Below are 142857 nucleotides of genomic sequence, written 5' to 3'. Positions count from 1 at the left end.
ACCAAAACCATTAAGGATGTGAGTAAGTTTCATCATAGCAGTAGTTCTAGCAGTGTAAACAGGATGTAAGAGTGGACATACTGGGACCACATACCCTTTTACCAGTCCCTCATTTCTGAGAGCTAGCAGCTGTCACTGCTTCGGAGAACAGAAGAATGCAGCAGGTCCAAGACTGCTGAATTCAACGGTACTGTAAATTCCCCAGTATATTCAAAAGCACCACACATGAATACGCAGCCTTGCAATCCCAAGAAAAATCAGAAAATCCTTGTGCTTTTGATAGACTGAAGGCCACAGACATGCCCAGTCTGTGAACTGGAAGTCGCCAGGCCGCCTGCCCCTCCACATTCTCTGCACCACAGGGTCTTCAGGACAACTAAGGCCTCTGCATGCAAGATACCCCCCTCTGGACCATGCACGGGGGAACCGCGCTGCCTCTGCTCTTGTTAACGCAACCCAACAACCTTCGCCATGGCAAGGACACGCTGACTCAGGTGCAACCCCCTGCAGGACACCCAGGTCCTTTCCTGCAAAGCCGTTGCCCGCTCAGTCAGCACCCAGCCCGGGCTATGGGTGGCATGAGTGTCCCCAGGGCAGGGCCCCGCGCTTGCCCTCCCCAGCCCCAGGAGGCCCCTGCCAGCCCTCCCCCGTGCCTGGCTGAGGCTCCTGTGCTGCCACCCTTCAGGCACGAACCACTGCCCTCAACACAGCCTCACCCGGGGACTGGCCAAGCGTCTGCTCTGTCCCACTGTCCAGGTCATTGGCAAAGCCATCCCATAGCATCGGTTCCAGTAACAACCCTCCAGCAAGGCTAGTGGTAACCTGCTGCTAGTTGAGTTTGTCCTGTCTGTCACAAGCCTTTGCAGCTGACGGTCCAGCCAAGCCTCTACCCACCTCGTCCCCCCTGGATACAGCTACAGCAGCACCTGCAGGGGCTGTGTGGAAAGCATCGCTGACACCAAGGTGAATGACATCCATTCTCCTCTGGTGCTGCTTGTCTCATCAGAAAAGGCTGTTAGCTTGGTCAGACCTAATTTGCCCTTGATAAATCTGTGTTGACTGTTGCCAATTGTTTTCTTGCCCTTCGTGGGCCTGGGTGTAGTGCAGGATACAGCTTTTGTGAGGATTCACACCGTAATCTTCCTGTGGACTGGGGTCAGACTGACCAGCCCATAATTCCTCAAATTGTTCTCATCTAAGAATGGCGTAACCCTCACCTTTCCTCAGTCAATCAGGACCATCTCCCAGTTGTCACTGCCATTCGGTGATGGACAACAGCCTTCTAGTGATGTTAGCCTGCTCGCTCAGCACCCTCCAGTACCTTTCACAGTCCAGCTTTACAGTCCTACCCTTGGCACAGCAATCACCTTACTCTTTCGCATCTTTATGAGAAGAAACATATGTGCAGTATGTTAATTTAATGCAACAAAACATAGAATGTGGGTGTTTGGTGTATTTTGGGGGAGGGTTTTGGGTTTGGGTTTTTTTTTTGTTGTTGGGGTCTAGGTTTTTTTTAAGAAAAAATGTGATATAACTTACATATTGTCTGACATAAACACCCTTGTTTACAATACTGATACATTAAAATTCAAAGAAAAAAAGAATATAATCAATTCATGTTTATGCACGATTTACATTTTGCTTTTGTCTTTCTACACACCAAAGTGACCCATAACTCTAGGCTATGTTTTATGAAAGTAGAAAGTGCTTTGATTAAAAAAATTGTTTTGGAAACATTTTTTTTGGACCTACAGATTATGAGGGGGATATTTAAAAAACAAACCAACCTCTCCCCGCCCCCCCCACAACTAGTAATCCAATTGTAACATACCAATCAAGCTGTGAGGACTTGGAAGAAAAAAAAAAAAAACCACACCAAAACCTGAGAACTTGGGTCACAATCGACACAAAACTAACATAGCGATGCCACCCTGTGGCTACAACATGAAACTCCTGCTGACAAGGGAGGACGAAAAGTAGTTTTTATCTTGTTTTCCATCAACTGTATTTGTCAGGGAAAGAAGAAATGGAAAAACAGATGTATCTTACAGGGTTAAGTGACAACAGAACAAATGAGAAGGGGATCATGATTTCAACTATTACACAATGTAAGAAAATACATTTAAATAAATCCCAAGGTTTAAAGTAAATCCTACGACCACAAAATGTTTAAGCAATAATCTCTGCACGAGATGATTAATACAACAGCTATCACTAGGTTTAATGGAAATCACAGCCACTAGATCTAAAAACTTGTAATAAAATTGTAAGCTGTAATAATTTGATTCCAGCTAAGGCTTTCCCTAAAGGAAAAAACAAAATAACCAAAGCCCAGAATACACAACACTAGCAAATGTCATTAAAACTTCTATTACAATGGTTCAATGGTACAAAAGTAGTTCAAAATGCAGGTATGTTTTTTTCAGTATCTTTTGAAATCAAGTACCTCTACAAAAGAAAAAAATAGAAGAGTTCCATGCATGCAACTGTAATAATCATTAAAATATTATAAAATATACAGTGTCTGATCACTTTTGCTCTATTGTAATTTTATTAATGTAAAATAGAAAAATTTAGAATAATTTTCTTCTGATTTGCTATCCACAAGCAGCGTTGGTCTTTGAATTACACAGCTCCTATTTATTTTTTACCGAAGCATTAACATTTTCTGAAGCCTCTTAGCTACTTTAATACGTTAACCGATTTGCTTCAATATGAACAGAGCACAACGTTCAAAGCTTTGCTACCTCCCCCTGGAAAATTCAGTAATAAAAACCCCTGAAGAGAGCGAAGGAAACAGCACAAGGAAACTCGACATCGGGGTGCCCGTGGCCTTCCTTGGCTTTATCTGTCCTTAAGCAAAAGCCCGCTGGCAGGAAGGTGCTCTCTTGGCAAAGCCTCCCACCGACCCTCTCATTTCACATTTGCAAAGCTGTGACACTCCATGTTAAGCTACAGTTTGGCCCTACAACCTTTGTGCTGCTGTAGCAGTTTTGTTCTGCCTGTTGGTAGCGTGCTTGTGTGGGGTGCGGAGATCTGCCCCCCTCCACCCCTGCCTGGACAACACCACACGTTACTACAATCGCTTGGGATCTAAGCTTGGCCTGACAATCCATGGTAAACCACTGCAGAGGACAAGCCTGACATAAACAGAATAAACTATGGACATATACCACCAGTCTATACTAACTGGAGCTTCCCCAAGCACTGAGGACATCACACCTAGGTAGTCTGCACCAGCTAATGGTTGCATCACCTGCCGTGGTGAAAAAATAGCGTAACTAACCAAAAACTACAAAGGAGCAATATATCTAGGTTTGCACGCGTAGAGCGTAGATGGGAGTTTACTATCAATTCAATTTCACTAGGATTCAATTTTTTAATCCAGCCTGACCTTGTCAAAACATAAAACCATCATGCAACTATTGGTAGGGTCCTGCACGGTGAGAGGTATGCATTACCTGCATCGTGCCAGCATTTGCTGTTGTCTAACCAATTCACCAAGAAGCTAGTTGTGTGTTTTCAAAAGAATCAGACCTAACAGACCTAGGGGCAAAGATACTGTCTCCACTTCTACTTCTTGGTTGCACCTCACCTCTCCAGAAAAGATTCAGAAGACTTAAACCATTTGTAGATCGCTGCCACTTTGTAGTATATCTCACAGGTGATGGCACCAAATACAGCACAGAAGCAACACGTGTCTTACCCATATTCATAAAGAGGAGAAGGACATCACCTTTCACTTACACCTAAATAACTTGGGGTTTGTGCCTAATCTAGTCATCAGCTGCCCAGAAAGAATAATTAAATAAAAAGAAAGTCTATGTTTTGGCTACAAGTCAGGGTCCAAATGAGTAGGACACTAAAACCAGGGGAAGTGGCTCAGGTGCTGGCTCTATTAAACCAAAGATGTACCAATCACACAATGGCATAGTTAGATTTCTGTCCTGAGCTAAGGATTTGTTTAAATTTTACTTTTTTTTTTTCGGTTGTCTGGATCACCTGCGGAATGGCTCACTTTTCTCTTGGAAAGCAAACAGGCTTCTGACCTGATGTGCAAAACGTATAGGAATTACTCACCGTGCATACAGGACTAAGGTTGTTTGTGTCACCCCCCCAGTCTGATCTACCCACCAAAAATACAACACTGCTAAGCAGGATGCACGTAACGGATAAATGCTACCGAAGGAGGTAAGAACAAATACACTTGAGTTTTTTACTGAAGTTCTTCATACTATTCTGTGGGTTTGTTCTAATGCAGATTGTAGATACTGGAGACTGAAATCTTTTAACACCCAGACTGGCCTTAAAGGAGTATCTGGTACCTTTGAAACCATATATTTCTACTATCTGCTCACACATTAGGATTAAAAGAAATCGTTTTATCCTGATCAGGTATCCGTTGACTTCCTTTTAAACTGTGCTCTTTGAGACTTACTTTACCAGTAACGATATACAGATCTCAAAAGTTTCCCATCCACCTGTAAAATCATTGCTGTAAGGTATTTTCACCCTGGTTGTCCCCTCAGAGGACACTTTGTACTGAATAGGAGGCAAAGAACATATGACAATAACAAAGCACAGTATAAAAAGCAACTTAGAGAAGTGATTTCTGGTTGTAGGGCCAAACTTTGTAGCTTAACATGGAGTGTCACAGCTTTGCAAATGTGAAATGAGAGGGTCGGTGGGAGGCTTTGCCAAGAGAGCACCTTCCTGCCAGCGGGCTTTTGCTTAAGGACAGATAAAGCCAAGGAAGGCCACGGGCACCCCAATGTCGAGTTTCCTTGTGCTGTTTCCTTCGCTCTCTTCAGGGGTTTTCATTACTAAATTTCTCAAATTTAGAGAAGCAATTTAGAAGCAAGCGAGCTGGTAACCACTAAAAAACATTTCTCACAGGTGTGAAGCACCACCCCTATCCAAGAGTTGAGAGTTCTGTGCCCTCCCACCCTGCTCCTCCCAGCCTCTGACCTTTCTCTTCCAGCCCTTCTTTTTTTCTTCTCCCAGCTCTTCACTCCACATCGGGTATCTGTCCTAACGAACAACTGTCTTTCAAGAGGCTGGCTAGAGGATAAGTAAGAACTTTGAGCCATGAAATCTACATCATTATTTACAGGACAGCTTTCTATGAAATACAGCAGTGACTAAATGAGCCAAAAAAACATATCTATTAACTACTTTGAAACATAAATCATTTGTAAACAACATGTCTCATCTCTCTAGGAGCCTAGAAGCAAAACTGTATTTTCAGTCTCTCACTCTCAGAAGAGAATGAGAAAAAGCAGACACACACTTAAGGTTTCAGTTTGAAAAATATGCTTGACTGAAAAAAACATTTTTGTTCACTGCCTGAAGCTTCAGATGAAACAAAGCCAAGATTTAAAATTCTTTCCTAAAACTACCATTTAAATGCAGTAACCCACAGACTCTTCCCATTCATAAAACTCAGCTTGGCGTTTTAAGATGATTACCATAAGAACATTTTTATCTGCCCTACGATACCTGACAGCTGGGCACTGTACCAGAGATCTGCCATCATCCTGGCTTAACCTATTAGTTCTGAAAAGACAGTTAATACTTGCACTACTAGCTCACCTGACTCGGGGGTTTTTTTGTTTGTTTTGGGAGTAGGCACAAGATACGTTTTACACTTGCTTAACATCAAGACTGGAGAACGAACTAGTACACTCTCCCATCTTAACTGGCTACAAAGCATGCAGAACAGGGGAACAACCGAGCCTGCAGCCAGACTAGCCTAGCACGCAGGTGGCTGACACAGTAAAGCGCCCCCCCAGCACTCTGAAGGACACACATTTTTAAAAGTCTCCACATAATTATCCAAAGTATTACACTGGAGCTCGAAAGCAGGTCACCTTACACCTCATCGTGGCCGCTACATCCAAAGCCACGCGCTGTGCGGCTGTGAAGTACAGCCCTTCAGCAACAGCTATCACCTTTGTTAAAGCATTGCTAGTGTTCTGGTTGGTTAGTTGCAGTATTCTGAAATGTAAAAATACCCACTATGCTTCTCGACTTGCATGCAAGGGCCTTTCAATTTCTTCAAATGGAAGTGGCTAGGGTGGAGGGAAAGAGGTAAAAAAAAAGTTACTCCATGCAAAACATACTAATCACAGTTGAGAAGACTGGGAAGCATAAGTGGCAGACTTTGCTTTGTGAATTCAGGGGAAATAATTTGGGAAACAGCATTAGCTGCAAGTGCCCCAAGATTCCCCCCTCTCCCACCAAATCTGTTCCTTTTTTTTCCTACAGTCTAAAATCAGCCACTTACATCATCATTTTCCTGAGGTAAAGACCACTGTAGCTATGCATATCTGGTTTGCAAGATTAAAAGTCTGGTGCTTTTTTTTTTTAAACATAGCAAAAACAGTAGAAGGAAATTACTTTGAGGAGCCTTCCAGTAGTACTTCATGATAGCCTTACTCTTGCAGCACAAACAATAATAGTAAGCAAACCGGTCTCTGCAGTGATATGAAAGGAAAATGAGGAATGAGCTCATTTATGGAGATGTACACTTGAGCACTGACCATTCTTCAGACCACTTCATGTGCTATTTTTGAGTGGGTGCTCAGGACAATATGAAGTTTACAGTGTAGATGATCAAGTTATATATATGAGCTGCCTTCCAAGAAAGACACTGCAAGGAGGGTACAAGAAAATTGTCTTTGATACTTAACTACTGAGAAAAGCTTTCTTGCTCCAAGCTGGTGTACCGTTCTTTTATCAAAGTTGCCATGGAAAGAACAATTAAAACCATTCAAGCTGTCAGTAATCATGAGATGTTTGTGACAGTTTAAAAAAATCTAACCAGAAATCAGCAAATCCAAAATGTTGCGTGTCCAGAATAGATTTACACTCACCTGAAAGCACACAAGGAACAACTAATTTATATAACACAGAAAAGTGTGTCCTAACATGAACAAGTGGAAAGACACTGGATGAGTATTTTGAATTTTTTACTACATAAGGAACACCAGGTAAGAGCATAAAGTGGCCCTTTCCAGATACGCATATATCACAACTAGGGAAAAGGAGAAAGTTGACTCAAAATAATATAAAAATCTTCAAAATATAAATGTTTATTTAGCTACAATATTAAAAAGTACAATATAAAGATATAAAACACAGAGCTTCCATATTAATTCATGTGCTAGAAGAATTAATTGACCAGCCGTAAGGAGGAGACTTCATGAAATTTACAGACATCTTAGCCATAAAGGCTATTTCATCAACTTTCAGACTTGAAATATTGAACAACCATTGCAGAGAACTTGCTCTCCCACATCACCATAACTGGGGGAAGGGGGGGGGGGAATAGGGAAGAGAGAAAGAAAAGCAAATCATAAGAAATAGTCAGTGCATCTGCTGTTTCTGGAACATAACAAAGAATGCCACCCTATTCCATTATCAACTGTAACCATGGGATTCCCACACAGCACACTCAACGTATTTTTGTGGGCATAGAACCGTTAACAATGATTACAAAAACATAAGATTACTGCTTGGGAGCGCATTCATTCATCACTAGCCAGCTTACAATATAGCTGGCAGGAAAGCAAAAGGAATTTTTGCCTCCTAGAACATTTACATGGGAAGCTAAGCTAGACATGCACTAAGATTGATTGGACTGCTTCACGTGGCATTATATTTTCTGCGTTTCAGACCATTTTACGGCTGCTAAAGCACCACGGGAAGAGTTCAAGTCTTTTACACGGATGAGCGAGTTATCTGCTGGGTCTTCGTATGCTACAGACAATTTTCAGGGCACATACAGTTAAAGTAAGTTCAAACATTGAAAAGGCACTTACTCAACGGTGGAGCACGAGGAGCAGGTGAGGGTGTTGCAGCAGCTGCAGAGCCTGCTGCAGCTGGGGCAGACGAAGCGGTCGCACTGCGTGCACGCCTCCTTCACGTCGGCAGCTCGCACACAGGACGAACAGGCTCGGGATGCTCCCACGGGCGGGACTGCTCGGAAAAGAAGCCGTTAAGGGGCGCGGTACCGCGCGGCGAACGGGAGCGGCGCGGGGCGCGGGCTGGGCGCGCAGCTCCGGGGGCGGCGGGGCCGCGGCCGTGACGGTGTCGGTGGCTCCTGTGCTGCGGGTCAGGCCCACGGAGAGTCCCCAGCGGCCACGCACGGCGGTTCTGCGGCGACCGGTGGAGCTCAGACCTACCGCTTCCTTCAAACACGGCGAGAGGAACCAGGGAGGGACGGAGGGACCCCCCCGGGCGGGACCCACCCCCCCAGCCCACACACAGAGACACCCACCACCTCCACCCCCCCGGCGCACCAGGGGCCCGGCCCGCGCTGCCCGGCCCACACAGCAGCCGCCCGCCCCCGCGGGGCCACTCACCCTTGGCGGCGGCCGAGCGCCTCAGCAGCCGCCCGTCGGGGCCGATGAGGAGCTGCCCGCTCCAGCGGCGCCCCGCGCTGCCGCCCTGGGCCTCCTCAGCCGGCTCCGGCGAGCGGGTGACCGGGCCGCCGGCGGCGGGGCCCTCCATGTACGCCTGGGCGCCCCTGAAGAGCAGCCGCCGGGTCCTCTCTGCGGGCGGGAGAGGCGAGTTAGGGGCGGGCGGCCCCCCACCACCACCGCCGCCGGGCCCGGGGGCGGCCCGCAGGCGGGGCCGGGGCCCGGGCCCGGTGCGGCAGCGGCCCCGCCGCCCCCCCGCGCCCCGCCGCCCCCCCGCGCCCCGCCTCACCGCAGACCTCCCGCCGCAGCTCCTCGCCGCGCACGCCCCGGCTCAGCTCGCGCGGCCCCACGCGTGTTTTCCGCTGCAGCGGGGCCCCCTCCCCGAAGGGGCAGGAGCGCTTCGGCATGGCGGGCCCGGCGCCGCCTCCCACGGGGCCGCCCGCCGCGTCACCGCCGCGCCTGGCCAATGGCAGGGCGGCACGGGGGCGCGCGGGGGGGTGGGCGGGGCGAGCAGCCCGAGGCGCTCCGAGGCCGCTCGGTTGTTCCCGCCGGGGTACACGCGGGGCGGGACGGCGCAACGCGGCCCCGGAGCCCGGGCATGCCCATCAACCCGCTTTCCCCGCCCCGGCTTCCTTCCCGCAGCCGCTGCGGCTCCGTTCGCGGTCGGGCTCCCCCCGCGCTTCCTAGAACTTACCGTAGTGAAAACCCCTAAAACTGCTGCGGGCAGAGGTCAGGAGCAGTTAGCAGGGTAAGAAGGACGTTAGCGGCGAAACAGGGCGGGGGGCGGGAGCTCGGCACGGCGCCTCCAGAAGGGGCAGTTGGTGCCGATGCAGATGAGCTCCACAAGGATGTAAATCAGGAGCCTTCTGGCTCCTGTGGCAGGAGGAGATCAGCGACCTCCTACCCAAGCGGCCCCCACCCCGAGGAGGGTGGATCCCACCCGGGGATCGTGCTGATGGAGGTTAAAACCAGCCCAGCGGGCACGTGTTAGCTTGGCAGGGTGAGCGTGGGCAGTAAGGAATGGTTAGAGTGGGCAGCATGGAAGGGCTCACCTTTAGCCAGCTGATGGTTTAAGATAACAGAAACTAAACCACAAAGGCCGCTCATGTATGCAGAGATAAACGGGAACTTCAGCTAACTGCCCAGGAAGGTGAAAAGTACATCTGGAAGAGGCACCGGAGGGAGGAGATTCTGAACGTTCGCAAACCTTATGTATATGGGTGACTTCGTTTAGTAAGCGCCCGGCTGCTTGTTGAATCAGGGGAGCGACCCCCCTTGCACCCAGCGCCGCCATAACCGCACCTGCCTGTAACCCTCCTCCAGCTGTGGGGGTCAATTCCGCACGTCAAACTGAAACCACCTGCCAAAGCTTTAGGTGTCTAAATGCTGTAGGATCGACAGAACTGTGCAAAAGTGCAAGAATTCACTTTGGTTTTTTGTAAAAAAAACAGCCAGCAAGGAGGCTGCAGAGCTGCTGCCACAGGCCAGGCCAGGGCAGGTGCCCAGCGAGGCCTCAGGGCTGACGCTCGGTTCCAGGTAAACCACAGAGCTCCCCCAGGCTTCCCACTTCATCCTGTGGCAGGGAATTACTGCAATTAATTTGCTATTTATAGCTAAGCTGTCTATACCAGCCTATGTACCATTCCATGTATTAAAAGCACCATGTTCAATCCAAGTAGCAGTCCAGTTACTATGTATATTTTGAAAATACTTTGTTTTTCTCAGGGCAAACATCTTCAAAGCGTTGGTGTTGCCAGTACTACGTTTTGCAGCATTTAAGAAGGTTATCACTCGCAAACAGCTGCATTTCTTCCAGGGAGGTGTCTGAATTCAGACCTTCACCTGTATGTACACTAGGATTCTGGACAAAATCACAACCAAGTATAGGAGCGATTTTTTTCATCAATGAACACCAAAACCCACATTCCCACTAGCTACTGAACTGCTACTAGTTTGCAGGTACAACACACTGATTTCATACAGATTAATATGATTTTTTGTTTTGTTTTGTTTTTGTTTTTGTTTTTTGTTTTTTTTCTGTACAGCTGATCAGCCCAACCTCGTGGTCTGCAGAGTGGAAGCTATGGTTGTAATGCACAGTAAGTCACAGAAATCCCTTCTGAGCTCTAACCTCCAAAGCCCGACTCCTGCCATGCCTTCTCTAGCCACAGAGATTCCTACTTTGGCTTTTTCTGCATGTACTTACAAATGAATGCTTAAAGAGGTTCGGCAATTTTCCACTGCACATTGAAAACTCTCGGTCTTCTTTTTCTCTCTAAGGCAATTTCTTTGTAAATATTCATTAGATAGACACTCCAATGTCCCTGAAGCTCTTTGGGGATTATGGGTGAATCACAATGTAATCCCACTCAGATGGAGCCCTGTCAGGACAGAGGGAAGCAGATCACTCATTTCCTTGGCATGGGATCAGTGTGGATGCAACTTGAATGTCTGAGAACTTGACGAAATAGAAAGAAGCTAAAAGTGTTGCTTTACTTTTGAAGGAGTGTTCTGAAATGCTGATCTCAGAATGTTAAATTGTATTGGATTTACATGGCAAGGTTTTGGTAGCTGGGGGCTACAGCGGTGGCTTCTGTGAGAAGATGCCAGAAGCTTCCCCCACATCCAATGAAGCCAATGCCAGCCGGCTCCAAGGTGGACCTGCCACCCACCAAGGCCAAGTTTAACAGCAACCGTGGTAGTGCCTCTGGGATAGCTTATTAAGGAAAAAAAAACCCAAAACTGCACCGGCGAGAGGAGTGAATGTGAGAGCAACCACTCTGCAGACACCCTGGTTAGTAAAGAAGGACGGGGAGAAGGTGCTCCAGGCACCAGAGCAGATTCCCCTGCAGCCCATGGTGAAGCCCATGGTGAGGCAGGCTGTGCCCCTGCAGCCCAGGCAGGTTCATGGTGGAGCAGATACCCACCTGCAGCCCAGGCAGGTTCGTGGTGGAGCAGATACCCACCTCAGCCCAGGGATGACCCCACACCAGAGCAGGTGGGTGCCTGAAGGTGGCTGTGACCCAAGGGAAGCCCACACTGGAGCAGGTTTGGGCAGGACCTGTGACCCCACAGGGGACCCAGGCTGGAGCAGTCTGTTCCTGAACTGCACCCCATGGGAGGGACCGACCCTGGAGCAGTGTGTGAAGAACCGCAGCCCGTGGGAAGGACTCACATTGGAGAGGTTCACAGAGGGCTGTCTCCCATGGGAGGGACCCCACGCTGGAGCAAGGCAGAGTGTGAGGAGGAAGGAGCAGCAGAGACAACGTGTGATGAACGGACCGTAACCCCCATTCCCCATCCCCCTGTGCTGCTCGGGGGGAGGAGGGAGAGAAATCGGGAATTGTTAAGCCTGGGAAGAAGGGAGGGATGGGGGGAAGGTGCTTTTCTGGTTTGAATGGTAGTAAATTGAACTATTTTTCCCCAAGTCGAGTCTGTTTTGCCCATGGCAGCCATTGCTGAGTGATCTCCCTATTGTGACCCACGAGCCTTTTGTTGTATTTTCTCTCCCCTGCCTGGCTGAGAAGGGGAGTGATGGAGCGGCTGTGGTGGGCACCTGGCATCCAGCCTGGGTCAGACCACCGCAGAAGTAGATTTGAAAGTGAGCAGCATGTGCTGCAGTGGTGCTGCTGGTGCTGTCACTAACAGGTAAGTTTAAAGGCACTTTCCCCGAAGGCTGATTACATTTGACATGTGCCACCACTACCCCACTGCAGGGCAGATGCAAAATCTTCTGTTGCAGCCATCTGAGTCAGTCTCAGGTGGTGACATCTCTTAATTGCTTTGCAACCCTCTACCTTAACAACATCTGTTACTGATCAGCTATTTCCTATTTGTAAGCTATGAAGGAAAATTATTCTGTCTGGTCTCTACCAACATGCCTTAGCATCCTGCAGGGAGGGAACTGGTTCGTATGCCAGTCTGTTGACTTGTTATCCAACAGAATGATTCTAAGTATTAGTTTCATAGCAGTAAGCCTTGAGGAAGATGCACCGGTGATTTGGAAGTAGAAGAAAGCTGAGATCTGGTCTGGCAAAGCTTGCTGGCACTGAGCATTCATGAAAATTAATGCTGATGATTTCCCAGGTTAGTTAATGGGATTGTGTGATACGTTATGCGGCTTCTGAATGTAAAAAAGCAGCCCAAACAAATCCCAAACCACTAACAAAAATTGTGAAATTCTGGTTTATCCTTGAAAACATGTTTGTGAAAAAAAAAAGCAGGGAATAAAAATGAGTCTTTTTCTTGCCACTTTGCTTCTCCTGTGCCTCTGTGAAAATTACAGACAAATTGCCTGGTTGATAGCTTTGTCACTTACAGAACAAAGAAAAATTGCATTTCATTTCTTTCAGTAGTTTCCATTTGCAGTAAGCAGATTTAAAGACCAAAATAAAGACCAAAATGACTGTGATTGCTAGGTCTGTGTTTCCTAATATTCTGGTTCTACCAGTGCTTCAAGAAAGTCAGGGCAGGCACCAAAGGACTCTGGCCATAGTTAACCTTCATTGCTTCTAGCAGTTTAATGTTCAGAGATTTTCTGAGCCAAAATTTCCATGTGGATCTTAATGATCAATAGCTGTCAGTAGGCCACCTCTTCATTAATTTGTCCAGCCCCCTTCTCAAAATCAGCAATGTTTAATTTTCTATTTTGTCTAGCAAGGTCTGTAATTTAGCAATATATTACTTTAAAAAAGATGCTTCATCAGGTTTGTTTTCAGTTTGCCTCCTGTTAATTTCCTTGGGTGTTGCCTTTGTCTGGTTGTATAAAAAATAATGAATAAACATTCCCTATTGACTCTCTGTGTAACACCCGTGACCATAAAGACATCTGCTCTAGCATCTGCCTTCACCTTTTATTCAAGCCAAAATATTTTGCCATGATGAAGCACTCCCTTGCAGCGTGTCCCACCCCACATCGCCCATGCCACGTCCTGGTGCACGGCACGGGAAGCCTCGAACGCACACCAGTGCTCTGGGGAGTGCCTGGAGTGGGTGAGGAGGAAGGGAGGGAGCCCCAGGTGACTCAAGAGCTCAGGGCAGTGGGGGACGAGGTGGCCGAGTGCCCGCAGCATGCCCAGGCTGCAGGGCACAGACAGCCTCAGATAGCCTTTTCCATACCTCTCACAGTCTCTAATGCCCTTCCTGAAGCTGGGTGGCCAGCGCACCTGCTGCGGGCATGCTGTGCACCCAGACAGCACAAATCTAAAGGTGTTTTCTTCTTGGTCCCTTCCCTAGTAATTCCTAACATCTGATTTGTCGTTCTGATTACTACTGAAGTACCAAACTGATGCTTTCAGGGAACTATTCATAAATGGTTCACAGCATCACCCCCCTGAGTGCTAATCACTTAATTCAGAACCCATCACTCTAAGTATGTAACTGAGATTATTTTTCCCCCACGTGTACTGCACACTTACTGATACTGTCAATTTATTGCCTGTTTGGTATCATCGCAGCCTTGAAAATACACAGCTGTAGCTCTTCCTACTTGGCTTTTGGATTTGACTTTTAATAATAATGCAGCAGCAAACATGATACCTCACTGCTCATCTTCCTTACTTATATGTACTTATAAATACATTGAATTGCTAGAAGCTTCCTCAGGTTCACCAATACACAGTCCTCAGGATCACACTGACCCCTTTGTAAGAACTGGCATTGCATCCCTTTTGCACTGAGACCGATATTAGTAAATATATCACATTCAGACCTGAACTACAATAGACTTTGCCTGTAAAATGTGTAGATTTAGATCTTAAATACTCCAGTAAGCAATTCTGGATTTTAAGATTTTTGTTTCGGATCCATCTGTAAGAAAATCATAATAAATGTTTGCCTGTCAACCACTGCTTCCAACTACTCCAAATTGCAGTTAGAAATAAACATGCAGACTAGAACAAAAGTCACAGACAGTGTAAATCACAGACATTGCAAATCAAGACTGCAGGGTTTCTTGAAAGGAAAAGCACTTACAAGCTTGGAAAAGAGCAAACTGAGGAGAATTCTGCCTTCTGTTTTAGGCAGGGTCAGACCACATATCCACAATGTCCAAATTGGCTTTATGAATCTAAATATTCATCAGTCTCCTGTCTTCCCCTCTGTGCCTTGTTTTGCAAGCAACCTTTATCCATTTACCGTAACAAGTTAGTGTTCCATTTTAGGAACAGGTGGCAGCTAAATAGCAATCCAGGAGATTATATTAGCTTTTGAAGTGTTCCAAATGCCTAATAGTACATTCCCGTAAGCATCGGAAGGGCCTTAAAACCACGTTATCTTTCCCTCCAGCTTTACTTATGCTGGGGTGCATCAAAAGAAGTGTGACCAGCAGCTCAAGGTTGCTGATGCTCCCGCTCTGCTCTCGTGAGACCCCACCTGAACTACTGTGTCCACAGCATAAGGACATGGACCTGCTGGAGCCAGTCCAAAGAAGGGCCACGAAGATGCTCAGAGGGCTGGAGCCCCTCTGCTATGGAGCAGGCTGGGAGTTGGGGCTGTTCAGCCTGGAGAAGAGAAGTCTCCGGGGGAGACCCGACAACACCTGCCAGTGCCCAAAGGGGCCGACAGGGAAGCTGGGGGGGGCTTTTAATAAGGTTGTGTAGCAACAGAACAAGGGGTAATGATTTTAAACTAGAAAAGGGTAGATTTAGATGAGATATGAAGAAGAAATTCTTCCCCGTGAGGGCGGCGAGGCGCTGGCCCAGGCTGCCCAGAGCAGCTGTGGGTGCCCCATCCCTGGCAGAGCTCAAGGCAAAGCTGGACGGGGCTGGGAGCAGCCTGGGCTGGGGCGGGGGGGTGGGGGGGTGGTCCCTGCCCGTGGCAGGGGATGGAATTAGGTCTTTAAGGTCTTTAAGGTCCTCCCAACCCAACCCATCCTATGGTTCTCCACGTGCTTGTAGTCAAAATTCCCCATTTATTCTATTCTTTAATTATTAGGCCATTTAGAAAGAAATCCAAACACAACATCTAGAGGTGGGACTCTGTCTCTTACACCACTTTAAATAAGAAGCTTCCTTAATGATTCCTCTCAATTTGTACTGATATAAAAAGAGTGAATTTTGGCCAACTTGCTGATTCTTTTCTAATGTTTTCATGCTAAACCGTTGAGAGGAATATTCTGGAAATTCTTTAAAGTGGAATACATATTCTAGTAGCTGATGTGCATGTGCAGCCCCTGTTAAGCTGGTATCAGGACGCACACACATCCTGGTAGGACTAAAGCACCATGGGCCATGCACTCCGTCCCACTGTACAATCCTTTCTGTGCTCTGCAATACGGATTTGATGATTAAAAAACACTCCTTGAATAAACCTGCTTTTAATAGAATAGCTTGGGGCCATTTCCTTTCTTCCATACTGTTTTCTTTTTGCATACTACGGTAGCACATCAGCCTTCAACAGACTTGTTTACAACTCTGATCAAAGTGCTACACACCCAGTTCAGATGTTATCTATTTGCAAGTGCATGTCATTTTACTATGACTCGTTAGCAATGGAGTTCATGTCCTCATCTTGATGAGTTGGTTCGTGCATCAAAAAATGTTTGATAAGCCAGTGATGCGCAGGATTAAGGGCTGGCTCTTGAAGTATGCTGCTAGTAAGCCGGGGTTCTGCCACCTTGGCATGGCACACAGTACTTGCTCTTAAATTAGCATGGCGTGCTTGAATTTCATGACATGTTACTATTCTGCCAGCTACGAGCTACACCAGTTCTGCTCAACAGATCAAAACACTCGAAGGTCCCACTTACACCAGAGGGCACTCTCAAGACTATAAACTGGTTTTGCTGTTGCAAAGATTGTCACTGTTCTGATGACAACAACGTCCAGGGTTTACAAAGAGGCTGCTTTCTCCAAGTTTTTTTCATAATGGTTGTTCCTGGCCTTTCCAGTTGTGTGCCTTCATTTCTGCTGCACACGGTTTCTGTTTATTTTGCCTCTTTCCAGATTATTTTAATGTATCAACAAAAAAGAAAATCAAGCTCTGACAGTGATAACTGCCATTCCTGACCTAACGTGCCACGATGTTCCGGTTTCTTTCTCTGCCGGCAACATTTTTCATTTAATACTTGGTGGTGGTCCTAAGAATTACTTAAATCTGTGTCCAAGCGGTGCTATTCCATTATTCAATGTGGATTTACCTGGGAGAGGCTGCAAGTACCTCTGCCCTTCGACCAGCCCTACGCAGCAGATGGAACATCCTCTCCCTCACACAGCATGGGAAGGGCTGGGCAAAACCTTCCTCCCTCCACACTACAGCTGCAGCCAGCCCTGGTCTTGTTATTTTGCTGTGGAAGTGAACTCTTGCTTCGAGGCAGCTTTGTATGCTGTTGCCCTGCACGCTTGCCTTTACCCCTTCCCTAAAGCAGCTGCTTAGCTGGAATAACTCAGGGTACATCCATCCAGCTCAAAGGGACTATGTCAGCACACGCTGGCGAAGAACTTGCCTCTCTGCACTATGTCTAATAAACAATTCCCCAGCAGCAGCCCACAAAGTGTGTTTATTTTAAGTATGTGTGGTTGTATTGTCAATCCTGGATAAAAAAAATCTCTGTCCAGAAAACAGAAGCTGCAGAGAGTCAATGTGAGTCCCGGAATGCTGCCAGGATAGCATGCCGCAGCTACAGGGCCCATCTCTTGGGATAATGTGGAAATTTTCTTAGTACAGCCTTTTTGGTTGGAATCTGTTTACACTGGGAAGTCTTGAAGGCACTAATTCACTTTGCTGTTTGCTGAGCAGTTTGCATGAGGGCTGCGATAGAAGCTACAAAAGTAACGTTCAGTCCTAGGCCTACCATTCAGAGTGCCAATAAATAAAATGAGACCTTTTTTGTGCTGCTGGCATATTTCCCCTAGATGGAAATCATCAATACATTTTGCGTAAGGCTCAGGCTTCCATCAGTACCAGCTTTGGTATTTTAATTACGTAGTCTGGTGCAAATCAATCTCTAATAGACAAAATGTCTTATCCCATTTGTAACGCCTTAATTAGCCAACATCTTTTATTTCTTCCACTCGACCTCTTTTTGATGTACATGAATATGCATTACAACTTATTCTATATATTTACACTCAGTATGTTCCTGCCATGTATATCACACAATCCCAGAATGGTCAGGGTTGGAAGGGACCCCTGGAGATCCCAGCCCAACCCCCTGCTAAAGCAGGGTCACCTACAGCAGGTTGCACAGTTGCATCCAGGTGGGTTTTGAACATCTCCAGAGAAGGAGACCCCACAGCCTCTCTGGGCAGCCTGTGCCAGTGCTCAGTCACCCTCCAGGTGAAGAAGTTCTTCCTCATACTCAGGTGGAACTGCCTGGGTTCCAGTCTGTGCCCATTGCCCCTTGCCCTGTCACTGGGCACCACTGAAGGGCCTGGCCTCATCCTCCTGGCACCTGCCCCAAAGATACTTGTACACATTGGTAAGGTCCCCTCTTAGTCATCTCTTCTCCAGGCTAAACAGCCCCAGCTCCCCCAGCCTTTCCTCACAAGGGAGATGCTCCAGTGCCCTCAGCAACTGTGTAGCCTCTGCTGGACCCCTTCCAGTAGCTCCCTGTCTCTCTTGAACTGGGGAGCCCAGCACTGGACACTGCACTCCAGGTGGCCTCACCAGGGCAGAGCAGAGGGGCAGGCCACACTCCTAACACACCCCAGGATCCCACTGGCCCCTTGGCCACCCTGGCACACTGCTGGCCCATGGACAACTTGCTGTCCACCAGAACTCCCAAGTCCTTCTCTGCAGAGCTGCCTTCCAGCAGCTCAGCCCCAGGCTGTGCTGGTGCCTGGGGCTGTCCCTCCTCAGGTGCAGAGCCTTTGTTGAACTTCATTAGGTTCCTCTCTGCACAGCTCTCCAGCCGGTCCAGGTCTCGCTGAATGGTAAAAGGCTTCTGGTGTGTCAGCCGCTCCTCCTCCTTCTGTACCATCAGCAAACTTGCTGAGGGCACACACTGTCCCTTCATCCAGGTCACTGGTAAGTTGAACAGGACTGGACCCAGCACTGAGCCCTGGGGAACACTGCTGGCTACAAGCCTCCAGCAAGACTGCATTCACCTTTTTTCTTTTAAAAAAATCCTTTTTTTTTTTTTTCCTGCATGAAAATTTCAGAGAAGGTATTGGTGCGACCAATTGTATCTTCTTCTACTGTATTGTTCCTATCTGCAAGATTTGGAAGACTTTCAGACTGATGCTCAAGATGTTCAGTATTGCTTGTGTTTCTAATACTGATTCTTTATCACTACCTGAACTCCAGGAAGGACTACCTATATATACACCAATAGATCACCACTGAAACTGAGGCAAATACAGAAGTGTACCATGGGCACTGAATAAGTGACTGAGAAACGGAGGAGAGTAGCCCGACATTTCTCCTAGCTCTTCAAAATTCACAGCCCTCAAGCGTCCGTCCCAGACACTGGTCATTCTTTTGGCCAAGTACAGCACCCAGCACACAAGCTTGCTGCTGTTTTATTCCAACTTCAGTTCTTCTGGCAAAGCTGGAGCTGCTTTTTTGCCCAGCCCCCTGTTTATTTCAGTATCCAATATAGGCAAGAAGAGATCCCTGAAGGTATATTCTTACTTTTTATGCAGCATATATATCTACTTAAAATCAGTGGACCAAATCCTCAGGAAATGGGTTTGATCTCTTAGTTACCTTTTCCAGTAATCTTCTTTACAAGCTATAGATAGAAACTTAATGCTGTTTCAGAATGGCAAGGCAAACCTTTTATAAACTTACTCAGTAAATGCCTTCAAACTACATTTTATCTCACATGGACATGATTATGGCCCCACTGGTACAGATATAAATTGCATTCCTGAATCCTGAAATAATGGCTCTATACAATTGCAGGGCAGGAAGAAATGCTTCTAAAAACCATTCAGTTTGTGAGTGGTGTTATCTGAGAACTGAAAAATTAGTACTTTTAAAGGAGGCACTGAAAAACATTTGTTGACAAGCAGAGAGTTAATAGTCTAGATCAGGGGTCCTCAAACTACAGCCCACGGGCTGGATACGGCCCCCCAGGGTCCTCAATCTGGCCCCGGTATTTACAGACACACACCACCCCCCCCAGCCTGCCAGGGGTTGGGAGGGGGGGGAAACTAAGCAGCCACAGATGACTGCCTGCCACTTCATCCGCATGCCGGCCCCCTGGTTAAAAAGTTTGAGGACCCCTGGTCTAGATGAAGTAGTTTGCAAGACTTCAGCAATGTTTTTGAGGAAAGGCTCACTACAAAAAATGGAGGTAAATGCAAAATGGACTTAAAAATAATGAGCCCCAAGTAGCTTGGATAATAGCTGATTTTATAAACAAAGGAAATGGAGTTGTTATAATCTATTTAATAGACTTCACTAAGCATTTGATATAGAACCATACATGGAATAATTAGTTACTAGTTAGGGATTAGTATAAAGTGAACAGAGAGCTGGATAAGGGAAGACGGAGTGGCTGACGTTCAAAACCTGTGTATTAGCAAGCAGTGCAGCGCTACAGGACCAAATACGCAAAGCAGTTGGTGCCCAGGACCCAATATCCACATTGTACGCGGAAAGTTGCTTCTGCCCAGCTCTTGTCCAGTCCCATGGACTGAACTCTGATTGGCATCTGGAACATAGAGGGGGCACTGCTGGAGAGCATCTCTTGTTCAATTTCATGAGAAAGGAACCCAGTTTCCATGCTGGGTACACTACTACATAGTGCAAACCAAAGCGTGGAACAGTGATAACAGTCGTGGCAGAGCAGGATGAAGCCACCGCAAGGGCACAGCCTCAATGGCTGGAAAAACTGAAGCAGAAGGAAACTGGAGTACAAAACACAAAGTTCAAAATACATGAATCGCCTGGTTTTGACGCTATATGATGCTAACTAAGCAGTGAAGTTGTAACTGTAGCACCGATGTGCATGTCACTATGCCATGGGACTGTAGCTTACCTATGGCAAGGGTGATTCTTGCAACAAGGATCTTCTCCCCAGTTCTCCTTTTCTTTTTCACCCATTTACTAAGGACACAAAACATGCTATTACAACGGGTGCCAGTGGACATTTAGCACGAATCAGTGGTACTCACCACCAACATGAGTAATGGGAAATAACCTCCCTCCATCTCCTGGCATAGCCCAGTAGGCCATCTGCTTTATTCAAGATGCAAGAGCATCACTGGCTTATAGTCACCCTGGCCTCTGCTGTAAACCTCAGGTCCTTTTTAGCAGAGCTGCTCCTCAGCCAGGTGCCTCCCAGGCTGTCCTGAGACACGGGGAACCCTGAGCTTCTTCCTGAGCATCATGAGCTTTCTGTTGCCCAGCTCTGAAGCTTATCAAGGTCTTTGCCATTTGTTGTCAGCCACGCTGGAATTCAGAACTCAAAGGACAGGTTTCCATTCATTCCAGAGCACTGCACTATTTTAAGAATCTCAGTGGAAACGTAACTCTAAATACAACAGGTTTCTAACTGGGAGTTTCCTCATCAGAAGCAAGAAACACTGTTTTATGAGCGACTGCTAATGCATTGTATTTACCAAGTTTGTCATTGTCAGACTCACCAGAGGCTGACTCCAGCACCCCTTGCATGGGTCCATTTACAGCCAGCCCAGCTTCCACAAACCTCAGCGGCAAACACCGTTTCCACACAGTTGAAGAATCAGGCCCAGTTAGCATTAAAAGTTTTGTCTCATATAGGGCAAGATGAAGATGGACACTGCCACCTCTGCTGTAAGGCCATGTATAGTTGACTATATTCAACAATCCTTAAGAAAATACGTCTCCAGTGCTTCTGCCCAGGGTATTTTAAGGATTTCAGCAGCCACCTAAACTGTCTGAAGCGCTCTGCCACTTATCAAGCACTGTAAAGGCATCTCCTGAAACCCAACACTGTTGTCTGAGGCGCTATTTACAGGACTGTAATGTAAACTCTGGTGTATGTACTCAACTTCTAAAAGGTAACGCCTGTCAAAGGAAGGGTACGCTATCTCAAGATTGCAAAAACATTCGAGTGTTACATTTTTTCTTGACAAAGACATTCCCTTGCCAAAGGCATTCTGCAGACAGTGATACAATTTCTACTGTTTCCAACCACTGAAAAACACAGCTGCTCATCAAAACTTTCTATATTAAAGGAAGCTATAAAGTGTATGTGCTTACAGGAAGACCTTCTTGCCTGTTTGTTAGCTTTTTTTTCTTAAAGTCTCTTAGGACTGATGCATAGTCTTTACTCCAGAAACGTAAAGATAGTAACAACACGTGAAGCTATTTCAGAACAACTGATTTCCTTTGAGTTTTTAAGAGATTAAAAGGCAAAGTCTTGAAATCCTTACATAGATTTTACTTCTTTAATGCCTCACTCTATGGCTCACATCTACAAGGATAATTTTTTACTTTAAATTTGAGTGATATGTAAGGGTTCAGCCAGCCCCATCCAAGAGTAAAAGGTGTTCCTTACCAAAGTTTGTTTGTGATGGACCTGTGATTTGGGAAGATCCCATTCTCCGATCTCCCTGAAGCAGGCTGTACAGTACCTCTTCTCACACACCACGAACCCCATGCAGCACTGTGATGATCAACCAGGCTCCACGCCTCAGGGACCCTTTTTTTTCATTGGCGACATGGATCTAGTAAAGCGACAAAACCAGCACTAACAAACTATTAAATTAGTAGCCAACAAATCCACAGGCTACTCCCCAGACAGAGTGGCTATACCACAAACTGGTACAACTTCTACACGTAAGATGGTTGGAGCTGGATTTTTTTCTTGCGTGATGCCTGGTTAAAAGGGTGATGTCAGTTCATCCTTTTGCAAACCAGCCTTGAAACCAGCTCTCTGACAGATATGAAATGTTAAAGGAAGCTGGGCCCCTTCCATGAGGAATAAGGAGTGGGCTAATGCTTGACCTCATGTTAAGTACTACTAGGAAGTGGGTAGGGGCAGGAAATCATCTATTAGTTGCAACTCTCCGAAGGCAAGACAGTCACATTGTTCCCATTTTTACTGGGCTGTCTATCTTCTTTCATCTCTCCCAATTCTAAGACTCAGCTCTCCAGGGTGACAGACAACAGCCAGACCAGGAACAAACCAGAGTGTTTTCCCTGTGGGTAATTTCAGCAAAGACAGACTCCCTTAGTTTTGGGGGGTTCTGGCTGCCTTGGGTGTTGCCAGTATCATTTAGAGTTAGATGAAACTGCTTCCAATGCTTCAGCTACCAAAGGCCATTCGATGTGAATTTATACATATATATATATAAACCGATGCAATGGAAATGAAGAAACACTAGTTAATTACCAAAGCATTTCTCATAGAGCTCTCAGCCATTGCCCTGAATTGTGTATTAACCTGCTGTTAGTTACTGGAGGTCACTCACCTGCTGTTCCAGGCTCCTTCTAAAACAGATGAGAAAAAGAGTGATTTCTATAAAGGCTTCTGAAAGCCCTAACAGTACTTCTCTGAAGGCCACCCAAATTTTAGAGGTGATAATTACTTATCTCAGCCAGCACCTACCTTTTCTTTCTAGCACAGGCTGTTGATAAAGAGCTATATGGAGTTCACATCAGTTCTTCTGAGCCAGCTGCTACAGCAATAACATTTTTGCATTCATTAGAAAATGAGTTTTTTCTTCATAAAACTATTGCTCGCTCAGGTGAGCTAACTAAAGATGACTAACCATGAATCCCTGGTGGTAAAGGTGGATCGCCAGTCAATCTGCAAATGGGATGGTGTAACAAAGTTTATACAATATGTAAAAAAAAAAGCCAAACATAGAATCTGTACATCGAAAGAAAATCACCATTCATTCAGCAATGCCACTAGTTACTTTTTAAAATCTATGAAATATTGAACCAGATTTTTGTATGAAGTGCATCGTGTTTAAAAAAAAGAAGAAAGAAAAAAAAAGAAGGGAGAAATAGAGGCGAAGCACTGTTACTTTAAATTGGTTTTAATACATGTCTTTGCAGGACAGAATAAACAGGTGTGGATCCAAAATTCATCTGAAAAAATCTGCATAAGGTGTAACTATAGTTTGTACATTGCTATGGAAATGCTTAATTTTCTTTTCTTTTCTAAGTGCATTATACCAGAACTGTAATACTATATATAGCCAAATTAAAAATTACATAAGCTTCAAAATCCTATACTGCATGTGTTAGGAAGCATATACCTGACTGTGAAGGCCATATTGTAAGGGTAAGTGTGAGAAAATTTGTCAAATACATTAATGTGCATGAGTGAATCAGTAATTGCTAATTCTAAAAAACTATAATCTTTACTACAAATTACGCCACTTTGGTAGACATTTACGCTTATTCTTCCATCCAGATATCTAACAGGATGATGCATCAACCAGTTTTAATCATTATTATTGCATTCGGCTGGGGAGAAAGAAGAAATTAAATGCATCACAGTGATTGTTATTAAAATGAAATTCAATACAAAGTAATACACATGGGAAACAGCCACAGTAAAAGCAAATTTACATAAAAATGTTCTTATTAAGCATTGTGTCACTCAGTAGGTTAAAGAGCTTTTCAGTAAAAGCCTGAACTTATTCACGTTTAACTCAATGACAACACATGAAATTCAATAGGAGTAGAAATTTCATTTAAAAAAATCCATGCTATGAAATAAAATGCATGACATTATTCGTTACGGTGACAGATAAGTCGCAGGAGGATTGCCCATTACATCATGCCCACTGACAACATCACTGGGTTTTTGATAAATCCTTGCATGGAGAGACAGGCAATGTAGATCTAACGGAGACTTAATGGAAAAATTACTTAATGGAAAATAAAAAGATTAGGTGAACAAGAGAAAGTAATCCTGTGAAAATTAAGCCATAAACCATAATTTTTTTTCAATATGCCCACTACATCATTTAGAGTTGATCACTTAATCCAGTTATTCAGCACACTGAGTGCCTTGTTAGTCATTGTGGACTTTGCCTATAAATCAACCAAAGCTTAAACATAGCGGCAATCTCCTAGTACAAATGCACTGATGAAGATGGGGCCCAGAAAAGGAACAGGTCTGGATCATCCAGTAGGGCCAATGGCACAAGCTTAAGCCATGTGAACACAAAAAATTACTGTACCTCCCAGCATCCTTATGCTTAAATTACCTCACTATAAATGAGGCACATTTCACAGTGCTTGTAATAATTAGCACTTACCAAGCATCTTTCAGAAGTGCTTTGCAAACATTAAATAAGGTCAGAAATCTCATTGCTCTTTCATTACAACACCCACAAATATGATGGGGAGAGCCTCCTCATCGATGTCAGAGCAGGGACTGCAGGTCTTAACTCCAAAAAACAGTGTAAAAAGAGGTGAGGATGTATTCCTAACTGCCATTTCACAAATTGCAAAAAGAGTAGCAAGGAGATTAAACAACTTGTCAAAGATGGACAAAGGAGTTGTAGCTGAATTAAGGATTCACAGCTTTGGCTCCCCCGCCCCAAGATAAAGGGTATTTGCTTGTAGCATAAAGCCACAGTCTGTGATGAACTGGGGTTTGAAGAGACAGCACTGCAGCCAGAAGGTGTAAAATTTCTGCTTTACAAGCAGCAAGACATCTGTAAATCAGTTTAATCAGTTAAATTTAGTGCTCGCTATGTGCTTGTACAGGTACTTCTGTAATTGCTTCTTGACACAAATGGGTTAGAACATTAACTGTTACTTACTACTGAGTGATAAAAAACAAGGGGAATGAGTATGACTATATTCTGCACAGGTTTTTACTTTTCCCCCATCTCTGATGCAAAGAATGTAATTTTGTATCCTTGGAGTTATCATCTCAGAAAAGGGCTATTTTCACATACTACATAATGGCATTACTGGGGTTGTGATGCTGTTTCCACAGTCCCTGGGAATGATACAAAAATATTGTTATAGCTCTCCGAGACATATATAGAAAAGGAACATTTATTCAAAAAGTTCTGCAGTTAGGGAATAACTCCATTTCTAGTGTAACTTTTTTCCTCTGCAAGAGCTAGGCCTTTTATGAGAGCTCTTGATGCATAACCATTATGAATTAGAAGATCCACAAAGAAATCCAAGTGTATTCTTGAAGATTCTGGACCTCTCCACAGCTTCTACATGTCTCAACCCTGGCTGCCACATGTCATCCCCTTCTATAAATAGGCATTGCATTTTGCTGAGGAAGGTCAAAATGTGTGAGGGGTGTAAATACTGCAGCAGTCATCATTATGTCATGCATTGATTTATTCTTGGAAACCTAGGAGCTGTGGAAGCAAGTGTGTCTTACAGAGCCACAAGTCCCAAGTTCCTCAACAGAGAACTACAGTAAAACTTTGGAAATCACTGCACAAGCAGGAAGAAATGTCTCAGGTTCACTGAGAAAACACAGCATGCTGTCTCAGTTCCACGCTTCCCATGTGTTTTGCACCCTGAGGACTCTTCTTCCTTCCACCTTCACTCACTCCTTCTCCACTGTATAAAGTAAAGACTGCACATCTGACAGTCTCCAGGATATTTGGAAGAATTATTAAGACAGGTCAACTTTCTCCAGTTCGACCTTTCTACAGATGTTACCTCAGTTACTAGGACAGGCTCTGTGATAAAAATACTTTAGCTGGTCTCCATTCATTTTAGTGGGTTATTAAAAAAATCATTATTTAAGAACTATAGATAATTGTGTTTGCTTTGCTTTGGGCAGTCAAATACCTACCCAACTCTGCTGTATTTTAGAAACTGAGAATCTGTATAATCCAACCAATTTAAGTACATGGTATCTGTCTTACCAGTGCCAACCCAGATACATAGACATTTTAACATTTGAAGCTGAAGAACAAATCCAAGCTTCACAACTCTAAAGTTACCCAGTAACTACTGGAAAAGGCTTAATACTGGTTTCAGCAAGAAGAAATGACTATATGGATGTAAAATACTTTCAAATAGTAACATGGCTCAAATTTAAAAAAAAATATTTTTTCCTTTTTTTTTAAGAATACTTTTTTTTTATGATGGCCACCAAGATTTTACCCTGAATTTACTAAGAACTTAAAGATAAATAAAATGTTACAATATAGAATATATTTTTGTTTCTATTCAATTCTTAGAAGAACATGTTTCTTTTAAATAGCATCTCCATTCAAAGAGGAAGCAGTAAGGAACGGATGAATGCCAAATTGTGCTTCTCTCACTGAAGTTCTTCATTTGATTAAAACAGCTGGATCATCGACTCTCTTGATTTTCCAACTCCGACCCATTTAACTAGGGAGAAAAACACGTCTATTAGGACAATTACTGAAAGTAAATATTATAATCAATGAGCTGGAATAATTTTCACCTTTCATGATGCTTCACCACAAACTGGCCAACTTTGTACTGAAATACAATGCTAGGAAGCTTTACTGTCAAAAATAGCATTACTCCTGCTGCCCTACCAGACTAGAAGTATAATATACTGAAGTTTGAAAGTATGAAATAATTATATCATAAACAAAGCATTGCAGATGTAAGGCTTAACGGAAGGTCAACTATGTTTGTTGCAGGTTTAACTGCAGGTCTTGAGTGATAGGATGACTAGCTAAATCCCTTCACAAAGAAGCAAGAGCTCTGCCAGACTGAAGTCTTCATGATGTGGATCAGGTGATAGTGACGCACACATGCTAAAATATTCTTAAATATATAAGGCTGCAATTAAAAACATTATACAGTGTGAGCAGTCACCCCAAATATTGTAATTGTTCCACTACAGTTTTTATTGCCCATAGATACTATTGAATTGACTGTAGGTAGGTCTCCTTTCACCATCAAACCCACCAAGGCACCCTGCCTTCACAGACAGCCAGAAAAGTAAAGTAAGGGGAATTTCATTTACATATCCCATTGCCCTCATCTGTGTCCATGACCACACACGGGCCATTCACTGAGTTTCAGGCTCTGCTATCAGTTGCTTCCTAATCCATGAAAAATACTGAAATTGCCACAGTTGGAACTAGGCTGTACTCCCCAGATGTGACATTTGATGTGCTTTATGGAGGAAAAAACCAGCACACGTGCCAGCTTTTTAAGTTTGCTACTGTAGAAATTTTCCCTTCCTAACTCCACTGTTCATGCCATACTTCAGTCTTGGTGCCTCTAGAGAGAGCTCTAGCAATTAGATTTGAAGAAAACTGGATGGCTTAACCTTTGGAGATTGAAAAAATGAGAATCTTACTGTGACCAAAGTGACAGAATTGGGCTAAACAATCCTGTATGTACACAATACATCTCCTTATACAGGTAAGTATGGAAAAGGGGGCCGGGAAAGTCTATGTTCAAACAGGGATGTAGTGCAGGAAGTGAAGTGAAAGGAAGAGATTAGGACATTAGACTAACTGCACTGAAGCATGGTGCACAGATTCCAAAGTTTTCACTGTCAGAAAGTGGCAGTTTGCCAAAAAGCAATATGCTTTTAACCTTCCTCCTGTTAAATCCTTGTCAGCAGCAGCTTGGAGCTCTTTGCAACACTGCCAACCTTCCTGCAGAACATCACCCTTTGCTGCTTCTTGGCAAGCTGTCATTTACCATCATCAGCCCAACTACAGGTACTTCCATTGCCTCCTGCCCAGATCAAGCCACTCCCTGACTAATGAGTTGAGCACTTCTACATAGGTGTTCCTCACATGTACATCTACAGGAAGATTTACCGGGTACTCCAACATGGTTTTCCACGCAGCGGATGTAATTCTGAGCCTTGGGTGGGAGGTCCTCCCATTTTCGTGCACCAGTTGTGTCAGTCTTCCACCCAGGCATTGTTTCATACTCTACTTCCACCTTCTGTAGTATCTCCTGATTAGCTGGGGGAGAACAATTTTTGTCATCATTGATTTTAGCTGCTCTACCTCAAAACAACGCATCTATGGTTCTTGACCAACAAAGTCTTTTGAGTGTTTACTGTCTGGTAAATGAAAAAACCCAGTATTTCTGCTGGTTGGTTCATTCATTTTCATTCATTCTTAACTAATAATAATTTTTATTACTTCGAAAGATAACCGATTCAAGAGGACCCACGAATCCAGTTTCCTTTTCTAAAAACCATACGATGTACTCTATGTTGTCAGAAAGCTACAGTACTATTTTTAAGGAAACAAATTATTTGAAGTTTCTAGTAGTTCCGCTTTGGTTCAGATTTACACATAATAGAAGTCCTCCTGTAGACAAGGCACTACTGTTTTAAATGTTTTTATCTTTACAGATTAATCTAAGTAACCCTAATTTAATTAGGGTTTTATCAGGCTTGCTAAAAACCTAGATGTCTTCAAGCTTCTCCCCACTGGAATTTTCACTGTGTGCACAGCCAGGAACTACCACCACTGGTGGGAAAGCTGGTTGCTACCAGCACCCCCCATCCCTCCAACCCCCCCCATCTCAACAGAACAAACCCCTCACCTTGACACAGACTGTTACAGGTATCTTGAAAACATCACTAATGTAAGAAGATTATGTATTACTACATCTTTAAAACTTTAAGATGAATCGCATTGAGAGGCATTATATATTTTTATTAACCAGAATGTTACTGCAGTTAATTACAGTTATATGATGGTACACCATGAGCAGCTTGATTCTGCTTGTATCTGTCTCATTTCTGGACAGCTTAAGCACTGCTTTTATTTTTACTTTACTTCATTAAAGGCTATTGCCAATGACACACAGTCACTGACTTGAGTCCTGCTGACTTTCATATCCCTGGTGTTGTCAGTACAAAAAATATCTAATGGGACAAGACACAGAGGCCCTAACACAAGATTTTATTTGCTCTGAACTTTGTCATTATACATAGAGATGCAAGGTGAACGGAAAATGTTAATGTACTGATACAGAAGTCTTTATACTGATACTACAGTTCCACAAATTTCTACAGAAGGTCTAATGAAAAAGAAATAGAGCCCAATTTTAAAAAGCAAACAGCCTTTCCCAACAGGTGTGACTTAACAGGCAGGAAAGAGAGAAATGAACATACATATTTAACAACATACCTGGAAAATAGGGAATTCTTTTTCCACCCAATTTGTAAGCAACACCAATTTTAATTTCATCAAGGACATCAAGAATATCCAGTTTTGTTAATGCCAAACTGAACAGAAAAAAAAAACAACTGGTTAGATACACAAATGATTAATCTCCTCTTTAAGAGTTTGGTGTTTTTTTCCTTTCTAGTTTTGAATTCACAAATCCAGCTCAGGCAACCCAGCAAGCAGAAGTACACAAATATATTAAACTATGAACATTGTTAATTGAATTCACGCTTCTAGGATGAATACACGACTGAGTTACTAAGACATTTCCAAATGCTTAGCTGCTCATGCAGGGGCCCAGTACTCAATTCACTGCATGAAAACACAGTGAAAGCTGACTATGTAAAGTGGCACTTGCTGGACTTGGTTTAGGTGTGCATGATGGCATTTACATCGCTGCTAAGGGAGTATTTCTTTTACTCCTACTAATTTACACCAACTATAAGGCAGACTTATTTACTAAACTACACTTTTAAAACATACTTCACAAGCATAACGTGGCTACTAAAATCATGTATACAGTTCAGTAGGAAGGATCCCAGCCTGACTTTCAGTGCCTGGGCCGTGCCGTCAGGGTTGTCAGTTTTCTGAACCTTTTTCATCTTGTGAATGAACACATTTGAACACAGAAATGGAACCTCAAAAAGACACTGTAGCATTCACTGATCAGAATAAAATTGCATTTTAAAACTAGTCAATTTTTCTAGAAACAATATGCCAAACCTTGTCTGGTAAGAATATGAGTAGCAAAGGATTTAGACAGGTATGGGCATAATAGTCCATGCTATATGTGCTCAGTAAGCATGTGATGCGCACAATGATTAAATAAAAAGACCTTTTGGGAAAGAAGCAGTATAGAGCCAGTTCATCCAACTTTTTAGAAGTTTTATCTCCCCATGTTTTTTAGCTGTCACAGTTACCAGAGGTGAAATAGTTTTGTTGATAGAAGTGCAGTAATTGTATAGAACTGAAATGGAAGGAAACATGACACCTTCCTAATACTATTTCCATATAAACTAGAGCTGTGTAAGTTAAAGAGAAATATAAATCCAATGGAAAAAAAAATTAAAAACCCTTCTGATAAATCAACAAACAAAGATCATTGTTCCTTTGTGACATCACCTGCATAAGTCTCAGACATTAAGATGCCCAAGGTCACGTGTTTGCATATGTGAATAAGTTTGCCTGGATGCATGAATAAGCCTACACTTTATATGAACAAACCTGTAATGAAACTTTTGCAACCTTTCTGAAAATCAGTTATAAATTAATGGCTTGTGACAGTTACTCGCATTTTAGCATTAGACATAAGCTAGCTTGAAGGCATTATGGTCTTGAACACTTCTTTTAAACCGCCATTTTTCCTTTAAAATGTCATTTTAAAATTATTTTATAATTCAAAGTACATATATCAACCAAGTATGTCACTTAGTCCTGAAGAGAATAAATCTTAGCCCATTAAAAGCAGAATTTATAATGCAATATCAGACTGCATTTTGTAAAGACATGAACCTGTTGGGATTGGAATGAAAGCTGTGTCAGTTGCCATACCCTTCATGTCATCCCACTTATTTCACTTAAAGAAGTAGGGGTTCCAAATGATACAGAATGGGCCCTACAGGTATGATCCATTAGAGTCAATCAAAGCTCAAAACCAGCAGCTTTTAGATCACAACAGAAGTCAATACAAAAGCACTGTATCAAGAATACTAGAGCATACTGTCAGAAAACTACTATATTGGTCCCATCTACACTGGCCATTTGATGTAAGCAAAATGGAAACATATGTGAAAAAAGTCACTGCTACGATGTTGTAAAATCACTTGATTTGAACAAAAACAAGTCGAAGTAATTAGATTATTAATAGCACCAAGACAATTCTCAGTTGCCCATTGTGAATTATTTTACTGCTTAAAATGTAACACTTTACTGGACTTATATTAATGTTACCTACATATTTATTCTGCGAAGCACAAAATTATCACTTCCAAATGTAGCGCAAAATCTGTGATGCTTACGCAGTGAATCCGTTGATCATATGAGCATATTTCAAAATGACAAGATCTAACCAGCCACAGCGTCTCTTTCTGCCTGTCGTTACTCCCCACTCGTGGCCACGGGACTGTAAAAGATCTCCAATTTCCTAAAAGACAGAAAGAATACTGATGGTATTTCACTGAAAAATAGCAGGAAAACCAATATAAATATAGATTACTAACAAGAAAAATACAGTTGTTCAATTCCAAGGCTTTTTTGTACAAAAAGAAAAAGAAAAAATAATTAAGTTTCATTAGGAGAGAACTAAGGCAGAGAATAAAGCCCTTCATGCAGAGGATTTTTGTTTTTCAATCACTAGCGTTTCTAAAACACTTACTTAACAGAACATGAAGTGGTTATAAGGAGAAACTTTCCTTCCTTCACCTGACAGGAAGATTTCCTTGACATTTCAGCCCTGTTTTTAATTTTGTGTTTAATTTCTTCATTTGGTCTTTTGGCATCTATTGGGGGGGGGGGGAAGACTGTAAATGCTTGGGACAAGAGCAATGTCTGCATGACGTCAAGGTCAACAGACTCCTTGACCATGCCCAGGGCTCATAGGTTCTACCACAATAGAAGACTGCTGACTGTTCCCTTCTGGCTGGCAGCATTTATTATGTGTTAAAAATGAAGAAGAAACTTTACTCTCATGATTCATAAAACTGAAGGATATCACCAATTCATTTGAGCCGTTAGAGAAAGGATTATAGTGACTAAATCCTTACATTAGATTCAGACCACTGACCTAGAGATTGCTCTGTGTGTAGCGCATAATCGATACCCTGAGCTTTTTAGGTTCTTGATAATGAAAATACAATAGACAGTTTAAAAGAATCAGAACCTCTCCACTTCTTTTTATTGATCTATTTGTGCATGACTGGCTGATGCACACACATTTATTCTCCAAATCACACAGAACACAGGCTGTTAAGCACAGAAGTTGTATCTTGTAGTTTAAGTTTTCCTGTGATGCACTGACAAGTTTCAGTCCACAACAAACTCTTGCCACTGAAAAATGCACCTAATATTACATAAAATGATGAAATCTGTTTTCACATAATTCATTACAACAGAAGCGTGGTCACTGTAATGTAACATCATTTTCTATTGTTTCTCTCCTCTGAAACCTTAAGTTTATGATGTAATTCTCCTCTCTTCCGAGTGCGATTGCTCGACATTATTATCACAGTGCTTATTTATCATTGGTATACCCTTATCCCATTCCATTGACCTTATTTTTTGGCAACTGTATATACTGCATTTCATAACATTAAACCTACGTTAATCTGCTCAGTGGGGAAGGCTCCAATTCCCACCCGAGTAGTATATGCCTTCACCACACCATACACGTCACCAACATGCTGAGGAGGAACACCAAGTCCAGTGCATACACCGCCTACAGTGCAGTTCGATGAAGTCACGAAAGGATACGTGCCTGTCAAACACACAACAGCACAACTCCGTTTCAGCAATGATAAGAAACAAAGCCTGGTTTTCCTTTGAGTTAAAAGGAGATTTTCACCTGTATGTTTGCTTACAGCTAAACAAACAGCAGCCAAAAAGCGGGGCAAATTCTTCTTACTGCATGCTCCCATTTTGCTTTTAAGAGAACAAATTTACCCATTCTTACCTAAACTGCTTCCTCCTGTAGTGAATAATATGTATTTAGATTTCTATGCTCCACAGAAACCCCTTAAAATGAAGGATTTTTTCCACTCAAATAGCTTACTCATCCTGACAATTTATATAAGCATATTATTAGTGAGCAAGAAGTTCACAAAGACAAATAAGAAAATACAGTATTTTCCTATATTTACAGATCTATCAAGTATGTGCTACCTGTTCCAATGTGTCAGCTTTTCTGCATTCATTCTTTCCAGCTTCCACTGAGGAATGCCCACAAGGCATAAATTTAAAAGCATCTCCATACTACTTCCATTAGGCACTGGATCTATTATAGGATGATGCTGCTGTGCAAAGCTTTTTCCACTGTCCTGTGTACCAGAGAAAATATTTCACTACGTCCATGGAGAGCCTGGTGTAAAGGTCACAGTCTGACATTCCCAGCGCTCTACACAAGTAACTCTCTGTATCTGCAGCAAATTGTCTAAGACTTAAGAGGTTATTAATGATCTTAGAAAATCTCTCCAGCTCTTCATTTCGTCTTCATGGAGACCTAAGTCATTTAATTAGACTTTTGGTAAGAGAGCAGAGCAGACATCAACTGAAGAAGCTAGGCTTACGGGTTATCTGCACCAGTTTAATCCTCCCTCCACTGCAGGGGAATTATCTCAGCAGCACTACGAATGCCTGGAATGTATGGCAATGTGCATCGTACACACATTTAGAAGCAATAAAGACAATATCTAGAGTGAAATTTCAACTCCACTGGAATAAACTTCAGTAAAAATTGATATTTAAACCCTAAGCATTCGATCCCATTAATGATACAATCTCTGCCTTACTCTACTTTTGGAAGATCTGTACTATTTTGTTTCTTTAACTTCCTGCTTATATAAACACAAATCAAAATAAAACTCATCTCTTCAGAGTTAAATTGAGTTTAGAATTTAACTTACCAAAGTCAATATCAAGTAATGCTGCATTGGCTCCTTCAACAAGAATCTTCTTTGGAGAGCCATGAAGGGCTTCATACATAAAATAGACACCATCTCGAACCATGGGTCTTATTTTTTCAGCATACGCCTGCCAATTTGAGTGGAAATGTCAGCTTCCTCAGACAATGGTGGGAAGCAGGGAACAGTGTTCACTTTTGAAACATGGAACATACAGATAACCCTAACACACCAGCCTCCATAACTGTATTTTACTTGAAAAATACAACCTTTAGTTAAAGGTTCAGTGTATTGAGCTACTCACATAAGAAAACATGACTTGTTATGGCATTAGAATGCCATAATTTCTGCACCTTTTCTATTCACACAGATGTTGTACGTCTACTTATTTTATTGATATAGTTTCTATATAATGTGTGTAAAGTTTAGACAGAGAGGGGGACTTAGTAGTGCAAGCTCCAAAAGAAAAAAAAAACCAAACCACTACTCATTAATATTAAAGAATATCTTTAAAGGTAGGGTGTCAGCTTTGAACAATTATCAGCCAAAACTTGGGAAAGGTAAGAAATTTTCTTAACATCCTTTTTCTTCCATATTCACAAAAGATGTTCTACTATAGTGGCTCTTTTGAATTTATGTATAAATAGACATTTTTCTTATAACAGCAAGATCTTGAAACACAGCTTCCACAAAAAATTCTTCAATAACGATGGAAGTCTCTCAGACAGACTAGATCAGTCACGGCTGGAGACAGCTAACTGGAAGTGTCACCCTGCATTCACTTGGCTACTTTAACACAACAGTTATGTTAAGTAAAATATTATAGATAATTAAATCATCCACTAAATTTATTTTGATGCCCACAATAAGAGAACATTCTATTGCAGTGCATAGCTGCTGCCTATTAAAACACTTCAAACAATGAAGATATGCATTTTTAATTTAAATTAATGAATTAGGTTTTGTAAGTAGTTGTTCTCGTCATTTCATTTTAACTCTATTAATGAAAACAAATATTACTATTTTCTTCTATACTTTCCCTGAAACTGAACAAATATTACAAGTGTTAAATCCTTACCTTTAGCTTTTTCAATTGTCCTTCTATATCTATTTCCAAGGTGGGAAACATTGACTTGTATTGTTGTGCCAGATTTTTAAATCTGTAAAATATTGAAATTGTATCTATGAAGGACATAGCTACTGTTCATAGAACTTTTGGCAAGAACTCGGATTATACACAGTATATACTGAGAGCTATAGGGAGAAAAATACCCAGAATTTCAATACATCAGCCAGTGTATTTCTCAATGTAGAAAACTGTATTTTAAATTAGGAGAAACTCTGTGAAGTAGTATCAATATACACACATTCTTTTCAGTTTTCTTCTCCTTCTAGACAATTCATATATAAAATTCAGATGTATTTAAAAACATCTTCTTAAAAGCACATCTATCAGCCAAAATGTATCACTCTAACATTAACATTTAGAAATTAAAAAAGTTGTACCTTGAAGAAAATTCGTCGAAGTCAGAAAGGAGGTCACAAATTCGAAGGCCTGTTCGTGCTGCTTTGGAAGAATATGTTGGTCCAATCCCCTTCTTTGTTGTGCCAATACTGATTAAGAAGAACCACCCCAAACATGTATAAATATATTTAAAAATATACTCTATGCTAAGTAATTTTGTTAAAGCTCTTCAGTATATCATATACTGGGCAGGAAGTCTGAGACATAAAAGAATTATTACAGTTCTATAATAATATATAGCATTTTTCATGCTCCAGTGGATTTGCATAAATATTGCTAATATTCACAGCATGCAGTAAAGCATTAAGCCTCGGGTCTGACTGACACAAGCTTAGTTGAAACGATGTGTGTATATACATGTATTATACAGTAATAATGGTTACTGTACTCTCCCTGTGGTACTACTACATCCCTTACCACAAACAAGAGGAAACAAATGTAATTTTCACATGTTCACAGTTGCAGCACTGCCTACAGTTATAAACAACAACCAGTTCTGTGAGCGATCAAACTGGTTTCCTATGGCTTTGCATTATTCAAACGATCTCTGTCCTATGAACTGTTGCAGTCTTTACCTTGATGAGGATAAAAATGAAACTGTTTCCCTACCTGCATGCCTATTTTCATGTGCATTTTAGAAATACAGTAATTTTGAGATCTCTATTTGTATCTTAAGTTTGGCTGAAATTGTCCAATGGGATCAAAACCTAACAGACAGAGAAAAATACAGTGTGTCCACATTACCCTTTGTCTCTCAGAAACCAGAATAACAAAGTACAAATAGTTACATACTCTGCTAAAGTGTAAGATTAAAATTGAAATAGAAACTACTATCTCCATGAAGTATAAGCAAATATACAGTAAATTGCATCAATGCTTCAGGGGCCTGATTCAAAAAAGCATCACTAGCCTGATATCAAACTGGATGTTTAGCATCATGTTAATGGAAATCAGTTGTGAGGATTTGGTAGGAATTTCAAAATCTCTCTATACGCTGCAGGGAACTGGAAAAAGGAAATAAAAGAATTCATACCCTGCCTTTTCAGTAATACCTCAGTTTGTTCACTAACATAAACAGGAGCAAGACAAAGTCACAGAATTACTAACATCAGCAAGGCTCTTTAGAGATACATTTCTGCTTTCCAAAATCACACCAGTTTTTCAAATTTGCATACTTATTCATTAAATGAAGGTGCTCAAAATATTTACTTTTTTCCTTCTTGTGCTTGACGTTGCACTTCCTGGAGCCCATCTACTGCCTGGTGAAAGTCAAACACTGCAATGGAAAATCAAATGGACACAGTGGGAGACCAAAGAAAAACATTATTTAAATCACAGACATCTACAATTCCAAGAGAAAGGCTTTGTTATCATTGATAGTGCACAGGCCTCCCCTACATGAAAACAAAGCAAGTATTCCTTAAACATTGTGAAAACATGTAAAACATTACTCTTTAGTGAATACAAATTCTATGATTATGCTTTAGATACACAACATATAAAGAAGCCGTATTAGATCAAATAAATGACCGCTCTGTGGAGTAATAACGTAGTTTAGCACCATAAGCTAAGCAAACCTCTGTGAGTTTTCTCCCCTTCCATCATCACTTACCTATATGTGCTCTATCTGATATAATCAGTCTTTTCTCCCAATCTTTTAAACCTGTCAGAAGATATAAAGAAAAGCAGGATTTCAGCTGTGCTGACTGGCCAGACTTTTGAGGTTTGCTTTCAGTTTTTCTATGTCCTTCTTCTAGTTCACATAGCTTCTTAAAGACAAAATGGATAAACCATAGTATCAAATATCAGCAATGTTTTTATTAAACTTTTCTCATTTTTTACTTTTCCAGCTTTCTCATTTTGTTACGGATAAAGATACTCACTTCTTCTTAATGCCAGAATTGTGTGGCTTACACATAATTCTAATTTTAAGGAAACATTCTTATTTAATGCATAATCACTATATGATAAATCACTTAAACTTCATTTGTGCCTCAGAAAGTAGAGAATTTTTATATATACAATCATAAACCGATTTACGATGCAAAGGACCTTAGAAGGTCATCTGGTCCAAAGCCTTGCCCAAAGTAGAACCAAGTGAGTTTACATTTGGGCACAGAAATGGGGACACAGAAACTCTGGGTTAAATCATCTCACTTTGAGGTGACAGGAAGCTTTTCTAAAGTGTGTGGCAATTTATTAACTATCTAAAGTATTATCAAATGCTATAAAACTCCCTGAAAACCCATTAAAAGATGGCTATTGACAATCTGTCTGAAAACTACAATACAATTCAACATTTTTAATATGGTTTTCCTCATTATTTAAAATCCAGAATGTTATTGCATTGAGTATTTATGGTCAGAAACAAAGGCTTAAAAAAACCCCTCAACCTGCTGCCAGTATAAAGAAAGGTTAAAAATGACTCTATACAAACCTTTCTTTTCATTCTTTTCAGCTTCTTCAAACAGGCCTGGTAAATGTATAACCACTCCATTACCTTTAGGAACATAAATTATTTATTTTAAAGCAGGAAATAAAATACTCATTTGTAGGATGTAAGGCATGTTAAACATTTGCTGCCTGAAGTTTTATTTAAAAAGACCAAGTTTCTCATATTTCTCACAAAGCGATCTTGAGAACTTTTTAGATAAATCCTCATCTTGGGTAAGCAGCTACAAGCCTGCTAAAAGAGAGAGAAAACAGAGCCTGCCTGTTTCAGATGTGAATGCTGGGCCTGCTCTGAAGCCAGCTGAGGTAAGCGAATTCTTGCCTTTCTTTGTGGTGGACTTTCAACCACAACTTCAGCCTCAATTGTTCACTTGTAAAAGCTCAAAGAAGCCTGTGGCCTTACAACACTGACAAGCCTGTGTGACAATATTTAAGTTTTCTTCAATATTCACATATTTGTTTTAAACTCAGCTCAAACTAGTGCTGTAATACATTAGCAATGCCTTCTCCCTGTTTTTGAGCTACAATATCGAATCCACAAGCAATACAGAGCATTGCTGATGAGACATGGAAAATTAGTGATGTAGTGGGCTGGAAACAGCTGCTGCTTCCTTCTTGGGAACGTCAGAAATATATGCAAGAGCCTGCCTCACCCTAAATTTAGGACAACTTAAGTTATAGTCTTTACTAACCGGCAAGGGAGTAAATCAGAAAGCAAGACAATACACCATATCTAGCAGACAGAAAAAGTATGTTTCATGCATTTAAATCATCCATTTGGAAATTATAAAATGAAACAAAACTGAAACACCATGACTCACTAAAACTTAACACTCATTTCTTGCACATTTTGTATATATTTTTCTGTCACAAGTAAAAGGCTTAAATTTGCCTACCACTTAAATACGAGCTTAAGGTCCAGTAAGCAACGCAAACATTTTTATGATGCCATCTGCATTGAGTGTCTTTACAGTGAAATACAACATCACCTTAAACAGTTGGTAATGCGAACAAAAAGGAGGCTGGATGACAGCCCTCCAAGCAGAGCCCTGTATCTTGGGGCCTGTTTCTGGAAAGTCAGTAAGGAGATGCCAGACATAAGTTATGTTATTTATTTAGCTTAAGTGCTGGGGTTGTGTCCTCAAAGAATAGCATATATATTTCTGCAAGTATAAAAGGAGTGCACAAGTAGAGGATGGATTCCAAACTTGTACCATGAAGTATAAGGAAGAACAACACAATAGAAAGAAACTTCCAGTCTTCTAGTAGCAGAAACTAAACTGATACTGGAAGTAGTGTAACTCTTCATGTTAAAGCAGCAGTGAAATAAACGTCAGACAGCTGAAGCTAAAGCAAATCTAACAGTTACCTATATGTCTGTCTTTGCTTGCTACTATAAAATATGGTTGCAGCTACCCACCATGTGATGTTATTTTATTTAATAAATTCCAAAATAGTCTTACCAATAAAAGAAATTGCCTTTGGATTAATGATGCCACTAGGAAATAGGTGAAAATCATATTCTTTCCCATCAACAACCACAGTATGGCCTGCGTTATTCCCACCCTGCAACAGAAAGAAACACCTGAAGATTAACAGTCTTATATCACCACTCTGAACTCTCAGCAGATGATCTGAGAAGATCATCTTTCTGTCTTTATATATTCATGTCTTAGGTCACTGTTTTCTCCACCTTATAGGTTCTGGAGACGCTGTGGTATTGAAAAAAAGGCTCAGACAGGACAATTAGGGGGCTGACAGATTTCAGCAGGACTGTGTAGAATTACAAAGCAGAATGACACCATTAGGACTGGGGCAGAGCAAGAGTAAATGCAGGAGTGGTGGCAGAAGCTAGAAGAGAACTGAAACTTTCTGGGAACAAAACCGGATCGAACTACCACCCACAGAGTCCTGTCTCTGACATGCCTACACAGTCCCATCTTTTCAGGGCATCTTCTGTGCATGGTCATTTCTTCAGGTTTAAACCTACAACACCCAGTATTTCCTTCCAAATGGAAGCTCCTCCTGCCTGCCCACCTGCAAACAGCTACTGCTTCTAACAAGATGGAAGGTCTGCATAAAGTTGGGAGTACACGTAGTCTTTGCAGCTTCACAAAATCTCCTTGTCAAGGTATGAACTTCCCAGTTAACACCACCACCACTGTATGGTGTCTGCTACAACTCATACCTTACACAACTATCTACCAGACCTGAGAATGGGAGCTGGTATTTTCCTCAAGAAACTAGTTTTTCAGAAACAGCTTTAAAAGAGAATGATGACTTGAACACACAAACTTGGGAAGAGGTGAGTAAATCAAGATCATGAGCTGATTTGAACAGAAAGAGTAAAGAGTTTTAAAAATTGGTTTTCTCAACAGGCTTGATGTTTGCTGCTGTTCTGTCATGATGTAACTTTTTCTCCTAATGATAAGGTTGGGAAATCTGAGTACTTGTCTGCCCTGGTGCTATAGGCCTTCCATTGTTCAAAATGATTACAAATCTTCATGGATTATACATGAATGATGTATAAGTGTCTAGAATGAAGTCATCTACTGGAAGTAGAACTGAAACTGTCACTGGTAATTTGCAAATAAATAAGAGTGTTGGCTGAATACGTAGAGTTGTTCTATGAAAACTCTGAAAACTGACAGTCATCTATAAAAATTAATAATCTAACATGTTCTTCAACAGTTTCATCTACTCTTCATTTACTCATTTGCCCATTTGTTTGCATATAATATACAGAAAAATAGCAACTGACATTCCTTTCAAAATGTGGATATCTACTGAAACACAACATTAAGAAAATAAAAGCTGCAGGTTATTTAAAAAAAAATCAATTTTTTTTAAAGTAATGGGATGCCTTTAATATGCCTTTAAATATGACAAAAGTAAGCCTCATGTTTTGGAAGATGCCAGCTCAACAATGAAGTTTAAACAGATAATCTGCTTGCTAAGTGGCAGCTGAGTAGTTGTAACAAACTGGTGCATGCACAGATCTCACTTGATTTAGCAAACTGCTGCATAGCTCATCCTTGAGCTGGAAAGGACTCCCAAGTGTCCTGCTAATACAGAGTTATAACTTGTCCAGAGACTTCTGAAGAAAGCAGAACCATCCTGGGTATTCAGCCTGCCTCCCAGATACATTAAGTCAGTTGTAGGACCCGGATCTAGTTTAAGGTACTGAACTATCTAGCAGGCTATTAAATCATGCAAGGGACTCCTTTACGTGATATTTAAGAGGCCTGAGACTGGATGGAATGCAGTGGTTGAAACATGAGTTAATTTTATTATAGCAGAATCAGGCTTGAGAAAGTGGTAGTAATATCTGAGACAATCAGCTTTCCTTTTCTGCTTGCCTATAGACAGCAGCAAGATGGAAACTTCAGAAGAGTGAACTCCATCTAATACTGATGTAATTTCTACAAATAACAACTTTCACGTTTCCCCAAAAAATGGGGAACCAGGCTTCATCAAAACTATTTGCTGTCAACTCATACTACAGTTATTACAAGCTGCTTTCCTTAATCAACATGAATATGAACAAACGAAATCAGGCTTGAGGATTCACAATCTGAAATAACAGCATTCTTAAATTATAGCCAGAAGTGTTTTCTTGTATCCTAAAATTTTAGAAGGTGAGATATACCTGCGTGAGAATGCTTATGCTTTTGAAAATTTTCCTGAATAACTGACACCCAGACAAATGCGGTCTCTTTCCTTGGCAAATGCTTAAAAAGAGACATTTGATCAATCAGCTGTGAAAGCTGACATACATAAAAAAATGCTGAAGCACAGAAACATCAGCAGCTATGATACATCCTTTAATTGCCAAAATTTCTGAATCCACTTTCAGTCCCTCTAGACTGATAATATAAATCAAGAATTCAGTGACTGACCTTATAAAACAGCACTTCTCTAATTTAAAGCTAGTGTTGATAACTCTGGAACCGTTTTCGTGCACTGCTCATGTTGGTCTGCATTTCCTAAAAAAAGTGACTTCTGAGTGTATTTTTACAGCTCAATTCATTACATTTTTGCAATATAAAGTTGTAGCAGAGCACTGAATTGCCCAACAGACAGGACTGAACTTACAAAATATACCACTGATGTGATGAGATACTTTGTTATCTAGTCCTCTCAGTAATTTCTCACATTCATAGCTATTCTAACAGCATATTGGCAGTCAAATAGCTCAGATATTACAAGGTATCTACTCCTTTTCTAATTTTACTTGAGTTCTGAGAGTCTACACGAGCCACTTCTTTTGCTTACAAAGCATAAGGGAAACCTAAAAACTTGCATGGGCTTAACCTAAAGATTACATGATTGAAGGTGCAGAGAACTACCTGGTACACTACACTTCTTTTCCTCAAATGGTATTTCATTAAAGTGATGGCAACACTAACACCCCCAGTAAGTATTCTCTGGACCACCAAGATGCTTCAACTTGGATCAAGAGACCTTTGGCATCTCTGCTTGGACCTTGCTTCAAATATACCTCTGCATGAGCTTCTGTTTAATACCCAGACCCAGCTCACAGAATCTGGGCTGTGCACCACTGATCTCCCCTGAATTTTATTTATCTTTCATTATTTGAACTTTCCTAGACCTCTAGAGATGGTATCTACCTTCTTTTGTGGTTCTTCAAGAACTTCTCCAATGAAGGGAACATTAAGGCAACAACTTCTGACAGACTAATCATCAGTGCCACTGCGGCATCATCTGTATCGCAAAATGGTATGACCAGAAATAACAATTAACATTCACTTCCAAAATCTGGAAAGCCTGGGCATCCTCATTAAGCTATTCTGGTGCGGAAAGTTCTGTTCCCAAGAAGGAACCATTAGGAAGGCTGTTAAAGCTCCAAAAGGCTAAGAGTTCAACTGGGATGACAGCAGGGTCTTGAACATTAGCATCCACTTCAATCCAAAACCCTCCTTACTGCTCCTGCAGTGATTCCAACATGTTTAGCAACACTTGTGTCCCTCTGTTAATCTACTTTAATCTCTAGCGACTCTAGTATGAGATGTACCAAATGCAGGAAACCTACCAGATGCAGGTGATTGGGGCTATCAAGTACAGCAAACTGCAGCAATGAAGTAGGACTTTAGAAAGTACTGAGCATGCCAAAGAAAAGAGGACAGGTAACACATTATAGCAATAAAAAGATCAAAATATCATTTAGGAAGTTCATCTCTAGAGAGCACAAAAAAATCCTTTCTTTGAGGCACTGCCTAGAAACAGCAATAGTTTTTGCCTGTGCAGCCATAGCTGCTGTTCTCTGTTATCAACTACATTAAAGTTCGAGAGCAGATAAATGCTTGTTTCTAACTATTTGGTAGGTGTTACAGTTCTTCACACTGAAATCAGGCACCTCAAAAAATATAACTTTCTTTGAAGTCATGCATTGCTGTTTTGGGTATGTGTGGCAAGATTTTGGTAGCAGAGGGACTACAGGGGTGGCTTCTGTGAGAAGCTGCTAGAAGCTTCTCCCATGCTTAATGGAGCCAATGCCAGCTGGCTCCAAGGCAGACCCACGGCTGGCCAGGTCCAAACTCATCAGCAACAGTGGTAGCACCTCTGTGATAACTTATTTAAGAAGGTGGGAAAAAACCAAAACCACCAGCAACTGCAGCTGGAGAGAGGAGCGAGAATATGTGAGAGCAACCACGCTGCAGGCACCCAGGCCAGTGAAGGATGGAGAGGAGGTGCTCCAGGCACCGGACCAGAGATTCCCCTGCAGCCCATGGTGAAGCCCATGGTGTGGCAGGCTGTGCCCCTGCAGCCCAGGCAGGTTCATGGTGGAGCAGATACCCACCTCAGCCCAAGGATGACCCCACACCAGAGCAGGTGGGTGCCTGAAGGTGGCTGTGACCCAAGGGAAGCCCACACTGGAGCAGGTTTGGGCAGGACCTGTGACCCCACAGGGGACCCAGGCTGGAGCAGTCTGTTCCTGAACTGCACCCCATGGGAGGGACCGACCCTGGAGCAGTGTGTGAAGAACCACAGCCCGTGGGAAGGACTCACATTGGAGAGGTTCACAGAGGGCTGTCTCCCATGGGAGGGACCCCACGCTGGGGAAGAGCATGAGGAACAGCAGAGATATGTCATGAACTGACTGCAAGCCCCATGCCCCATCCCCCTGTTCCACTGCAGGGGGAGGAGATTTGGGAGTAAAGATAAGCCTGGGAAGAAGGTAGGGTTAGGGAAAGGTATTTTTAAGATTTGGTTTTGTTTCTCATTAATTTTTAAACTACTTTTTCCTCAAGTCAAGTCTGTTTTGCCCATGACAGCAACTGTAGTTACCTCTCCCTGTCCTTATCTCTACTCACAAGCCTTTTGTAGTATTTTCTCTCCCCTGCCTGGTTAAGGAAGGGAGAGATAGAGTGGTTTTGGTGGGCACCTGGCATCCAACCTGGGTCAACCCAGCACAACAGCCTGCAGCAGAAAATTAGCATTCAGCCTTTTCAAAGTACCTACATTGCTTAACAGATCAGTTATTAACTTTGAAAGTGCTAGAAGTTAAGGCTCTATTAAAAGCATTAAATATGTGTACTTTCAACTTATTTTGCCTAAGGAACGCTCTATTACCTTGTGGTGCTGCAAGCTATGCTTCCTTTCTTCTAAAATCCAGCAGACCACCAGCAATGTGGCTTAAATTCAACAACCTAAAATGCCCATCATTCCAGGTTGGAAAACAACCTTTAAGTTAATAGAAAGAGCTGCAATATGCTTTCAAGAGTTAACCAATAGAAAACATACTAGACATTATTTTCAGAGCAAAGTAATCCTATATGGTAAGGTTTGGGGTGTTTTTTTTTAATTATTTTTAAAGAATGTTTCAGTTGGACTTGAATATAAATTGGATTTTTTTCTGTAAGATTTTAATTTATGTTTTCAGACTTCCAATAATTGAAGTGTAAAGTTACATATTGTCCCCAGTACCAGGAGATAGAGGAACTTAAGCTGCCTCATAAAACAGCTTAATATTTTTTCAGTACATCACTTTATTTAAAAAGAAAATGCATTTCCACGCTTTTTATGTATTGATCTACTTGCGATATTGGATTCTTGCACTGAGGTGATGTGCTTTGATTACTATTCCATAGTATGTGAACACAAGAACAGAATCAATACACTAAATTGAGAAGTATTACATCTTACCAGTGTTAAGAACTGTATGCTGGTATAAACACTATCTTTCAGGGAACTAATAATTATGAACACTTCGGAAGAAAAGAACACAATCTTTGTGGCAGAACTTACAAAAAAGATGAAGAAACAAATCCATCTTTCAAAGTGCTCAGCCATTTAAAAGCTGGGGTATTTTTTGTCTTGTATTGTTTTTAAAATAATCTCTTTATTCTCTGATATCAAAACATCCCAAAGTAGAAACAGAATTTCTGTTCAAAGCAGCAAAGAGGCTGTTCAGTACCTGCAGCAGGAACCCTTTCCTCCCAGCTAGCCTTACGATACATGTTTGAATAGGAATGAAATGTGTCCTCATGCTCAGATGTGTTTCTGCCTGTTCTTGCTAGCCAGGTAGTCTGCAGGGGACTGCATTCTGCACATGCGGGAGGAATGTTTCCAGATGCTCTACTGGTTTCCACTGGTTAGCACATCCTTCATTTGCTCAGTGCTCCCTACAATGCCCAAACATAACTTGATTAACTAGATGGGTATGAAAAATCAACAGAGCACACAAAGAACACCTTAAAGCCTGATGATAGTTTCAAACTGTAACTAGAGGATGAAGACAGAACAGGTAGGTTTCTAATGGGTCCCACAGTGATCAGATCTCATCCTCTTCATTAGCAACATCCATCAATGCAATGGGGAAACCCCAAACTCATTAACTGAAGATCTGCAGCCAACAGACTATCACTTGAGTGGTATACCAGCAGCACACAGCAGCCTGAGCTCTCTAGCCAACTGTTACATGCAGTGAGCATATAAAACATCATGAACAGGTTTAGAATAAATGAATTAGAAACAAAAAGGTAGGCCAAACTTTGGATGGGAGACAGCTATGCTGGAAGCCTGTGGAGGTATCTGAACACAGTTGCAGTACTGGCTGATACGCCTAAGGCAAAGCTCGCAAGTGTAAATGGGAGTATCAAGTAGGAGTAGAGAGATTGTATTACCTCTCCTTTTGGCGGTGGTATAACTGCTACTAGAATACTGTGTCCTTGGTACTCGGACAAGATTACAAAATGATCCCCTCTGGCATTATAATCTATAAATTTAAAATGTATAAATTGGAATACCAGCCACAAACCAGCAGTTTGGGAAGACTGCATCTGGAAACAATTGCTATGATTCCTGTTTATCTCTTTATTGGAAGTGTCCCTGCTCTACTAATTCCATCCACCAATAAAGCAAAACATTTTCTGAAATTCAGCTGCATCTGCAGGCCAAATACCTCTCATCATACTACAAAGACTACAAAATACTGCAGTTTTCTTATCTGGACTGAGTAATTTTCTTCCATTTATAGCATTTTGTATGTATTTCTGAATAAACAAGAAGGAGCATTGTTACAGAAACTGTCTCTTCTCTTGACAATCTAATGATGGCTATTTCTAATTTACAGCAGCAACTGCCTGGAACTTGTATAAATGTAGCTAGTAAGTGTTACCAACATAAGTGGCTTTGACATGAACTTTACAATAACATCAATCCATTCCCTTTCATGGTATTTCTCTTGATTTACACCACTGCAAATGAGTTTAGAACATAGATTTTTTTTTTTAAACCAATGAACACAGACAAATGCAATGCATTGAGTGCTCTGAACACTCAGACCCTTAGACACAACATCACAAAATCACCTGTGTGTGAAAGCCTCAGTCAGATGACTGAGAATACTGTACATTCCAGCTGGGAGGCTGCTGCCATAGGTGCTTGTTACAGTTTCCTTTATGGGAATTTATTTCTGGCTAATTTTTCCAGTTAAACTATTGCCTGATAGCACCCAACTTAGTTCCAAGAAATGGATCATAACTTTTTTTAACTCAAGCCATTGGCAAGAACTGGGTTAGGGAATAACCCAAAGTACACTTAGAGCAGAAGAAATGAGGGAGCGGTGATTTTTAAAGCTACAGTGGTGACAAAGAGCTGGAGTGAGTTGCAAGTATTAGTCTCCTAAGACGAATCATCAGCAGCCAAACCTAGTTTGCCTTGCTTCTCTTTCCAAAGAATGTTTGCATAGGTTTCAAGTAAGAACAACTCTGCACAGAACCGTTCCTGCTTCTGTTTGAGGGTGTTCCTGCTGTGTCTCTTCTCACTGTCTCTTACAATGAACAAAATTCACAGGATCCCACCTTCCCTATTAAAGTAATGATCTCTTCAAAAACTCCTGAATTCCATGGAAGGAGACCTAAAGCTTAATGAGATCATTAGTATGATTATAAATGCAGACACTCTTGAAAAAAGAGCTGAACAAAACTTTTGACCTTTTAAAGAAATATATAGAATTATTTTAGTGCAAATATCAAGACCTGAAGCTTATATCATATTTTGTAGCAATAATGTACTATTTTTCCTTTACTATAAATGAAAAGTGACCCTAACTTATATGGATGCTTTGGTCTTTCTAAGTATCTGAAAAATGCAACTGGAAAAGGCAGGTCAAATTTAACTCAGATTTTAACCAGCAGTCAGTGTAGGCAAACTAGACACTCTTAAACTTTAGCTATTTGCTCTCAAACTGAATTTAAAATGTGGTAAAACCATGTAAAAACCTACTACAGCAACACACACACACTTAACTCCAGCAGAAGGTATTAAGAAAATAACAAATTCAAGGTATATTGATAGAAAATTCTATAGTGGAAAAAGTATTCTGACTAATGTTAGCAGAATCCTAAAATAAAGGAAATCAAACATGAAAAACCCAGACAGATCTGCTCATCTTTAGTCCTCTCTTCTGAAGTGTAGTCATGTCCCTGTGGGAAGTAATATGATCCAAGGATATGAACATAACTTGTTTACAGATATAAGAAAAGTTAACAACAGCTAGTGAGTTACAGCAGGAATGAAACAGAACAGATGTCACTTCAGCTTAATTTTCCACTGCTTTCTTTTGATGCTTGTAGAGGATAATAAATTCATCAGGCTTTATAAAGGGGATTGAAAATTAAGCTTGCTTTCTTATGGAGATTTGGAAACTTTAAACCTGACCTTCTCATACAGTATTTATAATCCTGGTGGTCCTGAGATGATCTCGCTGATGCCCAAAGGAGAGGCTAGTTTAAAATAGCAAAGTCACCATGTTGTTCTAAAGTCTAAAATGATGTAACATAGTACATAAGTATGTATAAGCAGAATGAAAAACAAAATTGGGATAAAATACCTTATAAGTGACAGACTGCTATAAAGAAGTTTCAAATTTGAAAGGGTGGACTTCTTTATTGTAGCTAAGGAAACTACTCGCACTTAATGAACCCTTTCCTGTGCTGAATAGCAAAATAAAACCTACTTGCTTTTTTGCAGGGAATCTTGCAAAAAATACTTAGAAAGGAATACACCTGTATGATTGTACATGTATGTGCAAATAGGATTATCAACCTTCCCACACACTACAGAAATCAAAAATTACAGTCCTGCAGTCACTGCACACTCATGACTCCAAGGTCATCAATCTCTTCACTGAAGATCATCAAGCACTAAATCATTAGGAGATTAAAGTCTTTGCACACTACTTTATCCTGTAGAGAGAAATTATGCTAAATATCAGGGTTAAATCTCACTGAAAGGAGAGTAACACATGATAACATACACACAGCGAAAAACAGTACCCAACAAGCCCCTGTAACCCCACATAATCATCACATAAAACTGCCCTAATTTAATCCCCATTGCAAACAGTTCCAGCAGCCCATGATCAACAGGGACAGTCACAACACGTGGCTGCTTTGCCCTGCCATGTCAGCAGCACAACAGAGGAACAAAAGGAAACCACCCTGTCTCATACCTAAACCACTGCGAAAAACATCTCATCTGGCATTTCTGCCACTTCTGGGGTTTTACTACTCAGTTACTTGCTCACACTACATTCATTTGTATTCCTTAAAGTACCATTTTAAAAAAAATATATAGTATTTACTTTGCATTCATTAAAACCTAGAATAAGAAAACTGGCAATAATATGCAACCTTTATCTGTACGGTAAGTGTTGAGCACATCCCTTCACCCTTTCCTAGACTGTTCTTTAACATTGCAGTGGTATCTGAAACCCAAACCTTTGCTAGCCTTTCCTCACCAGTTAGCCCCTCTCAATCTTACTTGTTAACATCCACTACAAGAAAACTAGCAACTCAGCATCCCTGGTGCATGACTTGGTTAAATCTCTTTGGTCCAAATGACTGAACTACTCAACCACAAAAGACCTTAACAGCAAGTTTTTCTGGTACCTTTTTCAGCCTCCTCAGCTTTTCTCCAGTATTAACATAAACTGTATTTTTTATCCATCTGCCTCAAAAGATCAGATGATCCCTTTTTAAAACCAAAGCAATTCTTCACTTGAAAGCAAACAGAATTCAACAGAGGAAATGTTTCAAGAAGTGGCTGCACATTTAGTGAAAAATAAAAGCACATTAATATAAGGAGCATCAAGAAATCTAGTAACAGCTCGCCTTACTGCCATCACTATTTGGTGTTGCTTCTTCAATACCAGTTGTGAAGGGAATGCTGATAACATCAGGCAGATTGTTTCCAGACTTTCAGAAGGCAGAAGTGTCACAGGTCTGACACATACAGCACTGTCATGGGCAACATTGAAACAGCAGTGACAAATGAAGGCTTGAAAAAAATCTTTAAAACTGTCTTGGACTAGTCCCTACAGCTGAATCACAGTCACTGGTTTTGGTATGAAGGAAAGACATGCATTTGTCCCACAACTGTTTTACCAATCTATGCAGTAACTGAAATCAAACCCACCGCAGGTAAGTATTATTATCACAGTGGCTCTACTAATGTACTAGTAATACTTTTTGTATCTTTCACATTGAGCTTTGGAAAATCTTTTTCTCTCTTCTCCCTTTCAATTATTTTATCAAATTCTTTATGGGACATTTTCCTAACAGTATTTTTGGATGTTCTGTTGAAAAACAATTTATTGCACAAGAAAACTTCATCAGGAAAGGCAGAATTACTTACTCTTCATTACAACTGGAACTTCTAGATATTCTTGGCACACACAAATTATAAAAGAGAAAGTGCCTCATGAGTAATTTACCATTATTGACAAATATGCCTAGTACTTCTGCAATATATGACAATGCAGGCCATTTCCTTTTCCATTCACAGCCATACAGAATGGCACGATAAATACATTCAGCCAAAAGTTATTATTGCAAGTGTACCTTACGTACTCTCACTTTAAGGAAACAGAGCTGCACAACCACCAGCTGTCCTCAGTTAACTCTGAGCTTGCTACAGCAGTCCTATATACTACTTTTTGTGAACAGACATAGTTTAAGTGGTGCCTCTGGAGGCACATCACCTCAGCAGTTGTGACAGTTGACTATTTGATTGTGCTCCAAACCATATCTGAGAAATTATCTAATTAAAACCCAGGTAGGTAAAACCAGCCACAAGCTCTAGTTTTGAAGTTGAAGATAGCCACACGACACATGAGGTGATTTGAGAAACATACAGCTGAAGTATGAGCTGCTACCAAAGAAATCACAATCCAAACCCACATTTTGAACAATGCCAAACCTCTCTTTTTAAGTTATATTCAAATTACTTAAGCTTACATTAGGACTTCTTCCATGACAACATGCTAAGAAGCTAAGTACAAAGTGAACTTCCCTCTTTATGTCTGATACTCTGTCAGTTAAAAGACTTAAACTTCAAAACCTGTTTTTAAAGGTAACATATAAATGAGACATCTGCAGTTGAAATCTTTGAGTGTACCCTTCCCTGAACATCTACCAGGGATTAAAAGTATTGCACAGCATAATGTGACAGTTCTACGCCCCAAGAGGCCACAATAAGAAATAAATATTGGCCTCCATCCTTCTGCTTTTGAATGCCTTTGCCTGCTGAAAGAGCGATTTAGAGGTAAAATGTTCTTGATATTCTCAATTAACAACCTGAACTTAGACAAACTACTCAGTTCCTTAACAACCTAAACTGCCTGTTACCAATTTATTTATACTTTTTCTGCTTGTTTATATGGGTATGTGTGCCCTTGTATCTGGTATTTTCATGAAAGCAGCCTGTGAAAAGTTTTGTTCAACATCATCTATGAAAATATTGAGATCTTTTACCCTTAATTGAACAGCCTCTTTCACAAAGAAAGCTTCAAATATACAGGTGAAATGAAATCAATTACTTCAGGTGAACTCAGATTTCATGTTTAAATTATGACACATATTTCAGCATTGCTAATGTGAAAAGTGGATTATGCTGTGTGACTAATTCATTTTGACTTAGACTATATATAATTAAGTACTGAGAAAAACTGAAACAACATGATCAACAAATGGAGACTCAAGACATGTGAAATTAAATTCTGAAAGCTCAGGAAAATAAAAAAGGCCAAGGTTTTAATGCAGATTTTTTTTTAACAGAGTTTGAAGCCTCCCTTGTGCCTGTGAAGGGCTTCCCCTTCCCATTTGACTGCTTGCCTCTCTTTTCAGTGTCCCAGGAAACACAATTTCATTTCTTCTGTAGCAATCTAGCTGTCACAGATTTTTCTCATTGAATCAACACAATCACTAAAAATACTTGAGAAATATTTAATGAAAATTATTTCCTTTCATAGAACTATTAAGGAACTACTATTCTGAGAAAGCTCTTCAAACTCAGATTTGGTCCTGAATTTAAATTCCCATTCAGACAGGAGGATGGATCCCACCTTTTTTAAAATGCTAGCTCAAGGAGTATTCTACTGCGATGTATCTAGATGAATCTAGACTTGTTTTAAAAAGACAAACACCCCTCTTTCAGACATTCATTTTCTACCTTTCCCTACTTCCATTTTGCTGAGTGCTAAAACAAGCTGTTGAACACTGTTTTTCATCAATCCCTCAGAAAATGGAGTGGACAGGGCATGAGAAACCTTGCCAATCACCATATTCTAAACCACAAAAAATTCCTGATGGAACTTGTCCCAACTTTTTATCTAAATCTTGTAGGCTAGACATTTGGTGGATCTCCTTTAAGCAAGCACTACTGCACTACAAGTTTTTCTTAGTTCCTAGGAGGAATGTAAAGCAAGCAAGATTCTGGTTCAGACACTGAGGTTCTTCATGGTAGTACACAGCATTAATGAAGGCCCTCTCAAACCAACTACATCTGTAAGTTAATGACCTACCATTATCACACTGACAGAACTCATCAGCCCTGTCCACATGCTCAGATACGTGCATCTCTTTACTAACAGTCCCATGAGTTCTAGCAGAGGCAAAAATCATACATCATCTGCTTGCATGATTGGCTTTGAAAGTATGAAATACGAAATTATTAAAATGGCATCTTTTTAAAATGCATCCTCAAAATTGCCAAATGCACAGAAATGACACTTACATATTAAAAAAATAAATAATCCCATTCTTCCCTTCAGTTGCATAATTTTTGCTACTCAAAGGTAAATGATTACTCATTTTCTCTTTCAAATTATATTCTTCTCTAAACTCAATTCTGAAGACACTTCCATTAAATCAGTGTATTGGTAATACTACTGTGGCCTCATACACAGTCTGTATGCACATGTATCAGCAAATGCTATACTGAAAAGAGTCCCATGGTATTCTAGATCCACCAGCCTTCCCTCCATCCTGGTCTCATCATCAGGCTACAGAAAGATGATGCAGATATGCCCAGCAGCATATCAAACCCTCTAAGCCATCTCGCCTGTCGTTAACACACTAATCCTTCAAAGGGTATTCTGAGGCTGCACCTGGGGGCCACACTAGCAAATGACTTCTCTGGATGGACAGCAAATCTATCCTGAAAGCAGCCTCAGGGCATCCCTCAAAAGTGGATCTAAAAAGAACCAATACAACTTCTTGCAGTAATAACAGTAAACCCACAAGAATGCACTGTTTGATTGGGGTCTATACAAAACGCACCTCAGCTAAAACTTCAATTTTGTTTTCTCACCAAAGCACTTACAAGCCAAGCCCCGTGTTTATAAATTCCTAGCAACACATAGGGGGGAATAAAAATGGGAAAGTAGCTATAACCCCAGTAATACATATTCATTAGCTAACTTTTGCAGGAAAACTTCTGCCCAAGGTGTTTCAAGTTCTTACTAGTTTAATGTCCCAATTTAAAGTACTTCCTCTACCTTCTAAATATTTAACTTGCATGACAACCTTTATGTAATACACTCAATTACACAAACATCCTTGGATTTATTATCTCAGATTCAAGGATATCTGGAGCTTTTCAGTAGCTATCATCCACTTTAAAGCAGAATACATTTTGAGGTATATACCAACTGAGCTGGACTAAGCGGACTAGTATTAATGTGGTCAGAGTTTACAGGGACAACTGAAGAGATTATACCTGTATTGGTCTAATACATTCATAATTAATATTTTAAAACAGTCTTTTAAAAGTTATTACCAATATTAGGGATCACCTTTGTGTCTAATTTGGTTTATACTAGGCAAATCAATCATTTTAAGAACCTGTGTGTTATACTCAATTCAAAAATCCATATAAGCAAAGGCATATAAGATGTTTCCCGTTTTCATCAAACTGTTTAAATCTTATACTTTTACCTAACTCGCTTTTTCCATTTTACTCACGCTCCATTTCAGAAGATTTTCAGAATACGCTTCCAGGCGTTTCACAGTGAACACAACCTCCCTATCCCAAAAAGCCCCCGCAGTAAAACTTGGGAAAACTCATGAGGTTTATTAGCAGCTGCTCCTCAAGCCGACTCATAACCTTTTCTTCCCGTAACAGCAACAAGCCCGCAGACACACACCCCGCCCTTGCAAGCAGCGTTACACTCCTGCAAGCAAGCAGCAGCCCCCACGCCAGGCCCCGCGGCGGCGGCTCCGCAGCCGCGATGCGCCGGGAAGCGCCCGCAGAGCCGCCCTCCGCCGGCCCGGCCTTCCCGGGAAGCGCTGCCCGCCCCGCCCCAGGCGGGCGTCCCCCCCCCGCCCCCTGGTACCTCGGGATCTTGTGTCGCTTATCGTGAAGGGTCAGCTATTTGTATTTATAGTTCAGGGCTTTTTCTTTCCGAATGGCATTTCGAGGCGCAGCCGGGGAGGGTTGGGAGGGTGTGGGGGGCACACGGCTGCCCACCGGGGTACAGCCGCGTCCCACCGCTGGCTGTGGGAGAGGGGACAGGGAGGAGGAGTAAGGAGCAAGGAGGGGAGAAAGAAAACCAACAGGAGCGAGGAGCGGCAGAAGATAAAGGCAGGCGGGGGGAAAGAGGCTGGGGGGTGGTGGGAGACCCGCACGGGAGGGAGAGGGAAACCGCGCGGGAGGGACGGCGCAGGCCGAGGGGTGCGAGGGGTATAGCGGGGGCCGAGGAGAGCACGAAGCACAGGGCGGGAAAGCGGCGGGCACAGCCGGCCCGGCACCCACCTGGCACCGACACACAATGTCCGACTCGGTGGCCAGCAGGTCCACCACCTTGCCCTTGCCTTCGTCCCCCCACTGCGCTCCCAGCACCACCGTCACTTTGTTACCGCCCGGCTCACTGCGCGCCCGCTTGAGCCCGCCGCCGGGGTGGCTGCTGCGGTCGTTGGACGCGCGGGTGCCCGACATAGTGGGTGAGAGGGTGGCTGGAACCGCCGCCTCACGCTGCCTCGCTCCGGCGCCGAGCCCAGCCCCTACGCGCCAGCCGCGGCGCCGCTGCCGGCCTTTAACGGCGCCGCCGCCGCCCGCCTCCCGCGGCGCGCTGACGTGCTCGGATCCGGCTGCCTCGGCCGCCGCCAGCGGCTGCACCGTCCCGCGCACGCACACGCGGCCTCGTCACCCACGCGCAGTCGCCTCACACGCGGAGTGTCCTCACAGAGACCCGCCACGCACGCGCTGCTTCCTCACACACAGACTCGTCAGACAGGCAGTCTCCTCGCATGCGGTCTCCTCATGCGCAGTTTCCTCACACACAGTCTCCTCACACATGTGCAGTCTCCACGCACCGGCAGTCTCCTCAAACACAGTCTTGTCACACACGCAATCTCATCACACATGTGGTTTCCTCATGCGCATTTCCTCATACAGTCTCCTCACATATGTAGTCTCCACACACACAGTCTCCTCATGTGCCGTTTCCTCACACAGTCTCCTCACACATGTAGTCTCCACACGTGGTTTCCTCACACGCAGTCTTGTCACACATGCAGTCTCCTCACAGTCTCCTTACACACAGTCTCATAACACATGCAGTCTCCTCACACACAGGCTCCTCACATGCAGTCTTCTCATGCAGTCTTGTAACATACATGCAGAGTGTCCTCACAGTCTACACACAGTCTCCTCACATGCTGTCTCCTCACGCAGTCTCGTAACACACATGCAGTTTCCTCACACAGCCTCCACACACACAACACAATCTCCTCACAGCCTCCTCACACGCAGTCTCCTCACACAGTCTCGTAACACATGCTGTCTCCTCACAGTCTCCTCACACAGTGTCATCACACATGCAGTCTCCTGACACAGTCTTGTCACACACACAGTCTCCTCACACAGTCTCGTCACACATGCAGTCTCCTCACATGCAGTCTCCTCACACAGTCTCTTCACACACATGCAGTCTCCTCATACGCAGTCTCCTCATACGCAGTTTCCTCACACATAGTCTCACACATGTGCAGTCTCCACACATGTGCAGCCTCCTCACACAGTCTCATCACAGACACAGTCTCCTCACATGCAGTCTCCTCAGTCTCCTCATGCAGTCTCCTCACACACACACAGTCTCCTCACACACATAGTCTCCTCAGACGCAGAGTCTCCTCAGATGTGGCGTCTCCTCACATGCAGTCTCCTCACATGCAGTCTGCTTGCACACTCAGAGCCTCCTTACACATACATGGTCTCCCCACACACATGTATACACCAGCTGCCAAGGCACAGAGGCAGTGGCACTGTGGAGCACATGCAGTCCTGAGGCATGTCTGTAACAGGGACGCCTCAGAGGAACATGGGCCTGTGTTACACTCAGCGAGACTCGCTTGTCTGAGTCAGCCGGGCCTGTGGTACAGATGGACGTGCAGTAGGTGTTGCGCTGGTTCATGTGGGGCTGGGTCACTGAGAGGCACACTCACACATGGGTCTGAGGCATGCAGCTGTGTCACTCTGTCAGGGGTCTAAGGCATGTGTCTGTGTGACAGTGAGACACAGCATATGGCTCTGAGGCAGATTGAGGCCCGTGGGGCCGTGTCACAGGGACACCTGGCCATGTGTCATCCTGAGGTGCATGGCTGTCACTGTGAGATGCACGAGCAGTGCTGAGGTGTGTGTGACAGTGACATGAGACAAACCCATGCGCTGGTCTTGGGCGCAGGAGCTGTGTCACTGTGAGATACACACAGAGTCCTGAGGCGCATGAGCCTGTGTCGCTGCCAGACAGACAGACACTGGCCTGAGGAACATGGGCTGTGGTCACTGCAACAAAGATGTTGCTCTGAGGCACTTTGGGCTGTTGCTGTCAGACACACAGAGAATTGCATATGCAAAGTAACCTGGCATGTGCAGAGGTACACTCAGAGTATCCTGTGAAACATAACAGTCAGAGAGAGAAGGACAGGCACACAAGCTGCTCTGGCACACGTGGATCATGAGACACAAACATCTACCCGCTGGCCTGAGAAACATGGGCAGGCGCACTTTGAGTCTGACAGACATGCATGCTAGCCTAAAATATCTATGAGTGTTGTTACTGAACTGGCACGTACCCTGCTGACAGGCACATACAGACCCTGTCCCAGTGGCCTGAGATACCCGGGACTGTTTTGATGAGGCACAGATGCACACCCACATGTACACTCACACAGTGACCTGAAAAAACACAGGACCATCGCTGTGAGACAAATGAACAAGTGAGGCGCGTGGAGCTGTGTCACAGGGACAGATTTATGTGCCCACTTCCCTGGTGCCACAGGTGAACAGACAGCACCTGGCACCCATAACCCTTCCTCATGCATGAGCCATACCCTAGGCTTGACTTTTTCTTTAAAGTGTCCTGTAGCTCCAGGCATGGAGCTTAAAAAATGCAACTTGAAAAGTGTAAGCTTGCTGACTTGCCTGAGGCACATGCAACTTTGTTAGCATGAGGCATATATATGCACGCACATTGCAGCACAAGCATGCAGAGAAGCAAAACACCAGCAGAACATACCAGGTTGCATATTCAGGCAGGGGCAACTGCGCCAGCTGCTGCTTGCACACTCCTCCTAGCAAATGCATGCATGTGATTCCTACCAAGAAAGCAAGTGACAGAAATTCAGCATTTTCAAGTGACACATTCCTTCTCTCGAACTGTGGCTCAGGTGAGATGCCATGATATATATGAGATCACTGAAATACATTGTGTATGCAGCGGTCAAAATGCAGAAAAGTGCTTGTAACAATCTGTTACTCTGCTATAAGGATGGAAAGAAAATACTGGAATACTTGAATGCACTCCTGAAAAATAAAAATATAGCAGAATGTACAGCACATTTCAAACATGCATATGTGGGCTCTGTATGTGTGCGTGTATCCATATACACAAGCATCTACCCATGCATATACACATACATGTATGCATATACATATGTGCATGTATAGGAATAGTATAGAACATACTGCAGACTGCACCTGTTAAGCATTCATGTTGGCAAACAGAGTAGATACTTGCTCTACTTAATTTCTAGTGTTTGCAATATTTCCTCTACGAAAAGGAGTTAGGGAAAATTTAAATTTTCACTCTGTATGCTGCAGCTGAGTATTTAGCACTGATCAGTGGAGGTGATAAATATGGAAGAGAAGACTGCAAGGGAGCTCCAACTATCTGAGACTTGTTTCCCCTGCTACTGTGGTCAACTAAATTATACACCACCTTGCTGTTCCTACTGAATAACTGTTCCAGAGCTGTTCTAGTGAGAAGCCTGTGCTAATTTCCAGCTTTCTGGCAAAATTATATTCATATGTTCTGTGCTGACATTGCCATTTAGTTTAAATACTTCTTCCTTTCCCTTTCCTGTGTATATATTTCTAGAAGGAATTGCATCTAGTCTCTGGCTTTCTTTTGTTTGGCAGAAAAAAGCCAAAATTTTTTACTGTTCTCCTCTAAGGACTGGCTCTCGATTTGCTAGTTGTTCCCATCTGCCTGCCCTGCACCTGTTCTGAATTTGATTCATGTTTCTTGAATATGGGCAGCTAGAATTGTACACTATGGTCCACGCATGGGAATTAATGTCTTCTCCTTTCAGCTGGAAATACCTCACCTAAAATATTCCTGGACTTGTTTCACATATGCGATGAAAGTCAGCTCCTCTCCCACACTACTGCACTACTTGGTATCTCACACACTGAAATATTGCTACCTCTTTCTGCCATTGACACTTCGCATGCACAATACAGCTACTTGGCATTTCTTGTATATAATCACAGCCACATGCCATATGTGATCTAATATGGCCTGAAAGACAAGTCTCCAGCTGGGGTTTCAGAATTTTGTATTATAGAATTTTAAACTTTACTTTTATTTCAACCATTATTTCATTTGTAAGGATGGAAGGTTACTGTGAAGTCTTTTAAGATATTTGGTTCCTGTGGTCTAACATTCATCAACTGTCTGGGCACAACTCCTCAAGCACAGGCTTTACACCAAACTCTTTGGGCTTCTTGCCCTGGTACTAGCCAGTCTAGAGCTGCCCAGCATCCCAGACCAGTCACACCTGAACTTGTTCCATCTGATATGGGAACAGCCAGCAATGGCCATGTTTCTCTTCACAGCCATGAACTCACAGCTCACCGACCTCGTCTGAAAAAATTCTGCACTGGTCTATCATCTCCTCCACCATTTGCAGATAGCCTGGTCCTGCTATGCAACAGAAATTCTTGTTAATGACTTCAATTCTCTTTACTTGATACCTTAGCCACCTTTTGTAATCGTACTCACCCCATACTATGTACCATGTTGGGTGTCTTAATGAAATCCATGTCTGCTGGCTTTGGTCTATCTTGATAACTGGTAAAGGAAGCCAAAGCCAGAGTGATCTGTTTCTACTTTTGCTTGTCCCTTTTGTACATTACCCCAGTTTCATTCCCCTTCTGGCTTCTATTGTCTTTCAAAATTTCCTCTAAAGCTTTCTTTACTGTTCCATTAAATATTTCAGATTTTTTATGCTGCATAATAGCAAAATAATTTTGTCCATTAAATAATAGAAATTGTGCCATCTTGTTGTGGAATAAGTATTTGTCAGGCATTATGTTTATGGTTGTTTTTACAATTTGAAATCAAGAGCACCAAAGACAGCAAAATGTAGCAGTGGTGTCACTGGTTCCCTCCTCACACACACACTAATTCTTCTCAAAACTCGTGGCTTGCGGGTCAGCTCCAAACAGCTAGAATATAAAAATACCCTTGCTGCAAGAAATACATGTTCCTGATGCTCTGTCTGCAGAAGAAGCTGCATACAGCTACATTTTGAAGTCAGAGAGGATCCTAGAGTTGTATTTATCATGGCATTCAGCATTGTCATTCTTGAATGGCTTTTCTCTCTATTGTACTGTACCTCTATTAGCATAGGAAGTCAAATCTTTTCCCAGAGTAATGTTACTGCTGGTTTTTTTTGTTTGCTTGGCTGATTTTTGGTTACTCTTTACCTGTGGTTTTTTTTTTAAAAAAAGCAAATTGTCCTAATATGACTACATGTAAATTGTCCTGCTTAAGGAGAGAATCTGGCCTTTTTAACAGAAGATGACAGTGTTTTCAGCTATTGGTTCTTTGTGACCCTTAGCCACAAAGAATATGTTAATAACTTTCATTTATCTTCAAAGTGACTGGCTTGGTGGAAATTTCTGTGGGTTTTTTGTGCAAAGAAAGGTGCAGTTTCTTTTCCTCTTAATAGCCAGAAAGAATTCTAAAGTATTCTGGGTTTTTTTCTTATGTTATTTCAGATGTCGCAAACTTGAAAAGTTTTCTATGTTCTTTTCAGCGTTTCTGTAGTCAGATTCACTGTCATTCTGAGATGGTCAAAAACTCCAGCTGTATTTTCTTTCCAGTGCCAACAATGTCAAAGCTTCCATTTCTGTAAACAGTTTTACATAAATTACTGAGCACTTTGCAAGCAAACTAATCAACCAGGGGAACACTTCTCTTTATAAAAGTTCAAACTATGTAATTCAGCATAGAAATAATATGAAGCAGTTCACTACTTGAAGGGATTCATTATTCTTCTTATACCAATTTAAAAGCAAACTCAAGTCTGCTGAAATCAATGGATTTAAATCCGTTTTGATGTGTGAGATGGAAAAAAAATCTTCAAGGTAGATTTTGTTCAGTTAAAAGCAAATGCTTGACTTTTCAATTGAGTAATACATGAAATTAAGAGTGAGGTCATGCAGTGTGGCGTGAGACTTGTAGGGGCTGCAGATATGCAGTTGTCCCCATGCCCTAATGAGTCACTAGTGCTGGGTACTGACAAAGAAGGGAATGAACCATTAGTTCAGTAATCAGTATCAGCCTCTCAGAAGAACTCCATGCTCCTCAGCACTCTTCCATTAAACCCAATTCTCCTGAAAATGCTTGACCTTTGCAGTTTCACAGAACAACTTTCAAGTATTTGCCTTCTCAGATAAAAAAATGCAATGCTTTTTACTTTAAGGCAACTAATAGGAGCCAAATATGTCCACATGATTAAAGCAGTGCACTTTAGATTTACTGCAGAATAAAGTAACCAAAACTATACTGTTTCTTTTCAGCACTACATTTTTACCAGGTACTTGTTTATTCACAGCCCTGATAAAAAGAGCAAAATGGTGCTGTAAGAGTCAGTCCAAAGAGAACAATGTTGTCTCAACATTGCCAACAGAGACCTGGAGATGGAATGCGGCCCTCATGGACGCCAAGACACAAAGACCCTGGGAAAGAGAACTGCATGGTACAAGGAGTACTATGCCACTCCCTGCTACCTGGGACTGAAAGCAACAACTATACTCTGGGAAGAGAACTGCATGGTACAAGGAGTACTGTGCCGTTCCCTGCTACCTGGGATTGAAAGGAACAACTAGAATAAGGCCGCATAACTGCTGTCCAGAAGATGGATCACAACCACTGTTGTAGCATGAACCAGAAAACTTGAACTTCAGGTGAACTTTTCTTCATTATAATAGCATTATAATACAAAAACACACCTCCTGGTCTGAAGCTACCCGCCTTTAAGGCAAACCATGCCTCGGGCACTCCTCTTTGGACATGCGTGGTAACCTTGCTTGAGAAGATGGAGACTGACAGCAATCCATGGGCCAGAGGAGGAGCAAGGTGTGTTGCTTGGCATAAAAGATGGTTCCTTAGCAACTGAACTTTGGAAATCTTCCCCAGCAAAGATCACGACAATTGGACCGGCAGGACACTGCCTGGACCTGGGACCATAGGGTCGCCTTGGACCCGTGGTTGTAGCTATAATCTTCTTTCCTTTTCTTTTTGCTTTACCTTTTCTTCCCTTTCTGTCACTTTATCTATAGCACGCCGCTTTACGGGCAAACAGTAATGTTGTGCTGTTTGATCAAAACAAAACCCCTTGGCGTGGTCGCTTTGATATTTTTTGTGCTTTGAGGTCATAGTAAACAGACCATCACAAGTCCACTGAGTGGACCATGACAGGTGCAGAAGCACACAGAGAGTAGTAAAGAATCATTTATTTGGACAAAGTGCATTGCAAATCGCAGACATTCTGTTTGAGGTTCATGTTTTTCTGTTTCCATGAAAGACTTGGAGTGTGCAATGGAGTGCATTTATTGAATGTGCAGATGGCACAAAGCTGGAAGTGACAAGTATTGTGTTGGAGACCAAGATGCTTCTCTGAATAGGAGTCAAAATGTTACATGGTTGCAAAAGGAGTCAAACATCATGCTGAGATGGAAGAACAACCTGTAAAATTCAGGAATATGTCACTCTCCTCAACCTTGCTGAACCGCCCTGCTGGAGATCCAACACTGTGCTGTGAGGAAGATGAGATCCAGTTGAAGAAAATCTGGAAGAGAGCCACAAGTGCATGAACACTTGTTTTTGATTTGGAAAACCCTAGGATGAAAGAACTAGGAAAGCCACCAGGGTGAACATCTGAAAGTACTGGGGTTGTTAGTCTAGGAAAAAGAAGACCAGAAGTGAGGTGGTAGCAGCCTCCAAATATGTAAAAGGATGCTGCAAATTAAAACAAAGTGGTAACATGTTTCCTCTGTGATGGATAGGGTGAAAAGTGTTTGCATCTTTTATTAGACTAACCAACTGATCTGATGAACATGGACTTAACTTGACATATAAAGCTTTATTAAGCTTGAAACGGAAGCTGTGAATAAGACCAGCTTTGCTCCAACACTACTCCTAAGGGCAGCATCTTAGCACAGCAGCATTTTAGCACTGTCTTAGCACAGTAGCAGCTTGTCCAGGCTGCAGGATTCCTGTGTCCTTGGACATTTCTGAGAAGAGATTAGGCAAAAATGATTCAACATAAACTGCTTTGAGTTAGACCAACTTTACAGTTAACTGTGTGCATCCCAGTGCTGTAGATCTTTTCTGAAGACCTTGGCCCAAACCCTCAAAAAGTACATGTTCACCTGCTTAGATGCCCAGGTCGAATACTTAAGCATCACTTAAAAGAGCTGCTCAGCTGCCACCTGACTCTGTAATCACTTACATGTTTGTGAGTGGGCACATGCAATTTATCCCATGGTTCAGCCTGTTGTGTCAAGCTATGAGAGGGGTCTCACATCAGGTTTTCTGCTTTTCTGCCAGGTCCCTCTCTCATGAACAGCAAATGTATAAACTAGAGCAAATGCCCCACAAAAACACTATCTGCACCGTCACTGCAGATTGACTGAGGAATTAAGGATCTCAGATGGGATGTGACAGACACTGCTTCAGATCTGTTTTTCCTGACTAGAGATATGAACAGGAACTTTATTTAGTCTCTGGCATCCTTGAGTGAGCCCTCAACAGTTGAATTATGTAGCATCTTTCTCTGCCCCAAAAATAATCAAGTTGATAGCAAAACCAGAAACTTATTCACATTATGTCAGCTGACTAAATAATGTGTACAGAAGTAAGATTGCATAAAGCCTGTGGAAAGATTTTAAAACATGTTTTAATGAAATGAGATCAATTTGAATCCTCTCCAGCTAATATAAGGAGTTGGAGATTCTGCAGGGGGATGTATATTTCTAAAAAAGATTAAAGGAGCATTGCTATATGGTTATGCTCCTTTATGCCTGTGAGAGCATGACCTGAAGTCTGCCAGACTCCCAGTAAAAGGACTGTGGCAAACTCATTGAACTCCAGGGCACAGGGTCAAGCTTAAAAAAAAAATAAATTAATTAAAAATCTTTGCATTTTTCTAGAGTTCATGTGGAATTAACTGCTTAACTTTTATATTGCCAGATGCAATTAAGAAGCTTTTTCTCATTTATTCACCATCTTCTTTCAGAGATTAAGAGCCAGATAGTCTGTCCTTTCAGTTGTGCTCAAAAATAAATAAAATAAAAATACCAGGACTGTATTCACAAGCAGCACAGGGAAAGCAGTTACTCAGGATCTTATTTGCTACTATGTGATGTAAAACTACAACTAATAAGCCTCACAGATTCAGGTACATTTGTTTAGCTCGGTTTACTAAAGTTAACATACAAAAGTGAAATACATCCTGGATTACAAATACACGCTGGAGTACAATGCAGTTGCATTGAAAGTCGTACTTACCCTTAATACAGTTTTAAAACCATTCTTACGTGCTTTAAAAAAGCACATCCAAGCAATACAACAGTAACCCAGTAACCAGGAAGCTTTTAGTAGCAGAACATTTGCTTATTTTTCCATTTCTTAAGCACTAGATGCATTTATTATTGCAAGAGCAATTTATGCTGATGACATTTTATTATATACCAATTTGTTACTTACAGCCAAATGAATAAGTCCTCTGTAAGTACAGACAATAAGAATTTTGCCGAAGAAAAGCTCTCGTATTTGACCCTGAATATATCAACATAAGAAATTGGACTGAGGGTCTGCTTTTGCAGTTGGTTTCTTTAAGTAATGATGGTGGTTATACTGTGGAACTCCTGTACTGATCATCAAAATTTACTTGCTCTTCATCTTTCTATAGCATTTCATTTTCTGCTGCAGTTACAGTATTAGAGTGTTATACACAAATTCTCGCCAGATATTTAACTGCATAGTTCTATATTTTATTCTTAAGTGTTTTTGTTCTGTTGCGTACATTGGTCATAAGCTGTGTCCCCAGATTTCCATTAGCAGCAGCTCATTTTTCTACTTGGTTAGCTAAAGAAACCCCTATATGTTATTTCTCTTGAAATAGCACTGTAATATATTATATGAGATTTTTCATGAAATGTCGTATAGAATTGATCTTTGCAGGTATCTGATACAATTCTTCTGAAGAATTTAAATGCGCTGTAACAGAAACTGCTGCAACAGAGGCTGAAGAAAATAAAGCAGAATAGTTGCTTAATCCATTATGAAGCAGAGGGGGGAAAAAAATACCTTACTGTAAATATGTATGTAAACATGTTCAGAGGAGTTAAAAAAACCCATAGATGTCTGAGTCCCTGCCACCAAATTATTTTGGAAATCCTATCTTAAATTTTATTCACAGAAAGGAGGTTTTTAATATGTGGAATCAAGTAGGATATTGCTATATGTTCTTAATCATGCCATACATTTGAATTTTGGTAAGAACTTCTGACTCAGCTTATTTCTCAGCAGTTTCAGTAGCTGCAAGCCCTCCCTTGTAATCTGTTAATATATCAGTGACGGGTGTGTCTACCTTCACCTCTTCTGTTTGACCTCAGGAGAGCAAGATTATTACCTGCCCTGAGAGATTTTGCTGCTGTGTGCTGTCCGTAGCCGATCTGTCAACTGCAGAGAAATGATCCTCAGACAACTGGGTAAACCAGACAGTGACACTGACAGAGCATGTGACTGGAGTTAAGGTCAGAGCTTCAAAGACTGTAGGATTGGTGCCTTAAAGATTTGTGTGGAGGAGACCCTGTGTGCTGTGTATCACTGGCTCCAAGGGAGATACGTGTGAAGTTAAAGGTGTACCTAATTCTTTATGGAACCAGGCTTTGATAATCCCGTTAGCACATGCTAATAGGGTTTCACCAGATTTACTGTCTTTTCATTCCCTCCTTCAGAAAATAAGTACAGAAAATACAGGAAATAACTTGCTAATTATATGATAAGAAAAAAGAAAACAAGGTTTTACATCGTCTGAAGAATGTTGACTTCCAGCATCTTGCCATCTGATACCCTCTGTAATTCATGTCACCATATCCTGATAGAGATTAAAATAGAATTAAAAAAATGCCTGATTCTCATTGTCATCAGTATTACATACAGTTTTCTAAAATAAGTACTGAGAAATAATTCAGAGTCTAAATGCTTAGTTATGTTTAAGTTTATATCCCAAGAATTAAATCTACCTTCTCGCAAAGGACCAAAAATAAGGGTATTTCCATCTAAACTGTGTGTTGGAAATGCAGAAGGTTATTCTGGTCTGGTGCTCCTTCTTCTCACAGGGTTGAAGCACACCTTTAATCCTGACAGCTGCTGAATGTTGCTTTATAATTTTATTTTACCATATAATAAGTAACTTTTCTGTATTTACAGCAAAAAGTTTTATTATTTTAATCTGCAGCTTTACATTAAGCATGTTATGATTGCAAAGTACGTAAAATACATTTGCAGTACAGCTTGTCAAGACAATATTGAAAACTTTGTTTTGGTCAGTTTTCATTGAATTTTACGTATTTTTAGTATGTATCTCTAAAGGTGAGTAATTGTGAAAGAGCAGCTAAAAGAAGGCCCTTTATTTAGACACCAGATACATGGAAAACCAGTTTTCCAAGGAGTGAAAATCAAGTGAAATATTTACATGAACTCTACTCAGAGTTACTAATGCTATTTTTGCAGTGGTGATCTGAAGAATCAAGAATCATAACCAAACGTTATTGGCTGAAATCTTCAAGAAAACTGGATGACAAGTATTTGCCAAAATAAAATTTTAAAACACACATGCGCCAATGTTAGCACTAGCAATGCTTGACACCCAGGAGGCCCAGCACAGCAAATGCTTTTCTGCATTTATGTCAATCAGCCATTCTTTAGCAAAGCACAGATGTTCCTTTAAGCACACGCATAACCATTTTAAGGAATCAGACCTCTAATCAGAGAAAAGCAAATGTTGTGGTGACAGTAACTCATGACACAACTTGCCTACCACAGTGACACAGCACAGCTTGAAGTTCAAGTATGTGCAACTTCGTACATCCCTGAAAGTCTTCCAACAGCTATTCAGAGCAATAGCAGGCTATCACCGCCTCTAAGCAAAATAGTAATACCTTGCTCATTGGGAGTGATTTTTTCTAACATCCCTATCATGTTTTCTTCCAGGTATTCCCATGCACTTGAAAATTGATGTCTTGCTATACTATCTGCTTGACTACTACAACATCCATGGCCAAATCACTCTCATTGTGTTAGATCAGCCACAGCTAAACAAGTAAAATCTTCCTAATTAACAAAAGACTGTCTAATAAAACCAGAATTAATTTTTGTTTATGTACTGCTGTTTCCATACTCTCCCTTTAGCCTTTTAGCATCTTCTCCTTTAAGCTGTTTCTTCCTTTTCTCAGCCTTTGCAGCTTTCTCCTTCTTTTCTTGATTTTCCTGCATTCAGACAGAATGACAAATTAAAAAAATTTTAAAAAGAGTTACTGAAGGAAAAGCTGGTTAAGAAACTCTCAGTTTGCAATGAATAACTGTTCTGACTATGCCCTATGCACACCTAAAATCTCAGCTGCTGGGGTTTGAGGGTAAATAGCAGAACAAAGCTTCCTGGTCAATCCTTTGGACCTTCTCCATATGATGATGTTACCAGCAAACTATTTCATCAGCTTTAACTGCAATGTTCAACTATGGACTGAAATGCGTTTTTCTCAATTAGTCCCTTTGTCCACAAAACAGAACATTAGTTTAGCTTAATTATTATTCTAGAGATTTATCCTATAGCAACCTTGATTTTATGTTGTTTGTATTCAGGGATTTCTAACGGAAATTTCAGGAACTCTTCAACTGTGTCAAGCAGCAATTCACAGTTTCTGTTCAGGGACCCATTAAATTTGCCAGCTATATTTCTGCACTAGTGTTCAGTGGCAGAATCCAAGCTGGATGTTGGTTGATAGCAGTTGCAAAATTCTGTTGGGATTTAAGCAGGCAGGCAGGACTCTCTTTTCCACAGAGCTGCTGGTACCAAGGTGATATGATTAACAGAGGAGAAAGAAGTTAACAATTACTCCTAATAAAGGAAGACCCTTACTCAGTGAAAGAGTATTTCTGGCTTTTGATAAGTAGCACAATCATAGGAGAGGATAGTTCTGGACAACTGGGACAACTGTAGCAAAGGACCAAGATGACAAAAGCCATTTCTTAAAAGCTTATGCAGCCCTTGTTCCAGAGCTGCAATGACCATCAGAACATTGCCATCACCACCTGGAAGCTGGCCTGCTTTTGATTGCAACCAGTCAGTAGCTAGTCTGTGTGTTGTAGGTAGATGAGTAGGTATTGGGCCTACTGTCAAAGATTTGTGATGTTAAGAGGAGGGTGCTGCTGTGTGATATTATAAAATTTAATAATTTCCAGGAAGATGTGGATTATTTGGTGCAGATATGATTCTTGATGAGACATGTCAGGTCTCCTTTGTGTTTATTTAGCAGCAGAAAGATATTTTCCCAGTATAGTGATAGATTTTGTTGATTGCTGTGGATTATCTGCCACTATTTCCGTTAGATGTACTGAAGTCACCCCAGGAAACATGCACAAGTTTCTTAGAGCTTTTATAGAAAGCAAAAACCTAGGATTCTTTGGTCCAAAGAAAGTTCCAGACAAGTAAAGAAGACTTGCGAACATTAATAGTTAGTCTCTCTGAAATATAGGAACATTGTAGGCTCAAGGTTATGGGGACCTTCACTGGATGCCTAGAAAACAGGAGAAAAATGGTATACTCATGACAAAGAAAGAAAAGGATATATTTGCCCTGAATCAAAGGTGCATCTGAAGGAATGAGGTACAGGCGGTGAAGTCCTATGGAGACTAAAAGCCTTCCATCACCGTATGCCTCCTACATGCTTGCCTGATAAAGACATCACACTAAGACACAGCAGGAATTTGAGATGTTATGGCTGTTAAGAGACTTGCAGATCTGTGGGCCCTGGGGGAATGTCTCTGTAACACAAGGAACAGAGGAGGTGAATTGAGGGGCATGTTGTCCTGCTACTTGAGCAGCACATGCAGAGAGTACTGAGAACAAACTGAGTTACATTAGGAATAAATTTATGGATTGAGCAAGCCTGAACCAAATTGTTCAGAGCAATTAAAAAAATATATATACATATAACAATTCCATGTAAACACACTTTTAAGAGTCACTTCAACACAAGAAAGCCCAACAAGGTAAAGTGCTAGCAAGGCAGAGGAATGAATAGTCACAATCCCTTCTCCATCTCCTGGGTTATTGAAGGCAGCTGTATGAATGATATTAAATGAAAGAGGGGTGTCACTTTGGATTTGCTCTTTGTGGGATGTTAGATACTTGCTTGATCTTTGAATTAAAAGATGCTCCATGACAACTGTTTATCCCCACACTATCTAAAGCACATCCTGTTCCAACACCATATGCACCCTACTGAGGAGCAGCTGTTCCAGCTCAGTTATCCTGGGGAAGCACTGAGAGGAACTATCCCTGTGCAAAGCTGCCTGTATAACCTCTGTCATCAACTGGGTACTTCCTAGAGCAAATCTTGTTTAACATTTTTTCCCCCCTTTTCCTGAGATTAGACAGCCTCTTTGCTGGGAGCTCCCCTGTTCAAACAGCTGCAAGTGCCAAGAGAAATCTAATGTTTCTCCCAGTCCCCTATAATCACACAGTGTTTCTTTTGCCCACAATTTTACAACTCTGTTCACAGTGTATCTCAAATTCTTCTTTTTTATCTTTGAGCTGGGAAGCTATTTTCTGTCTCCTTCCTCCTGCCATCTGCTCCTTTTATTTTTTGAGAATTGATGAGACAGTCATCAGCCCTGGGTGACAAACCAGTTTCTTTTCACTATGTCAGTTTTGGGGATCATTTGGATGTTTGAAAAACTTTTGGGTTTTTTTTACCTCTTCAAGTAGATGGAGAGGAAGAGGGCAGATTTTTATTGTAGTAAATTGATTTGTGTAGCTCAGTTTTTGTTACCTGAAGGATAACAGACCATAAAGAATCCTTATGGAATGGAGAAACATTTGGTTTAAACCAAGAAATAATAAACTCAAAATCTCTCTAGGTAAGCTTAGGAGCCATGAAGGATCACTATTTATCAAATTATTTTGCTTCTTAGCTGATGCAAGAATGGAAGGATAGCACTAACAATTTTGGAAGTGCTAAGAGACCTGCTTTACATGGAAGACTCATCTCAAAATAAAAGTTACACCTTAACCATAAAGCTTATGTCAAACAACACTGGAAAGAGATGATGCATGTGGCTGATTCTAGTGTAAAATCAAAATCACAGAACAAAAAGATGCTTTAAAAATTAAAACCTTCAACCTACCAGCATGTTGCTGTTTCAAGCACAGACAGTATCTTTACAACACTTATCGGGAGAAAGCAAGGGAAGAAGGGAGAGGAGATTATATTACAGGTCTGCAATGGAGGTAACAGATGCATACAGTGTGGCTAACAGCTGTGGTACCTTTGAGGTAAGGGACTGATGGGAAATGGAACCAAAAATAGGATGAAAGGGAGTTTACATGTTGGGTAGATAGAAAGAAGCTTCTTTCTCATTGCTCCAACCTGGCTGTGAACAAGCAGCACCCAAAAAAGTAGTTTTAATCTTCTGCAGCTGTACTAGGACATTACATAACCTTTATTGGGACTGTTTCTCTGAAGAACTGCAGTTGCTGGATTTACCCTTCACAGCAGTTTTCCTGTATAGCTCACAGATACTGAGCCATTATGTTCTTCACTCTCTTAATTCTTTCCTTCCTGCCTAGACTTTTAGGAACTCTTAAGGATCAAGTGCATTGCCAAAGGATCTGTGGGTTTGTAGGGTTTATTTTCCAGACTGTCATGCTATCACATCATTTTGGAGCCTGGGTTGCATTGCTTGCAAAATTGAAGTCCAGTGCCTCACAAGAGAAGCAGGTAGTGGGAACCGTACAGGATATATTTTTCATCTTTCAACACTTCCTCAGAAGCTCCTTTATTTTCATCTGAAATTACAATCTGCCCTAAAGCACTCCTTTGGCCTCTCTTGCCTTGACATTGCCCTTCATAGTTGTCTGCATTCTTGCAATACTGCAGTACTACTTGTAATATGCATGATTCCCTCTATAGGAGACAGATCCAGTTCGGGCCTCTCCTGGAACCAGCACAGGAGGGCGTACGATTGTTGCTGTTAAAATATATAAATGTGAAGCCACTATCACCTGGCATTAAGAAAACCCTAGAGGTAGTACATTAGTTCAGGTCTGAAGTATGTAGTAGGGGATGCAAAGTGGAGGTTTACTGGGGGCTTACTAGTTGGGAGGTGCTCTACACAACTTTTACGGTGAAGCTACTGTTTTTGTACTCCTTATTGCAAGGAGTCAAGTCTTATAAGTTGATGAAGTGCCAAATATAATCTCTTGGGAGATTCATGGTTTTGGAGGGGAACAAAAAACCTATTTTTTGAACTAGCCAGTACAATGAAATACCTACATGTAAACTTAGGCTGGCTGTTGGCAAATTTACCTTTTGCCTATTATGAAGGCTATAAAGCATGTCAGGTTGCTCATTCTTTCACACATCACCGAGCTCCTATTGAACTGAGGCCTGATTAATAATTTTACAGTGGGAACAACAACTCAGAGGGTTCTTAGCTCTCCATAGCAAAAAAACCCCAAACCCCAAAACACCCTACTCATCCCCCACCCCCAATTATATTTGCCCACATGGTCATTTCATGTTGCAGGTTGCAAGCAAATGAACAGCTACTTTCATTTACTCCTGCAGTCAGGGTTTAGGTAGCCCAGCTTGGAGTAGAAGAACAAAAAAATTCTTGGTTGCTGAAAAAAAAAAAAAGTTCTCGAACTATTTCTAAACAGTCACAAATGCACACCCACCTGTAAGGCCTTGAGGAAGAGCTCTCTGAAGGTTTTCATTGTGCTGAATACATCTTCCAAAGACAATTTTTCTTCACAAAGATAATCAGCAAGTTCTTTCTTCTTCTTTTCAATGGTGGCAAACTCCTTCAACAGGCTCTTTGAAGCATCGAGGCTGCCCTGAGACACAGTTGGCAATACAATTTATATATATTTAGAAGCAGCATATTCTGAGCTGCCCAGAAGACTCAAGCCAGTTAACACAGATTAGTCAGGTTTTTTAAAACTGACAATGAAGATTGGGGAGATACAGCACCAGGATTTTAGCTTTAGTTAAGTGATCCTGTTTTGAGAACATGAAAGCCTAGGGTGTGTGGATGTATGTACACACACAAAAAGTGTATCTGCTCACTTTCCCCTGCCCCGCTCCCCGCCCCCCCCCCCCCCCCCCCCCCCAAAGGGCAGTGAGACAAAACATATTTCTGTACTGCAGGGTACATATTTATAGTTGCATCCTACATTAAGTTTTTAGGACCTTCCTTTCTTGTGCCCACACACAAAGGTGACTGGTCCTCAGCTGCTTCCTTATCACAATACCACATTACAGAAGTGGAGGAAAATTTGGGATGCTCCTTCCACCAGGGTGCGGGTGAGTATAGTTATGATCCCTTTCCCATAGAGCTCTATGTCCATATGCAACCTGAATTACAGGGCCTTTAAGAAGAGATTTTAAGTGTTTAGGAAGAAGGATGGGAAGCGTGTCACACCCATGTTACCTACTTGAACAGATTCTGCATGCTGCATTTTTAAATCGTCTGTCGACAAAACCAAACGCTTCTCTATTTCCAACAGTTTCCTGAAATTGGTACCTGCCTCAGCCCGTATAACGTCAAAGTGGATTCTGAAAGGTCCACAAAAGGGACAATAAATTGAAGGGGTGAGCCTTTTGTTTTCATTGAGTTAAAATATTATTATGAACAGTATCATCTCTGCAAATGAATGTAGAATTAATTGCCCAACCCTGACCCTGCTTTTGCAAGTAGTTCTCCTTTATATAAACCCTTTTGTATGTGCTCAAACCCTCATCTAAGAAAGAATCTGTGCTTTTGCCCTTACTACCTCCCTGGACAGGCTGTGGAAGAACCTCACTGTCATAGTATTCAAAAAATTCCCCCCAAAATTTCAGCCTATTTTTATTCATAGGTAACATGCAGTCATCTCCCTTGTGCCAATACTGTCCTTTAGTTGGTTCTTTTCCTTCTTTGCCTTTTCTCTGTAATCTATTTATAGTCCAAAACCGTGTCTCCTCTCAGAGTTCATTTAGCTCACGTGGTACATTGCTGAACCAACATCTTCTATGGTTCTGACCTGCTCTTTCTGCCAGATAAAACATACTGAATTAACAAAACCTGATGCGATGGTTCATGGTGCATCCAGATGTGAGCAGCATTAGAAAAGTCCTTTGCAGGATCTGCGTTGTAAACAGTTCTCCACAGGTTGATTAGCAAATCAATTTTCTAAGTTTGAGAGTTTGACTAAACTAGAGGGCAATTATTTTATAAGAAAGAGCACATTTATATCATTGACCAGCAAGACTTAACTTCAGGTAACAAAAGTATTTCTATTATGACACAACCTGAAAGAAGATTCATGTTTCAAAACAACATCCAACTTCAATTCTGCACAGATAAACTCACAAAAGCCATCTTTTCTGTTGTATTACTGAGTAAAAATACTTTTAAAAAATAATTTAGCAACCTCTTAAAAAATGTTAATCCATCTCCAGATTTAAAAGGTACCCCCTGCTTCTAGTTACAAGGAAATCTAAAACATTGAAAAGTTCCTATGACTTCATAACAGGATTAAGAAAATGTTGTGTAGTTTAACATATCTCCATGTGATTCTTCTGAGCTAAACAGAAAGAGCTGATGTTAGACTCATGAGGCTTTCAGGCACGTGCAGGAAAGTCTGCAGAAACAGACTTTTTTCTTTCTACCCACATATATTAGAAACTTGTGCTTATACTCAGCTTGGGGACTCCTAAGGTTCCCCAATTGCCGGTAAGTCACTCCAATCATTACCTCCTTAGACCAGGTCTGTGCACGTATCTCCTGATGGGCTTGCACATGAATATGACTGAGAGATTTCCAGAAAGATAGGTTTCTATTGAAATATGTGGAAGAAGAACTCAATCCTTGAAAATGTGAGAGTTCACTATTTATACAGTTTTACTCCTCCAAAAGACAAGTCACACTGAGCTCCACATAAAAAGGTCTTAAACAGGTTGATTTATAAATCTCAGCACTGTTTGGTGTTAGAAGGGAACCTCTCTCTCCTACAGCAGAGAATTTCTGTGACCTTATTACACCACCATAAAATGACTCAGGTCCTTGTTGGCATTAAAGAGGTTGGCAATTCATACATGACAAAAACAAACAATGTCTTACCCTGCTGCCGTGGAAACAAAATCAAGATCTCTGGGAAGCTGCAGCAGATCTGTGTGGTTTTTTTCAGCCTCCTAAAATTAAAGTGAAAAATGGTTACCTTGCAGAGTTCAGTCAAAGAGTATGGAAGTTTTTAAGCTGGACAACATCAGGACTAAAAAATCAACACTTTAGTTTTCAGTCTTATAAACATAGAGGTAAATTTAGTTTCATTCATTCTTTTTCTCAGGTTGGTACCCACAGGGATTTAAAAAGAAAGCAAAAGGCTCTTTTAACTTCTCAGGCTTACATCCCATGTGCTGCCACAGTGTGCAAGCTGACCTGAGATTTTGTCTTCATACCACTAAAATTAATTTAACTTGACAGATGTGTTTGGGAGACATGCCAACACAATTGGAAAAGAAAAAGGAAACCACAAGCAGACATGTTAAGTGAACTTAAGAAAGGAAACAGTGTAACTCTCTAAACATTACTACATACGGATTTGATACCATCTGTATAGAGAGTGGTGGAAAAATTTTCATCATATTTCACACACAGAGGCTCACCCTCCAGATACCTACAGCAGGGTGCTACTGAGGTCAAAGGCCCTTAGTTTCTGGGGAATGAATATCTGAGGACAACACACAGAGGAATAATTTCACAATTTTCTTGTACCTCCAAAATATGGTGAAGCAAATTAACATGGCTTTGGTTTGCTTTTGTTTCTGTTAGTCTGAGCAATGCACTAATTTTAAAACCTCCAGCATCTCCAGTATGATGCCCCTAGAAAATAGAGAAAAAAGTCCTTCCTTCAGTTTCCAGTTGTGTTTTCTATTATCTTTAGAAATACAGCAATTACAGAAATCATTTACTTACATAGTTCATAAAGTTTCCAACTTTAAGAATCAATTGGCAGAAAACTGGCAGTCGGTGACTGGTAAGAAGTGCTGAAGAATAAAAAGAGAGACATTTTCAAAAAATTAAATTACATGGTCTGAAATAGGATTTTCCTTAGGTTTGACAGTGGGAGTAACAAAATTCTTATCCAGTATTATGTCAAGCCCTTGTTATGGATTTAGAAATATACCAGTACAGAAATAAATCTGCTGAATGGAAGCAGAATGTTTCTACTGTGATCTCTTCTCTACAAATAGATGGAAAACTAGTTTTCCCATCAAGTTTGGGGTAGATGTGTCATCTGTGCAGCTCCTGGTGAGGGAGAACCACATATGATAAAGTGTATAAGCTTGCAAAAGTCTATAGCCCCCATTTCCAGCACATATTATTCTAGGTTAAGAAAAGCAAAGAGCATTTTGCCTCTGTGTCATTGTTAGTGAGAGTGATAACCAGAAGCAATGCATTTTACAGGAAAATCTGGAGTAAAATAAAGTTTTTGGCAGAACTAGAATAGAAATGCTGTGCCATGCAACAGGATGGAGGGGAGATGGGGATGACAGGGTGGGACTGCAGAGCGCTGTTGATTGCAACACAATAAAGAGTAACTATAGCATGGACATCAAGACAGCCAGGTATAGCCAAGTTTTATGTGCAAACTTAGAAGTTTTGCAGTTTAAATGTTCAACAGGTTAATGACTCCCTCAAACCATTGAACTGAAACTAGAATCCAAGAGTAACTTCAAGAAAGAGTTGATTTAAAACTAACACCAAGGTTAATTTTGTGTGGAGGGCGTTCCTGAAACACTGGTGAACATCATCTGGGATGTTCATTTTGGAAGCCAAACCAGATTCTGGAACATCACTGTGGTCTACTCCAACACAGAGCTACACTGGACTGTGAACTGTGTGCACTAGAGGAAAAACTGGAACCGACTCATTGTTATGGACAAAAGCCTCCACTTCACACAAAAGTTTAACCTATAGGCAAACAGAATCTGGCATTGACATAAAGGAAATTTTCTTCTCTGCAGACCCATGGAGAGGAAAGAGGTTTGTGTCATTCATGTCAACTGAAGCTCCCCTTCAGAGCAGGACAGCACGAATTGCAATTCTGCAGAATGAATTCTAGAAGCAGGAATCTGCAGAATCATTTTGAAGTTTGGTACATATTCAGCAGTTAGAAGTTTAATTTTGATTAGATTATAGCATATACTACCACTGATGCTATTGAAGTAGAAGAGAGGCTTCCTATGACTGAACATGGGCATAGGCACAGCACCGAGGTACTTACTTTCACAGGCTGTCCTGATGGCTTGTGCTTTTGGCCACAGACACTCCAGCAGAATTTTTGTTTCCTCACAAATCAGCATGCATTCAATCTGTAACTGGTAGCTAAAAGAGATCAGTGGAAAAAACCTGAACAAATACCACAAAACCCTCCACACAGGCCTGATTAATTGCCTTGTATTCAGCAAAAGAATCACCTATTTTAGGCAAAGCGCAGTACCAGCATTGTTATGTCCTCTCTAATGCTCTGACATGAGAACTCAATTATAAATAAATCAAATACTCAGATATTTCCAAAAGCGTCCTAGAAACAATTATCTCCTCTTTCAGAAAGCTGTGTTGCACTGACATCTGGCAGTGACTTCCTTGCATAATGAGGCCATAATTTTTTACAGTTCCTGGGCAGCCTTAGCCAGCAGTTTTGTTCCTCCTTTTAAATTCCAAAAAAGAAATTCAAAATATTTTTGCAGTGGTATCCTTTAATGATATTTATGCCTCATCATGGATTAATATTGTGGAAGAACCATGAAAACATTTTCTAAAGTACTTTTCAAGCTAGTTATAAGTTTGAAAAGATGAAAACCCACATTTTCACCAGGACATTTTGAAAAAGATGTCTCTGGTTGTGGCATGGCAACTGATCAGATTTATGGAGGGCTATTGCTATGAATTATGACACATTACCATGTTTTTATGAACAGCATGAAAATTTATCTGCGTGCACCTCATCTGACTTGGTAAAAACGAGGGAGGTGGTGAAAGCACAGGCGCTGCTGTGATTCACTCACAGGTTTGTGGGCTCTCTTTGGTAGACTGGAATCTAAGCCAGTGGTGGAGTGAATCAGCAGCCTGATGGCAGGATTCAGTCTGCAACTTCATGCCATACAACTGTACAACAGTCAAGATTTTTTTTTTAATACCAAGATTAATTTAACTGCAGTTTGCAAAAGGTGTCTGAAAACCTCTTTGGCCTTTTGAAAGGAAAAGTTTCTCAAACTAGCTCTACAAACAGCAGTCAGATGATTTATTCTGAAGACTGAATATCAGGAACATCCCTCTTCACAGGAAACAGATCTTAATTCTTATGGAATAATCTTACAAGAACCACACTCGCGGGTTGAAGACAAGGAAAATTTGGCTTACCTAGGAACTTCTAAGAGATGGAGATAAAACTGATCTGTGTTTGCTAGTTTTGATTTTTCTTCTTTGAAAGATTTCAGGCTATTTATCTAATGGGGAATAAAACAGTAAAATAACCACACAAATATTTCTGATGCTCATTGCTTTTCACAGGCATGAAACTGGATTTTCTGAACTTGCTATGTGCACAGGCAATGGGAGTGAGGCAGATGAACAATAAATTCCATTTAATAACTGGTCTGCAAGGGCAAACATGTAGGTTTTGGGTTGACTGGGAGGTCATCTGCATCTGTACAGCATCTTGCAGGATGAATCCCTGATCTATAGGCAGAGATTCAGCAAGCTATAGTCCATAGAAGTCCAGCAATCCCTTTAAAAAGATGGGTCCTTCCTCCTCACTGAAACCTGCTCTGAAAGGCTTTTTAATCACCTAAACCCACAAATGCTCATGTACTTCATCCACCTAATTATAATAACGGGAACAGCGAGCAGTACTTGGCCTTCATCTGTGCTGGGTCTTCCAACTGTGTTGGGTTGCCCAACCTCTGTGCAAAGAGGGCAGACTCTTGCTGGGGCAACCTTCCTACCGCTCTGCCTGGGAAGGTCATTGTCCAAAATGGTGCAGGAAGATGTGGGATCCAGTCATAACTTCTTGTTTTAGCAGTGCAAGTGTTTCAAGCTGAGCACAAAACACACTAAACTCAATCAGAATAAAGCATTTGATAGATACCTCGTGGTCTTCAGGTAGCAGTTTAAGTAGCTGCTTCAGCAGATCAGCATTGAACTTTGATTTATCCCCTTTCTGAATCATGGCAACAATCTCTTCATTGGAGCTGTAGGAAAGAAAGAAGTACTATGGAGCAACAGCGTAGGGAGGAGTAGCTTGACAAACAGAACATAACAATCTCTCAGCTAGCACTGTGAGAGTAAACGAAGTCATTCTTATGTACTTGCCTCCCATTGCTTTTTGGATCTCAGTCCTCAGAAGTACAGTAGAGGTATGAAAAAGCAAAGGATTTTTTTTAAGCCTAAAGCAATATTCCTCATAATTTAGTTGTGCTTTCCGGGCTTTGTTCATCTTTACACAACAAACCCTGAAGGCTTTCATTTTCCTGTGAGTGTCCAGCGTCACTGAGAAGAGATTTACTTTTGAAATTCTCCACTGCTTGCAGCAAAGCCAAGGCTAAAAACAACGGCTCTCCTCCTGCTGAGAAGCATTTATAAAGATCCCCGAAGGTTTTACCCAAAATCCTTGCCTGAAACTTAGGCAGACAACATATCTTTGAAATGAGTCCAGACTGCTCTGGTTTGGGCTCTGGAGAGCTTGGCTTCCTGCAGCCACCAGCGCTGACAGAGGCAGCACCTGGCTCAGAACAGCCTCATCCCTCGGGGGTGCAAGCAGGGCTCAACTCTGATCCCACGGTCACCAGCTGCTCCCAGGAGGGCGTAAGTGCTGCCCAGGGAGTCATGCAGAGAGAGGAAATAGCAACTGGATTAGGCTATGCACAGCTCTTCCCCACGAAGAAGTGGTTTGCAATGGAAAAAACAATAAAATAAGTTAGAAAAAGTCCCTCTGACCGATTCTGAGTTATTCTTAACACAAAAGAGCTTCTAGGCTGAGTTTCTTTCTGAAGCCCTGGTAACACAGGCTGTTACACAAAGGGCAGAGAGAGAGCAGAACATCTATCTTCATCCTGCAGTAGTTTCAGGGAATCGAAGAGTAGAGGTATTTTGCCAAGAACTAGTACGGATTCCTTTCTTGTGTTTCCTCCCCCCCTTCCTATGAGGACTATGACTTGGTAAATTTCCATTTGTTTAATTGTAGAAACTATTTCCTATTTATAGAAAAACTGCAAATAAAACCCATATACAATTTTGGATCTGAACTCTTGGAGAGGTTTCTTAAAAATCAGTTCACTAACTTGAAACTTCCAATCAGGAATCTTCACTAATAGTTGCTGCTGGCAGTTGATACTTATGTCAATAATAACAAAGAAAAATATGTTTCCGCATGATTTTGCTGTTATTTATTGATACCGTCTCTTTAGGAATTAGTAGTTCATTTTAGGTTTAATACCAGTTTGAGACATGATATTAAATGTCTGGGAAGAGACTGACACATTTCATTAGTTAAAAAAAAAAGAAAAAAAAAAGGAAAAATGTTCACTCCTTGCTAAAGAAAGATAGTGGTTGTTAAGTATTTCTGGTAAATTTTTTTCATTTAATGTCTAAATAAACACATAGACACATAAAATAAGTAGTTCAGATGATAGGCTCCAAATCTTACCACTTAAATTGCTTCAGAAATATGCTCAGAAGGAGGCTTTTCTTTGGACCTATGAATGTGATCTGTGAAAAGAAAAAAACCCTGTCAGCTAGAAATACATTTACCTTGATTTTTAACAGACATTTTAGAGCTTTTGTTTGTTTGTTGGGCAACATTCCTTCTTCTCTGGTAATAATCGTCACTGATCAAACTCATAGCTATTTACAACAGTACAGGTCATTAGATCTATTTTAGAAAGAGAGAGGCAAAAGCATAGAGAAGGGAATTGAGTTGTCTAGAATATTCCAATTTACAAGAATTAATACTGAAATTCCCATGTCCTCCCTCTCTCAGATGAAGACCTTTCCCTCGGCAGAGTTACTTCAACATGTTTAATTCTAAACTTCTCCTGTGCTTCTTTAAGGTAAACTTAGGCAATGGATATAAAAATATTTCAAACTTTCTTATTATAAACAATTGACAACAATAAAGAATGAATAAGCTTTTCACTTCGAAGAATTTTGCCAGTCTCTACCAAAAGCGAGCAGTCTAGAGTACCTCTTTTGTTTTCTCTGGTTTTAGCCCAGTTTTCTCCTTAGGTGCTGTTGGTGGGACAGAGAAAAGTCGCTCCAGGCTTGCATAGTCAGGCTCCACAACACCCTTGCTGCTGCTTGGCATCATAGTCCACATGGAGCGGCTTTCTGGGAGAGAGTAACACTTCAAGGTGGACCACAGATAGAGAGGAATACTTTCGAGGCAGTGTGATTTGTGGAAGGGAAAACACTTCAGAGAATGAATGAAATATAACACTCATTAATCTGGACGTTAATTATAGAAGAGTGGCAGCTCCTACAGATAGCATCCCAAAGGTCTGCAGGCTAATTAAACCTGGAAAGCTACCACCACATTCAACTCACTGAACTGAAGACAGCAGATGAACTTAATGGGCTGCTCCAAATCCTTCTTGTTATTCCTGACCGGCTACACGTTGCAGAATTGTGGTACCCAAGCAGGGGATGTTGCATCCAATTAGGTAAATGTTGCTGTTTGCAAGAGATAAGGACTCCCAAGTCCAGCATTATTACCAGAATCATCAGGAACCATACCAGAACCCATGGCATTTCAAAACATGAGTTTGTCTACATCACTTGAATCTTTCACAAAGGATCTCACCTCCTCTTTCTTTAGCAGAGATTGCAACAGCGGCACTGAAGAAAGTGGGAATGAATCTGACTTTGTATCTCTGCCCAAGAAATCAGACTGTGGCTCAAACCATTTTTTTTTTTTACATGTGTATTTATGCACTTTATCATAGCAGCAAGTTCTTACCCTCTGATGTCCCCCTTTCTTGGTGATAAGCACAATGGAGAACAGCCATGAGACCTGTGTTGTGTGGAATGAATATTAAAAGCTGCAGCAAAATAGAAACATGTTTGCTGTCTCCCTGAAGGTTGAGCAGAACTTACAAACCTCTTTGGCAGACTGTGTGTTAACCATAAACCTTATATTGAGTGGGGGGAAGAAATCCACACAAATTACATGGCTGGTATGAAATGAAGTTGGAAGCTGCATCCTACCCTGAGGGTACATATCCCCCAGCCCTATTGACAAAGAACTTTCAGTCTCAGATCCTGGCTGATGCATCTTCTGGCTGTGCAAGAAAAAAAAATTAAGAAGTAAAAGCTTCAGCTGGGAAGACATCAGTGATGCACCAGGAGTTCATTAGCAAGAACCACAGAGCACGATTGTTGAACAGACCTTTCTACTCAACGCACTCAGAGGTTTTGCAAACTAATTAGTGCAGCCTCACAATATCACTTTAACAAGTAACAAACTGAGACTGAAAGGTTAAGAGAAGATAATTTTAGCAGCCACAGAGCCTCAGTTCAGCACTTTTGCCAAACTACCATTTCCTCCATTTATTGGCAAAGGCCTGGCTTTCCATAATTATTTGTGATTACTATTTTTTTGTCAGTAATGGGACCAGCTGTGTGACCTGACTTACTGAGTCAAGGCCTAGCCCACAGCATTAGCGTTTTTATTTGGTTGTCAACTAAATGACCTGATCAGCCCAGCGTAACAAAGAAGCACATACGTCTCACCACATCAGAGGGGAGCTTCTGCCAGTGAAATGTCTTCATCCTCACTGTCGGCATCTTCTTAGGGTGGGGCTGCCCCCCATATCCACAAGGAAGATGTTTGCATTCAGGATTACTGCATGGCTGGGGAGGTGGGAGCAACGGATCATTTGTGCCAGGCACGGGAAGGGGTGGAAGAAGCACCTTCTGCCCAGGGGGTAAGGGTGGAGGGGGTGGCAGTATAGCCAGCATGCCAGACTGTCCTTGGGAGGATGAGGGAACACTGTGCTGGGAAGGTAACATGTTCCCTGGACATTGCTGTGGCTTCCTGAAAAGGCCAGTTGGAGAAAAGCTCAGGTCTACACTGGAGTTCTTCTCTTCCAAGTCCATATCAGCTTGAATGCATTTGTTCACCTTTTGAACAGATCTTCTGGACGGCGTTTTGTGGTTGTTTAGGCACTGCATGCTCAATAGCAGGTTCTCTGTGGCTTGCTCCTGTCCCATTGTCATGCTCTGTAAGACAATGAGGAGGTGCATGAATTAGCAAAGTTCCTCGCAGCTGCTGGCTACTGCTAATCCCACAGACAAACAGAAATAACAGTGACCTTCCCATTGAGGTAAATGGCAGAAATATTTCTTTCTGATTCACAAGTTACACATCATGGTTTCAGCTGTGTGAGTCAGGAGCGAAGCAGTACTGCTGGCCATAAGGCTTCTTTTTGACTTCTCTTCATCCTTCTATTTTCCTGTTGTGACACATAAAGAAAAGAAGAACAAATGCTATCAGCATAGTAAACCTACCTGGTTGCTTTTTTCCCCGTGTTGCTCAGCCATTCAGTGGGATTTTTCTTTTGCAGGGGTAAATGGATGCTTCCTATGGAAGTTGCTACAGGTACTCTGCAGAGGGGACTCCTTAAGCAGCAGGGACACAGTCAGTTGTTCCTGAGAAACCATGTTACCACAACCTACCTTGAGTGCAGAAGGGTGGGGATTTTGGTAAAAACTCTCCAAATGGCCTAATAAATTAAACAAGCTACAGCTGAGGAGGACTCAGGCTGAGCTGCTTAGGGACCTGTGAGCACACAGGGAAATGACTGGGAAGTATTAACATGAGTAAGGTGGTCTTTGCCCTTCAACAAAATTTTTATCTAGCACAAATCTTTACATTTGTCCTGAGACTATAGGGTTTCTCTCAGAGCTTCTTGCAAAAGACTATGCAGATGTTCCCATCTTGTATGTATGCCCAGTTATAAACATGGAAGTGACCTACCGAAATTGGTAGAGTACTTGCTGGCTCAGGGCTTGGTTTTGTTTGCTTGACTGAGTGAACCATTCTTTTGCAAACACATCTCTTGTGGAGGAACACGTTCTTTTGCAAACACTTGCATCTCTTGCGGAGGAACAGCATCCTGGGACACAATCTCAGCAGCTGTAGCTGCTTTGTGATTTCTCTCTTTAGCTAACTTCTATAGCAATGCTCATCAACAACACACATTAAAGAGGGAGCAATGACAAACTATTAAGGCTCCAGAAACGACACAGTAGGTGCAGCCTTTTTAGGGACTCTATGTAGACAGAAATAAAACCACTATCATCCCAACCCTTACACAAGTTTTTAACAGAACATGCATTACTAGTGTTGGCAACTTTAATGGAGTTAACTGGATGGGCACTTTCATGTTTATGTTTAGTGCAGGATCAAAGACTTATTTAATATATACACCCTGTTATGTTCCCAAAGGAATAGATTAATACTTATGAATGACCATTTTCCTCTTGACACAGCAATTTTAAGTAACGACTTACACGGGCAAAACTCTTTAAGGGAGCTGCTTTAAAACCTACAATGATGCATCTCTAGTTCATAGCACACCTCTAAAGCATCTCCTATAATTTAAGAGTTTCTCTTTGAAATCTAGCAGTTCCTACTGATAATAGTGTCCAGCTCTTACAACAGCCTCAGTAAAATTGTGAACCAGTGGATCCAAGGCAAAAGAAAACAATAAAACTTTTGATTTGTGTTTTTAATTTTAGTTTTGTAAGAATTACTTAGATTAAAATTACTAAATGTTAAATCAACCAGAAAATAACACTTGATTTACATAAAAAATGGAAACAGTTAAAATAACTAAGCCAAAGGCCTACAATAGAAAATTAGTATTAACTGTATTTGTTGTTTGCTTGAATTAATTTATTGGTTTCCATAAATGTTTTTTTGCACAAATAAGCACTAACTCTTTCCCAAAGGTAAAGCAAGCTTACATTTAATTTATGTAAACAACTTAATATATCCCTTTAGGACTTCACAATCTTTGTGCTAAACTTGTACAGGCGTCTGTAATTACCCTAGCAGGACAACTGAGGGATTCAGCACTATGAAAAAGCCTAATGAAAAATAAGCCACTTTCTACTAAAAATATTAGGAGTAAAATGAGCTGATTAAAAAAAAAATCTTATTAGAAATAATCATGTTAAAATTCTGCTGCTTATTTATTTTAATTAAGCTATAGGAGGAATCAGTAAAAGACTACTAATTAGAAAGCCCTTTTTTTTTAATCAGTGCTCATCTAAATTGCTACAGGGTTTGTGTAAAGCAAAGTCTTGTTTTTAAAAATCCTAATAAATAAGTAATATCACACAAGAAACAGCTAACATACTTTGAATGGTAAATAGCCTTATGATAATGTAACTCCAAAGATGACACTTTTGAGACTGTGTAGAGAAATCCATGCTCTTAGGAAGATTAAAGCTTTGGTGTAACTTCAAGTGAGTTGTAACTTACATTGCTGATACTTCAAATGAGCTTGTGGTTATATTAAAAAAAAAATAAAATGTTTCAGTGTGAAGTTTCTCGTTAGAAAGTGCAAAAATCCACCTCTGGTAAATATATACATATATACAGACACATCTCAATGCAACCAGACAAGGAGTAACATGCTGCAGAAAGCTCCAACAGCTTGGTAATTGGCTGGCACCGTTTAGGCAGGGCAGGGAGCAGAGACTGACTCAATACCCCAGCCCAGTTCTGATGATCCAGTTGAAATTAATTAATTTGCGATAAACTGGGAAGCTGTTTTCATTGCTGTGTTACTCTACCTTTTGTTTTATTGGGAAAGCTGCTGATGTTTGAGGACTGCCACAATACAGGCTTTCATTTCCATCTGCTTACTGACACATCAAAAAAGGCACACTTCTCACTAGCCTAGAAATAACTTGTATTCTGATGGTATAGGGTTTAGATTTTTAAGTTAGATCCAAAAAAATCATACCTCTGTGTCTTGGGTTGTGTAAGCACTCTCATTTTTTAATTTCTAGTGATACCAATGGGCTGATATGGGGCTATGTTTGTCAAACTTTCTTTTCCTTGTAGTTGATAGTTGATTTATTGGTGATTATCATGCTGGAAACAGGGATTTCAGTGAATGCTTCAAAAAACTTGCTATTTCCCCTCTGTGCTATTCCTAAAGGGTTTTTTGGAGGCGGGAGATTATTGTTTAAAAACTGTGCCCCATGCACTTTCAAGGTAACCATCAAAAGTGTAAGTACAAGAGTCAGTATCTGCAATGCAAGATATTTTTGAGTGTAAGAAGATGTATTGCCTACCAAATGGCTGGGAGCAAGCTACAGGCTGTATAACCCAACCAGGGAGAAGGTTAGTCACTCAGTTATGGAGATAAATTGTCCCTAACAAGTACAAAGCTATTGTTTGTTACCATCCAAAGGGCTACACTTGCGATGGTGTGGATTCAGGGACCTGCTTGCATTAAGAGCATCCCAGCGTGATAGTCTTCACTGTTGACTTTACAACGGGTATAATTTATTCTTGAAGTTTATGATTCTTACAAGGATAAAAATCAGAGGTAGAAGAAACTAGAGATCTTAATCTTTTCTTGCACAAGGAATCTTGTTGCTGTAAGGGTCACCCTCTTCCTTTCGGAAACATTCCTAGTGGCTTCCAAGGGTTTTCTGCAATCTGGATTCAGAGAGGTCTTAGGGGAACAGTAGTTCTTTGAAAGCTACCCTTTTCTTTTTTTTTTTTAACTCTAATATTGTCACAAATGTTATGATGTCAGAAAAGAGAGGAATGTTTTGGTTGTTGTTTGTTTTTGGTGTGGGTTTTTTTATTTCTTATTACTAACAGTATTTCCTTTGTGGTATTTTTCATCAACAGTTGTCAAAAGGAATTTACAGATGTGGAAACTGAGGCACAGAGAAATGACTTGCTACAGGAAGCCAGTGACAGAAAATCAGTGATCCTGATAGCCCAAGTTCCCAGTATTTCATTTCAGTGCTCTGGCATGCAAAACCCTTTTTTAGTCTTTGCAATCTAGCAAGTTACCTGCCTCTCCCTTGTTAAGATCCAGCTACTGCTGGGCCTCCATTTTCTCCTTTCAAAATGCTGGTTACAGCCAGAAACAAAGTAAAAGTGCTCACTTTTCACATTGTAACTACCTCTGCTGCTGCCTGGAGGAGGGTGGTTTGTGAAGTCTGTGTTCTCAATGTCTATGGGCTCAGTCCTAGTGATAGTTAATGAAAAAGCCCTTTAAGGGAACTGGCTGTACTTTTTGGCAGCTGCTGGGATCTGCAGCCTTGGGATCTGCTGCAGCTGAAGGCTGGATCAGCAGTAGCAGCTGTGGGTGGCAGGCATTGGGGGAGACTGCTGCTAAGACCCCTTGGCTGATTTTTGTGCCCTGGGACAGAGCAGTGAGGCAGTTCAGTCAAGGAACCATGCAAAGGTGTATGTAGAGTACAGGGATGGGCTGTGACAAGTAGGAGGCTGGGAGAAGGTGGATTGTAGCATTAACTTTGTAGAAGGCTTTGTAGAGAGTAGGAATGAACTCTTCAAAACGGAAAGGATTTTTAGCTACTTTAATTGGGGCTCGTATAGCTGAAGGGATTAGAGATGGGATAGAATAGCGATAATCCTTGGACATTTGCTAGTTTTGCAATAGGTCATGGTTTTTGAAGAGATTACCTTGTTGGCTGTCATTGATCTACAGGCAGTTCTGCTGTGGTCGGCACCCAGACCCCTGCAGGCTGCCGTGTGTGTCACGGACATGCCCCGTGGGAGGTCAGGGTCTCTCCTCAGTTCTCTAGACCTCTACGAGTGAAGCAGAACGGTTGAAAGTACCTGTAGAGAGAAAAACGCTTGGGTTCTCCCTGGGGTTTCTCCAGGAGATATCCAGGAGATATTTTAGAAAAACAAATCATTTGTCCTGTGATTCAGGATGGGTTTGTAGACTGCTACTATGGTGAATGTAGTCACTACTCCTGGGGCATATTCTGAGTTTATGATACCAGTTCACCAAAGAGGACTAATGTACAGACCTGAAAGAGTTTCTGATCTCCTCCTCCTATCTTTTCTGAACTACTCCACTTCTTTTGTGTCTGGTTCTTGCTTAACAGAGAATCATAGAAATGTTGATTGGGAGAGACCCTAGAAACGGTCTTGTCCAAGCTCCCGTTCAGAGGACTGTCACCATCACTGTAGGTCAGATCAGCTGGTTTTGTCCAGTTGAGCTGTGAAAACCTTAAAGAATAGAGGTTACAAGCTATGGCAGTATACAGAAAAAGCCTGTTGGCCTCAAAGGATCACTTCTGTAAATTGTGTGTTATTGGGGGTTTCTTTTAGATTACAAAATCGAGTCTTCTGTTTCATCCGATTCAAAGGATCACAGCAGTAGACATCTTAGATCTGTTACCCTTTTTGCGTATGCAAACCCTATCTCTCTGTAGTAGCTGTGACTTTCATCTATTCTGATGGATTTGGTATTTAATTGTCACTCATTAATGACTAAACTCATTGCAGATTATGTTGTATGAAGCTGTATAAGTACTAAACAAAGACATTAGGTTCTGTATGCCCAGAGCAGGGCAAACCGACCGTAACCGTAGTGTAGGTATCATCAGCAAAGACTGCTGATCATAGAAGAAACCTACTTTGGCAGGCTGGGAGGGAATCTAAACTGACTTGATAGGAGCTGACTGTCGCAGAGTGATTCTTATCTTCTGGTCTGGAGTAATGTGAGCTGAGTCTGCTTAAAGTCTCCATTAGGGGAGGGCAGAGCTCCTGCTAATTCCTGCTGACACCTGGCTCTGTATGAATTGTCACACACCATTCTTGCAAGAGTTGTTCATGCTGCAGCAAAGACAGCATTAGAGAATCTGTAATAATGAATTCAGTACTAGCATGGATGAAGGAGTTATACTTACAGTGCTGAATATGCTGATTAACCTGCAGTGATCGAATTCTCCGCTAGTATTTAAGGTCTGGTACCTGCTCTATACTAAGGAGTTGGAAAGCTTTTCCTGTACTAGGGACCTCATTTCCATTGCAAATCCTGCAAACAATGTGGTTATTCTGCAAGATTGTCACTGTGTAGTAATTGCAAACACCCCGAGCTGTCTGTCATTATCACTGCCCCATTTTTAACCCTCTGTAGTCATGCTTCTAGACATGGAAAAGCTGTTTCTCATATGCTGCCCACAGCTTGATTGTGACCAAACAAAATGTGTGTTAGGATGGAATTGGTTCATGTCTGTATTTGCTTTGAGTTGAAAGGTGAACATAACCCCATGACTAACATTTTTGCCCATATTTCATGGCTGTGACTTCTATCACATAGAAGGAGCAAGCTAAGATTTGTAGTGCTGACTTTTAGTATTGGTGTTTGTATGTTGTACTCAATTGACCATGGTGCGGAGAAAACCAGAAATACAAAGCTGTAGATCCAGGCTTTATGTTTAGATAGAATGAAAACTGGATAATTTTGCTGAAATAGACTCATGAATTTTTCTTTTATTTCCATTATCCTCTCTCTTTCTAACCAGAACAGAAGGTATTTCTCAGCCCCCTCTGCTCTACTGAATGTAGAAGATGACCAAATGGTACACTCAAACCAAAAGATACCGGCATAACTTCGGACACAGATTTCAGTCATGCTCTAAGTACAGTGCAACACTCTGGTGGTACTCATGTACTAGATGCAGCTCCATTTATACATCTCTGTTTCTTTGAGAGAAGAGAATGGGTAATTATTACTAAGCATATACAACAATCGTATGCTTAAATGCTTTATAAACTATGCAGAAAATATAGGACTTTGATGGACAAATCCTGGTGAATTGTAGGTCTTCCCCATCCCCACAAGAGGAAGAAAACTTTCCAAGTACTTATTTTATTCTAAACTTTGAAATATTTTCAGTATTGGAATTTTAAAAAGAACCACAAAGCCCAAAAACCTAACCCTGAAACCCCATACTATTAAACGTATCTGAGTTCTGATGTGAAATACTTGGAAAAGACTTCTGCCAATTTCTTCCATATCATTTTATCATGTAGCTAATGCTTAATTAAGGAATATGCAGTTATTTTGCAGCTAGAAACTTGTGGCATTCACAGCCTGGTTGAATATACTGGACTCCATGTGCAGCTGCTGCAATACCCCACAAGAATTTTTTTCTGAGATCCAAACTCATTGTCGGCTCAAATGACCACAGACCTGTTGAAATAGCTGCAAGTTACATTGTTTTTACCAGCAATTAATTTGGTCTTGCAACCACTGAAAAATCTTCAGGATCATGAACTTTATTTCAAGGTCACAAATGGAGCAAATCTGCACATCCCAGTTGAACATCTTTCTTTGACCCACTCTGATTTTGTTCCCCTGTACTTAAGTAATCACTTTAATGGAAGCAGAGCTGCTTATTGAGCAGCTTATTTCAGCCTGCTTATTGAGATGTGATTGAATAGATTATTTAATATAGTTTTCACAGATGAATATGGAACAAAGAACCAGCAGTGGCTCAAAATCACCCGTTTCTCCATAAACTCTTCAGGGCAGTGGCAAGATAATGCCAAACACCCTCTTTTAGAAGGCCAAGGTAAGAACGCAGAGCAATAGAAGCTCTGGCTGTGTGGAAAGAGCTGCTCTTTAGGTGGAAATGAGGGTAGCTGAAAGACCCAGGTGGAGAGAAGTGGACACCCGCTGCAGCATCTGAAGACAGCAACCTGCTGGGCATCAGCAGGTAAGGTTCCCCAGGTAACACTCGGAGAGCCTGTTTGTTCCTGACTCCTGAATCTCCAAATGATGTTGTTCCTATTGATGAAACAGCGGGGTGGGGAGGAGGAGGCTGGCTGCTCGCTGCGAGCCTGAGCTGCAGGCTCTTGCTGGAAATACGGAGGTTGCAAAGCTGCTTGGAAAATGTGTTTGATGCTGAGCTTTCTGTAGCCTAGGGTCTAACCTGAGAACAGAGAAGCTAGATTAAAGAGCAAAAGGAGGATGCTTGGGCAACGTGCTCTGAGACTGGAAAAGAGGGGGAAAAGAGGGGAAACCTGTGAATGTGATACAGTTCTGCAAGTCAAACCTGGGGTGGGTTATGTGGTTCTGCAGGAAACAGGGGGGCTCTGCCTGCTCCTGCCAGCCGGGAACGGGTTTGCAGCTGCAACGGGTCTGTGCCGCCCTGTGGGGTCTCCTGAACTGAAGCTGCCCATGCTTCTGCTCTCAACTCATCTTTCCTTTTGTTAACCAATTTTCAATATGCTCATAGCAATGCTTTGGTCAAAATAAACCAGTGATTTAATTCTTGGTTTAACTTCTAAATCCAGCAAAGTTTTCAGTATTACAAGGACATTGACAAGTCCTATTAAGCAAAGCAAAATAAGCTTTAGCCTGAACATTAGTCTAGCCACAGTGAGTTACCATATGAAGGCATAGTTCTTAAATGCACCCAGCTCTTCCACCTGATTCATGTTTCAGCACAGTATCACACCAAAGATTCAACAAATATAGATCATTTTAAATGGACAGCTATGTACAAAACTATGATACAATAGTATTATAAAACTTGAGAAATAAAGTTCTGAATTTTGAAAACACAATACTGCACATTCTCAGTTCTAAAGCAAAAGTAACATGAACCCATGCGTTCTGCAGCTTGAACACAAAGACTTTTGAGTGCAAGCAGCTGACAATGGAATTCAAACCCAGAGATTTACTAAAGGATGAGCTGAAAATGTATCTGATAGAGTACTCTGGAAAACCTGTTTCTGTTGCTCTAATAAGAGGAACTGGGTCCCCAGTTCTCCAAAAGCTGATGGACGCATCTGTGCATGTAAGAAGACTACTGCAAGACTACTGGCGTGCTTCAACTTAATTGCACATAAGCGTCATACAGGAACCAGACACTGTTTATATGGCCATATGCTTACTAAAATATATACCTTTTTTTTTTTAACCTTTTTTTCCCATGTAACTGATCTCCCTTGCTTTGAATGGTTGAGAGTAAAAATACATTTGTCTGATCTGGGCCTTGGACCTGGTCCAATATTAATCGTGAGTGGGCAGTGAGAAGAGGGAGTTAGTATGCTTCCACCTGTGATGGTACAGACTGCTTAATCTATACCTTTAATTTACTTGATGCACTGCTATTTTTAAAATTTCTCTGAGGGCTAAACACTGCCGTCCTTTCTTGGGCCACACTCAGCTGTCATTTCAAGAGGAGTTTGGCCTAAGAGCAAATTGAAAGACTTGGCTTCCAGGCCAGCAGATGAGAGGTCTGACTCTTCCACACTGGCCATGCACAGAACCGGCCCCTGTTCCTGCGAGCGCCCAGCGTAAGGCACAGGCTGAGGGATCCGAAGTCTCTGCGGAGGCTCTTTGGGTCTTGGGGAGAGGAGTGAAAGGCTGTGCGAGGTGAAGCAGTGTGTCCTGGTGGGGCAGAGGTGACCACCGTGGTGTTTTGGTGATGCAGAACCTGGCTTCTGAGAAGCTGGCAGTGCTCCGGGGACACGAGCGGTTCACTGGGCCTCTGTTATTTCTTCTGCCTTGCCGTGACACCTGCAGGAGGAGGAGGAAATACAAACTATTTGCAACTAGAAAGTGAAAATGATGTGTTTTTGCATGGTTGGGTTGCTACTAGGGAAACCAGTTTCATGTTCCTCAGATAACCTAAAACCAGGTGGAGCTAAATCTTTATGTACTTAATAAAAACCTCATGTTTCCAGGACATGTTTCCTGATGTTCAAGAGTTTGGGCAACTTTGCTTTCAAATGGAGTGCTAGTTCAGTCCAACATTAGTCTGATATTTTCCAAGCAGAATATTGGAATATGCTTCTAGATAATAAGTTGCTGAACTTACTAGATCTAGCGAATTTAGCAGGACTGTCCGAAGGATGGGGCTGCACACTGTTGTTTTTAAGAGCCTGTCTCACACCATAACCAAAGCTAATACCTTTTCTAATGACAAACATGAAGGAAAAGGCCTGAGAGGAAGATGAGCATTAGCCTGATCACATTCCTGGGGTCTGTTAGAAAACAGACTGAGGCTGCAGAAGGGGAGGTGAAGCATCTGTTCCTCTAGAATTAAAGGAAAACAATTACAAAAAAAAAAAAAAAAAAAAAAAAAAGGAAAACCTTGACTCTTAAATGCTGCTGTCTTTGCAGGGGGACACTGAGGTCACATCTGCTGGCACCCAGCACTGTGTCCCCCCTCCTGCCCCTTCCCTTCCTCCTCACCAGGCTGCAGTCTTTGACACTGGCCTATGCTCCTGGTTTGGTTTGTTCTTTTATTTTCTAGGTAATAAATCAAGCAGATTTGTGAGCAAGGAAATTGCCAAAGCTTGGTTGCTTATGGATTTGTGCTTTCAAGACTTTTGTTTCCCCTAACCTTTCCAAGTGACATAAAGATGGGAGGAGAGGAAAAAGGGAGCTGCACAAATAGATATGAACTTTTCTCTGTAGAAATTCTCCAGTGTCTAAGGCAAGGGAACTCAGAGCACCCCCGAGTTCAGGCATTTGTACAGTCCCTCCTCTGTTTGACTGTCAGCTTTTGTTAAATGGGCCTTCTTCAAGCTCTTTTGAGATTTGGTTGGAAATGAGTTCAGATGTTACCAGGGTGCACACAAACACAGTGTGGCCACCAGTGCCTTGATTCCACAGGAAAACCAGCTAAACCATTTATTTTGAGAATATGGAGGTAATGTGGAATACCACTCTTTGGGTGTGGAAGCTGACATCCAGAGAACATTAACACATTAACATTAATACAGAAATTGCTGCGTAACAAGAAATAGTCAAGGTGAAGCAAGAGGTCAGTTGCTGTTTACAACTGATCTTGTCTGTTATTGTTCTGAAATATTATTTCATAGAGTCACAGGCTGTTCCTACCCTTACTCTTCTGCTGTTATAGAAGCTCTAAAAACTGATAAGGGGATCAAGTCTTGAGCTGTGCAGCTGGAGCTGCACAAGAAGGTCACTGCAGCTTCATTGAGAACCCGCAACTTCCACATCCAGCAAATTCCACCAGAGAGAGAAATATCCTGTACCAAAAGAGAACTGGTGCTTTGACCTGAACAGACCATGTGTGCTTGGGACAAAAAATAAAATAAAAAAAGATCAGGTGGAATATCCTAGGAAGAAATATTGATGGGGAGCACTCTAGGCTGGCTGAGTCTGTCACATCAAGAGGGATGGACCTGAGCTGCGTTTGGGTGAGGAAGCACTGTGGCTGGAGACTAAAAGAAGCATATGGGGTTTGTTTCTGCTAACCTTTCCAAGTGACATAGAGATGGCAGAGGAGGAAAAAGGGAATTTCAGGTTTTAAGGTGCAACTCATCTCTGCCTTCCTGCCACTGAAGCACAGGTGGGAGCTGCCAGTGCAATGGACCTGTGCCAGGCACTGCATTTCAGGGATGTGCTGAAACTCCTGCCTGACTCTGTCACTTCGTAAAGGTACTGTTTGTCCATGCATTCCTTTGTGTTGCTTTCCTATGTCTTCTAAGGAGAATGCAAAGCTGTCTGTGTTTCTTTTCAAATATAACTTCTTTTAAGTCTGCAGGCCTGAGTCCTTGTGTTTAAAAAATACATAATCTCAGTTATGCTTAACTCATGGTTTCAGCTTCCCTCCCTGTGCAGCATGACCCCTGCTCCTGACATACTTCTTACCTATGCTTCACTGCTACTAGTTTCTGCTCTTGCAGTAAATCTTCCCCAGGATTTTTAAACAAACAGAATTACTTCCCTTTTCCACTTGATGTAATCCTGTGACACAACATGGAAAGGGCCAAGAGGAAGGTGGGAGTAGTCGGGACTGTAACTACTCAATACCTCATTTTCTCTTGCTAGCAATGATGCTCCAGGTACAGGAGCAAAACCAATCCTGTGTGGAAAACCTAGAGATTCCTCTGTTTTATCACGCCAGGGGCTGGGGCTGCCAGGCGGTGCAGGAGCAGGGGTCCCGGCTGGGGTCCCAGCCCCAGGCACTGGGGATGCTGGAGAGTAACTACATTCCTTTCAGAAAACGAGACAGAGATTTGACGTTATTGATTCGGTTCATAAGAGATGCTCATCAGCATGGAAAGGACAAGGCGTAACTATGCAATTTCAGTACAGTGGGTGTTTCAATTGTTTTTCTTGCTTTTCTTTCCACTTGCTGTAAAAACAGGCAAAGTTTTGCCAAGGAAGGTCTCATCCTGAAACTCCTTGTCTGGAGTTTTCTTTTGAGGGGCATCATTTTGAGGGGTATGTTGTCAGCATCAGTGAAGGATGCAGGAAACTTGGTACACACTTTGACTAGAAATTTGGTTTACCGATATTACTTTTTCTGGTGACAGAAGTCAAATGACATACCCCCACCACCCCATAAAGCTGCATGAGTGCACAGAAGAAGTATGCATGGTCTGTTTGCTCCAATGGACTAGTCTGTGTGCACCCTGGAATTGAATTTGGCTTTGAGATGGAGCTGGTATTTTGCCCCAACTAATACTTCTCCCTGGGTCCTGTTTATTATTCCCTTTTCTAGATACCTGCATTTAAACAGTGGTATAGGAAGTGGCTACCCACAAGCAAACCAAACATTGTTCTTTGCAGGAGGTAGGTACTGAAATTGCATTTTTGCATTTTCTTGATAAAATAATGGGATCAAAGCAAGGACTTTGTTTATCACGGGAAGCTGGATTCACTTGGTTAGAGTAATGATTTTTAATTATCTGCAGGGAAAGGCAGTTTGGCTGCAGCTGACAAAGAGGACAGACGTGGGGTGTGACCCTGTGTTGAGGGGATATCAGCACTGACTCCACTCAACGCAAGATCAACACACTGGAGGGTAAAAATCAGAGTAACAAATTTATTTTACATGTATTTGTGATTAGACACAAAGACAAAAAGCTTAGCTAATACACTGAATACTGATTAGGTCTGTAAAGTCCCAATGCTGTGGTTAGTTCACACAAAAACACCTTTGCAAGTTTACATACCTCATTGTACCACACAACCTTTTTTTGTTTTATTATCTCCAGTATCAGTCTCAATCTCTGCTTTTAAACAAAAGAGAGACACTAAATATATCTGATCATGGCAAGGCAAATGTAACAACAGGAGATTTTCCATGATGAAAATATTGTCTAGTAGCAGAGAGGTTCCTAACACGCTATCCCTGGATGCCCAGGGAGCCCCACGGCTTTTGCAAAGCTCAGTTCCTTAAGCCAGAAATACTGATTTCAGATGTCGGGGAAACATCACCAGGGCTGGGAGCCTGGTGTGCTCCCATTGCTGCAGCTCCTCCTGCTGCCTTCTGGGAAGCAAGTTTAGGAACCACTGCTCTGGGAAACCACTTCTGGTTTGTGGCTTGTTTTTCACTAGGGAAAAGTGGCGTGTTTAGAAACATAAATAACTGCAGCCCCGGGGCATGCTGGCAGTATAAGGGTGAGTCCCTCTGTGCTAGATGCTCATTCCATGCTGTCTTTCTCAGCAGCAGGTATTCAAACCCTCCTTTCCTTTCCTTGGAAGGGAAAACATTAAACATTAATAAATAGATATTTCCACCACTTTTCTGCCTATTTGTTTGACCCCAGGATCTTGCAGAAAACAGGCTTTGGACAGTATACTGTACCTTTCTAAAGGCTGACAGACCCATGTGTCTTCCCTATAAAGCACTTCTAATGTGGGATTAAAGTACCCACCCAAGGGCAGCTTCAGCTCGGTAGAGTCTGAGGGACTTGGACGAACTTCCCAGGTTTGGGACCAGCTGTGGGTATTTGCTGTGAGGCGGAGGCCTGGGTGGCTCCATGCCTCCCGCGCTGAGCTCTCTCCCAGCAGTGGCAGGGCAGCCCAGCACCAGGGATGGACTCAGCTGGCCAAACACTGTCCTTCACAGAAGCATCAGCAAGATGCTGGGTTTGAATTGTTGACTTTTTGCCCCTCACCCTGCAGTGATGGCTTGAGGGCCTGATGTTCAGGAGCCACCTAAAGTTCCCCTGGGGCAGGTTGTCAGGTCACTGCTGACAAACTGCTTTTGCAACCTCACAGCAGCACTGATGTTGCTGCCTTTGTGTTTATAAGTAGATGAGAGGGGGTGATCACTGATTAAGTACCCAGTATTAACTGCTCTGAATCACTGCTCTGGAGTCTAATGGGGCTCTTGTTTGCACATAACTGTGCCTTGTAGCTGTCTTCAGCACACTTGACAGATGTGCTTATTGCCATCTTTACTGTGTATGTCTAATGGGCTTTTTAATTATTGATTCATCATCACCTCTTTATAAACTACTTAGAAATGTCAAAAGAATGAACTGTGTTTATGTTTTTCTTTTTAAATCTCATTCAGATTTAAAAACCGTAACAGCTCCATGGAACAGTGTAGCTCTAGGGGCAGGGGGCACTGGACCTCAAAGTGGGGAGGAACATATCTATATATAAACACATCAGGAAGCCTCCCCAGTTAAAACTCAATCCCCGAGGGCTACACATGAAATACACTACCTGAGTAGCTTTTGCTGTGCCTCTTCTTCTTCCTTCGTTTCCCAGATGGCCTCTGCTTTTCCCTGTCGGTGTGAGTTTGCCCTGGGGGGAGTGTTGCTGAACAGGAGGAGTCGGTGGCTGGCTCCTCCGAGAAGGACTTCTCTTGAGAGGTATCCAACAGTGAGTCTGTACCAGGGTCTTCATTTTCCTTTGCCATCTCTTTTGACTCAGCCTCATCACAGGGAGCAGGCTGAGTGCTGCCAGGGTCGACCCCGGTCTTGCCCAACTGAGTTTCTGGTTCCTGCACCAGACTGTAGCTCTCGGAGCCATCAGCTGGGTGTTCCTTGTCCTGGCTCTCTGAGATGGACCCATTGGTCCATCTGAGTTGGTCTCTCAGAGCAGTGCCCGAACTGCTGCTTGCAAACCTTATCCCCGTGCCCACGTTAGCAGCAGAGAAGGCAATGGAGCCGCTCTTTGTGCTCTGCTGGAGGCTTGCCCAGCTGCCTGCCTGCTCCATCATGGTGTCTGGCATGGGCTGACTGGTCCCATCAACTTCCACCAAGCTTACTGAGGGCCTTTGAGTCCGGGACTCTGGTGGCAAACCTCCTCCAGCATTGTTTTTAGATGATGCCTGGTTTGAATCTGAGGCATTTGTAACATCACCACTCATCTCCATCAGGGCAGTGGTTGAGGGCCGAGTGCTTTCTGAGGGACGATCATCATCATTGTTTTGCTTGGTCTTATCATTGATCTGCTTTCCTGCTGCTTGCGGATCCTTAATGCTCTTTCCTTTAAACAAAAACATGCCATCAGCCACAGCTGCAGAGTTGTATCTAGGATCAACCAAGGTGTTTCTGCCACTGGGAGATGTTAGAAGCTAGCCAGCTGCCTATGGAGGGTGCGCTGACCCTAAAGCAGCTACGCAGAAGCAGCAATATTTTATCTTCCCTGCACCTCCCCTCCTTATACACCATGTTGGACTCCAAGGTTCCAGCTCAGCAAAGCCCCTCCTCTGTTTTCAGCAGCTGTTTTTGTGTCTTTGCTGCCAACCAGCTGATTTCCGTGGAAGCCCCCAGACTTGCAAGGGCACCTGAAAGCCTACAGCAGGAAGAGGGAACCCACCTGTGAGGTTCTAAACTAGGTGGGACTGCTGGCTTGGCTGCATGAGGACTTCAAAACTGCTCATCATCCAGCCTAATACTGCCCTTGCAGAGCAGGTTAAGGAGAACCACAGGGCACAAGTCAGGCTCTGTGGTAGGCCAATGTCCTTGGACTTCTCTAACATGACTGACACCAAAGCCAAGCCATCAAATAAAAGCTAAACCCATGGGCTGCCTCCTAACAAGCATCTAAAGGATTTTGGTCCTTCTGCAAATAGAGTTTTCTCATCTTTTTTAAGGACTTTTTTTAGACTCCCAAATGTAGACTAAGACAGGGTGCAGCAGTCCCCAAGGCAGTGACAAGCTGTGCTACTGAGACTTGATAGCATGGAAGGCACTCGTGTGCCCCACCAGCATGGCTCTGTGGCTGACCCATGGGCTGTGCCTCTTGGAGGGTTTATCAGCACAGGTACAAGGCCACGCTGCTCTAAATTGCTGCTAATTCTGGGACAGACCCGGCTGGCAACAGCTCAGGGCTCTCTGCTCCTCTTCTCTGCAGCAATGGCTGCAAAGCCTCCTTAAGTTAAATGCCCCAAATGCAAATGTGAAGGTTTCTTGCTTGTGTCCTTGGCTCAGGCTCAGAGGCAGATGGGAATGAATAGCTGCAGGTACAGTCGGGTCTGTGTCCTTACCAGGCTGGGTCTCCTCTGAGCTCTCTGCAGGCAAGGTTTTAGGAATTGCATCCGACTCCTGTCTGTTCTTTGTCTTTCTCAGCGTGAAACCTTTCCTTATGTCGGCTAGCAGCGCGTCGATGACGCACACCTCCTCCTGCTTCACCAGCCCCTTCTTAACTGGGATAAAGAGAGAGAGAGAGAGAGAGGTGTTAAAACTGCATCTGTCAGATGGGGCAGAAGGAGACTTTGCAGCGATGCTCTTGCTTGGGGTGGGTACTGCTGTTCTGGTACGAGCAACCACTGGGTAGAAGCAAGGCACTGATGCCCCAGGCCTGGGAGAAACCCATGCTCCATGCCCCCACAGCAGCGTGTCCTGGCTGAAATCAAAGGGTTTCCCCCAAAGTCTGGGTGCTACAGGCTGGCACCGGTGGCACCTGCTCTGCCCGGACCTGTGCCTGGTTGTACCATGACCTTGAAACACCTCCTGTTTTCTCCCCGTGTCGGTAGGGGCCTTTTGTTTTGGAGGGAAAAGCATCTTGATTTTTCTTTCCTCTCAGCTACTTCCAATTGTACTTTCCAGCTGTGCCTTTCATTTCCATCTGGAGAAATGCAGATTTAAGTTAAAATCTGCAAGGTTTTTGGGATGTCAGTAGTTGGTAAAGAGAGACCATTCAAGTGTATATGGGGATTTTAGAGAGGGGAGAAGTCAAATGTTTCTTGTTAGATTTGGGATTCAAAAGATATGTTTAGAAACTGGAAAAGTTAACTGAAATGTTTCGATTTGGTATTTTTTTTTCTCTGCTGTTCAGTCAGCAAACCTAAAATTAACTTCTCTGCCCAGCTGCAGCTGCGAAAAGTCAATCCTTAGTTACGGCTGTAAGACACCTAAAAAAGCCTTTAGTCAGCCAGCACCTGGAAATCCACAAAATAAATTACCACTACTGGTCCATTAAAGCAGGACCAGCAAAGAGCTCCTACTGGCCTCATCTCTCTTTTTTTGAAGCCTTTTCAGGTACTCACTGACTTTTCCATTTTCTCCCTTCTGTCTCTTGCCCTCTTCCTCTTCCAGCTGTTTCTTCCTCTTCTCTGCCTTGGCAGCTTGCTCCTTTCTGTCCTTGTTTTCCTGCGGTAATGTAACAGGGGCATGAGAAGTTTGGCTAAATGTCTGCTAGAAAAGCCGACGAAGAGAAAGATCTACAGATGGTTGCAAAGGAAGAAGAGAAATTCTGGCCTTAACCTGTACAACAAATAAAATGGGCATGGGAAATAAAGCCTGTCCTGCCAAGAGGGTGGGAGGGAGACCGCTGGCTTGGCCAGAGCTGCCACATCCCTGGAGGAGGTGGCAGTGGTGACACAGCTACCTACCAGTGTGGAGCTCTTCTGCCTGACCTTTAGCTGAGGCAAAAGTGGAAGGTACTGAAGCCACAATTTCCCCCAAACTGGTGGGTTTTTTACTACACATACTCTTTCTGAGTCTGGTTGCTCAGGTTGCAGCAAAGAGTTAAGTTTTATAAGCCCTGTCCTCTAAAATTTACATACTTGACTCCAAAGCATCTTTGTACCTCTGAAGCTAAAGTTGCACCAAAATTGCAAACCACCAGGGTCTGTGCCAGGCCAGGAGCACCAGCACGGCATGACTCTACAGTGGAGTAGGGATCAGGCACCTCTTCACCGGGTGATGTCATGCCAAGCGCCCAAAGGAGGAGGCTATAACCAGCATCTTCCCCTGCCCAGACTCAGGTGCCCATCCCACCCCGTCTGTCAGCACAGAGGCATGCCCCAGTGCTAGGGATGCTCAGCATCACGTGTGCAGACACCAACCTTCAGGGCTCGGATGAAGAGATCTCTGAAGGTCTTCATGGTGCTAAATATGTCCTCTAAAGACAACTTGCTTGGGTCTTCACAGAGATAATTTGCAAGTTCTTCTCTCTTCCTTTCAATGGTTTCAAATTCTTCTTCGAGCTTTCTGGAGGCATCAATGCTATCCTGAAATGAATTTAATATACACAGTAAAATACTATCCAGAAGACAATGAGTGAAGTGCACGTAAAGAGAAAAAAGATGTCAACCTAAGAGCTTGGAGCAGGACTCTGAGCCCTGGCTTGTAACTGCATCAGAGCTTATAAGGTGGGAAGAAACGAAGATTTGCAGATGATCTTTGCTCTTGGCTGTGCTGTGCTAGTTTACAGGGGTGGCTTGAGCAAGACATGGAAATCTCAATGTCAAGCTTGATCCCAGGAGAAGTGATCCACACAGAGGGAGAGGGTGGACATCTTCACTCAAAGTGAGGAGTCATAGAACAGAATGGAGAGAGCAGTTGGGGCAGAGGCCTTAAGAAACGGCCTCACCAATGTATCCAGGTTTGGGGTGGAGCTGGCAGACACCAATGGGTTGTGTGGCATCACAGCCTACTTCCACATCTGACAGCATGTCTTGCACCAATATTTTCCACCCTCTCATTAGCCTCCTCAGCTGCCTATGTACTGCATGCTGCCTCTGTGTGTGTAACGGGAGATATAAGGGAGCTCCACTTCTGACCTGGATAGGTTTCTCATACTGTTGTTTCACATCGTCGTTTGAAGATAGGACCTTTCGCTGAAGCTCCAGCAACTTCTTTAAATTGGTACTAGACTCCGTGCGTATAATATCAAGATTAATTCTGAAATCACACAGATACCCCCCATTAGTTGACACTCCAGCATCTTGCGAGGACCAAAGAATGGACAAGTCTGAGCTGGGGGGTTGATTGTCCTTCTGCTTCCCACCACTTCACTGAACTGAAACCTGAGCTCTGAGCTCTCTGCACAGTCCAAACTCACAGAAAACAGCTTCTCTCTGCAGCACTTATGAAAAGGCTGCCAGGTCTACCTACAACTTTGTGTACTGAGATGATGAATGCCAAAAAAAGTCCACCCATTCAAAGGGCTGTTCTCCACACGCAGGGCTTGGCATTAGCTCACTTTCCCTGGTTGAAGGCATAAATGCTTCTGGGTAGCCAGCCTCCACAAGCTCCTGCTACCACAAAGGCAATGCAGGTTTTGAAAGGGCCCAGGAGGCAGCATTAACTGAATACTCTGCAAATTTCAGCCCAGAACTATTATATATTAAAGGGGTTTCAACATTCATCAGGCAAATCTTTTGGTTAAAACTAAGATGCCATCTTGTTAATGTGCTATTCCAGCTGCGTATGTCCTAATTTCTGGTACATTGTTGATGTGTATGAGATTTATTTTTGCTTTTAATTCAAAGGAAGTGACACACAATTTTACCCTGCTGCTTTTGAAACATATTCAAGATCCTTTGGCAGTTCCAGTAGGTCCGTGTGGCTGTTTTCTACTTCCTGAAGCAAAACAGAGAAAGAATTGTTATTTGCTGTGTGGCAGGAGCTGAGAGAGGAAGCTGGGGGGGAAGAGACATGGGCAGAAGTGCCTGGGAAGGATGGATGGCTGTGCCACGTCCTGCCGCTGCCCCCCTCTGCAGTTTGATTGCCTAGCAGAGCTGAGCCACATCCAACATGGAATGGCATGTTCGGAGAGGAAAGGCATTGCTCCTGGACTATAGACACACATAAGAGGGTTGAATGTTGAGAAATAGTAATTCAAAGCAAACCTGACCTGCTCCTGAACTGTTCTTCTGCTCTCTTCTGAGACACCTACTCTTGACCGTGAAAGAGGTAGGACTGTGGTTTGATGCAGTCTGACACCTCCTTAGGTCCCAGGGGGGTATCAAAAGGGCTTGAATCTTATTTACATTATTTATTTTCATGGCTGTGCTTGCTGAAGCTACTGCCAGCTAAAGCAGGGCTTGAATTTGCATAACTGGAATGGAGGGACCTTGATGAATGAAGGCAGCAGAACAGAGCATGGATAAAAAAGGAAAAAACAGGGAATAAGAAATCCAGGGAGGCTTGGAGAGGAGCATGAAAAGCTCGAGCATAGCCTGCTGGAAAAGGAAGAGGTCATGGAAAGGCAGAAGGGCTAAACAGGTACAGACCAGACGGGACAGCTTTGGCAGCCATGTGCTCTGCGGTTTGCAGTTGATGATATGCAGATTGCACAAACATGAAAAAGGAAGTTCCAGCCATTGTGGGGAATGATGCTGGAGGAAAGCAGAACAAGTCTTACAGTAAGGAGGTTCCTGAGTAGCGCCCACAAGCAGCAAGTCTTAAAATAAGGAGCTTCCTGAGTAGTGGCCACGAGCAGCCTCCACCAGCCTAAGTGATCTGAACACTCCCAACTTGTGACACTGCAGCTAGCCAGGGAGGATACAAACATGAGCTTGTGGCATTAACTGAAAGTAGTGTAGGAGAAATGGTTCATCTGTGATAAAATCCTCCCCCTTCCCTGTCACCCAAGACTTGATAGTGGTACCTCCAGAATATGGTGGAGCAGCGTAATGCGGGTTTGGTTTGCTTTGGTTTCTGTTAGTTTGAGTAAAGTGCTGATTTTAAACCCATCGGCATCACCTGTGTGACTTCCCTGCAAAAGAGAAAGAAAGCAGATGTAACTCCCGTGCCCATCCAATTTACAACCTTAAAGGAGATCATCCACATACTTTAATGGGGAGAGGACATGACAAGGGAAGTCCTTACGTAGTTCAGAAAGTTTCCAACTTTGAGAATCAGTTGACAAAAGAGTGGGAGGCGATGACTGTTCAGAAGATCTGAAAAACATAAAGGAATTTTAAACAAAAGCTTCTGTTACACCAGAATGTTTCCTAAACTGCACTGAACTTGGGATTCTGAATTCCAACCAAACCAAATCTGGTATTTCAGCTTTGTGGCCCAAAGGCCCAACCTGCAGAGAAACTGATTCTACATAAATGCAATTCCAGGAGTTGTATAAGGTTTTGTTGATTTATGTTTCTTTCTTTCTTTCCATCTGGTCTTTCATTCCCAATTGAAAATAACCTGGAGTTGGACCCTCCTCACTAACAGCCATCAACTTGCTGCCTTCCCTGCAAGTACTCCAGTTTACCCTGGTGTGGGTGAGGGTAACTGGGCTGCAATTTTAATCTTGCAGACTCCATTCAGCTGTGCAGTGAGGCCAGTTCTGACAGCCTTGTGATTATCTGCCAGCTGCTAAAACCAGACACGGTCACCCTGTTCTTGGTCTTGCATGGTGGAGATGATTATCAGGGCATGAAGGGTACAGTCCCTGTCCTTGCTTTTATGACGGGGTGCTGCAGTGGTGTACTTTCTGAAGCGCTCAGCTTTGAGCCAGGAACAGCTCCAAAAAGGACAACTGGGCTGCTGGGAAGACACTTTTAGGGGGAAGCTTCAATTTATCCCAGCAGGCAGCTGTAAGGCCAGCTGGAGAAACCCCCAGCAGGAGTTGGGTGAACTGGCTCTGTAGGACAGGCGGCACTTGATAGTGCCAAGGAAAGCACCCTGCTCTTAGTGGAGTGGGACCTGAGGTTTCTGCCACAGGAGGCCAAAACCTATTGAACAATCTCTCCACACACAAAACTGGAGCATCAGCCACTTACAGGCCAAAATAACAAAATTTTTCTTCTGTTTCCATTTGTAGGCAAGGAAAAAACTGAAGCATCACTACTTTCTGGGGGAAGTTTGCGATGTGCTTTTCTGGCAGCAGAGAAAATTGCTGTGTGAAGGTCTTCATGGGGCAAAAAACGCCAAATGAATTAGCTGTAAAAAGGCTAGCTCTGCTGTCTAAATTCAGCTCCTTTGAAAGGGCTGACAAGCTCCCCATGCTTCACCATTGAAAGTGTTTCAGGGGAACACATCTGTTGCAGATTAAGAGGGCTGAGGGTGAGGGAAAACGATCTCTGGTCTTATTAAGTGCTTTGACCATCAGTGGAGGTACCTATAGCTGCCTCCTGTATTCTGCAGTGAACCAGTGAATAGACCATGGGGGAGTTTCGGAGGGGCTGGGTAGTATCCCTGCAAAGCTTCAGGGGAGTTTTGGGGCGTTTAAAGTTTCCTGTCATAAATAACATCTAGAAATAAAATCAAGTCATTTACCTTCACAGGCTCTCCGGATGGCTTCAGCTTTTGGCTGAATCATGTCCAGCACAACAGTGGTCTCTTCACAGATCAGCATGCATTCGATGCGCAGCTGGTAGCTAAGGACAGAGATCGATTCAAGCCTTAAAGGCACTGTGATCTTGGCTGGCACGGCGGTCCTCTTCCCACATCACAGGTAAGTCTGGCCATCCCACAACAACGCTGTCAACCACATCCACATTGAACCAGTGTCTGTGGCTTGTGGAGGGAGGTGAAGGGCTGCTGCTTGCCTTAGGGACCAGTGGGCATGTAGTTTCTGCTGATGCACTGCGATCAGCAAAGAGAAGACTGACCACCGTGTGAGATATGGATTCCCTCGTCTTGGCATTGCATTTTGCACCACCTTTCAGTAAGATATGGGACCTCCCCGGGCAGGTCTGACCCTGGGTCTGGGCCACCTTCTGCTACTTCAGAGGGAGAGGAGGTGCTGGAGCAGCAACAGCCTTTCCTCTAAGTGTAACAGGGAAAGGGATAGTTCTAAGCTGGAAGGGGGGCTCCACCAGCTATAACCCAGTGTTGGTCTGTGAGGCTTCTAGAAAGAAACTTAAACTTCCCAGAGGTAAACCAAGAAAAAGATTGGGCTGAAGTTCATGACCAACATCCTTACCTGGCAATCTGAAGGAGGAGAAGATAAAACTGATCTGCGTTTGCTAGTTTTGATTTCTCTTCTTTGAAGGCCTTCAGGTTTTCTATCTAATGGGAAATAAAGAGTCAAGACTGCAGGACTGCACTGCATGTTCAGGTCTGTAAACTAAGGGTAGCATTTTTTCTCCTGACCTCATGCTTTTCAGGCAGCAGCTTCAGTAACTGCTTCAGAACCTCAACATCAAACTTCGTCCGGTCCCCATTCTGGACCATGGCAGCCACCTCTTCGTTGGAGCTGCAGGGAGGAGAGGCAGAGTCAGCCATCACCCAAAGACCCCTCTTCCACAATAACATGCTACCGAGACGTGCATCTGTGCAAGTGCTCCATGCTTTCCCTAGTGAGAGCCACAATCATCCAAAAGGAAAGACATGTCTCCATGATCAACTTTGAAATGGGACGTGGATACCTGCTATGCCCCAAATTTTGTTTCTTGCCCTGGTCAAATGACTCGAGGCCAGAGATGAATCCTGCAACCCAGATCTCTGTCTCTGGGCATTTGATTACCTTAAAAGAAAACTTAATTCTTAACTTTTGCATTGGCCCTGTTTTGAGGAGGGATTTGATCTCCAGAGATTTTTCACAGCCTGAGTCACCCAAAGAGTCTGTGCCATAACCTTATCTGTAACATGGAGATGTAACGCCTTTGCCAACATATGGGAATTTTGTATGTAGAAACATATTAACCCTTGAATTCAGTATTTTAAGACAGTGTAGGATAAACTGGGAAATGTTCAGATGTTTCAGTAACACAGACCACCAAAGTGCATTGGCTAGAATAGGTTTCATGAGGACCTTCCAAATACTATGCAAAACCTGCTCAAAGTTTTGTCAACTGTCATGAAAATTGGTCATGTCTTACCATTTAAATTGCTTCAAAAATATGTTCAAATTGAGACTTTTCTTGGAGTCCAAAAATGTGATCTTCATTAAAGAAAAAGAAGATATCTCGTATTAGATGAGCTGTCTGCAGTGATCTTTTTTCGAAAGAACGAGAGGGACCTCCTCACCTCCTTTGGTTCTGCCTTCACTGGTGCTGCTGTTTTCTCCTTCGGGGTTGCTTGTGGAAAGCAAAAGAGCTGCTCTATGCTTGCGTAATTGGGCTCTATAGTTTCCTCACTGCTGCTGCTCACTGAAGCCCACATTGAATGACTTTCTGCAAAAAAGACAAGGTGTTCAGACTGGCTAGAGGGACAGCTGCAAATTCCTGGCTTTTGGGCAAAGTTGCTAGAAGGGATACTTCTCAGAAGACAAATGAAATAAGAGACATCGGTCCTGGACAAATGCTAATTTTTGAGGAGGGCAAGTTCCACAGGCAGGGTCCAAAGGGCCTGAAGGTAATTAAACCTGGTGCTTTACCCCAAGATGTGCTGGTAAGGGGATGCAGTGCTGGGCACACAGAGGCCATACAGCCCCACCTCCCCCCATACAACTGCTTTCTCCATGGTAGGCAAACTGGGTCAGCACGAGAAGGACCTCAGACATTTCTTTTCTAGTCCCCTGGCTGGTGTTATTTTTGCTTCCTCACATGCTAGCTGAAGGATTGGCCACAACCTAGACATTTTCTGACTGTGGCTTTTCTCCATTTTTCATTTTATAATCGAGCCTCATTGTATAATGCTGGCTATAGGACTGCTTGAATTAATTCCCACTGCACTTCCTTAAACATCTTTTTTTTTAAAAAAAAAAAAGTCACCTACATGTGCCTCTAGAAGTCTCTACTGAAATAATCCCAACCATGAACTGCTCTTGTGATTGAAAACATGCCTTATTTAAGCTTCACCTATGCCAAATTCCCTGCCTTGCTTGTCTAGGTCAAAGCTGACAATGTGTCCTGGCTTCTCACATTTCATGCTCCTCTTTGGAACCACCAGGAGAGGGAAATGTAACCCCAAAATCAAGAGGCAAGTCAATGATTCTCACGGCTCTCCAATTCTTTCAGTGTCCTTCTTGAACTGTGTTATGACCCTTACCTGCACTCTTACTCATTAATTTGATATACTCAGCTACAAGTATAGATGAACAGGGGAACAAAAGTCTGGGGCACCCAGATCTGAGCCTGTTGAGAACTCAAGCCTAAGCCATGTCATGGTGGATTAGGGAAATATTCCCATCCCTCCCCCTTCTTTTAATTTCAAAGTATTTCAGTTATAAACAAGCTATTCCAAACTACTGATTTAGTTGGAATGGTTATTATATTATATTAGTCGTTTCATGTTACTTTTATTTATTGAAACCCTGCAGGTCAGATGTAATGGAAATCAGGTGAGTTCTGTGTCTAAATGACTCAACCCCACTTGTCAGGTTCAAAGACAGTGTCTCTCCCACTGGGTCACCCCTGAAGCAGCAGTGACTCTATGCCAGAAGCACCCACCTCTCACCACGTTGGAGGGCAGCTTCTGCCAGTTCAGTTTCTTCATTCTCAGCGTTGGTGTCTTCATCGTCTTGTGGGGAGGCCTGCCCAAGCCAAGAGGGCAGCTGAACTGGGAAGCCACCACGGCTTCTATATGATCTCCTGCCATGCCGGGCAGGAGTGGGGGAGGGGGAGGGATGCCACCCATGGAGGGCAATGGGGGTGGGGGTGGAGGGATGCCACCCATGCCAGGCAATGGGGGTGGGGGTGGAGGGATGCCACCCATGCCAGGCAATGGCGGTGGGGGTGGGGGTGGAGGGATGCCACCCATGCCAGGCAATGGGGGTGGGGGGGGGGGGTGGAGGGATGCCACCCATGGAGGGCAACGGGGGTGGGGGTGGAGGGGCGCCAGGGAGTGGAGGGGCTGGAGGTGCATTCGTCGTGAGGGATGTGGGGGTCACAGCTGCCATGCCGGGGGGTGGGGGTGGAGGTGGTGGGGGTGGAGGTGGAGGTGACAGGGTGGGAGCAGTATTGGGTGGGGGGTTAGAAGTCTCTGGTGAAGCACAGCAGGCTGTGAGCTGGCAGGACGAGATCTTTTCGTTGGTGGGTGGCCCTGGGGGAGTTGCTGGTGCCTTGGAGGGGTTTGATGATCCCGCTGGGCTCTGCGCTGCATGTGCACATGGCTCTAGCTCAGCCTGGATGCCTTCATTTGCACCCCCACACAGCCGGTTTTCAGCTCGCTTTTGCTTGTTTGAATGTTTCTTGATAGATAGCAGCCTCTCGATGACTTCTTCAACTGTGTTCCCTTGAACTAGAGAACAAGTCGGGGTCAGAGCAGGAGATGAGCCCCAAGCACTGGCTCATGCTGTCCAGCCCTCACCAAGCAGCAGTTCTAAAGCCACAGGGCCCACTCCCTGGTGCCACTTTGCACAACTGCACTTTTAGCTTCCAGGCAATTTCCTTCCCATGGTCCTGGCCCACAAACCCTGTTTTGAACACGCCTGTCAGCAAGACTAGCCAGCACCAGTGGCAGGATGCCAACAAGGACAGATTCCCATTGACTCCCACAACCCAAAGCTCAGGGCTTAACCGTCAAAGCATGGCCATGAACCCCGAGCCCACCGCTGAACGTGGCCTAAAGCTCTCATGAGCATCCGCATGGCTGGGGCTTCACATCAAGACTTGACCCTGTGCGGGAGGTGTAGCTTTGTCACAGCTTCTGTTCAGCTTTTAGCAAGTCCCATGGATTATTTACTGCACATTTTGGAAGGTCTTTTGTGGGCAGTGGGTGGGACACGGGAAAATAAGAGGATAGTGCAAGGCTGGATATGTCATTCTTACTGTCATTTGCGAGCAAAAGGGCTCTGTTCACTACTGCGTCCAAGGACTCCCACAGCAGGAGGCTGGAGTGGTGAGATGGTTCCAAGTGCAGCAGGCTCTGGAGAATGGACAGCAGTTGGATGGAGACCGGAGAGCGGCTCACCTGGAAGACACGGCAACTTTCCATCATAGCAAGGTTGGTTCCAGGCAAAGTGTGTTAACTTTGCCATTGCATGACCTTGCGCCCCACATGGGGGTCTACTTACTTTATTGAAGAGAGATGAAAAGACCTCATGATGATCATTCATGTTTATCCCGTCACATATCTTTAATAATTCCTCATCATCTTCTATCTTGAACTCCTCAAAGGTATCACACTGGATAAGCAGATCGTCTTCCTCTATGTCTCTACAATATTACAGCATTCATGTTCACTGGAGAGCCCTCCACTGATTTTCAGATGATTGCTTTTATTTAAATGGCTTTTATCTCTTTGCCTCTCAGACTCAGCTAGCTGGTGTTGAAAGTGCCCAACTACCTTATTTATAAAGGATCAGATGCCATCAGTGCGTGCACCCTTTCTTGAACAGAATGTACCTCTTTCTACAGCCAGCACATAGACATGAATGGGACTTTTCACCCATAGACATGGCCCAGTGTGTGCTTTGTATGGGTTTCTCCTTGGAGCTGTAATAAGAGTGGCATTTCCACCTTTTTGAAACCGGGCCACCTTCTTCTTAAAGTCAAGACAAATTGAAAATATTCCAGTCATATTTCTGTTTGAAAACCTTCCTTTCCTGTTACTCAAAATTGGATTAAAAAATTCCCAAATACTCTAAAGTCAACTTTCTCAGCACTCTTGAGACCACTCAGTGCAGGAACACTACCCTTGCTGGTTGGCACTATTGAAAGATCTTCTTTTCCCTAATTTTTATGGGATTGGATGGAGCCATTCCGGTTACATGAATAACTGCAACTCATGCTAGAATGCATCCTAGGATTTATCATGGGAATTCTGACAGAATATAATTTTTAAATTAAGAACCTGTGAAGACAGATCTGTCCAGATACAAATTAGCAAATTGTTTTAGCTGGATGCTTCTGGGACCAACACTAGCAGTGAAGGTGTTTCGGATACAGCAAGCTGCTCAGCGAGCCCACAGCATCTCTTCAGGTTCAGTGTGAAATGCAGCCTCAATGAGGACGTTGTTAAGCCTTGCTCCATCTGTGCCCAGAGCCTCTGTCAATGCCATCTGCACCAACAGCTTGTCCCGTGACACTGTGTTTGGCAAAAGTATCTTAACACCGGCCTAATGCCTCTGGTTCCCATATAATGGGTACACACAGGCATGGCCCACCCTACTCAGGTACACTTCACAAAACCAAAGGCTGATAAGTATTACATTTCCACAGCTACATTACTGTGAATCTTATTTATAAAAGAAAATTTAAACAGTGATCCTTACCTTAGCTTGTCTAAAATATCCAACAGCTGAAGCCCTGGGAGAGAAAAAAATTAGATATATTGGCATTATGACCTACTTGGTTCTGATCTATTATGATTTTTATATAATGTTATGCTCATGAACACTTTTTGCAGAGAGAAAAAGTGAAAATGTCTTCAGATGGATCTGTCAAAGTGGGTAGGGTCATCTGGCAAATGAAGAGGCCCATGGACACATGCCTGCAGCTGCGTGAACCACTGGAGCATCCCCCTGGAGTGACTGAGGGACACAGGCACTTCTGGGGCATGAGTCACAAAGCAGACATCTAAAATCAGTCAGATGAACTCCAGAGAGAAACGGTTCCCAGGCTTACCAGCTCAGATGTGTGTATTATGCGAGGCAGGTCCTAACAACGGTACCTAGGATCCTGGTATTCAAGCAGCTGGAAAGTATTTCTGAATCACAGGGCAGTTTCTGTGGCTCAGCTGAGCAGACACAGGGTGGAGAAACCTGATTTACTGTTAATAGGAGTTGCAATATACAGAAATACGGCTACATAGGACGGTTGGTTATAGAAATTTATTGAAGAAGCTCAAGTGATCCAGCACTACTGGGATTCCAGAAAAGATCAAAGCTACGGGAAAGCAGCACAGTTAAAAAAAAAGTGGTTACAGAAAGGTTGTTGAAGAGAACCAAAAAATAATTTAAAAAAAGTCTGCCTTTAATATTTGCAGTTTTGCTTCCCAGCCCTCTTTAGTCACCTTATGGATACATCTGAAAATAAAACTGCTTGGCGAGTGATTTCCTCCAGAGAAAGTTAGACTCAACAAACATCCTTACCTATGAACTCGTTTCTGATTTGTGTCCTTGTTCTTAGCTCTTCTTTCCCCAGTATGATGGCATTGATAGCACTCAGCAGTGTCACCATGTATGGCACGTTGTCTGTGTTGGAGAGCTCGTTCATTATGACGCTGAATCGATACTGCTGGTTCTTCACACTCTGTTAATAACACACGTGATATTTCTGTTCAGAAATGTCTACCGCTTTGGTGCAGGCTCTCAGCTGGAATTAGGATCTTAAGATCTCTCAGTTTATCCCACTGTGCACAAGATGGGGAAATACAGGTAAGAGCAGCACTCCTCCATTACGAAACAGGGTCTGCTTGGCACAGAAAGGCAGTGAAACTCCTCTTGGATGCTTTTATGCTTTCTGATAACTGATGCACCTACCTCAGCTTGTGGCCAGTGAAACCCGTGGATGTGGCACCATCTATTTTGCTAATCTGGTAATGCTTTTCCTGCCAGAAAGGACTTTGTGGTTGGCAGTCATCTGTCCAGACAAGTCACAGAGCAGCACCATGGACTTATGCTGACCAGGCCAAATTCCTACAGTTTTTACCTTATAAATCCCTGCCTCTCTTACCAAAAACGATGCAAAATGACCTTAGTTCCCAGACCTTTTCTGTGGTACATGGATCTACCTGCATGGATCAGAGCAGAGCCATACCTCCTGCTGCAGCCCAACACTTGCCTTGTAATGGTCCAAGGCATCCAAAGCCAAAGCGTGGCCATCTGATGAGTAAATGCACAATGCAGCCAAGAGTTCAAATATTTGCTTTTTGACCATGACATTAGTTGTATCAAGTGCTGGAGAAAGAACAAAACAAAACAGAAAAGATTTTACAATTACATTAATGTTCTGAATCTCAGTGTCTTCTGCTACATGGGTTATGATCAGTGGTAGAAAAAAGACGGAGTGGAGCCACTGCATGGAAGATAGGAATACAAATCTCTCAATGTATAGACATCCCATCCCAATAGCATTACGTGACGTGTAAATAACTTTTAGTGGAAACAGTAAATGCTACAGGTATCCTATTGGGATTTTGTTGCTGCTTGTAGCTGTTCATCTCTTCCACCTACCAGCGGCATGCTGCAACAGCAGCCAAGGCCTCAGCACTCAGTCACGCATTTTTTTTCCCATTTTCACATATGGGTCCTTTCTAGAACAGCAGATGAACCATCTTCCTCCATTAATGAGTCTTATTTTTAGTGCAGAAATACCCAATATGCATATCAAGTAGGCCAATTGTTCTAACCAGTCCCCATGTTTTCCCTTTTTTCCACTACTCTTTCTCTGTGAACCCCGGCAGCTGGGAGGAAGTGGATTTGACCATCTGATTTTTCATTTTTTAGCGCACAAAGAAGCTCAACTGCTGAAAAGCCCAGGGTGCCCCCCTGTTTTCGCAGCAGAAAAATGCCAGTTTTATATTTCACACTGGTTAAGAAAACACAGGGAGGAGAGGAAGGAAGAGGACTTCAAAACCGAAGAGGGGAGCAAGCTAGCTTTCAGACTAAATGCATTTTAAAGAGCTGTTAATAAGGTTTTCTGGGCACAGCTGTGATCTCAGCTCTGTGGAGCAGCACAGAAGTTATTTTCCCAGCACCACCGTCATTAATTGCTGTACAGTAAGTTCTAGGAGATGCCCTGATGAGTTTCATACCTAACGACAAGCCAAGTGAATGGTAAAGGAAAGCAAGTGGTATTACCTACCATCTTCTAAAAGGAATGGACCGAGCAGTGCAGAGAACAGGCTGTCTGGAGTCTAAACCATGCCACCTTCCCTCCTCTTTACAGAGAACAAGTCTCCAAGCCCTTTTAATTCCTCTCACTCTTCCCTTGGGGCTCACAGAGACTAAAAAGCAAAAGTCTGCTGACAACCAAAGGGCTGAAGACTTCTCAAGCCTGCATACAGCTAAGGCTGGGTTTATCCATGGCTTCTCAGCAAACTATGAAGATATCTGTGTGGAAATAGCATTGGGTGGCAAAGGAAGCCCATGTGATTTCAAAGCAGCATTATCTTAAAGAAGAAAACAATCTCATTAATCACTTGCAACCAACAATTTGCAAGAAGCCTGGTGCAGGGCAGGAGGATAAGCAACAGAAAAGTCCCTCCCTATGCTGCATGCGATGGATGAAGCAGGAAGATGTCTTCTCACCTTGGAAGAGCTTTCTGACGTAGCCCTCATTGTTCACAATGTATTCGATGCCTTTGTGGGAGTTCATGACTGCTCGCACACAGTTAATGCAAGTGAGCTGGAGCAAGGCATCAGAAATCCTGGCCACTCCTCGCCCAGACAGCCTGTCTAGGGCCTCCAGGAGGAGGTCCAGCCCACACAGCTCCAGGAACTGAACCATCCAGGTGTCATCGCTGTTCTCCAGCCGCTTCTTCAGCCCGGAGTAGTTCACCACTGACGGCATTTGCAGGAGACGGATGCACAGCTCTGGCTCAGCATTCTCCAGGTTAGCCTCCGACTGGTCAGTCTCCTGGGGTCCGAGTTTCTCCTTCAGGGCAGCCCACTTCTTGTGGGCACCTTCCTTTTTGACTGACATTATGAACAGTTTGTCCTGAAAGAAAAAGAAAAGAGAAAGTGAGAAGTTTGTCTGGACTGGCAAACAGCCCTCTGGCAGCCCGGGTTTTTCTCGTAGCGATCACGATGTAAAGCTCAACTACAGCAGGTCCCCAGCTCTCCAGCACATAGGGCACACACGCTGGAACCAGTCCTCTGCTGAAGAAACTCAATATATCCCTTTCCTAACCACACACATTCTATTCAGGCCTTGAAAACTCTGTAGAGAGACTCTTAGCACATCTAAGCCAGCACATACGGCTTTAAAGTAGCCGATTTACACCAGTCGATAGCCACTACCTATTTCCATGCAGGAAAAGGATGAAGTTGGAAGCGGCATTATCAGCTCTAAACAACTTAACGCCCATTAAACCGCTTTAAAATCGCACTGTGCTGGAGAGGCTACGCAGTTTCTAAGCATTTGTAATGGGATGGAGAAGTAATTTTGAGCAGATCCTTGTTATTTTTTGCTTTTGTTTCTTTTGACTGATGTGGAGGTTAGTTTTACAGCACTCACTTAAATCTCTTCTCGCCTGCTGTAATAGCAAATACGTTTGCAAAACGTGGTGCCTGCACATGATTAGGTGAGAGCCCACCAGCTTGCAAGCGAAGGGGCGGCGGTGGGAGGCTATGAAAACAGCAGCATGTCTTTTCAGAGACAGGGAGCATCTCTTCGAGGCCCATCTGCCTGGAGGACGGGCCAGTCTCAGCCACGCTGTTAGCAGCGTGAGGAGCTGATTCAGCACAGAGAAATAGCAAAGCCAAGTCTAGTTAACTCTTGGGGCCAAATTTTATGGTTTTAGGCAGAACTGTTACTTTTCAGACCCACAGTGATTAAGCTACACAGTGCAAGTCCTTTTCAAACCTGAATGCAAATGTTTGAAAGCTGAATTGCTCTCAGACAGGACAGTTTGTCCCACAAAAGGGAGATAAACCTGCTGGACCCAAAGCCAGCCACTGATGCTCCCTGCCACAGCACTGAGACCTCTGCTTCCCTGGCCTGGTGAGCCCCACAGGGCTCAAAATAACCTGGGGACCACCTGGCCCCCAAAGCCCAGCACCTGTGGGATTGAAGGGATTCTAGGAGACTCTCACTTTCCCTTACCAGCTCCAGCACAAGGGTTTCTAGCCCTGCAGCACATAGGGAAAAGGCTTGGAAAATCTAACTCGAGAAATCTTTCAAAGGTTTTATTTGCCAGAAAACCAAGATGAAGCACAGACCATTTACAACGGTTGGAAATAATCCCGTTACTTTAAAGCCTGCCTTGTGATTTTTCCTGGGGACTGCACTGCTGAGAGAGGTCCTGGCGGCTTCTCCACGGCAGAGCCACACGGCGGCTGGTTCACCCTAAATCTCATCTTGGCAGTTACCCCTCGGCAAATGCGCTGCCAGAAAGTTTGCTCACTAATTTTTGGTAGGCCTAAACGTGCCTCCTGGAAAGATGTGAAGTGTGATAGGATGGGATATTTGAGAAAGCCTGAACAATTCCCCTGGGAAAAGGTGATGATGGGAGATTGGCAGGGGCATTCAGCTCACAGCATCAAAAGCTGTGTTCGGTAAGGGCCAGAGAGGTGGTGGAGGTTGTGGGATACAGTCACAGAAAATCCTTTTAGAGAGCTCCGGAGAAACCCTCTCACCGAGTTTCACTTTGCTTCAATGGGGAAAGACCTGGCCAAGCGCCCAGTTGTTCACTGTTCTGTTATCTGAAAAAATGATGGTCATGATCAAAAAACATGAAGTTGTGAATATACCATCTGAGAACACACTGTACAGCTGACAAGTAATAAAAAGGATCATATAAAAAAAAACAAACCCAAACAATAAACCCTCCTGCCAAAGTACAGGCTTGAGTTTCTAAGATTTGTCATCACTGTCTGCAGCCCGGAGCCCTTGCTCACTCTCGGTAAAATTCTTGTTGGAGTTAGTCACCCTGAATCGTTCCTCTGTTCCCAAGCCCAGGAATCTGGGTTAGGCTCGATGCAAAGAAGTGAAATCCTCCCTTCCTGGAGGGCGAGAAGCGAAAATGTCCTGCCCGAGTCACAGCCCTGCTGATGAGGCAGCACCGTACCCCTCTCACCACGGCGAATTTAGTCTTGGACTGGAGAGGCATTCCCAAGGAGCTGTGGACAAATCCTGCCCTGTGCTGCACATCGAGTACTCTTCCAGTGCCTGGGGTCCAGGCCAGGCCTCCAGTGTGGGGCAGTGCCGAGGACCATCGGACCAGGGTGCAGCACAGCTCGTTCCACCCAGCCCCATTCTTTGGTGGCTTCCGCAAGGACCTGACATCCCTCAGCCTCCTGCCTGGGAGGAGGAACTGACTGTCCTGGGTTTTTAACTTCTGCACAGGGGATGGGCACAAACTGAAGTGCTGGCAGCGGGGGCCATGGCCTAGCTCACTGGGTAGGACCCATCCCTCCTCTTGCCTCTGCTGGTGCCCAGGCTCTTTCCTCTCCCCAAAGTGAAAGCGTGCAGCGAGCAGAGAACCTGGATTTGGTCCCTGGGTGTGCACAGAAGAGCCTCGTGCTCCCGCCGGGTGAGGAAGCCTGCAGGAGCAACCACTGGAGGAGGATGGTCCTCCTGGCTCTGCTCTGCCTGGAGCTGTGCCAGGGCTCGTGCTGTTCAGCCAAGGGGCTGCAGAAGTGGCTGCTGACCGCAAGCTTCCCCTCTCTCTCTTTTTATACTTCAGAAAACCACTTTCTAAAATTTGCATCTGACTAAATGCGTCTTACCAAACCAGATTACAAAGCTGGCTGGCTTTTTTGCTCAACAGTTGTACAAATACTTCGTTATATATGAAGAAGCTACAGAAAATCGGAGGCATAGTGGTATTATTGACTTCAGGCTTAGCTGGTTTCTGGAAATGAAGCCCACCCAGTGCAACAGGAGACGGGAAACACTGACAGAACATCCTGTTTACCCACAGATTTGTTCAGAATTATCCTTTCCTCCCCACCTGCTCCACACAGATGTGAAGTGATGAGACACAAGTCCAGGCAGGTACCTCTCCAAACAGTACCAGCTTCTGGTTTTATGCACTAAGATGAACAAATTGGATTGATTACATATTCTTTCCCACAGAGAGTGCACTCTTTTTGTAGGGAAGGAAAAAAAAAGCAGCTAATGTCTCTAATCATAAAAAGGGAATAAAATAAACAGGAGCTGTATATATAAATTGAAATGAAATAAATATGGAGGAGACTGCAGTATGATTCTGCAGATGGTGTGATAAATCTGTTTACAAACACAGATATGAGTGATATATTATGAATGCAACATCTTTCCATATTTTCCATGAACCACAGTGTTGCAAAGCCACTCAGGTACATCCTCACAGGGCTGGTAAAAAAGCCTTTTATCTCTGACCACAGGAGCTTATTAGCAAGTAAATGATCTCAGCAGAGTGAGACAGATAAGGGCTTAAAATGGAATGCATCTATCTGGCTGTCTCACAGGGGCCATTCAGACTGAGCTGGCTGAGGGATGGAAAGTCCCCTGGCCAGCAGAGGCAAGACGCTAGACTGAAAACATCTCTCCTCCTGCCAGTAGACAGACATGGGGAGCTTTGCTTTTTGCTGCCTAGGCTATAGAGGAGGATGTGATGGTGGAAACAACGTCCCCAGCCTCTTCACTCAACCATGCCTGCAGCACCCATGGTCTGCCCTCCCCAGCGGAAGGAGGCACCGGTGCTGGGTGCTGCTCCCTGCACACATCCTGATGGTGCATCTGTGCTTGCTGCCATGGGGACACGGCTCACAGCATTCACCATGATAAATGCAACCCTCTCCTCATCTTGCTTCTCACCCTCCGAGCTTGGTTAAGCCTGATGGGGAATGACGGCTAAAAAAGCATCAATGTAAAAATACTCTTCGTTTGAAGAGATTCCTTCGGGAAACATAAAGGCACCATAAAGACTTCTCCTCTTGCTCCCAGCCAGAGCAACATTGTGGTTCATGGTGCTAGCTTTTTGGATCATTGGGTTTGCAAAGCTGTGATGTTCCCAGCATGCATCCAACACAGTTCATAAAATTTCGTCCTTTTTTCTTTTTGAGTCAGGTGCTTCCCAAATTCAGTTTTCTGTGCCCCTCTGTCCTTCAAGTCAGCTCCTAGGGAGATGACATCTGTGGGAGATAAATCAGGGTACATCAATACTTTCTCTATCATTTGAAGCTGTGGAGAACAGAGCTGCACAGCACAGCTTTCAGTCTAAATTATTACATGCCTCCAGGATGACATGGATCACAGCAAGGACCTGGGAGGACATCTAAAAAGAGTTTTCTCAGGGCAGCTAAGTATAATTGAGGGAAAACAACAGGGAGAAAAATTAGTCAAAACCGTTCTGATTTTTTGGGAGCAGACCTGCTGCCCATGCTGCAAGATGGGGTGGGGGGGGGGGGGCATGGGGGGAATGGCAGCTCCTTGTGGCCCTTTGAAGAAGTCTGAGAGCATCCTGACCCCACACACACAAATTTGAAGAAGTCTGAGAGCATGTGACCCCACATCCTGACCCTCGCAGCCCTCTACTTCCCTCCCCAAGGCTGCTGGGGCACAGCGCTGCCCCTGAAGAAAAGCTTTCTTGCTGCTCAGCCCCTCCTCTGTTCTGTGCCATTTCCTGGCACTCAGGAGCCCGTTCTGCCTGGCTGGCTGCTAATGGTAGGTTTTGCTTCTGGGCAGTTCCAATTTTCACTCTGCTGCTGGGAATACGCCAAGCTTTTGTATTTTGCAACATGTCAGACTACTCAGTCACTAAAAAGAAACAATATCCTGGCTTTGTGCTTTCCGAAGCCACTTCCAGAAGCGTGATAGCTTCTTCCTGCTCTCCTTTTGCTTTCATTTGTACTATTGTGTTTTCCTGTGCAGCTTCTGAACAGCTTGTGTACGTACAGGCTAATGAAATCATCCTCCCACACACCAAAAGAAGTGTGGGGGACACCACAAATCTCTATTGTAGAAACAAATCTGACCCCTTGGTGTGGGCCCATTAGCATCGGTAGGAACTAGCAGCGCACTCAGGCTCCCAGGGGAGCTGATGGTGAGGGTACAGTGGGAAATCGAGGTGTGCAAACAAAAGGCATGGTTTGCTCAACAGATCCTGCCTCAGCACCTAAAGCAGCTGCTGCTCCATCCTTTTCCTGCCATAACCAGTAGCCTCAGTAGACTTGCGATCTACGCATTCTTGATCCTCACCTGTATCAGAGGCCAGAATGAGTGATTTCTGCTTTAAAAATTAAAAGGTCTTGGAATGAGTGCCCAGTCTTGCTCTGCGTTACTGAAGAAGTTCAAGAAGTCTCTGATGCACTATGCTTCACTTCAGTACAGCTCAAATCAGAGCTTTCATGGAGCATCTCAGGCTGGCAGTGTCCTCAGAGGCACCGCACCATGGCAGGGAGCGTTTTGCCTTTAGCAGATGAGGGAGCATGGACACAGCCTGCTGCAGCCGGTGGGCGGGAGTTGTGCCATCCATTTGCTGGCTGGGACTGGCAGCAAACCCCCAGAAAAGGACTTCAGTGCATAGACATAAAGGACCACGGCCATAGCAGTATAAATGTACACACATTTTTCCATTATAGCTTATTCTTTCACAAAGAAAGGAAAAACAGATTGTCCTGATTCAGTCCCATCCACCGCTATTAGGATACTGTGTGCCGGCACAGCTTCTCTCTCCTGGGCAACTGTAAGCTATGATGTGGCGTGATGTCTTGCACATGGGGTAAATGTGTCCATTCAATATGTATTGGTAGTGGTGAGATTACACCAGGATTAACTGTACCAATAAAAATAATCACCGGTGACTTCTTCCCCACCAGTAAATAAACAAGTAAATAAATCATCAGGCTGCTACAGGTACCACATACAAATCAAGCTGAACTGGGAAGCTGAAGGATGTTGATGTTAGGATCTTCAGTGGCATCTAAACCCTTATTTATATTTACAGATTGCACTAATTTACCTTCAAATGGGTTTAATAACACTGTCTGAAGACACTCAACAAGCAGTTTACCTTATCCCAGTAAGTCAGGTTTGAATCAGACTGGTGCAGCTGTCAGACCTTAGCTTTGGAAATGGCCACTGCCACCGCGGCGGCTAGAAGCAAGGTGCCAGCCTTCCCTATCTGAGTGCCAAGTCACCCAAACCAATTTAAAAAGCTTTCCACCGTAGATACGAGCCCTGCGGCATCCTCACATGCCACCACAGGCCTCTGGGGGCACGGCAGATGCCAGAGGGATGCCAAGTGGTAGCCAGCACTTGCCCCCTGCAGAGCAACGCTGGCTCTCAGCTTCGCTGCAGCAAATGGGGCTGCACCCGCTGCACCCTGGGCTCACCGGGGCTTCCTCCCTGCTGTCCTTAGTAGAGCCACAGGAGCCAGCGGGGCATCCTGACCCCAGCCAGGAAGGAATACTGATCCCAAGAAAAGCACGATGGGGTGTAAGGTGGGTCTGGAGACCCCCCCTGCCCCTGCTACAGTGCTCGCGTGCTGGCCGAGGCAGCACCTCCACCTACCAGCAATTCCAGCATCATTCGGCATTTTGGGATGCGATTTATTATTATGATTTGGGGGTCACGTGAGAAACAGAAACTGTTACCCAGCAACATGAGCAGTGCAGTGGTAACTTTCTAAGATTCTCCCGGCTCCTGCTCAGCGGGAAGCTGTCACACCAACTTATTATGAGAGCCAAAAACCTTTTATTGCTTTTTTTTTCTTTTGTTTTTCAACACCTCCACAGGATGCCAAAAGGACAGAAAAAACAGGCAGAGGGAAAAATTCCTACCTCGGAGATGAAGCCAAATTATTCCCTTGTCTCTTTTGCACAGAAGGATCCTTCTCAGCTGGCTGTGTGAGCCTTCACTTCTCCAGCCAGTTCATTTTCTCCTTCTCTGCCAAGGAACCTTCAGTCAATAAAGCCTAAATCCCCATAGGAGCGTTTCTGCAAATCGCATGCTGTAAGAAAGTTCAACAGGATATCAGCGTCTAATAGTACGTAAATGTCAATCTTCAGAAAGGCAAGGAAGTGACTTTTATATAGCTTCCAGAGAAGGTATTTGCATGTCATTTGTCACCCCATTCATTCCCTGGCCGCTGGGAGGGTAACACTTCCCCATGGGCTGGGAAGGAGGAAGGCTTGCACCGCACCGCACATCTGTGCGCCATCACATGAAAGTGGTCCTGGCCTGGGGTGACGCAGAGCAGGGAAATGATCAAAGCAGGGAAATGATCTGGCAAAGAAAAGGGGGGTGGGGAGGGGAAAAAAAAAAAAAAAAAAAAAGAGGAAGAAGGATGGCTGGGGTGGGTGGGATAGAGAGCGTGGGGGTGGCAGGTGGTGGGGACAGTCCCTTGTACCTTACATCAGCTGTGCAGGGTTTTCATAGAATCACAGAACGTTTGGGTTGGAAGGGACCTTAAAGATCATCTAGTTCCAACCCCTCTGCCATGGGCAGGGACACCTTCCACTTGACCAGGTTGCTCCAAGCCCCATCCAACCTGGCCCTGAGCACTTCCAGGGAGGGGGCACCCACAGCTTCTCTGGGCAGCCTGTGCCTCACCACCTTCACAGTAAAGAATTTCTTCCTAATATCCACTCTAAATCTACCCTTTTCAAGTTTAAAACCATTATCCCTTGTCCTATCCCTACAGGCCCTTGTAAGAAGTCCCCCTCCAGCTTTCTTGTCGGCACCTTTAGGTACTGGCAGGCTGCTGTGAGGTCTTCATGGAGCCTTCTCTTCTGCAGCCTGAACAACTCCAACTCTCTCAGCCCATCTTCATAGGAGAGGTGCTCCAGCCCTCTGATCATCTTCACAACCCTCCTCTGGACTCATTCCAACAGGTCCATGTCCTTCTTACGTTGTGGGCCCCAGAGCTGAACGTGGTGCTCCAGGTAGGGTCTGGGGTGGAGGGTGGAGTAGAGGGGGAGCATCAGCTCCCTTGAGCTGCTGGTCACACTTGATGCAGCCCAGGATGTGGTTGGCTTTCTGGGCTGCAAGCGCACATTGCAGAGTCACGTTGAGTTTCTTGTCAACGAACACCCCCAAGTCTTTCTCCTCAGGGCTGCTCTAAATCCATTCTCGGCCCAGCTTGGCATTGCCCTGACTCATGTGCAGGACCTTGAACTTGGTCTTGTTGAACTTCATGAGGTTTGCACAGGCCCACCTCTCAAGCCTGCTAAGGTCCCTCTGGATGGCATCCCTTCCCTCCAGTGTGTTGATCACACCACACAGCTTGCTGTTGCCAGCAAACTCACTGAGGATGCACTCGATCCCACTGTCCATGTGGCTGACATTAAACTGTGCTGGTTCCAATACCAGCACAATCCCTGAGGAACGCCACTTGTCACTGGTCTCCACTTGGACATTGAGCTGTTGACCACAACTCTTTGAGTGTGACCATCCAGCCAATGCCTTATCCACCAAGTGGTCCATCCATCAAATCCATGTCTCACCAGTTTAGAGACAAGGATGTTATGTGGGACAGTGTCAAATGCTTTGCACAAGTCCAGGTAGATGATGTCAGTCACTCTTCCCTTATCCACCACTGCTGTGTAGAATGCCATCGTAGAAGGCCACTGAATTTGTCAGGCATGATTTGCCCTTAGTGAACCCACCCTGGCTGTCACCAATCGCCTCCCTATTTTCCATGTGCCTTAGCATAGTTTCCAGGAAGGTCTGCCCCATGATCTTGCCAGGCACAGAGGTGAGGCTGACTGGTCTGTAGTTCCCCAGGTCTTCCTTTTTTTTCCTTGTTAAAAATGGGGGTTATGTTTCCCAATATCCAGTCAGTGAGAACTTCACCAGACTGCCACAGCTTCTCATATATGATGGACAGAGGCTTAGCCATTTCATCTGCCAGTTCCCTCAGGACCTGTGGATGCATCTCATCAGGTCCCGTGGAGTTGTGCACCTCCAGGTTCCTTAGATGGTTTTGAACCTGATCTTCTCCTACAGTGGGCAGTTCTTATTTCTCCCATGTCCCTGCCTTTGCCTTCTGTGACCGGGGCGGTGCGGCTGGAGAACTTGCCAATGAACACTGAGGCAAAAAAGTAATTAATTACTTTAGCCTTCTCCACATCCCCGGTAACCAGGTCTCTCGTTTACTTCTGGAGAGGGTCCACTGGCCCCACTAGGGGCCCACAGAGAGGGTCCTTAGTCCTCCTTTTATCACTGATGTACCTATAGAAGATTTTCTTGTTGCCCTTGACGTCCCTGGCCAGATTTAATTCTATCAGGGCTTCAGCTTTTCTAACCTGATCCCTGGCTGCTCGGACAATTTCTCTGTATTCCTCCCAGGCTGCCTGTCCTTGCTTCCACCCTCTGTAGGCTTCCTTTTGGTGTTTGAGTTTGCCCAGGAGTGACTTGTTCAGCTATGGAGGCTTCCTGGTGGTTTTGCCTGACTCCCTCTTTGTTGGGATGCATCGCTCCTGAGCTTGGAGGTGATCCTTGAATATTAACCAGCTTTCTTGGGCCCCTCTTCCCTCCAGGGCTTTGTCCCAGGCTACTCTACCAAGCAGATTCCTGAAGAGGCCAAAGTCTGCTCTCCTGAAGTCCCCTGCCTCTCCTTCCTAATGAGCCTGTATCCTCCCATGCCAACACTCCAGCCATGGGAGCCATCCCACCACATCTCTGTGGTGCCAATAAGATTGTAGCCCTGCAGGGGTGCGCACGTCTCTAACTCCTCTGGTTCATTCCCTACGTTGTGTGCACCTGCATTTAAGTTGGGCCCCCGAGGAAGCTGACTTACTAGCCAGAGCAGCTGTAATTCCTCTGTGCTGTTCTTCAGGTGCTCTCCTGCTGACCTGCGATCCCTCTCCAGGCTCTGGGCATCTATTGCTGGCACCAGCATCAAACTGGTAGGAGTGGGATGGATTGAGGTTCCCCTCCCACCGCAACTTTAAAGTGCTCCTCACCAGCTTGGCAAGCCTACAACTGAAGATGCTCTTCCCCTTCTCTGACAGATGGACCCCATCAGCCCCCAGTAGACCAGGTTTCTCCACGAGTCCCATGGTCTAAGCAGCCAAACTCCTGGCTGTGGCACCAGTCCTGTAACCATTTGTTGATTGTCTCCTGGCTTTGTGGCACTGGGGCTTTAAACACTGCAAGATCTCAGAGATCTTTGAAATGCTGCAAGAGCCAGGACAGCTTAAATAATAAGGATGTCCAACCCAAGGCTGCCCAGCCCTACACTGGCAGCTAGGAGAGGGGTGGCACAGCAAAGGTTGGAGGCTCAGGCAGTGTTCCTCTGGGCAGGGGCTCGATGATGGGAATCCTGCTCTCACTGGGGCACCCTAAGGTCCTGCTGAGCTTCAGTCCAGCCCAGCTTTTATGAGCTAAGCAGGCTTCGAAGACTTGAAAAGCTCTTTTCAACAGAAAACCTCTATGCCTCTCTGGTCGAGATGTCACGTGGAAACTAGTTTGCAAGCCACAGCTGTAAAACGCATCCATTCAGCCTTTTGGGAGGTGTTAACTGCAAGCTAGTTATTATTAAATTATGAATATTTCAACACGGCCCATTTTAGCAGATACCTCCTGACTGGCTCAGAGTGGTGGTCAGCCTTTAAATGCTGGTTTTTTCTTACTCTGTGAGGTCTCTACCCTGAACTGAACCTCCTAGATGAAAAGCTGGAGCCCACAGCAAGTTTTCCTGCCTTAGTGGGGAAACTCAACCCTCGTGGACACGAACACAGCTCCACCGATGTTAGAAATGCACTGATCTGTCTGCCCTTCGGTCCAAATTCAGCTCGCCTTTAAAGCGATGAACTTGCCCATGTGTTTTCTAATTAAGGCAATTTCACCATAACAATTCAATATCCAAGGAAATGACTCTGCACATCTCCCCATCCTGCTGTAGGAAGCACTCTGAGGGAGTGTTTATACAATCCAAGACAAACTTTAATTCATAACGGGTTTTACAACAGCAAATGAATGTCACTTTACATTACATGCACTCCTGAAGTGTAATCCCTGAGTCCTGTAAAGTTTAGTTGCTAATCTGGTTCTTGGGAGCAGGATGGGCTCACAGCGGGTTTTAGGAAAAAATAAAAAGTTAAGAGAAAAAAAAAATCCTGCAGAGAAAGGATTGTTGACATGGCAAATTCCTGTCCTTGCAACCACGGAAGAAATTTAAAGGGCTATCAGCGACCATCAGGTCTCATCTGTAGTCTGGACCTGTGAGATAGGCCAGAAATACGTTCTTAGAGAGGCTGCATCACCTAAGCGATGTACACATGAAGAATAAGCAGAAGCAGCAGAGAAAATGGGCTAAAAAGCAGAAAAAACGGTTCTAGGGCTGCAGCCCCCCTCCTGCAAGCCCCACGGCACATGAACAGCAGCAGCAATGGGCAGCAGCTGAGAAAAATGAGGGGGGTTGGATCCCAGCTCCCCCATCGCTGTGTTGAGAGCCCTGCCCGCTGCTGCAGGCAGCTGCCCACACCCCACCGCAGTGAGCCAGCCGCTGCGGGAGCAGCTGATGCATGTACTGATGCTTCTGCCCCCCGCCGCGCTCAGCACCCTGCCACCGCCACCGGCCTGGTGGTCCCAGCTCAGCCCCAGCAAGGGTGTTTGCTTCTGATGGCACCACCAGGAAGAGTCCACCATGGGGCTGCGTCTCTGACCGAACGCTTTGGGCACTGCCTGGGGAGTGGGGGATGCTCAGCACCCCTCGCCTCCTCTTCCTCTGGAGGAAGCAGCAGCAGCCCCACATGCCTGGAGAGGGGTGTGGGGGTGGGGTCTGAACGTTTGCCTTCCAGGAGAGCTGAGTGATGTCCTGGGGAGCAAAACTTTGCCCCCCAACCACAGGGATGTAGCGTGTTAAAGGCATAAATCCTTTTATGGATCCATCCCCTCCTGTCTGAGCTTCTGTCCCAGCAGCTTTCAGGTTGCTCAGAGAGGGCTAGTGGTTCCCCCCCAGCAAATCAGCCCATTTTTACCCCGATTTTCTGGCAGATGATTTGGTGGTACTCTGGATAGGAATTACATCAAAATCAGGCAGATTAATTCAAGAACTAGTCGTTCAGTCCCACATTATGTAAAGAGCCGAGACCATCTACAGTCTACAGCTCCAGTATTGCTCTGCTGTCTCCAGATCACAGCGTGGCGGCTCCCCTGTCCACATGGTGGGTCCACAAAATGCAGGAATCCAATTAAAGATAAATAAATACACCCTGTTTGCCCTTAGGAATTAGATTATTCCTAATTACAGCCATCAGTGTCTTCTCACTGCTCTACATTTACATGACAAATCAGCTCCTGTGCCAGTGGCTTCTCTTGGAAGTTGTGTCAAGGATTTTGGAAAGGAGACACTCAGCTCATTTCTGGCTCCCAGGGAGAGATGCCAGCCAGAGGTCTGCTGCGATGGCTCTTTTTAGGTGATACTGCCTAAAATGCCTAGTAGCATCCGCTACTAAATTACTAAACATCAGCACAGCCATTATTCAAGAATTAGAGGTGTAATATTTGCCTCTGCATCTCTGTGACCAGTTTGTTGGGTACTATGGCTCCCATGGAGCCAGTGAAGACAACCACGTGTATATAAGGGAAAAATTAGGGTACTGGGAAGAAGTCTAGACAATTCAACAACACTCCTTCGTTCATATGAGAACTGAACTCTGCGTTAAACAACCAGAAGGACCAGTGTCAAAGTACCGAAGGGGCACTGAAACGAGGTTTGGCCAGGTGAAGACATACAAATTTAGAGGCAGAGCCCAATCCCCGCCCTGCCCACAAGGAAGGGAAGGTGCCTGGCCTTTGCAAGCATCACCCTTTGCCACGGGGACAGCAGGAGATGCCAGAAGAGCTGAGGAGCAGGTGGGGTGGGCCAGTGATGACTTTCCCAGGCACTGGGAGAGCACTGTGAAAGCAGCCGGTTTGCTCCCTCCCTGGGGTCGATCTGGAAACATCCAAAACATTCGCTCCACAGCTCTTTTGGTAGGAAGCTTCTGCAACAAAACAAACATCCTGTTTTGGGGAGGGTGCTTCCAGCTGGGGAGATTAAACCATTAACCGTGGGGAACTTGGTGCCTTCTTTGGACAGACAACGATGCTTTTTTCTGCCAAACCTCCAAACTGCACCAGCAGTTCTACCCAGAGCAAAGGGCACAGACCCATGCATGGATTTCTAAAGGATGCATGTGCTCTTAAGCACAGGCTGAGTAAGGAGCCTGATATTTATCCAGTTTATTTATCCTGCATAACTACATTACACCCGTGCTAAGGCTGCAGGGGAACCGCTTGGGAATTGCCAGGATGAAGCCTGTCGAGGTGGCTGAACTCTGCTCCCTTGCACACACGCTGGTGCTGCAGCAGTGAGATGTAATTACAGAAAGAAGACCTTTTGAGCCCTTTCCCAGAGGGAGAGAGGCAGCAGATCCTGTGCAGGTTTTAGCCTTTTGCTTCTCCGTCACAGACACAAACCCTCCTCACTTGCACAAGGATGAAGATCTTCAGGCAGGGAATAGCTCTTCCCTAAAAACCAGTCTGATGTAGGATGCCCACAGGGGAAAGGGTTCTAGGCACCACTAAAAAGAGCTCCCTGGATCCGTATTAACATTTACAGATGTCCCTGCTGAAAAAAGCTACCAGGGCACCAGAATGGTAGATTAGGAAGCAGTTTTCCTCCAGCTGTTCTCCAAACAGGCTGCAAACATGACTCCTTCCTATCCAGATCAGCTTTTCCATTCAACCACTGATGATGAATCATGGTGGCTGGTATCTCACCTCGTGGAACAGCCCGGAAAGCAAACGTCCCAAATGTTTTTGTTCAGATAAGGGTGACTATAGCAGGATTCCTAATGGCACAGGCAAAGTACAGATTGCACACCTTAAGAAGGACAGACTCAGATACTGCCAGGTACTCTCCTGCAAGCTTGTATTAATACGAACGTTACTGAGAGTAACCAGAGAACATGCTCAGCTGCTGACTCAAGAAATTAAGCATTTGAGCCGTTTAAAATAAATTCTTGTGGAAGAGTGGCTTAGCATGATTTCAAAACTAATCCACTCCAAATATGCCTTCAGACTATTTTCTCTACTGCTGAATGAAAAAGTTTGAAATCCCTATTTTCTAACACAGTAATCCTAGAACGTTTGACTGGCTTAACCTTCACCTTGCTACAGTACTTAGTCCAGTTGTTTCAAGGTGACCTGAAGTTGTCTTCCCAGATACTATCCTTCCAGTTCTAACTCAGTCTTGGAATTAATGTGCACGAATTTTAATATGTCACAACCTGCCAGAGGTTTATGGTGGGAAATTCTCATGCTGGGGCAAAATGACCCTACATATGCGTAAGTCTAACTTACACGCAGGATATTTTACCAACACCTTGATTTCTTTTAGTTTTTCCTACATAATAATTAAAATCTCTTTAGAAACAAGTAGTTGATATTGGGTTTTAATTTACAAAGAAATCACTTGTTCAGCCATACCCTCATGTTTGCATAGTCCAAAGAGCTGCAGTGCTTTACGCCAGCTGAGCATGTGGCTGTCAGCAATCTTTAAGAGGAAAATCACTCTATTTATCTGATAAATAAGTTTACAACTGGTATTAGGATATAGTTTTATAACTGATTAATCTCTACATATATGGCTTGCTCCAACACTTGCTTACAACTGTTATCAGAACAGAGGTTTGTGAATTACAGGTTTGTAAATCAATTTAGTTTTGTGGTTGTCCTTTCTCTTACCTTTCTTCTAGATAGAGGCCATATTTAGGGCTTGACAATGGTTGTGGAGGTTCAGTCCATTTCCAGAAATGGAAATAACAAACCCCGGAATTTATCCCCGGGCTTATAAAAGAAGCCTCAGGACTGGGTAAATACAGAATAACTCATGAATATTGGACAGCTTGTTCTGAAATCTGGAACTACAGCCCATCAGTGCATAAACAAGTAAGCAGAGCCAAGCAGGCTGGAAAGCAGCCTTCCAAGGAAGAAGTGGAGCAGCTCAGCCAGGCTTTGGATGCAAGCTACTTGGGGAGCCAGGTGCCACATCAGCATGATGAAAACCAGAAGGGAAACAAGTTATAAAACATATAATGCAATAAAAATATTTGTTCCCCAGTTCACCTTCATGGTGGGCTCAAATTTGCACCACTTGTCATATAAGTCAAGAAGACACAGTCATGAATACTTCCTGAACTGCAGAGCCCGCTGCTGAAGCGCCAGGTAAATATCGCAAGCTACAGTTTCTTTTTCCTTGCAAACTTTTTTGCTCAGAGCACATTTGCTTTCCTGCATTGTACACACAGCTGAAAGTTAAGCTGACCAACTCTATAAAGGATTTCTTTTTTTCTTTTTTTTTAAATAGCAGCAGTAATTAATCTGCTTCAGAGAATGAATCAGCCTTTTCTGAGCTAGAAACACACAAAGGAGATTGTGGCTGCTTCTGGGGCAGGAGGAGGCTTACTCACACAACTAACACAGAGGAGGCAGCCCCCCAAGGTCCACAGCTGTGGACAGCAAAGGGGGCAAGACTGCAAAGCTAGACCCCGCAATCCCCCGATGCCACCCCACGTGCCCGAGGGACCCGCTGCAGGGCTGGGAACGCGCTTGGTGTTGGGCAGCAGCACTGCAGTGCAGCTGCAGGAGGGCCAGTGCAGAACCGATGGTATGGGAGGGCTGTGCAGCTTCACCTCTCCTCCCCACCCCCCCTGGGCTGCACATCCAGCCCGTGAGGGGCTGCAGCCGCTCCTCAGAGTAAACTCTTTGGCAGCAGGGACCATCCTTTTATTTAGGTGAAGTACCTTGATCTGGGCCAGGCAATGGAAAGAGCTGATGTGCCACGGTGTGGATGCTTGGGAGGCTGTGGGAAGAAAACCCTTGCTCACAAAAAGCTGCTACCTTGTACTATGGGAACTTCTATTTCCACCTGGGGTCTCTGTCGGAAAACAATGCTAAGGCTTAGCTCACTGCTTTCAGCAAAGGCTGTGCAATGACTTAACAGAAAAGCAGGACAGATGAGGAGTAGACAGTTCCCAGATAGGGGAAACCAGCACAACAGAAGCAGCACGGAGATAGCTGCCTTATTAAAAATAATACAATTTAACTGACAGAGTGGAGGGTAACAAAGTTATTCCTTAGCTACACTGACACAAACATAGCTGCTCACCCCATTTATAAATAAATAAATAGAAATGATCCCGCCATCCTCATTCATTGATTCGGAGAGAGGAAAGGGGCTCTCCCCTCATCCTCACCACCCACCCGGGCAGGCTGGGGAGGGCTGTGTCTCCAGCAAGGGATGAGCTCACTGTGCACCCCCTGGGACAGGGACAGGGCTGGCACCTGGGGGGGGAACACGAGGAGGGGCAGGCAGCCATGACTCCCTGTGGCCAGGCTTGCTGCAGGGCAGGTGGAAAGTGGAGCAGACCTGCGGGTCTCCAACTTCATCTGACCTCCACCTGGGCAGTATCACCAACATTTTCCATTTTAAACTACAACTACATTTAGAGGTTTTATAGTTGCAGTGTGCCTCCTTTCCCACACTTTCCTGGAATGATCTCCAAATTCCTCTGCTGTCCTCGCTTGTTAAAACGTGACTCAGCTTTTCCAGCTGGAAAAGTGGAGACCCACACAGTGCCGAGGTGGCCTGCTGCCATTAGTGCTGTCCTGCGTCAGCATTAACCATCAGCTTGGGAGGAGCAGAAGCAACAGCAGGCTTTGCAAGTTGGATCTGGGGAGATTCTGTGTTACTGAACCTGTGGGTGCTCTGTGAGCAGCTACACAAGCTATCAACCGGAGTTCCACTCATGTCCCTTTTGGGAAAGTCCTCCCAGCACCAAGGATGGATCGATCGAGGACACCTGCCCAACTGGCTCTGATGGAGCAGCAATACAAAGAGGAAATTCCTCCTCTGCCCTTAAACATTCCCCCAAATTAATACCATATACACCTCAGCCGAGGCAAAATAATGGTCCTGGTAAGAGACACACACAGGAACTCCATGCAAAGTAGCACCACCTGGTGATACCTGCTATAGCTGTGCCAAGTTCAACATTGTGCCCCACCAAGTTTAAAATTTGGCAGCTCTTCCTTCGCCTTTACTTTTTTTTACTGGATATAGTGCCGCAGCAATATCCCTTCTGAAGTGAGCCACTACTTTTAGGATATTTAAACATTTGGAAATCAGCTGAGTGACTCCGATGCAGGGATGAGGACTTCATCGACTGGCTCTCAGCCCTCCTTCTGGCTTTGCTGGGTCTCCTTTATCAGCTCAGTAGATTTCTCAGAGCACCTTGAAATACATCATCAAATGCTACAAAGCCTTTTGCAAACACTACTGCTTGCTTAAGATTTTCATTGATCTGTGACTTCAGTATTCCCAGCACTTTGAAATGTCAGCTCGGGTATCAGTCTAGAAGAAACAGCTGAATCTGTGAACGATACCTGTTCATCACATCAAATAGAAAAACATCAGGCTGTTAGATTCTCTCCTGATGTTTTCCACAGATATGAAAGGCTAGGTTGACAAAACGGCAACAAATGTTCACCTGCCACATCGTACAACCACTTACTTTTAATTGCAGCCACTCTTGTAGATGCCAAGCTATGACTCAGGGGCTCGTGAACCCCACACACCCTCCTCCTATTTGTTTCCACATTCAGTTCCATAAAATTGGCTCCTCAGCTACCACTAACAATATCTGGTAGCAATCATAAGGCCTGGCTGTTGCTCACTACTTACTTTTTTCCTAGGAAAAAGGAACCAGATGATACTTGCCCTTAATGAGGAACCTGAGTGGCCCTGAGAAGCCACACAAATGTTGAGAATCCTTTTTTGAAGCGCACCCGTTTTGCGTTTCGCTCCAGTTCATAGAGCACATCCGCAGAACTGGAACAACTGGAATACTGTGACAACCTCACAGCAGACCTACCAAGATACTGCCCTCCATTAGAAGGTGAAAGCCAAGGCTCAGAATTCGATGTCACTTTTTTCCTTTCCCAATTTGGTCTTAGCATCTTGGTTGACAGCACGGGACACAAGAGCTCTCTGTATAATTAAGATACAGATGGTTTGCTTGGTGCTCTCTCAGTGCTTTTTCTGGCTACTGGGAGATGAAGGCAGCCTCTGCAGCACAACGCTTACAAGCACTGTATGGTAAACTGCTGCCCATGCAATGCTGAGAAACACCAGAATAAATTGGAGTTCGGTGGATAATACCAAAGGGATTATAATATATTAGGCCAGTAGCACATAGTTATTCTCGAGCCTCCCTCCTGCACCGAACACCAGGGGTATCACGCAGCAGGGCAGTGCCTAGGCTCTGCAAAATATTTAGCCGTTTTTCACCTAGTTAGGTAAAAAGCAATGTACAATGTTAATTGTTGGAACAGGGATATCTTCTTGTGATGTGTTTGTACCTACAAACTGTAGTACTTTGCATTGAACAGAGATGGGTTTGTTCAGTGCCACAGTGTGATCCTATGAGTTGACTTTGTTGAATCTGTAGGTGGTATTTCCTCTGAATCATTATTGATAGACCTTATTGCAAATATTAAGAGCAAGGATATTCAACTGGGAGTTAAATCTGAGCTCAGATATGAACATTGAGTATGTCTGAAGTTCCTGCAACTATTCCAGCTCTGTGATTATTGTTTGCTGCCTAATCTATGGCATTCTATTGCTACCCACTGCTGAATTATGCCCATCTTCTACTCACGGCTGGTTACAGTACAATGGAGAGATTAAAAATCCCTCATCAACAGAATAATTGTTGCAGGAAAAAAATAATTGAAGACATGGAAGAAAATGGTGAGGGAGAAAGAAGGACAAAATGCAACTTTGTTTGCTTTGATAAGAATAATTTTCTAGTCATTTGCTCTGGGAAACCTATCCGGCATACCTGGCACGCAAAAAAGGGGTAGAGTTCAGCTTCCAACACATTTGAAGCACAGCCACTTGCTACGCAGCTCAGTGAAACCAGGAGTTAAGACAGAAAAAATGATTATTTGTAATAAATAGGGTACAGACCTGAAAGGATTGGACAGCCAGTCCCGCGGAAAGGGTCAGTCTGAGTTTGGCAGGGGTCACTACGGATAGTGAAGGCGACCCCATCCTACTTAACGTCTCCTTTCATGACACAGCAAGTGGGAGAAAACTGGGAGAATACCGCACCAGCACAGAACATGGGGATACACAATAAAAATGGGATTAATAAGAAGGCTGGAATAAGATCAGAGCTGACAGCAGAACACAAAAGTCGGACAGACATCTGGAGATGAAAATCCCAGTTTCCCACCCCCATCACAGGACAGGAGGAGCCTGAGGAGGAGGTTAATTGCAGTACCTACCAGGTGAGGTATTTATTTTTGGGTGGGGTGTCAAAGCACAAGAGGCACCAGCTGGACCTTGCAGCCCCGCTCATCCACGGGGAAGTCAGAGAGCGAGAAGCCCAGTGCACGACTGCCAGGGATCAGCAGAAGCTGGAGCCCGCTTCATGAAAGCAGACAGCAAGTTCTAGCTTGTTTGGCATTGCACAGCAAACAGAAAAGCATGTAACTCTCATTTCTGGACTGATAAGAGAGAAAAGCATCAGACTGGGAGAACTAAGCAATCATAGTGCAAATAAAAATTAAGATAAAGCCATATATTGTGAGGGTGGGGTGGGTGGGAATTATAGTATCAGTTCAATAAAGTTCTGAAACGTCCCCTTCCTGGGAGCCTGGGAACAAATGAACTACAGCGGTGTGCAATAACGCATGCATACTATCATTCAGTGCTTAGATCTGCTGACCTGCCAGGTCCCTTCCTGTCCTACATTTAGATTATCTTTTACACAATGGGTCTTGTACACTGCTCGCATTTTTGAAGCAAAATTCTTGGATGACAGCCTAGAATGGGATTATTAACTTATAACAGGACCAAAAAAAAATCACATATCCTCTTAGGTTCCTGCAATCCCCCCTTGCCCTCCAGTTTTGGCAGCCACTGCTCCTCTGTGTAGTAGAAAGACAAGCTTAAGTGGTTTGAAGAGAAATGAGATTAGTGGCCAGACAGCCCAAATTCTGAGCAAGTTCAGTAGGACAATTGCAACCTTACTGTTACTCTGCTGACTCCCAAGTTTTCTTTTTAACTGACTTAGGCCAGAAGTCCTCGCAGTGTACCAGGGAGCTTAACATGTTTCACAGCCTGCAGCATGTTTACTCAGTGAAATTCCTCAGTCTTAGGAATCAGAGAAAAACGATGTACAGTTCACAATGCCGATCTGGTATGGGGAGAGAGGATCGTGAACACTGTTTTGGGGTATTATTTCCTAAGATCAGTGTATCGGAGCACTCCTTACCCACCCCCAAGCTCTGGAATTCAGCTCTGGGTGCTGATGTTGCAAGAGGCCACTTCATCATTGCTGAGCTATTGAGCAAAAGGGAGGATGAGGCACGAGAGAAGTATGCAAGTAAACCCTGGCAGGACTTGGGAAACCTTGTCTGAAAACCACTGGATAACAGAATTTTTCAAAATAAAAGCCTGCAAGCGGCCCAGCGCTAGCAGCAGACCCAGCAGCCTACGCTATGTGTTAGTGGGTGCACTGGCACACGCAGGCACCGCAGGACCATATGCCGCCCGCACATCCCGCTGTCACACCTGCAATCTGGACCACGCTGGACCTACACGTCGCACCGCTGCGCTGGCCGTGGGGACCATGTCGCACCTATACATTGTGTATTGCACCTGCGATCCAAACCACATCCAGCCCGCACACGGCATCCTTGCAACTGCAGCCCAGCCCAGCTCCCACCTGTACCTTCCATCGCCGCGCCTGCGATCCGGACCTCGTCCCACCTACGTGCTGCGCTGTTGCATCTGCAGCCCGGACCGACCCCCACCGGTCCATGTGCCGCCAAACCGGCGCCGGGACCACGTCCCAGCCGTGCGATCTACCGTCACACCTGCAGCCCAGACCGGGTCCCCAACCACCACCATCCCTCCCCGCCGGGGACCTGCGGCCCCCCGCCGTCCAGCCGGCGCCCAGCAGCGCCCCCGAGCCGCTCGCCCGGGCTCCGGCGGGGGTCCTTCCTCCCTGAGCCCGGCTGGGAGCGGGGCAGGGCCGGGGGGGGGGATGCCCCGCCGGGCTGCCCCCCGGGAGGGGGGGCGATTCAGCCCAACTTCTCCCGGCCGCCAGGACCCCGCTCCCGCCCCCGTCCCCGCGGCGCTCGGCCTTACCGCGGCGGCCTCCTGCGGGCGGGCGGACGGGCGGGCGGGGGGGGCGGCGCGGCGCGGTGCGGCGGGCAGGGACCCTCCGCCGGAGCCCGCAGCCGCCGGGCTCTGCCCGACCGCGGAGCCGCGCCCGGTTTCGGGGCGGAGCGCGGGCGGTGCGGCGGGGCGGGGGGTCCAGACCGGCCCCTCCGGCGAAGTTTCTCCCCCCCCGGTGAGGGGTCCCGCCGCGCCGCCCCCGCCAGGGCCCTGCCGGGATATCCCGGGCGGCAGCTCCGGTGCCTCCCCCGGGCTCGCCGGGGCAGCGGTCCGGGCAGAGCCTCCCCGGAGCAAGGGCCCTCCCGGGCGTGCTGCCCTCCCGGCCTCCAGCCCTCCCAGCGGGCTGCGCCCCCCTCGTCGCCCCCCCCGGGTCCCCCGCCCGGGTCCCCCCCCCCGGGTCCCCCTGCCTCCCGCCGCCCCCCGCCCCGGCTGCAGTTGGGGCTGCAGTTGGGGGCTGGGGGCGAGCGGGGAACCGCGACAGCTTGGGGACAGGCTGGCCGGGCGGGCAGAGAGCCCAGGGACGCTGCGCCCCGGCCTCCGCCACTGCCGCGCTTCGCCTTCAGCGGCTGGGGAAAGAGCGGGGGGCGCCTCCCCCCCGAGCACGGAGCCTCGGCTCCACGGGTGCGCGGTGAAACTGGAGTGAAGCTAAATGCTGTCGGCCAAGCGGGGAGACTTTGGTGGGAAAGTTTCTTTCCCTTTGTGGGTCAGGAGTGCTGTCTCCAACAGGCGTCTCTGCTTTCAGGCAGAGCCACTCGGCTTCCTCATCCAGCGAGAAAACCCGACAGGGAAAACCATGGGTAGGGGAGAGGGGGACAGCTGACCTCAGAATCACGATAAAGTGTTTTGCAAAGGGCTGCTGCAAGCCGGGAAGAGCCGAGCTTAGACCACTGAGTGTGATTGCGGGAGACAGGAGGATAGTTATAGGGTAAGAACATGGTGCGGATCATCTCCGAGACTTCAAATTGGAAAATGAGACCTGAGGTTTTACCGTTTGCTCATAAAACGCTCCTCTGTTTTTAGTGGAAGAGGAGAGAAATGGAAGAGGACTGCATCTCTCAGGGATGGCAGTTAACCACCGTGGCTCAGTTCTTTTATCCAAAATAAATGTTTCTAAGTGGCATCTTGTGCAGTGCTTAGGTGGGTACATAATTTGCTTTACAAATCTACATAGCAGGAAAAATGGATGTGTCCCCTGGAATCTTTCTCTGAGAATATAAGCCTGATCTTGAAAGGGCTATTTGTTATTTAGGAGATAGTAATTGTTTTTTGCTGCTGTTTTTGCTTTAGCCTTTTTCCCCTCCTCTGGAAGTTTTTCTTACTTGGGTGTGTGATGGGGAACAGGGAACCCCAATCTTTCCTACCCGAGTGCATTTTTCTTCTTCTTTGCCTTGGTCTGTTCCCCTTCCACGCTGGGGCAGCCCTGGCATGTGAGCAGGGCTGGCCGTGCAGAAGGCAGGCAGGACACCTTGCTTCTGGCCGTGATGCAACCCCTGAGGCTTCCCCTCATGCTGCCTCACGTATAAACCCATTTCAGGCATTTTCAGTATCAGGTTTGTGGCCTCTTCCCCGTGGTGGCTGTGTGTGCTGGGGCAGCTGGCCAGTGGACCCTTAAATCCCTTTATCAGCCATACCCATAGGACTGTGGGGTAGCAGGGAGGCTCGGGAGCTGTGTTACATGCAGGAGACCTGCAGCTCACTGTGACCTTGTACTTGGGGCCGATAAAAGACAGCAAGGGAGTTCTTCCCCTTCTGCGTGTCACTGCTTTACTCATCCTTACCCCAATGCTTGACACTTGTCAGTCATGCTTTCTGACCTGGACATGAGGGTGACAGTACATATGGCCCTAAAAATTGCTTATGGAAGATAAATTATAACTGCTGGGCTATAAAGGCTCTCATCAACATGTAGGAATGAGGAACAAAGCTCAACAAAGACAAGGCAAGGAAAGAAAATGAAATTCTATGTAAATACCCCTCATTTTCACCCAAATCCCTTTTGACTGAAGCAGATATGAGTGCGGGGGCGAACAGTGAACACACAAATGCTCCTTTGTTGGGATAAAGCCACATTGTGCATGTGTGTCCAGAGCTGGATGTGCATGTGATGTGGCCGAGGGGATACAGGAGCTGATTTGCTTCCCTGGACCTGTATCTGCAGTGTGCTTTGCACCTTGAAACCTTGCATCCTCAAAAAGCAGGCTGAACCCTCCCTGGGCTCTTCATCTGCCTGCCTGGAGTGGCTGTGATCACTGGAGGTGCTGTTCAGTGTCTGCCTGAATTGCCATTTCTGTTTGGTGCTATCACTACCAATTAGATCAGAAATGTGTAAATAGAAATCCACCCCATGGACCAAATTCTTCTTTGGTTACATCATGAGCCACTTTTTCTCTTCTAATCCACAGCTAGCCACTTTTTTTTGCCTTGGTTCAGGCAAAAGATCTGATGGCAAGCCTCTTTGTTCAACAGCACGCTGATGCTGGTCCTTGGTTGCTTGGTCCCACAGTAAAAGGGGTGGAAAGAAACACTACTGCAGCTAGAAGATGCAGCCTTGAAGCTTGGGGAGATTGTTGCCCTGGCTGAATTGAGCTCTTAAAAAGCAATTTTTTCAGTGGAACAAGCTACTGCCAAACCACTCCTAGCTTGTATGCTTCTCATTGCCTACACTAATACAGAGTAGCATAGCACAGCATAGCATAGCATAGAATAATTCAGTTGAAAGGGACCTACAACGATCATCTAGTTTAAATGCCAAATATTTGGATCAAAGTTTTTTAATTCTGGTCTCTTTTTTCTTGCTGTTCTGGGATCCACATGAGGTTTCTGAGACTTTTACCTACAGTTGTGCCCTGCCTCTCAGGTGGACTGGAACCTTTACTTGGGGCTTATGACATGAGAGCAGGGCTGCAGCAGAGCTTGTGAATGTCTGAGAGACGTGAACGTTTGTGCAGAGATTCCTCTTCCTACCAAGCAGCTGAGTTTTAGATAAGAGATCTGCCAAGCTGAGAATGTCATTACTGCACAGCTGCAGGAATTGTTGTCCCAAGGTCTGATGACGAGAGCTGGTTTTGTGTTTGTCCCTGCTCAGATTAAAGTGGGACTCATTTCCAGCAGTGCTAGAGGTTTAAGAGCATGTACTGCACAGAAGTATTCCTGGTCTTTTGTTTCTTCACTTCAGCCCTTTGCAATGCTTACAGCAAAGGTCAGAACACAGAAGAAAAATGCTTTTGGTTTTGAGTTGCAAAGCAGTGGCGGTGGTTGAATTTTCCTGAGGGAGGGGCCCCCCCGGGAGAGATAAGAGCCTCAAAGACGAAGATATTATCTGTAATACCAAGAACATAATAATCTTTGTGTTTTAGTGTTCCCTGCACCACAGAAGATTAAGAACACTGGGAAGCAATCTAGTATTTGTAAGGCAATGATGGTGCATACATACATGAGGATTTAGACACACATTTTCAGTAGTTGCAACGGGAGGAAAATAAAAAAAACCCAACCAACATTTATGAAGCCTAGACACATAGAATGGGTGAAATGCCTCAGATTGTGTAGTTTAGATAAAGACTCACTGATGTCCTATTATATAATGTAGCTAAGCACAGTCATTTTTTCTAAGATGTTTTCAGTCACTCTGCCTCATATTTTGTTTTGTTAGAGACAACACTTGGAGAGCAAGGGAGTCCTTTGTTTCATAAGGACTCATCTGCTCCTCTTGCCTACTCCCCACTTGAGAGCATTTTTTTGTTCCTGTGCCATCACGTTTATTTCCCCAGCAACAGCAATTGCATCGCAAACATGATTTCAAAGAAGTTAAAAGCTTCCAGAACAAGCATCCATTGCAGTTAAAGAAGAGGCTAAAGTCTCCTTCCTCTCACCCCCAGATTTCTTCCTAATTGCAGTTTAGGATTAATGGCTGTGTTTCCTGTGTAATGGATTTTTAAAGCACTGTAGTTCTGGCGCTGATTATTCAGGCACATTCAAAGCATGGACTAACGGGACATAATTTTGTACTGATTCAGTGCTCTGGCTTTGCTGTAAATCTCTGTTCCTCAGCCTGCCTGGTACTCTTCCAGGTACACGGCAAAGCCATGCTTGTTGTCACTTGCCATGAATGAGGGAACCAGCTATGAACTCAAGAGAATATTCATCCAGGTGTCCCATTTGGTGGTGGGATATACGTCTCTCAGCCAAACTGGGGGTGCAGGTAATGCGTGGCTCCCTGCCTCTGTCTCTTATCCAGATGGGGTAGAGATTTCTATGTCTGCCAGAGCTTGGAAATGTTTCTAGCTCTGGTGGGAAAGCTGCCCGCTTTTAAGTCCATCTTGCTGGAGTTCAGGTCCCCATTGCCAATAATTCAACCAGGAGCATCCTTTGAAATGCTGTGTGTAATTCTCGATAATTCCCAGAATGGTGAATTTAAAGGGGAACAGATGCTGAGAAAAGGAATGCTAGTGGTGGTTTACAGCATGAGATTAAAACACTTTGGCTGATATAGCATAACAAAATGAGGGTTGAGAGGGGATGTGATCATCTCTGAGTATTTCAGGAATGATGTCAGTGCTATGCAGGAGCAAGATCCCCCCAGGTATTCAAGCCTGTGAACTGTACTGGCCCAAGTACAAATGGGTGTTAATGAGAAATGAACACATTTACACTGGAGAAGAGAACAGGTTTTTTAATGGTCAGAAAAATGATATCTCTGTCAGGAGATAAAAGGCCAAGAATCCTAGGCTAAGTTAAAAGGGAGCTTCATTGCTTCATGAAAAGTGATTGAATAGGGGTTTGCCTGCAACAGCAGACACCAGTTTCAGTGACCACAAAGGGGTTTGGTCCTAAATTCTCATTTCCTTTTATTCAAACATCTTTCTGTGGCCTGAAGGAGTAAAGAAAGGCTGTGAAATATAGTTATGCCCTCCCATTTTGGGTGGTGACCAAGGACAGCTGCTCTCACAATGTGGGGTGGGGTGCTTTTGGATAGGTCACCCCTCCTTTGGTTCCCTCCTTGTTCCTCAGATACCTTAGGCTCAGCCTACATCTCACGCATTGATTTTGGTTCACTGGTGGCTTCCTTTCTCCCCTGCATCCTGTATGCCTGATGTGTTTCATACACTTTGAGATAGGAGGTGAAAGTTCACAGGCTATGTAGGTTTGTCTGTCTCTTGTAATGGAAAATCCCTCCATCACCCTTCGGATGACCAATCCACAGCCACAAGAAGAAGGACCAACCAGCTTAAGATGTGTGTTACAGGGACTAAGTGTAGCCAATTTACTACATTGATGACACAACTCCTATCTCTTTGCCCTCACCAGAATACTAGAGATGCAGATACAGCAAAAATAATGTTACATCTCTGGGAAAGGATTTTTGCAAAAGCTTGGGCCCTACAAGTTGTAGGGCACTGTGGCTGGATCCAGCAAACACAGTCCAGCTATTTAGTGTCTTCTCCAGCAAAAGAATTAGAACCTCAGAAAAAAACTAGTAGAAGAAATGTTCAAGGCATATAACAAGAGATGATTCCTCACATAACGTGACATAAGTTGTGAAACTCCCTGCTGCAGGATTTTGTGGCTATTAAAAATCATTGAAGACCAAATCATGGAAGAAAAATAGACTGAGGGCTATTAAGATGACACTTCTGTCTCTGGAAGTCCCTAAGCTGCAAAATGCTAGAGGCTGAGGATGTGTTAGGGGTGGGTATCGTTATCTGCTCTTCTTTGCACTAGCAACTGCGAGGCATCTGGTTCGACCACTTACAGAGATTGAATGTAAGTGCTTTGAAGGCTAGCTGGATGGAGACTGGTGTGGCCCCATACAGCTGGTCTTATGTTTTTGAGCTTTTTTCCAGCCTGCTCCTCATAGGTGGAGGTAGCCCTTCACATCTGCAAAGCCTGGTTCACTATCCATTCTTTGAAACCATGTCTGCAACAGTCCTAGCTAAGCGACTTATCAAAAGACTGATTAAAAAGGTATGATATCTGCAAAAGGCTGTCTCACTGCTTCCCCAGAAGGTCTTTGTTTTGAGCAAAGCATGGGGGGTTTTGTTTCTAAAGACAGCTTGGTGCTAAACCAGCACTGACCTAGCCAGGTTGCCTGAGCTGGTGGGAGGATGGAAGTACCATGGTGGGGAAAGGCATGGTTCCTTCTCCTTTAGGATCACCATTTCCACTGTCCTAGCTTGCTGAGAGGCAGCATGTTCTGCATGTTAATTATCAACATGGCACCAAATTTCATGAGCAGTTTTGATAAACAAAACCTGTGTTCTGAGCAAAGGCACCCAGACAGAGTCCCTTTGTGAGAGCAAGACTTAGACCTAGTGTGTGTCTTTGGGAGAAATGCAGAATTCATTTTGGGGAGGGAAAGTGACACAAACAGCAGGCCATTTGCCTTTACAAAGGCTCTCTTTCACAGCTGGGGCATGCAGCAGAACAAAGGCTGACCCCATAATCTCTGCTCAACAATAGCTTGGAATATTTGATAATTTGGCGGTTGTACATGCATACATCATGCTTGACCGCAAATAATAGGGCCATGGTTGGATCCACTGTGAGGAAATAGTCAGCCTGTTTCCCATTACCGTTCTGGTTGTAAGGAAATGCTTATTTTGTGTCTCTGTCTTCTCCTGGCCAAGCTAAGTACATCTTGCTATGAGGCCAAAGGGTCTCAATTTCAAGCCCAGTAACAAAGCCAGAAAACATTTTTGCCACCATTTTAGAGAAAAATACTTTATTGATGCCAAACTGGTTCATCGCTTCTCTCTCCTATCCCTGTAAGCTCTGTTTCTCTTAAATACCTTTTCTTGGCTGAAGTCAGGGCCAACAAACAAGCAGCCCAAGAAGAACTTGGGCCTTACAGGTAGCTTGAGGCCCATGCTATGGTAATTATACAGACTAACTCCCTGCACTTCTGTTCCTTGTGTAGAAAGGAGGAAGGTACAACTTCTAAAGCCTATCCTTAGATGCCCGAGATACTCCAACAATAGAATAACGGCACTTGCTCAAGCATGTAAAGCAGTGGTAGTATGCAGATTAGCGATAGTTTTTGTAAGTTGCCCCCAAAGTTCTGTGGGGATGTAACATGTTTGTGCAGTTCATTTTGTGTTATGCTCATAATGCAAAGAATGTTTGGGTTGCTGTACTGGAGATCATCTGCTTAAGATGCAGTGTGTGTGTACAACGCAAACTTTTCAACCTTTGTTAGCATAATTGACTGTACCTGGAGAGCAAAGCAACCAGAGTGAGACTCTTGCTAAATCATCATTTGTTTTATTGGGTGAAGCAATTTTTATTTGGGCATTTTGATCACCTTCAGTTCATTGATTAGCATTAGGCAAGAGTTTTTGCAGTGGCAGTTGTCAGAGCTTGGCATGAATGACTTGTCTCCTATGGCACCATGTCACATGGCATAATAACACATAAACATTTTCTATTAACATCAAAATCTTTGTGTACGTTTCAGTGTTCAGTCCGAGAGCACAGAGATCTGTTCCAGCAAAGGAGCTGGTGACGTGTATGACTCAATACATGGCTTTGCCTCTAAATACATAAACATTTGACTACCATCAGCATTTACTCTGAGGCTTTGTGACATTCCTGTAAATTTACTTTTTTGGTTTTAGTATTTACTCTTTACATTCCTCAAACATTGTGAAGACACATGGCGATGAACGGGCAGATTTTCTGAAGAGCTCAACAGCAAAGTCCCTTAGGATGGGGATCTAGAAAAGTCTACAAAAAATATACGGGAAACTTCAGGCTGTCCTTGGAAAATTGGTGGAAAAAAATAACAGAGGATTAAATCAGTGGTCAAAGGGGTAAATATAAAAGGAACAATCAATCAACCTATAAAAGGAAGCCATTTCCATGGGCTGATGGCTGGTTAAAACGTATGAAGGAAAAAGTTTTCACAGCTGGGAAGGAAGGGACTAATAGACCGCTACAGTGATTTATCTTGGGTTGCTTTTCTGTGTATTCAGAAGTGATCTGGAAGAGAAGTGAATAAGAAATTGACAGCAGTTCCTGATGATACAGAGTTTACTGAGAAAACTGACAGTAAAGATTAACAGAAGGATCTCATAATGGTTATTGGCTGAATGGTAGAACAGCAGATGCAATTCATGTACTTAAGGAAAACAAACCAACCCTAACCACGCGCAGTGGTGAGGTCTAAAATTAGCTATTGCCACTCGGAAAGAAGAGCTTAGACTCATCATGTATAACCCTATGAAAATGTCAACTCAATGCTCAGCAGAAAGAAAACAGCAAATCAGTTGTTAGGTATTGTTCAAACAGGAAAAGAGCACAAAAGAGAAAACATAATAAGCTACTCTAGAAATGTTTTGCACTCACGGCTAGGATGCTGCACACCCAGAGCAGTGCATGCAGTTCTTAACTTCCTTGCTGAAAGAAATAAAAACAAGCTGAAGCAGAAAGGATGTGGAGAAGGGCAATGGGAATGGTAAAGGGAGTAGAACCACTTCTCATGAGAAGACTTTTTGCTGACAAGGAAGAGGGGTGATTGAAAGGGTCTGTGGTTGAGGCTGCAAT

General features: G+C 43.7%; 6 protein-coding genes across 7 annotated transcripts; all 6 read right to left on the bottom strand.

Annotated features, from left to right (window-relative positions):
* Positions 1-7078: 7078 nt before the first annotated feature.
* SIVA1 (SIVA1 apoptosis inducing factor) lies at positions 7079-8872 on the bottom strand. The gene is made up of 4 exons (XM_055717073.1): positions 8713-8872; positions 8367-8555; positions 7824-7980; positions 7079-7308 (listed from the first exon to the last, which is right to left on the bottom strand). The coding sequence occupies exons 1-4, from the start codon at positions 8828-8830 to the stop codon at positions 7251-7253; spliced, it is 522 nt and encodes a 173-aa protein (XP_055573048.1). The 5' UTR covers positions 8831-8872; the 3' UTR covers positions 7079-7250.
* Positions 8873-23325: 14453 nt separating this feature from the next.
* ADSS1 (adenylosuccinate synthase 1) lies at positions 23326-55129 on the bottom strand. Of its 2 annotated transcripts, none has more exons than XM_027800820.2 (13): positions 55044-55129; positions 39481-39583; positions 38004-38066; positions 37179-37229; positions 36776-36842; positions 35548-35655; positions 35120-35201; positions 34045-34171; positions 32746-32900; positions 31447-31571; positions 29390-29487; positions 28058-28207; positions 23326-26636 (listed from the first exon to the last, which is right to left on the bottom strand). In XM_027800820.2, the coding sequence occupies exons 1-13, from the start codon at positions 55071-55073 to the stop codon at positions 26584-26586; spliced, it is 1212 nt and encodes a 403-aa protein (XP_027656621.1). In that variant the 5' UTR covers positions 55074-55129; the 3' UTR covers positions 23326-26583. The 2 variants fall into 2 exon arrangements, with proteins under 2 accessions (XP_027656621.1, XP_055573047.1); XM_055717072.1 differs by lacking the exon at positions 55044-55129 and adding an exon at positions 54578-55030.
* A 9701-nt stretch (positions 55130-64830) lies between these two features.
* On the bottom strand, positions 64831-82177 carry LOC106630951 (inverted formin-2-like). Its single transcript, XM_027800821.2, has 12 exons — positions 82043-82177; positions 79918-81950; positions 79381-79442; positions 77824-77926; positions 77097-77182; positions 75958-76058; positions 74646-74716; positions 74445-74552; positions 73791-73861; positions 72124-72244; positions 71365-71523; positions 64831-66893 (listed from the first exon to the last, which is right to left on the bottom strand). Exons 2-12 carry the CDS (start codon positions 80047-80049, stop codon positions 66783-66785), a joined length of 1125 nt encoding a protein of 374 aa, XP_027656622.2. The 5' UTR covers positions 80050-81950; positions 82043-82177; the 3' UTR covers positions 64831-66782.
* Positions 82178-88216: 6039 nt separating this feature from the next.
* Positions 88217-101475, bottom strand: LOC129736465 (inverted formin-2-like). Its single transcript, XM_055715790.1, has 8 exons — positions 101219-101475; positions 100488-100608; positions 99771-99935; positions 98970-99072; positions 97968-98126; positions 96197-96964; positions 94693-94752; positions 88217-91276 (listed from the first exon to the last, which is right to left on the bottom strand). The coding sequence occupies exons 1-7, from the start codon at positions 101473-101475 to the stop codon at positions 94694-94696; spliced, it is 1632 nt and encodes a 543-aa protein (XP_055571765.1). The 3' UTR covers positions 88217-91276; position 94693.
* An 812-nt stretch (positions 101476-102287) lies between these two features.
* LOC102058138 (inverted formin-2-like) lies at positions 102288-107139 on the bottom strand. Its single transcript, XM_027800807.2, has 8 exons — positions 106992-107139; positions 105628-105773; positions 105480-105541; positions 104752-104854; positions 104582-104667; positions 103933-104033; positions 102541-102611; positions 102288-102427 (listed from the first exon to the last, which is right to left on the bottom strand). Exons 1-8 carry the CDS (start codon positions 107137-107139, stop codon positions 102296-102298), a joined length of 849 nt encoding a protein of 282 aa, XP_027656608.2. The 3' UTR covers positions 102288-102295.
* Positions 107140-109752: 2613 nt separating this feature from the next.
* Positions 109753-133976, bottom strand: LOC102055646 (inverted formin 2). Its single transcript, XM_055715791.1, has 5 exons — positions 133868-133976; positions 112736-113144; positions 111267-111382; positions 110576-110735; positions 109753-109790 (listed from the first exon to the last, which is right to left on the bottom strand). The coding sequence occupies exons 1-5, from the start codon at positions 133955-133957 to the stop codon at positions 109753-109755; spliced, it is 813 nt and encodes a 270-aa protein (XP_055571766.1). The 5' UTR covers positions 133958-133976.
* Between the last annotated feature and the right edge of the window lie 8881 nt (positions 133977-142857).

Source organism: Falco cherrug, chromosome 7, assembly GCF_023634085.1.
Source record: "Falco cherrug isolate bFalChe1 chromosome 7, bFalChe1.pri, whole genome shotgun sequence".
Lineage (NCBI taxonomy): Eukaryota > Metazoa > Chordata > Aves > Falconiformes > Falconidae > Falco > Falco cherrug.
This window is presented reverse-complemented; position numbering and strand designations above follow the sequence as displayed.

Bases quoted from the DNA above. Each gene is read 5' to 3' on its own strand.
- SIVA1 (XM_055717073.1), bottom strand. From the start codon at position 8,830: ATGCCGAAGCGCTCCTGCCCCTTCGGGGAGGGGGCCCCGCTGCAGCGG. The intron at 7,981-8,366 runs GTGAGTGGCCCC...TTTTCCGAGCAG, and splicing joins GCGCTCGGCCGCCGCCAAGG to TCCCGCCCGTGGGAGCATCC. The intron at 7,309-7,823 runs GTAAGTGCCTTT...CCCTTCCCCCAG, and splicing joins TCCTCGTGCTCCACCGTTGA to TTATGGTGATGTGGGAGAGC.
- ADSS1 (XM_055717072.1), bottom strand. From the start codon at position 54,760: ATGTCGGGCACCCGCGCGTCCAACGACCGCAGCAGCCACCCCGGCGGC. The intron at 36,843-37,178 runs GTAAGTGATGAT...TTTCCATTGCAG, and splicing joins ATCAGATAGAGCACATATAG to TGTTTGACTTTCACCAGGCA. The intron at 34,172-35,119 runs GTAAGGATTTAA...TCAAATTGGCAG, and splicing joins GACAATTGAAAAAGCTAAAG to GCGTATGCTGAAAAAATAAG.
- LOC106630951 (XM_027800821.2), bottom strand. From the start codon at position 80,049: ATGTGGACTATGATGCCAAGCAGCAGCAAGGGTGTTGTGGAGCCTGAC. The intron at 77,183-77,823 runs GTATCTATCAAA...ATTCCCCATTAG, and splicing joins TGCTACCTGAAGACCACGAG to ATAAATAGCCTGAAATCTTT. The intron at 73,862-74,444 runs GTACAAGAAAAT...CTTTAATTTTAG, and splicing joins TGCTTCACCATATTTTGGAG to GAGGCTGAAAAAAACCACAC.
- LOC129736465 (XM_055715790.1), bottom strand. From the start codon at position 101,475: ATGCCATTCCATGTTGGATGTGGCTCAGCTCTGCTAGGCAATCAAACT. The intron at 99,936-100,487 runs GTCAGAAGTGGA...AATTCATTTCAG, and splicing joins AGTATGAGAAACCTATCCAG to GATAGCATTGATGCCTCCAG. The intron at 96,965-97,967 runs GTAAGGACACAG...TTTTGTTTAAAG, and splicing joins CTCAGAGGAGACCCAGCCTG to GAAAGAGCATTAAGGATCCG.
- LOC102058138 (XM_027800807.2), bottom strand. From the start codon at position 107,139: ATGGCAGGAGATCATATAGAAGCCGTGGTGGCTTCCCAGTTCAGCTGC. The intron at 105,774-106,991 runs GTGGGTGCTTCT...TCTTTTTTGCAG, and splicing joins GCCCTCCAACGTGGTGAGAG to AAAGTCATTCAATGTGGGCT. The intron at 102,428-102,540 runs GTAAGGACTTCC...TCTCTTTTGCAG, and splicing joins TTGGAAACTTTCTGAACTAC to GGAAGTCACACAGGTGATGC.
- LOC102055646 (XM_055715791.1), bottom strand. From the start codon at position 133,957: ATGGACCGGTGGGGGTCGGTCCGGGCTGCAGATGCAACAGCGCAGCAC. The intron at 113,145-133,867 runs GTACAGGTGGGA...TTTTTCTTTCAG, and splicing joins CGCAGGCGCGGCGATGGAAG to GACAAACTGTTCATAATGTC. The intron at 111,383-112,735 runs GTGAGAAGACAT...TTCTTTCTCCAG, and splicing joins CGTCAGAAAGCTCTTCCAAG to CACTTGATACAACTAATGTC.